General features: G+C 39.2%; 2 protein-coding genes and 1 pseudogene across 7 annotated transcripts; 2 read left to right on the forward strand and 1 right to left on the reverse strand.

Moving 5' to 3' along the window:
- Positions 1-7406: 7406 nt before the first annotated feature.
- LOC101417561 (zinc finger protein 709-like) lies at positions 7407-121244 on the forward strand. Of its 6 annotated transcripts, none has more exons than XR_011648515.1 (10): positions 7407-7655; positions 12075-12247; positions 27749-27834; positions 29226-29400; positions 35969-36054; positions 38449-38575; positions 39332-39424; positions 39947-40038; positions 94127-94219; positions 115927-121244. XR_011648515.1 is itself a non-coding variant. In XM_071214410.1 (9 exons), the coding sequence occupies exons 5-9, from the start codon at positions 36022-36024 to the stop codon at positions 115960-115962; spliced, it is 381 nt and encodes a 126-aa protein (XP_071070511.1). In that variant the 5' UTR covers positions 7407-7655; positions 12075-12247; positions 27749-27834; positions 29226-29400; positions 35969-36021; the 3' UTR covers positions 115963-121244. The 6 variants fall into 6 exon arrangements, 4 of the variants coding, with proteins under 4 accessions (XP_071070511.1, XP_071070512.1, XP_058150840.1 ...); XR_011648516.1 differs by having other exon boundaries at positions 7407-7518; positions 115927-119241; XM_071214410.1 differs by lacking the exon at positions 94127-94219.
- On the forward strand, positions 42448-43578 carry LOC139438308 (zinc finger protein 596-like). Its single transcript, XM_071213415.1, has 2 exons — positions 42448-42538; positions 42713-43578. The coding sequence occupies exons 1-2, from the start codon at positions 42448-42450 to the stop codon at positions 43576-43578; spliced, it is 957 nt and encodes a 318-aa protein (XP_071069516.1).
- LOC101422823 (zinc finger and BTB domain-containing protein 44-like) lies at positions 97874-105041 on the reverse strand (annotated as a pseudogene).
- Positions 121245-144179: the final 22935 nt, after the last annotated feature.

Here is a 144179-nt window from a genome sequence, read left to right on the forward strand (position 1 = left end):
GGCTGTTTTAGGTCATTTACTGGCACTCTCCTTGGAGGCTGTTTTAAGTCATTTATCTATCTGAAGGCATTTGCAATTCCCACCTCCCAATGTAGTTCTATTCTTATTTTCCCAATGTGGCCTTACCCTTACATTTCTCCCTTTCCTTTGTGGTAATTCAAATCTTTGAATTTTTTCATGGGTAGGCACTAACTGGTAGGGGGCATTTAAAATTATAAGTTTAATAGTTTGCAATTTTTTTACTGATTATATATGGGCTACAAGTAAGCAGTACAAGGAGGATAAACAGGGGCTTTTTATATTGGGTGAACTGATTCTGGTACTTTTAACAAGTTGAAGAGCTCCCTGCTCTTAAGTCCTGGATAGTTATAAACTTGGGGGATTATATTCATTAGGACACAGAGATTGTTGGAGTCAGAGAGACTACAAGGGGTTAGACTTGAGACACAGGCAAATCAAGTTCTTGGAGGAGGGGCAACCAATACCCAGGATTCATTTGATTTGTCTGGTTTGTAGTTGCACAGTGTTTACAGGAATCAGCAGAAGTTTAGAAGTTTTTATTCTGGACAGCAGATTTTGGGGCAGGGCCTCTTGAAATTATCTTGGGGCCACTGGTGCTCCCATGGATTTCCAGTCAGGCTCTAGATCCATCCATTAATTTTGATTTACCTTTAAAGAGTTTACACTTTTAATTTTAAAGGGATGCTGAGAGGGTGATGATTTCTTTTCTGTAACTGCATCCTGCTGGCCATGGGCTGTAGTTATTGCTTAACAAGGTGTAAAACTCTTACTTTATTTTAACTGGAGGAAGATGGATCTGGCATTCTGTACGAAGTTGGATGAAGTTTTCATATGGTTAATAAGATGTTTACTCTGAAAGAAACAAACTTAATTAAAAATTTAGAATGCTCATTTTTAAAAGAGGACATTGGATTACAGAGGTAGACAAGGTTAGGTGCTTATAGATGGTGCCTTTTTTTAAGCTGGTGGAAACAGTATATATATATATATATATATATATATAATTATTTATTTTCAGAGAGAAACTCTAATAGATACTTAGCTTTGTTTGAAGACACATTTCAAGCTGTTTAATTATTGGCATTCATGTGCTCTGTCAGATGTCTCTGGTGAACTGGCACCCTTTGGGCAATTGGTTTTATTCAGGATTAGTACATCAAGTTGGAAATTTTCTTAGTTTTTAGCTGTAGGAGTAACTAGAACTACAGAATAAAGGTTTTTACATTTTGGTTTTAATTGTACAATTTCTAGTAATTTTGACTTGTTCAATAGGTGACTTATTATTAGCAAGCACGCTTCATTTTTGCTACACAGTAGAGTACAGTAGAATATAGTAAGTTGACTGAGCCTGGCTGAGACTGCTACTTTATTTTATAGACATGTTTATTAACTGTTTAGAGAATGAGTTTACTAGGAATTTAACATGTCTAATATACCTTTGCACTTGATCCAAAATAGAAAAGATAATGTTATAATTATTAGGCATATATTTAGTACAGGATAAAAGTATAGCACTTTAATATTAATTAATGTATTACTTAATGCAAAGGATTCAGAGTTGCAATTAATAGTTTTAAGTTTCAGGTTTGTAATACTTTACGTGTTATTTCTCCATGGGAGCAGGCCATAATGTCAATTGTGTTTAAGTTTTACTTACAGTTTTCTGGTATTATGGCTCTACTTTGCATGTTTTTCACACAGTGAGCAAGTTGCAGCATCGTTGATCCTAGAGAGAGTTTCCAGTATTTTACTAGCCTGGTGCATAGTGCTCTCTGGCACTATGGAACAGTGCCAGTCTGGAGGCAATATTTATTGTATACTTGGCTGTACTAAGTCATCATTGGCTACTGCAGGAGCTTGAAACTGCAACGTAGTTTTCATCAACTTCAGGAGCAAAACCAGAGGCTGATAAAGTAAATTTTTCTAATTGAGGAGTCAGTGACCAACCTAGACAATAACTCATATGGAGAGACAACTGTAATGTATTCAAGGCCTGCTTTGAGTGCACAAAAGAGTTTGACAATGTTAAAGTTTATTCCTTGTTTTTATATATTTTTAAACACTTTCATGCAACACATTATATATTAAATGACTGTTTAAGTATATAATTTTACTATGAAGGTAATAGTAGGTATTTTACTTTAGTAATAGAGGGAAAACCATTTTTCATTGTTAAAATGAAAACAAGATTCTCAATAGAATCAAGATAATTTTTTATTACTATTTATTTAAATATGCACTTTGCATGGCTTTCAGACGGGTTTTATTATTACAAAGTTATTCTTTGCAACTAATATTAATCCAAGTTTTAGTTAGCAATGACTTTTAGAACTATAATTATTTTAAACATTTTCAGCTTGGAAGATGTTCTACAAACTTTTTATAATTGATTATAACTTACACTGACCAGTTACCTTAAATTTCAATAAACTTATTAAATTATAATTATTAACTAAAGAAATTTATCTTATTTATTTAAGAGAGCACATTTACAGGTTTTTTCTTTAACTTAATTTTATTAACATAAACTTATAATTTTTATTACTCAAGACCCTGTACATACAATGTTAATTTATTTAATGGGCACTTCATAGACCGAGGGAGATTACACTCAAGCTAAACAAAATTGAAACCACTATAGTTTATGCAAGGAATTTTTTTTTTTTTTTAGGAAGCTAAAACTTTTTTAAGCTATGAAAATGAATAATTTTCAAAAGCATACAAATTACCAGGTCTTAAAACACATTATATAATGGCTTAATTTGTTTAATTATAATCTCAGAAAGATTTTTCCATAGTTTTTATGCACTTTTTTACTTGTTGGAAACTGAGGCATGGTGGTTTCACAAAGGGAGGTGTGCTGTTTTTATGGCTACCCTTTTAACATAGGAATGCAGCAATTAAGCTTTTCAAGGCAACAGGATAGAGCTGTCCTGGGCAGGGAGAAATACGAATAAACACACTGTGTAGTTCGAAAGGAATACTGAATGTTTGTACTTTGAGATAAGTTCTTTAATTTACGAGTCTTGTTAATGTGTAGTTACACTGCTTGTTATCTCTATAGTTTGAGTATATATAATGCCACATGTAGAAATAAAGTTGTTTGAGGAGTTATTACTCACAGATTCCTTGATTCCAGCTTGTTAGTTTTTTTGTTTCTTCCCCCCCTTTTTCTTTTTTACATTCCCGATACCCTTCAGGTCCAAATCTCTAACATTTACTTCCTGAAATTTGTTAACAGAACTATTAATTACTTTTATTTTATGGCTGTTAAAAGGTTTAAACTGGGAAATTACAAGGCAAACTGATTTTTAATTTTTTAGTTTAATAGATAGGTTTAATATGCCACACTTAGTCCTGCCCTTAAAACTCTTGAGGAGAGGAGGCTTTTTAAAATAGTTTTTTTATAATTAGATTTTTACAAGACTCTTTTCATCTTGCTCAGTTTAATTTGGGCTCCAAGAATATTTATTTATATATATATAACTGTATATTTAATTATTAATAATTTGAATAGAGCTTTTAAGAATTCTTACTTGTTAATTTGATACTATTAACTTGATGTATGAAGACATACACCAAGCAAGTGGGCAGACACAAATAGAGTTAGATACAGAAACACAATTCATTGATATTACTTACAATTTGCATTATTTTATATACTGTTTAGCTTAATTTGGGTTTTAGAAATATTTATTACTTATATAATTGCCTATTTAACCCCAATAACCTGAGCAGATAGGCAGACATGAATAGTTTGTTACAAAAACATAACTTTAGTTACTTTAAAACTTTCATTTTTTACAAAAAAGTGTGACTGCAAAACATTTAAAGACTCTTGAAACTTTTTCTAATTTGCACTATGACTGTGCAGTCTTACATAAGAATTTTTCTTTTAATTAATGGATTGTAACCAAAATGTTTTCTATGCTTTAGCACCACTTTTTTTTTCAGAACTTTATATTTTACTTTGAACTTAGCAGAATTTAGGGTAAGCAACAAGACTAATTTTATGTGTATTTACCGAGGCTATTTGAATCTTCAGGGAGACAGATTGGTTTTTCTCATGAATTGCCACTCTTAGGAATACTGACAGTTAAAGCAGAAGACTTTTTTATTCCCCCCCTCCCAGTCCTTGGAGATAATAAAATTCTAGTGGTCATTTAACTCTTAGTTATATTTTTATTAATTTTTTAAACCTGTTAATTTCATAACACTTTTCAACACCTTTCATTTAACTTATAATATATTAAATGAACTTAACTATTACTTTAATTTTTCCTTTAGGGTAAAGGAACAAATTTCTTGCAGTTAGTTTGAAATAAAAAGCTACTTTTTAGGATTTGACTTTTAGAACATTATGTTCTTTTAAAAGAGATAAGACTTCTTTAAACACTGAGGAAATGATGAGATTAAAGCACAAGAAACTAATTTGTTAAAACAGACTTTCTTTGTATACTGATTATTCAGGAAATTTTTACCAAAACAAACTAATGACTTGAGAGACCTTGAGAAAGAACAAAATTTTTAACTTTGCATCAGTATACTACTTGATACTAAACCTTTTAAAACTTTATAGACAGACCCATCAAATGTTACTCAATTTTAATCATAAAAATTTCTCTTTCTCAAACCTTCTACACTTTCAGTATTCATTCAGGTTTTGTCCCACACCCTACTCTTTCTTAACAATCAATCATTTTTATCTTAGGACAAAATCATCTCCTGTTTCCTTAACAATAAAAACACATTCCATATATCCCACATACCAAGTTACCAGGCAAACTTCTTACAACATATAATTGACATCAACACTAAACAAGCTTGTTAAAACAATGAACCTTCTTTCACTTTAAATACTTAGTAGCATGCAATACCAGAAACAGTCTTTTAGAAGCAAGTTGGCAGGGGAGGCTGGCCACCAAGTTTTCCTGTTATAAAATTACCTTTTATTCATAGTATTATTAATTCAGGTTTTGTTTAATAAAGACTTTTTGGAATTAGTCATTTAAACACCTTAATTTAAACAATGCTTTATTAAACTTTTTATAATTATTTATAATTTTAAGACAAATTTTATCTTCACAGAACACATTCCCTTAAAGTTACTACAATACCTTTTACAACTTGCCACATGCATCAGAGTTACAAGAGTTCATGAAAATCAGCCATCTTATTTTAGGACAAAACACATCTTTCCAGAAAAAATCATTAAATTTCAGTCAGCATTTCCATAAACTTTTAACTTGTTTAATATTTATTTAAGTTTTACATCCTTCATTTTATCCTGTGAAGAAAAATATTCATTTTGATTTAGACAAGAATTATTTTTTAATGAAAAGACATAGGAATTTTGTTAAGACTTACAATTTTTGTTATTGTAGAAATCCCATTAACATTTAAACTTATGTATTAATATAAGTGCTTATTTTATATTTGGCTATTTGAATAGAGTTCTTTTTTAAAAAATTTTATTCATTAATTTATATCACCATCTGGAGGTATCAAAATATACACTGACATTGAACAGGCAAACACAAAACAATCACAATGTTGTAGAATTTGAGAGAGGTTCAATTATTTGCATATAGAGAGGCCAGGACTCAGGAATGATTTTGAGAAGGAAAAATGGTTTATTGATGGCCGGCTGGACTTGGGAGCTTTCTGTTTCAATCCTGAGCCCTGAAAAAGATTTTCAAATTTCCTTTATACAGAGAGGAAAGGCCAAATGGTCCCTTTGTTTCAGTTCTCAATAGGCTTGAATTAGCATATATATCTTCCACATCTTAGGTAAGCTTTTAGCATGGACTCCAGACATTCTAGATAAGCTTTTAGCATATTTTGTTTGCATTTCCCCTAAATACTTAAAGTTTATAGACCTTGCATTGTTAAACTGTTTCCTGGGACTAGAGTCGTTGCCATTGTCACTAACGGAGGACTGCAGCCTCTTACCATTCCACACCCACAAGTCAAACAGGTTAGGTTATCTCTGAAGAGACAAAGAGCCTCCCACCCATAGCCCACATCAACAACACATTAGCAGAAACATACAGCTTACAATTGGCTCATAATTTTTCACAAATTACAAGAACAGAAATACAAAAAGACAAACAATTAAGACACATGAAAAGACAAACCAGATAATCTGAACTGAAGTCAAGAGCAACATCTCGCTCTGACTGGTGGGTGGGATGTATTTGCTGCGTCCAGCAGATCCACTTACCCACATTCCACAGACTCTGCAGAGGTTTTCCAGAAAACAGACTTGAACTGAAGTCAAGAGCGATGTCTTGCTCTGACTGGTGGGTGGGATCTATTTGCTGTGTCAAGCAGATCCCCTTACCCACATTCCACAGACTCTGCAGAGGTTTTTCAAAAAACAGATTCACTGAGGGATGCCCCATTTGCTGATCCTGGGCCCAGGAACTCCTGACGCTCTCCAGATAGAATTTAGAATTTAGGTGGAGACAAGTTCCAGGGCTCGGCGGCATTAGGGGCAGAGGAACGTCCCTCCGAGGTCTTCCCCTAGACTGCCAGTCCATCCCTGGAATGTACTTGTCTCCCTGAGTCTGAGGAGATCAACCCTGCTGGAGTGGGGAATCTCATTGATCAATCTCGCTGGGGCCTCCAGATGTTATAGACTAGCGATATTGCCCAGACTCAGACTTTGAATATAGTTCCATTTGAGAACTTTATTAGCCACGCAGTGACTGTCCCATCCTACGCAGAGTAGGGAGCAGCCCTGAGTCTCAGGGAAGGGGTGGTTTTATAGCTTTTTAGGAAGGGGGGTGTCTACTAATAAGCGAGAAAGCAAGCCGGCACAGAAGCAGAACACTGCGGTTAGCTGAAGATAGCCTATCTATTTTTTTAAAAGCCCCATGTTATTTATTGGCACTTTTCTTATGAGCAGTTCTGATTCATTGGCACTCTCCTTGGAGGCTGTTTTAAGTCATTTATCTGTCTAAAGGCGTTTGCAATTCCCACCTCCCAATGTAGTTCTAATCTTATTTTTCCCAACGTGGCCTTACCCTTACATAATGAGGGAGTAGATGTAGCTCAAGCGGTTAATTTCCTGCTTCCCATGTATGAGGCCCTGGATTCAATCCCTGGTCCTTCTAAAAACAAAATAAAAAAGTGAAATAAAGCAACTCTCATTGGAGAGTGGAGGTAGCTCAATGGGTGAGGGTTTTTTTAATCTTTTTTTTTTAATGTTACATTAAAAAAATATGAGGTCCCCATATACCCCCACCTCCTCACCCCACTCCGTCCATAACAACCACCTCCTCCATCATCATGGGACATTCTTGCTTCCCATGTAAGAGGTCCTGAGTTCAATCTCTTGTACCTCTTGAAAAAAACAACAGCGGTGGCGGGGTGACGTCATCAATCAGAGCCGGAAGCCCTACCCTGAAAACACCTCCGCAGATACTCCGGAGGATGGTAGAGACTGGAGAGGGGCTCCACAAACGCCTAATTGAAGAAAGAGAAAAGAATCAGGTAGGAAACTTCTACCCGGGACCAACTGGTGCTCTTCGCTTCCCTCTCAGTGGGGACCCTGCAAAGCTTCTGGGCTCAGCAGCAAGCAGCCTGGACCCCTCTCACCCGGGAAAGAGGTTTTCAAGGAACTAATAGAGGTGAGTTGGGACCCCGTGCGTATCCAGGCACAGAGACCCAGTGCTGAAAACCATTTGCTGCGGGGTGCTGGAAGCAAAAGGCCCCCATTCTGGGGGGGTGGATAAGGAATAAAATACCTGCAGACTTGCTGTGGCTGCGCGGTGCACTCATTACATCCAGTTTCTGCCGGTTGAATTCCCTAAATGCAGACTGGACCTTTCCGAGGGTCCCGCCTTTCTGCAATGACTCTCCGAGGCAGGTTACCCTAGCAGGGAAGAAACTTTAGGCAGAAAAGCCTCACAGAGGAAAATGGAGAGGGAGGATTAAACTGAACTCCTGCTGGACTGGAGAGTTCCAGAAATGAAAAGTGTAAGGAAAATGAGGGACTGAGTGAGAAAGATTAAACAAATCTTAGGAGCAGGGGACAAAATTCTATACAGAAACAAAGAAAATAGATCAAGATTCCTGAAGAAGGAAGAGAAGAAAAACCGGCAAATTATGGCAGGCTGTTATGTTTCTTGTACTGGGGAAAGGAGGGCTTGTAAGAGATAGGAATTAAGTTAAGCTTCAGTTTGCTGATGTAGGGCTTAGCTTAAAGGTCTCCATCTAGGGTCTGCTTAATTTATTTAATTTACCTCAGTTCGATCTGGCTGTCAGCCATTGAGAATTGTGATAAAAATTTAATGTGTTGAACCAGTGTTCATTTACTGCCTAAGGCCTGGGGTAATATTTGCTAGTTGTTTTCATGTTGGGCTCATAGATGATCATGATGTCAGTTTTAACATCATAATTTTTAGGTCATCCCAGACATAAAGAAATAATTTGCTGGGTCACAAGTGGTTGGTGACACACATTCAAATCTTTGGGACAGACAGTCCACCAGGGAGATTATAATGAATATTATGAATGATAAAAGGTCCAAATGCCCACCTCATAGTATAAGCCAAAGCCCAGTTCCCATGTTTTGACCCAAATGAAATCAAAGTGATCAAAAGAAAGGCCTTACTTGTTTAAGTCATGTAGTGCATTTAATTATTTCATTTCATTTAACCTTAACTTCCACAGAAGTGTGTACCCAAATACAACAGGTGGTGTTGGCAATGACAAAAATGCCTCCTTGTTCAGCTAATAAGTAACAAGTTAAGCTAATCTAATGAGTTGTTGTGCAGCTATAGTTTTAGCAGTAGATTCAGTAATTTTCCTATTGTGATTCTAATCCTGTTTTCATTTGTGTTAGCCCCAAGCCAAGGTAGCAGCAATCTGCCCAAAGACCCAAACCCAGAATCATTACCTCCTTGGGTGAATTCTCTTTCCCCTGAGACTGTAGCTTGAGAGGAGTAGTCCAGTGAGAAGTTTTAGATTTATTATAAATTCCTAAAGGACTGTGAGGTGACCAAATGCACATTGCCCGGGCATTTTATCAACTGTAAAGGTAATTTACAACCCAGTTAACTATCTGATAACATTTCCAAGACAAAAATATTGCCTGGGGAAATGGATATGGCTCAAGTGATTGTGCTCCCACCTACCATATAGGAGGTCCAGGGTTTGATTCTCAGGGCTGCCTGTTGAATGGCAAGCTGGCCATAGTGGTGAGCTGGCCTGAGTGGATTGCTGAGAACTGGCCCATGCAGAGAGCTGGCCCAGCAAGATGATGCAACAGAAAGAGGCACAGAGGAGAGACAATAAGAGGTGCAGCAGACCAGGGAGCTGAGGTTGCACAAGAGTTTGAGCACATCTCTCCTACTCTGGAAGGTTCCAGGATCAATTCCCAGGGCTGCCTAAAGAGAAGACAAGTAGACATAGAAGAACACACAGAGAGCAGGCAGTAAGTGCAAGGCAATGGGGTGGGGGAGAAATAAATAGATAAAATAAATCTTAGAAAAATTTTAAAAAAATTATTGCCTGGCAGAACAATGTAAATACAGTCAATGTGATGTTGTTTACAGATTTATTAGTAGGAATACTATCATTTGTCCTTAGTATCCAAGGGTCTGTCTTATTGAGACTATAAATGAAAAGCTTTACCAAAAATTATTTGTACTGTGAATATTTTGCAGTTCCAGTAACCTAAACCTGAAAGTAGACTTGCATTGTTAATGTAACTTCTAGTTTGTGGAGGTATGTGGACTATAATGGCAAGCTTTCCAAACTCTTCTGTGATATCTTTATAGTTCCCTCAATCAGTTGTGTCTATTGTGTGGTTTACATACTGAGCAAAAACAGGTACTTTCCTTCCAATGCACTTTAAAGACCAATTCCTGAGACACTGGGTTTCCAAGTGAGAAAGTTTATTTGCTAGGCAAGCAAAGAGATCATTGGTCTAGCAAGGACCCAAAAATCTGCCTCCTTGATTTTGAGGAGGTTGGGGTTTTTATGGTTTCAAACAGGGGAGGGTGGAGTGTTTACAATCACAGTAGTAAATATACACAAGCCTAGTTTTCAAATAACCATAAACGAAAGTAAGATCAGATTGTAATAACCATCACAATAGTATGAGTACACAAGGGTGTGCCTAATTTGAAATAACCATAAAGAAAGGTGAGGTTGACCTAGTAAGTTTTAGTAATTTCAGGTATTAGCTTTGGACTATTATATAATATAGTGAAAAAATAAGGGGAAAAAACCATCTGTATAATAATTCAGTAATCATAAACTTAATTCTTACTTCTTGATTACAAGGTTCCAGGTCCAAGAAATTTTAAAGCAGAATAAAGAAAACTTGGGTCTAGTATTCATATCTGGTATGAAACAAATGGTGCAGTTTGATCTGAAGAGACTGAACCATTTGGGATAAAAAAGAAATTTGTTATGGGTAGAACTAAGGGGTCCCTTGCAATGTGCATATATCAGGGTTGATGGTGACAATTCAGTCTACAAGGTTACATTCTTTTGAAAAGTCCTTGTAGAAACAGACAATGACATTGTCTTTCTAAGCTACTGCAAGGGCAAAGCGTAATAAAATATAAATATTTTATGCATTATGAATATTAGTGAGGTAGCATCTATGCTAGGATTTGATGTGTCACCTTGGGATAGTAGTCTCCTTTGTGACATTGCCTACCTCTCTTCCTGGCTAGTTGGATTTTTAACTCTGCATAAGTAGTCCAGGAGTCTGATAGAACATTTTTTTGTTGAGTAATGTGGACCCATGGCTCAATACCCTGTAGTAAATTTGCATTACCAGAAGTTAGGAATACTTGGCAGGGTTCCTTTTAATCAGGATCTAGGGCTGTATTTGTATGTGTCATTTCCAGTAGATCCATTATCCTGGTGTCAGATTATGATTAATGGAGTATCTGTCATGTGAGACAGGAAAAGTGTCCTTTACTTGTTGAAGGTAATCTTTGGCATAATGCATTAAGGATTTGCAAATTGGGTCATATCATTGTGTGACAATGTTCTCAATTTATTCTCAGAGATAGGTCTGCCAGGAAAAATTTCATATGGGGAGAATTTGAATTACCTAAAATAAATGCTATGAATAAACAGACGGCCTAAGGTAAAATTTGGGGCCTGTAAAGGCGAGGTTCTTCAGCTAATTTAGACAGTATTAATTTAAGTTTATAATTATATCTGTTTTACTAGTGGCTGTTTTTACATGAAAATATGCAAGTGTATTTTTAAAATATTCACGCTCAGTCCTTTTTGTGTAAACCTTTATTTAATAATAGTAATGTATATGGGAATAAAATGGCAGAAAGGAGATAACTTACTTGCCCACAATTTTCAACTGGCATACCAGATGTGAGGAACCCTCTTTGCTTCCAGAGCATGATGAAATCACTGTAGACCAGGGGCTCTAAACCAGGGTCTGTGGAGATTTCAGGGGCAGGTTTTCAGGGGGTCTGTGCATTTGAATTGAAAATTTTAATTTAAAAACATGCTGATGTTGAGTGTCATAAAATTATGTGCTGCTGCATTCTGAGTAGGGGTCCATGGTGTTCACCTGACTGGCAAAGGCGTCCTTGGGAAAAAAAATGGTTAAGAACCCCTGTTATACCTGTTCACTGAATTTCCTTCTGATGGAAAGCAGGGTTGGGTAAGGGTACAGAGTTCATCCTTTTTGGTGGAAGAAAATTGTAGATGGCTGCCTTATGCAATCAGTGTGTGCGTCTTAGTAAAGTATACACACTCTAGAACAATAAAAAATTTTCCTTGTTTCTTCAGCACAAATATGGTCACATGGGTGACTCAGAAAATATTGGTAGATTTCCATTCCTCTTAGATATACAGATTAATAAGAAACTTTTTGCTATAGGTGCTTTAGACTACTTGCCCAGGACCACCGAAATCCATAAAAGTGTGACATATCTTTGAAAAAGTGGAAAGGTTGGTTTTGAGAGTTTTAGAAGGAAGTGAATGACACAAGGTGTGGCTTGAGTAGATTTATCTTAACTAACATCTGTGTTAATCTAATTTTGTCTTTTGAATTATAGGACTGATGCTGTTACAACTACATTAAAAGAGAGTTTGCCATCAAAGTGCTGGCTTCTCTACAGAGAAAGAGGCTCTGAACTACACTTGTGATGAAAATAGCCTCATTAAGACAGGTTCCTTGCATTCTCAGTCCATTTGGATTCTCATGAATAAGGGAGAGAATTTTAACCAGGTGGGAGAGTACTAATTAATTTTGTAAATGATTTACTTTTTAATCAGAACATGTTATTTAATTTGACTACAGGCAGTTGGATAAAGGCAATCTGAGGTCAGGTAAAGTTATTGTGGATATATAATATTTCTGGATTTATAATTATTTGCTCACTTCCAAAGGGAGACTCCTTTAATATATTACCACTCAAGGAAGGATTTTATGCATTTAGACCAGGGGAGAGACCAAAATATGAACAAACAAATACATAATGGTACAATGAAAAATTGTATGACTGATCTGAAGGAATAGGAGAATTTTAATGTAGGCTATAGGAAGGGCAAAGGATACTTTTGGTTGGGATTCAGTGAAGAGATCTCTCAAAAAATGACAAAACAAAGACTAAAAGAGGATGATGTAGGAATTTTTTTTAGGGAATTTCCATGGAAATGAAGGGTTGTTATAGAATTCAGTGCTGAAACAATAGCTAATATGAATGTGTTTGAGTGTTTCTGAGAAATGAGTTCTTATTCAATCCTTGGATGCCTGGAGAAGTCCTAACTTAAAATTACTTAATTTGAAGGAAATATTTTGTTAAAGTGGCATATCTTGATTATATTTATCTTGGGTGACATCAAGGTCAATCAGAGAATTAGCTCTAGAAAAAGAGAATTTATTTTAGATTTGTGGGTTCATGGTGGTGTTATTGTCTTGAGTTACATTGGATTTTTTGCCTTTACCTGTGAAAATAGAGATGTACGCTCAGTTTTGAGCCAACATGGAGTAAACTGAAGCAACTGAATAGATGTGTGATTGTCATGATTGTGTACAGAAGTGGGAGAGAGGGGGCTACGTGCAATTCACCCTCGAGATGGTCTAATAATCCTGTTTGAGCATGGGCATGCAGAACACAAGAAGAAGGAATAAACTCAGGACTGAAATGTCAGAGAAGTCTAGGAAAAAGAAAGTTCCCAAAAAGTCTAATTCTTTACTTCCAAGTTATAGACTAAAGCGCAAACACTGGATTTATTCATGGGGAGCTTATTGGAGATGGTGGCATGATTTACTTAAGAGGATGCCTGTCATGCTACTAACTCATTCTTTAAGGTGTGTGAGTAAAGCATAAAAGTGCTTATGTAGATTGACTATGAAAGAAGGAAAAGGAGATTAGGCACAAGAGATGAAATAGACACAAGGGGCATTTTGGCTCATAAAAGAAGAGAAACAATAAGGTTAAATAATGAGGTGATTGAGTGTGATAAGAGAGCAGTTGCTAGTAATGACTTCAAAAAGAAACAGGGAGGGTTGTAATTCAGTTAGAGATATTCAACTTAAAACAGGTGACATGGCTCTTCAATGAGAGAGCAGGAGTAACTAATGGATATGAATGCAGGAATAACTGTAAACACTGTCGTGCTAAGTTGAGGTGATTTCTTAAAATGACATCATTCACCTAGTTATTATGGGGTTAATCTCCTCTGGTAAAAGTAATATGAAATGTGAGAATATATGGATTCAAGGTATGGGACTTGAAGTGATTATGGGAGATGGAAGAATGACTCACTTATCAAGATATAGTCTTTTTCCCAGATATATTTGAAAGCACTATGTATTAGTCGTAGAGTGAGAGCTTAGTAGTATAATGTGCTATGTCACATGCAGTAATAAACATGCCAGAAAATTAAAGTCACTTCCTATGTGGGCAGATATGGAAAATAGTAAGTTATCTATTGACACACTGCATAAATATAATTATATCAGAAATGCTCTTGGTAAAAGAGCTTAACCAAAGGGAGGAAAATGTAAAAGACAAATGAGTTTATATGGCCAAGAGACTTCAAAGTGGGTTGGGAGGTCATTTCAGAGGTTATAATTATGCATGTCTTAATAGGATCTCATTTACTGCCAAAAAGCAGGGCTCCTGAGGTCTCTGAAGACATCCAGACACTAAAGTCAGGTCAGATAGATCAGGAGTTTGGTGCCTTACCAATGTGCCCTACTTTGGAATTTATGCTCCCCAAGGTGATAGAGTTGGACTCAGTTGTGATTTCCCTACACATGGCTCTTCTGTTCTTGAATTTGAACCTATAATTAGTATTAGTGTTGGTAGGTGTACATCCAAGAGACTTAAATCTTTGGGCTGTCCTTGTGCCAGCTGGGCCCTGAATCTCAATGGAGTTGCAACACTTACTCTCCAGTTCATTGGTCCCACCTAGGACAACTAACAAGAGGTGAGAATGGACAATTTCCATACCAAATAACCAAGAAAGTTTACAGCTGCAAGCAAGAGATTTCCATTCATCAGCCCTAATGAATCACAGCCCTCTCTTAATTTGAAGTGGAATGGACATCACTATCCCAGAATCCTCAGGATTGGGAATGAACTATGGACTAAAGTGGACTTATTGGTTTTCTACTTAGACCTATTGTGATCCTAGCACTGGAAGAAATTATTTCATTGATGTGGAGGCAGTGGAGGTTTTGAGGAATGGGAGAGGGAAAACAGGTGTAATAAAGGGGCATTTTTGGAACTTGGGAATTGTCCTAAATGACATTAGTAGTGACAGAGCAAGCTAGTATATATCTTGCCATAACCTACAGAATTGTGTGGCGGAGAATGTAAATAAACTGGAATGTAAACTTTAATTCTTGCTTATTGGCAGTGCTACAAATTGTGTTCCTCAATTGCGATGGCTTGCTCGGTCGGTAGAGGTGGGGTCTGGCTGCGGACGAGGGGTCGGTCCAGCTCAGGACGAGGGGTCGGTCCAGCTCAGGACGAGGGGTCGGTCCCGCTTGGGATGAGGGGTCGGTCCGGCAGTAGACGAGGGGTCGGTCTCACAGGGGTTGCATGGTTTGGCTGACGGGGTCGCCCGGCGAAGCCGGCGATGAAGGGGTCGCCCGGAGAAGCAGGTGATGAACTGGGGACAAGGGAGGCCAGGCCCTTGTCGGGGGCTCTCAGGACTGGAGGGCGCATGGCAGAAGAACTACCGCAGAGATGAGGTAAACAGGCAGGTCCACTTTATTGAGGGAGAGGCAACAGTTTTATAGGGGCTGGGGAAGGCTGATTGGTCGTAGCCATGCCCTGTTCTGATTGGTTGCCGGCGAAAGGTCAGTGGGTGGTACTGGATGGGGGAGGGGTGGTGGTTAGGGATTGGCTGTCGCTGTTGCTGGGGGAAGTGGCAGGGCTTAGTGATTGGTGGCTGCTGTTGCTGGGGTAGAGGGCAGACTTGAGTTTCCCGCCCACGCCTGGCTGTTGCTGCTGTCGAGGGAGGGGAAAAGGGCAGACTGGATTTTTCTGCCCACGCCTGGCTGTTGCTGCTGTTGGGGGAGGGGAAAAGGGCAGACTGGATTTTTCTGCCCACGCCTGGCTGTTGCTGCTGTCGGGGGAGGGGAAAAGGGCAGACTGGAATTTTCCGCCCTGCTCCTGCACAGGGAGAAAGAAGAAGGGTGCCACCCCACAGGCATCGTGTGGTGCCATCTGGGAGGAGGGGCGGCCGCGGAAACATGGCTGCTGAGAAGGGGAGACCCGAGGGCACTCTGCGCCCATGCCGAGCTCCCTTCAGGGGTGGTGGTGAGTCCGACCAGCCACCCTATTATGGGGGCAGCGGCTTGGCCTGCCGCGGCTGCTCCCCCGCCAGGCCAGCAAACCACACTTCAGCCCGAGGGGTGACCGCACTCAATTGCAATGGATGTACCACATTAATGAAGGACTTGTTAATGTGGGAAGATGTGGTATGTGTGGGGATTAAGGCTTATGGGAATTGCGTATATTTTTTTATGTAATGTTAATGTAATCAAAATATCTTAAAAAAATAAGTGCAATATGGTGGCATTTTGGGGACATTGGAATTGTCCTAAATGATGTTTCAGTGATGGTTACAGGCCATTATATATCTGTGATAACTTAAAAATGCATGGGAAAAAGTTTAAACTATAATGTAAACTATAATCCATGCTTAGTGTCAGTGCTCCAATATGTGTTCATCAATTGCAACAAATGTACCACACTAATGAAGGATGCTGTTAATGTGGGAAATTGTGGGAGGGGAGGGAGTAGAGCATATGGGACTCTCCTACATATTTTTTTAAGATTTATTTTTAATTTTATTACTCTCCCCTTCCCCCACCCCAGTTGTCTGCTCTCTATGTCCATTTGCTGTGTGTTCTTCTGTGTCTGCTTGTATTCTTGTCAGTGGCACCAGGAATCTATGTCTGTTTTTGTTGCATCATCTTGTGTCAGCTCTGTATGTGCCTTGCCATCCTGGGCAGGCTACACTTTTTTTCATGTGGCATGGCTTTCCTTACAGGGTGCACTCCTTGTGCATGGGGCTCCCCTTCACATGGGACACCCCTGCATGGCATGGCACTCCTTGTGCACATCAGCACTGTGTGCGGGCCAGCTCACCACATGGGTCAGGAGGCCCTGGGTTTGAACCCTGAACCTCCCATGTGGTAGGTGGATGTTCTATCAGTTGAGCCAAATATGCTTCCCTCTCTTACATTTTTTATGTAACATTTATATGACCTAAGTATCTTTTAAAAAATTAAAAATTAAAAAATTAAAAAATATTATCATGAAACATATGCTGAAATATGCATGCTTGGAATATGTCTGGCAGTAAATATTACGTAAGTTGAGAGGTAATGTTTGGGAAGTAGGTTTGAAGCAGGCAAGTTAAGGAATCAATAGACAGATCTGGAACCTGGCAGAAAAACCACCACCATTGAACATGTGGAAATTGGTACTACCAAGATGGCTGCTGGAGAAACTTGCAAGAATCTCATTCGGAATGAGATTTCCTCTGAAGTCAGGAGAATCCCTGGATATTCTCCAGGGGCCTTATAATAGGCCCCTCCTGGGGGATTCATGGGGGAGTCAATCAAAAGAGCAAACGGTTGGGACTACCCCCTGTCATTAGCAAAAGGGTGTGATAATGTTTCTAAATGCAAGTGCAAAGGCCAACTGACCCTCTCTTGCCTTTTGACCCCTGTTCCTGACTTCTGCCCACTGTTCTAGCCTTTTTCACCCCTCACCTGGATCAGTATACAAGTAAACCTGGGGATTTATAATCTGTAATTGGGAATTGTAGTCTGTCAACCCTCTTTATCACTCTTGAGCCCCTTGCTCTTTACTTGGGCCCCATGGTCTGTTATTTTCTCCCATTTCTCTTCTGACCATTCTCTAATAAGTTACTGGCCTAACTAACCCAGTTTGCTCTTGAAATTAATTTCTTATTGCTTAGCCAAGAACATAGAGAATATCTGACAACAGGTTCAATGGAAAGGAGATTTCCTTGAACAGGTTTGCTGTTCCTTGGTGTAACTAACAAACTCTATGAAGAGGAAGTTTTGACAACAGTGTGAGGATCTGAATACTGAAATGAGAGGTGACATTCCATGTAGTTCCTAGATTATGTAACCCTTAAGATACTCAAAATTGGGATACAGGAAGAAAAAATTCAAACTCTAGGTGTGTCTTTCAGTGGTCATATAGATTTGTCATTTTACTTCACCTCTCTGAACATTGATGTAGGACATTTGTTAAAGGAGTAAATTAGCCTTTATCAGTTGAGTTACTGAGAAGATTAAATTTTTAATAAAATATGTAATTATCCAAACATGTTGAATACAATAATTTTCTTCCTGGAATTGAGGTATGAATGATTAAGTTAATCTTAGTTCTGATCAACCTCATAATAGGTTATATATATTTTTTTCTTTTTTCTTTTATTTTAATAATATATAGTCTTAATTTTCTTTACTTATTTCCAAGTATATGTGGGTGGGATGTAGAACTCAGTGTTGAGCGGACTGCATTATACATATGGAAGAATAAAGGTGTTTTAGGACAAATGTATCCAGAAGGTTAGGTTCATGGTAGAGCAGGGAGGGAGAATCCAGAAATCAGAAATGCATGTGAGGCGGCGGACTTGGCCCAGTGGTTAGGGCGTCCGTCTACCACATGGGAGGTTTGTGGTTCAAACCCCAGGCCTCCTTAACCCATGTGGAGCTGGCCCATGTGCAGTGCTGGTGTGTGTGAGGAGCACCCTGCCACGCAGGGGTGTCCCCCACATGGGGGAGCCCACGCACAAGGAGTGTGCCCCGTAAGGAGAGCCGCCCAGCATGAAGGAAAGTGCAGCCTGCCCAGGAATGGCGCTGCACACACGGAGAGCTGACACAGTGGGATGACACAACAAAAAGAGAGTCAGATTTCCATGCCTCTGACAATAACAGAAGCAGACAAAGAAGAGGACGCAGCAGATGGACACAGAGAGCAGACAACTGGGGTGGAGGGGGAGGGAAGAAAAATAAATAAATAAATAAAGCTTAAAAAAGAAATGCATGTGAGAGAACCAATGCTATCTCAAAAAAACAGTAATATTTATAATGAGAGATTCCAATCTGCATCCTCTTATGGTGAGGACCCAATTCCAGATATGATTTTGGTAAGGGATACCTATGTTTTGGAATCAGCAATGAATTGAAAGTCTCCAAAGAACCAGAGAGCATGTGTTGTAATTCTCTTGAGGCTCAGGGCCCAGCTGGCACATGTACAGTCCAGAGATTCAAGTCTCCTGAGCATACCCCAGCACCTACCACAGGTTCAGTAAGTGACAGAAGAGGCATGTGTAGAGAGGCCACATCTGAACCCAACTCCATCACATTCAAGAGCACAAGTTCCAAAGTAGGGTCCACTGACAAGGCACTGAACATGATCTGTCATGACTGTAGAACCTGGGTGTCTCTGTGCCTCTCAGGAGCACCACTATTTGGGGTTCTATCTACTTTGGCTTTCTCTGAGATCCTGCTGAGATGTGCATAAGTGTGACCCCTCTGATGACCTTCTGACTCATTTCAAAGTCCCTTAACCATATAAATTCATTTGCCTTCACCATTTCCCTCTTTTATTCAAGTCTTTTTCTAGTTGCATCACCAGCTGGTGTTTGGTAGTAATCACTTGGCATCAGGGAGGCCCATCCCGGGGAGTCATGTCCCATGTGGGGGGAAGGTAATGTTGGCCTCAGCAAAGTTGTAACACCTGCTCTGAGGTTCATTGGACTTACCCAGGTCAGCTAACAGAGAGATGAGAATGGTCAACCAGCACACCAGGCAACTGAGGGTTTCTACAACTACAAGCAGGAGAATCCCTTCCAACAACCATGTGGGATCTAAGCACCCTCTTGATTTAGAGATGGAATGGACATCTCCATCCCAGCCCAGGGTCCTCAGGATGGAGGAATAAAATATGGACTAGAGTGTACTTACTGGTATTCTCCTACAGAATTGTGACTCTAGCAATGAAAGAAACTATCATTGATGTGGTGACAGTGGCTATGGGAGTTGGTTAGGGCAGGGAGAGGGAAGAAGAGGTGTGATAAGGGGGCATTTTCAGAACTTGGAGTTGTCCTGAATGATATTGCAAGGACAGATGCAGAACATTATATATCCTATGATAACCCATTTAATGTACTGTGAAAGAGTGTAAACTACAATTAAACTCTAACCCATGCTGTGTTAGCAGTGTTTGAAAGTATATTCATCAAATGCAATGACTGTATCACACTGATAAAAAAGGTTGTTGATGTTGGTGGAATGGGGGGAGTGAGAGTATTTTGGAACCTCTTCTATTTTTACTGTAACATTTTATGTGATCTAAGTAACTTTTTTTGTCTTTTTTTAAAATATTACATCCAAAAAATATGAGGTCCCCATATACCTCCCACCACCTTCACCTCTTTCCTCCCCCCATAACAATCTCGTCCATCATCATGAGACATTCATTGCATTTGGTGAATACATCTCTGAGCACTGCTGAACCTCAGGGTCAAGGGTCCACATCATAGCCCACACTCTCCCACGTTCCAACCAGTGGGCCATGGGAGGACATACAATGTCTGTAACTGTCCCTGCAGCCTCACCCAGGACAACTCCAAGTCCCAAAAATGCCTCCACATCTCATCTCTTCTTCCCATTCCCTACTCCCAGCAGCCACCATGGTGACTTTCTCCACACCAGTGCCACATTTTCTTTGATTACTAGTCACAATAGTTCATGAATAGATTATCAGTAAGTCCACTCTGATCCATACTCTATTCCTTCATCCTGTGGACCTTGGAATGGTTGTGTCCACTCCACATCTATATCAAGAGGGGGCTTAGATTCCACATGTGTGCTGGATGCAATTCTCCTGCTTTCAGTTGTAGGCACTCTTGGCTTCATGATGTGGTGGTTGACCTTCTTGAACGCCATGTTAGCTGAATGGGGTAAGTCCAATAAACCAGAGTGTATATTAGCTGAAGTCTTTTGAGGTTCAGGGCCTGGCTATCACATGGTCAGTCCAGAGATTCAGGTCCCCTGGGTATATATTAAACCCCAGCACCAACTATAGTTCTGGTAAAAGTAACAGGAGAGGCTTGTGAACAAAGATCACATCTGAGTCCAGCTCCATCACACAGATACAGAAACTCCAAAGTAGGGCCAACTGACATGGCACTGACCTCCATCTTCCAGGACTGTAGATCCTGTGGGTCTCTGTAGCCCTCAGAGGAACCAATACCCAGGGTTGTATCTACTTTATTTGTCTCTGGGACTCTGCTGAGGTGTGCATAAGGGCAACCCCTCTGATAACCTCCTGACTCTTCTTGGAGACTCATAGCCATATGATCTCATTTGTCTTTTCCATTTCCCCCTTGATTCAGGTCAAAAAGCATTTTTAACTCCTGGTATTATATGTAGATTGAGATATACTGCTGGTCTGAGTTGACCCTTTTATTCAAGTTCATTTTCTAGTTACATCATCAGCTGGTAATTGGTAGTAATCCCTCGGCACCAGGGAGGCTCATGCCCGGGAGTCATGTCCCATGCTGGAGGGAAGGCAATGCATTTATATGCTGAGTTTGGCTTTGAGACTGGCATCATTTGAGCAACATGGAGACTCTCAGGAGGTAACTCTTAGGCACCCTGCAGCTCTAGGCTTTGTTCTTATTTTAGGTGTACAGGCTCAGAAGCATAGCCATTACTATCAAGGGCTCATTGTTGGATCTTCATTCTTTGATGGTCTTTGACATTGCACTTTGGGGATTTTTGCTGTTCCTTTAGGGACTGTGATAGAGCTCTCCTGGCTAGGAACACAGCACTCCCTCAGTTGTTATTTTCAATTGTGTCCATTATGAAAATATCCAATCATTTTTACGTACCCTGGATATATGCCCTGTAGAACTCCCTGCCAACCATGTGCCCACACCAGTATTCCTCCACTGCCATTGCTGAACCTCTCTGTGATCCAAAACTTCCTGAAAAGTGAAGCCCAATATATTGCCAGGTTCCATTAATAGTAAAATGGAATATAGCGATTAGTTTAAAGGTTAGATATAGAATACATATTAATTTAGAAAAATTAAGGTGAAAATAAGTTGGGATAGCAACAAATTAAAAACTGCAAAAGCTTTGTTTATGATGTTTTGCCTTCCATCACTGAAATAAGTGTTGCCCTGTATGCAAATTGGCAAGGCAACTACTTCCATCTTTTCCTCAGTGTCTACATCCTATCTTTTTCTTTTCTTTTTTCTAATTATTAAGCTTATCTTCACAAGAGTTTTAAATCACAGTAATTCATATATACAATATATAGTACTCCTACATATCATATAAAACCTTTTCCCTTCCACAGCAATAATCTTTTTACATATTCATACTATATTTACTGAAACTGATGTACAGCTATTGAGACAATAGCTGTAACATTTGTGTTTACATTGTGGTTTATATTTTAGACTAAACAATTTTCTAAAGTTTTAGTTATCTTACATTTTACATTATGATTTACATTTTAGCCTATCAGCCCCTATATATTTTTGGTGTAATTTAATGTCTTATATCAATCCTTGCGTACTCTTGTGGAACACTTCTATTGCCCACACAGTTATATTGGTTCCATTTATTCAATACCTCTTTCCCCCTCCCCTTAGGGCCCACAGTGACAGTCAATCTTCATTGCTTGAAGGACCATGTTCAGAGATACTTGCAGCAGTATTGATGGCTTGACATGCTCAACTGCCCTGTGCCCTGGGAGCTACCATTTCTCTTGAGAGAAAAAATTCCCTCTATTTGAAGGCATCAGTCCTCCCCAGGATGTAGATATACCTTCACTCTCATTATTTGGGTCTCTATCCAATGATATAACCCACTTTAGCAAAATGAGCATCCACATATTCCCTAGGAGCCCGTCCTGTGTCAGATTATCCCCTTTAACCATCTTAAATGGGTAACATGCCTTATTATATTTTTGAAAAAGTTTTCTCAGCATTATACTCTCAACCGATTCCTGACAATCTCCTATGTTCATATGTTGCCCCACCCTCCCCCTAATTTCTTGAGCAGTATTGCCCATCCTCCCATCCCTAGCCCCCCTCAAGCCAACACAAATCCCCACCCATATGCCCCCATTATATCCCTTTCTTGTGCAAATTCTTACCTCCAGCTTATCATAGATATCAGCCATGTAGATGTCAGCTTACATCCTTCCTTTACCCCCCAATTTCTTGTAAGCCTATCATCCAGTCTCTAGCTCTCTGAGGCAGCTTGGTTTACTTATTTCATATCATTGAGGTCATGTAGTATTTGTCCTTCAATTGCTGGGTTGCTTCACTCAACATAAGGTTCTCAAGATTCACCCAAGTTATCACATGTGTTTGTAGTGTATTCATTCTTAACGCTGAGTAGTATTCCATTGTATGTATATATCACATTTTATTTATCCATTCATCTGTTGATGGGCATTTGGGTTGATTCCAAGTTTTGACATAGTGAACAATGCTGCTATGAACATTGGTGTGCATATATCAGTTTGTGTCCTTGTTTTCAGTTCTACTGGGTATATACCCAACAGTGGAATTGCTGGGTCATATGACAAATCAATGGCTAGGTTTTTGAGAAACCACCAAACTGTCCTCCAGAATGGCTGGATCCTTCTGCATTCCCACCAGCAATGGATGAGTGTTCCCCATTACTCCACATCCTCTCCAGCATTTGTTGTCTTTTGTGTTTTTTTTTCCCATAACTGCCAATCTTATAGGAATAAGATGGTATCTCATTGTAGTTTTGATTTGCATTTACCTGATACTAGAGATTTGGAGCATTTTTTCATGTGCTTTTTAGCCATTTGTATTTCTTCTTTCGACTAGTGTCTGTTTATATCATTATCCCATTTTTAAAATTGGTTGCTTATCTTTTTAGTTTCAAGATATAGGAGTTCTTTATATATGCAGGGTATAAGTCTCCTATCCAATATATGGTTTCCAGTTATTTTCTCCCATTATGTAGGCTCTCTTTTCACTTTCTTGACAAACTCCTTTGAGGTTCAGAAGGCTTTAATTTTGAGGAAGTCCCATTTATCTATTTGTTCTTTAGCTGCTCGTGCTTTTGGTGTGAAGTTTATGAAGCCATTTCCTATTACAAGGTCTTGTATATGCTTCCCTACACTGCTTTCCAAAGCCATTATGGTCTTGGCTCTTATATTTAGGTCTTTGTTCCATCTTGAGTTGATTTTTGTATAAGGTGTGAGGTGGTAATCCTCTTCCATTCTTTTACATATGGATATCCAGTTCTCCAGGCACCATTTTTTGAATAGGCCATTCTCTCCCAGTTGAGAGGGCTTGCTGGCTTTATCAAACATTATATGACTATATATATGAGGGTCTATATCAGAATTCTCAATTTGGTTCCTTTGGTCTGTGTGTCTCTCCTTGTGCCAATACCACGCTTTTTTTTCACCACAGTACTTTGTCATATGTTTTGAAGTCAGGTAGTGTGATTCCTCCAGTTTTGTTTTTCTTTTTCAATATGTCTTTGGCTATTCAGCACCTCTTTCCTTTCCAAATAAATTTCACAGCTAGTTTTTCCAGTTCCTTAAAGAATGCTGTGTTGGTTTTTTTTGGGATTGCATTGAATGTATAGATCAATTTTGGTAGGATAAACATCTTAATAATATTTAATCTTCCTTTTCATGAATAGGGAATATTCTTCCATTTATTTAGGTCTTCTTTGATTTCTTTGAACAGTTTTGTATAGTTCTCTGTGTATAAGTTTTTTACATCTTTAGTTAAATTTATTCCTATGTATTTGATTTTTTTATTGACTATTGTAAATGGCATTTGTTTCTTCATTTCCTCCTGAGCTTGCTCATTATGGGTGTACAGAAATGCTAATGATTTTTGTGCATTGATCTTATAACCTGCAATTTTACTAAACTCATTTATGAGTTCTAGAAGCATTGTTGTAGACCTCTCAGGATTTTCTATGTATAGGATCATGTCATTTGCAAACAATGAAATTTTGACTTCTTCCTTTACAATTTGAATGCCTTTTATATCTGGTTCTTGCCTCAGTGCTCAAGCAAGTACTTCTAAGACAATATTAAATAGAAGAGGTGAGAGTGGGCATCCTTGTCTTGTTCCTGATCTTAGAGGGAAGGGTTTTAGGATTTCACCATTGTAAACAATGTTAGAGTGGGTTTTTCATATATACCCTTTATCATGTTTAGAAAACTTCATTGTATTCCGATGTTTTGCAGTGTTTTTATCAAGAAAGGGTGCTGAATTTTGTTAAATGCTTTTTCTGCATCTATAGTTATAATCATGTGATTTTTTTCCTTCAATCTGTTTATATGGTTTATGACATTGATTGATTTTCTTATGTTGAACCATCCTTGCATACCTGAAATGAATCCCACTTGGTCATGATGTATAATTTGTTTAATGTGTTGTTGAATACAGTTAGCAAGTATTTTGTTGAGGATTTTTGCACCTAGGTTCATTAGAGAAATTGGTCTGTTATTTTCCTTTCTTGTGGTGTCTTTGTTTGGCTTTGGTACTAGGGTATTGTTGGCATCATAGAATGAGTTAAGTAATGTTCCTTCTGTTTCCAGTTTTTGGAAGAGTTTCAGCAGGATTGGTGTTAGTTCTTTCTGGAATGTTTTGTAAAATTCACCTGTGAAGCTTTCTGGTGCTGGGCTCTTCTTAGGTGGGAGGTTTTAAATGCCTGACTCCATCTCTTTACTTGTGATTGGTTTGTTGAGATCATCAGTTTCTTCTTTCATCAATATAGACTGCTTATGTGTTTCTAGGAATTCGTCCATTTCCTCCAAATTGTCATTTTTGTTGGAATATAGTTCCTCAGAGTATCCTCTTAAGGTAGTATTTATTTCTGTGGGGTCAGTGGTGATATCTCCTTTCTCATTTATTATTTTCTGTATTTGCTGCCTCTCTTTTTTTCTTTGTTAGTCTAGCTAAGGGTTTGTGAATTTTATTGATCTTCTCAAAGAACCAGCTCTTGGTTTTGTTTATCTTTTCAAGTGCTTTTTTATTTTCTGTTTCATTTACTTCTGTACTTATCTTTGTTCTTTCTTTCTTTTTTCTTCCTGTGGGGTTACTTTGTTGTTTTTTTACTAATTCCTCCAAATATGCAGTTCTTCAATTTTTGCTCTTTCTTCTTTTTTGATGTATGAATTTATGGCTATAAATTTCCCTCTCAGTACTGCTTTGGCTGTATCTCTTAAGTTTTGGTATGTTGTGTTATCATTTTCATTTGTTTCAAGGTAGTTATTAATTTCTTTTGAGATTTCCTCTTTGACCCACTGTTTTTCTAAGAGTGTGCTGTTTAATTTCCATATCTTGGCGTCATGGCAGATGGAGTTCAGTGCTATGTCAATTGGCCCTTTTTGGAGTTTGTGTTTCTGTGTGATGGAGCTGGACTCAGATGAGATCTTTTTTCACAAGCCTCTCCTGTTACTTTTAACAGAAGTGTAGTTGGTGCTGGGGTTTAATATATACCCAGGGGATCTGAATCTGTGGAATGACCATATTATAGCCAGGCACTGAGCCTCAACAGACTTCAGCTCCTACACTCTGATTTATTGGACTTACCCCACTCAGCTAAGATGGCGTTGAAGGTCAACCATCACACCATGGAGCCAAGAGTGCCTACAAGTGAAAGCAGGAGGATTGCATCCAGCATCCATATAGAATCTAAGCCCCCTCTTGATGTAGATGTGGGGTGGACAAAATCATTCCAAGGTCCACAGGATGGAGGAATAGAGTATAGATTAGAGTGGACTTATTGATATTCTATTTATGAACTATTGTGATTAGTAATCGAAGAAAATGTGGCATTGGTGTGGAGAATGTGGCCATGGTGGCTGCTGGAGGTGGGGAATGGGAAGAAGAGATGAGATGTGGAGGCATTTTCAGGACTTGGAGTTGTCCTGGGTGAGGCTGCAGGGACAGTTACTAGAGATTGTATGTCCTCCCATGGCCCACTGGGTGGCATATGGGAGAGTGTGGGCTATGATGTGGACCATTGACCATGATGTGCAGTGGTGCTCAGAGATGTATTCACCAAATACAATGAATGTCTCATGATGATAGAGGAGATTGTTGCTATGGGGGGAGGAGTGGGGTGAGGGTGGTGGGGGGTATATGGCGACCTCATATTTTTTAATGTAATATTAAAAAAAAGACAAAAATAGGACCTTTGCTGAGCCTCAGGGTGTGGTGGATTCAGGGATGGGAAGTCTGTGACACTGTAGACTCAAGGTGTGTGAGTCTCTGGAGCATGGGCCACCAGGGTTTAGGGGACACAGACTTGGGAACCTTGCATCGAGGTAACAGGGGGCCTGGGAGCACCACAGCACAACACAGCCTTCAGGTATTCTCACAGCTGGGCGCCAGCCCTAGGGGGAGTGGTCCCACCTGCAACCTCTGACCTCCATGTCAGAAACCCAAAATTTCACCTCTCACAAGAATCTCTTCTGTCACTGTCTCACCAAATCAACATCCAGACACCTCCCACCCTGCAGGCCCCCGAAACAGCCTGCTCAGGGCTTGGGAACTCCCCAGGACAGCAAAACCTTCAGGAATCACCACCGCTGGGCCACCAGCCCCAGGGGAAAGGGTCCTGCCCATGACCCCAACCTCCATGAAAGAGACCTAAAATTCTACCTCTTGCAAAAATCTCCTCTGTCACCATCCCTCTTAAGTCAACATCCAGACACCTCCTGTCCTACAAGCACCCGAAACAGCCCAGTCCAGCAGGACCCCAACCCTACTCAGCCACTTCTTTGCAGGAGAGATTATGAGATGAACTCACTCAGATGCCATCTTGCCCCCTGATCTAAGTATCTTTATAAAAATCTGTTACAAACAAAAGAGTGAAACTGGCATTATATTTTCAAAAAAAAGTCTCTGACATCATGAGCTAATTAATACATGCAATTCATGAATTTTCATCTTTTTCTCTATAATATGAAGTTATTTATATCTTTATTAGCCAGAGAAAACAAGATCTCCAACATCTTGACTGTGGGAAAGAAGAGTCCTTCCTTATTTCTCTTGAGCATACCTTATGTTGCAATTTGTTTGGGAAGGGGATACTACTCCTAGGTGAAAATTTTGGCATTCATGATGGGGGGGACCTAGAAAATTGTGGTCAAGACTTGAATCTTAAGACTTCTTTCTCCATTCTCAGCTTTGTTTTCCTTCTGCTTATCTGGTTGCGAATGAAAATCCAGGGGAAGATAGATGCCAGCTAAGGTTTCGGCAATGCAATCACATGTGAGTAGGTAATTCTTTTTTGTACCTCTGTTGCCAGCATTTGGGAAGATTTTTCCTATTGGTGTGACTATTCCAAATGTATTCAGGAGTTATTCAAGGATCTTATCTTAAGTTTATATATGACTCTTTATTAATTATGGTAATTATGGTAATTATGGTAATTATGGGTATATATGACTCTATTAATTATGGTAATTAAGTAAGGTATGGCTCTATGAGTAATCTTCCAAGGTAATTACAAGAGTTGGTTAAAGCTACCATTAAGGCTATGTATTCTCTGAGATGATTACAGAAGTTTTCGTTTTCTCACTCATCCATGGCTTCGTTGGATAAATAATGAAGTCCTGTATCATGTTAGTGTTGAGTTTGGCCTGGCCATATGATGAACAGTGGTGACAGAGGTGAGTAAGAAGAGATGCTTACAGTCAGAAGGATGCTGAATTTTCAGCTGTACATTCAGTCAATCCAACATTACAGATACTGGGGTGTAAGGGTAGATATATTTGTCAGAAGCACATGAGAAGTTTTGTAAATTAAATGAAATTAGAAATAATGTATTTGTTTCCTCCAATTTTAATTTTCTTAAAATTTGATGGAATATATTTGTACATTTTGAAATATCTTCAAAAAAGATTTATTGAATCCCCCTCATTGTTTGCACTCACTGTGTGCTCTCTCAGTCTTTTCATTGCATGCTCATCTTCTATTTAAAAGGAACCAGGAACTGAACCTAGGACCTCCCATGTGGGAGGGAGGCAACCAATGAATTGAGCCACCTCTTCTCCTGCTGGTTGTGTCTCTCATTATGTTTCCTATTTGTGGCTCTTAATTTAAAGACATGCTGATGTTGAGTGTCATAAAATTATGTGCTGCTACATTCTGAGTAGGGGTCCATGATATTCACCTCACTGACAAAAGGTCCTTGGAACAAAAATGGTTAAGAACCTCTGTTGTAACTGTTCACTGAATTTCCTTCTGATGGAAAGCAGGGTTGGGTAAGGGTACAGAGTTCATCCTTTTTGGTGGAAGAAAATTGTGGATGGCTGCCTTATGCAATCAGTGTGTGCGTCTTAGTAAAGTATACACACTCTAGAACTATAAAAATTTTCCTTGTTTCTTCAGCACAAATATAGTCACATGGGTGACTCAGAAAATATTGGTAGATTTCCATTCCTCTTAGATATACAGATTAATAAGAAACTTTTTCCTGTGGGTGTTTTAGACTACTTGCCCAGGACCACCAAAATCCATAAAAGTGTGACATATCTTTGAAAAAGCAGAAAGGTTGGTTTTGAGAGTTTTAGAAGGAAGTGAATGACACAAGGTGTGCCTTGAGTAGATTTATCTTAACTAACATCTGTGTTAATCTAATTTTGTCTTTTGAATTATAGGACTGATGCTATTACAACTACATTAAAAGAGAGTTTGCCATCAAAGTGCTGAGTTTTCTACAGAGAAAGAGGCTCTGAACTACACTTGTGATGAAAGCAGCCTCATTAAGACTTGGGCTCCCTGCATTCTCAGTCCATTTGGATTCTCATGAATAAGGGAGAGAATTTTAACCAGGTGGGAGAGCACTCATTAATTTTGTAAATGATTTACTTTTTAATCAGAATGTGTTATTTAATTTGACTACAGGCAGTTGGATAAAAGCAATCTGAGTTCAGGTAAAGTTATTATGGATATATAATATTTCTGGATTTATAATTATTTGCTCATTTCCAAAGGGAGACTCTTCTAATATGTTACCACTGAAGGAAGGATTTTATGCATTGAGACCAGGGGAGAGACCAAAATATGAACAAACAAATAAATAATATTACAATGAAAAATTATATGAGTGATCTGAAGGAATAGTAGAATTTTAATATAGGCTATAGGAAGGGCAAAGGATACTTTTGGTTGGGATTCAGTGAAGAGATCTCTCAGAAAGTGACAAAACAAAGACTAAAAGAGGATGATGTGGGAATTTTTTTGAGGGGATTTCCATGGAAATGAAGGGTGGTTATAGTGTTCAGTGCTGAAACAATAGCTAATATGAATGTGTTTGAGTGTTTCTGAGAAATGAGTTCTTATTCAATCCTTGGATGCCTGGAGAAGTCCTAACTTAAAATTACTTAATTTGAAGGAAATATTTTGTTAAAGTGGCATATTCTTGATTAAATTTATCTTGGGTGACATCAAGGTTAATCACAGAATTAGCTCTAGAAAAAGAGAATTTATTTTAGATTTGTGGTTTCATAGTGGTATTATTGTCGAGTTATGTTGGATTTTTTGCCTTTACCTATGAAAATAGAGATGTACACTCAGCTTTGAGCCAACATGGAGTAAATTGAAGCAATTGAATAGATGTGTGATTGTCATGATTGTGTACAGAAGTGGGAGAGAGAGGGGGCTACATACAATTCAGCCTCAAGATGGTCTAATAATCCCGTTTGAGCATGGCCATGCAGAACACAAGAAGAAGGAATAAATTCTGGACTGAAATGTCAGAGAAGTCTAGGAAAAAGAAAGTTCCCAAAAGGTCCAATGCTTTACTTCCAAGTTATAGACTAAAGCGCACACACTGGATTTATTCATGGGGAGCTTATTGGAGATGGTGACATGATTTACTTAAGAGGATGCCTGTCATGCTACTAACTCATTCTTTAAGGTATGTGAGTAAAGCATAAAAGTGCTTATGTAGATTGACTATGAAAGAAGGAAAAGGAGATTAGGCACAAGAGATGAAATAGACACAAGGGTCATTTTGGTTCATAAAAGAGGAGAAACAATAAGGTTAAATAATGAGGTGATTGAGTGTGATAAGAGAGCAGTTGCTAGTAATGACTTCAAAAAGGAACAGGGAGGGATGTAATTCAATTAGAGATATTCAACTTAAAACAGGTGACACGGCTCTTCAATGAGAGAGGAGTAACTAATGGATATTAATGCAGGAATAACTGTAGACACTGGTGGTAAGTTGAGGTGATTTCTTAAAATGTCATCATTCACCTAGTTATTATGGGGTTAATCTCCTCTGGTAAAAGTAATATGAAATGTGAGAATATATAGATTCAAGGTATGGGACTTGAAGTGATTATGGGAGATGGAAGAATAACTCAATTAATCAAGATGTAGTCTTTTTGCCAGATATATTTGAAAGCACTATGTATTAGTCATGAAGTGAGAGCTTAGTAATGCTGTGTCACATGCAGTAATAAACATGCCAGAAAATTAAAGTCACTTCCTATGTGGGCAGATAATAGAAAATAGTAAGTTATCTATTGACACACTGCATAAATACAATGATATCAGAAATGTTCTTGGAAAAAGACCTTGACCAAAAGGGGGAAAATGTAAAAGACAAATGAGTTTATATGGACAAGAGACTTCAGAGTGGGTTGGGAGGTCATTTCAGAGGTTATAATTATGCATGTCTTAGCAGGATCTCATTTAATGCCAAAGTAGATACTTTCCCAAAAAGCAGGGCTCTTGAGGTTGCTGAAGACATCCAGACACTATAGTCAGATCAGATAGGTCAGGAGTTTGGTACCTTGCCAATGTGCCCTAGTTTGGAATTTATGCTCCCCAAGGTGATAGAGTTGGACTCAGTTGTGATTTCCCTACACATGGCTCTTCTTGAATTTGAACCTATAATTAGTATTAGAGTTGGTAGGTGTACATCCAAGAGACTTAAATCTTTGGGCTGTCCTTGTGCCAGCTGGGCCCTGAATCTCAATGGAGTTGCAACACTTACTCTCCAGTTCATTGGTCCCACCTAGGACAACTAACAAGAGGTGAGAATGGACAATTTCCAAACCAAATAACCAAGAAAGTTTACAGCTGCAAGCAAGAGATTTCCATTCATCAGCCCTAATGGATCACAGCCCTCTCTTAATTTGAAGTGGAATGGACATCAGCATCCCTGAATTCTCAGGATTGGGGAATGAACTATGGACTAAAGTAGACTTATTGGTTTTCTACTTAGACCTATTGTGATCCTAGCAGTGGAAGAAACTATTTCATTGATGTGTAGGCAGTGGCCACTGGAGGTTCTGAGGGATGGGAGAGGGAAAACAGGTGTAATAAAGGGGCATTTTTGGAACTTGGGAATTGTCCTGAATGACATTAGTAGTGACAGAGCATGCTAGTATGTATCTTGCCATAACCTACAGAATTGTGTGGGTAAGAGTGTAAATAAATAGGAATGTAAACTTTAATTCATGCTTATTGGCAGTGCTACAAATTGTGTTCCTCAATTGCAATGGATGTACCACATTAATGAAGGACTTGTTAATGTGGGAAGATGTGGTATGTGTGGGGATTAAGGCTTATGGGAATTGCGTATATTTTTTTATGTAATGTTAATGTAATCAAAATATCTTAAAAAAATAAGTGCAATATGGTTGCATTTTGGGGACATTGGAATTGTCCTAAATGATGTTTCAGTGATGGTTACAGGCCATTATATATCTGTGATAACTTAAAAATGCATGGGAAAAAGTTTAATCTATAATGTAAACTATAATCCATGCTTAGTGTCAATGCTCCAATATGTGTTCATCAATTGCAGCAAATGTACCACACTAATGAAGGATGCTGTTAATGTGGGAAATTGTGGGAGGGGAGGGAGTAGAGCATATGGGAATCTCCTACATTTTTTTTAAGATTCATTTTTAATTTTATTACTCTCCCCTTCCCCCACCCTAGTTGTCTGCTCCTCTGTGTCCATTTGCTGTGTGTTCTTCTGTGTCTGCTTCTATTCTTGTCAGTGGCACCAGGAATCTATGTCTCTTTTTTGTTGCATCATCTTGCTGTGTGCAGTGCCACTCCTGGGCAGACTGCCCTTTTTTTCACATGGCATGGCTTTCCTTACAGGGTGCACTCCTTGTACATGGGGCTCCCCTTCACAGGGGACACCCCTGAATGGCACGGCCCTCATTGTGTACATCAGCACTGTGTGTGGGCCAGCTCACCACATGGATCAGGAAGCTCTGAGTTTGAACCCTGGACATCCCATGTGTTAGGTGGATGCTCTATCAGTTGAGCCAAATATGCTTCCCTCGCTTACATTTTTTATGTAACATTTATATGATCTAAGTATCTTTTAAAAAATTAAAAATTAAAAAATTAAAAATATATTCTCATGAAACATGCTGAAATATGCATGCTTGGAATACATCTGGCAGTAAATATTACATAAGTTGAGAGGTAATGTTTGGGAAGTAGGTTTGAAGCAGGCAAGTTAAGGAATCAATAGACAGATCTGGAACCTGGCAGAAAAACCACCACCATTGAACATGTGGAAATTGGTACTACCAAGATGGCTGCTAGAAAAACTTGCAAGAATCCCATTCTGAATGAGATTTCCTCTGAAGTCAGGAGAATCTCTGGATAGTCTCCAGGGACCTTGTCATTGGTCCCTCCTGGGGGATTGATTGGTGGGGGAGTCAATCAAAACAGCAAACAGCTGGGAGTACCCCCTGTCATTAGCAAAAGGGTGTGATAATGTTTCTAAATGCAAGTGCAAAGGCCAACTGACCCTCTCTTGCCTTTTGACCCCTGTTTCTGACTTCTGCCTACTGTTCTAACCTTCTTCACCCCTCACCTGGATCAATACACAAGTAAACCTGGGAGTTTATAATCTGTAATTGGGAATTGTAGTCTGTCAACCCTCTTTATCACTCTTGAGCCCCTTGCTCTTTACTTGGGCCCCACGATCTGTTATTTTCTCCCATTTCTCTTCTGACCATTCTCTAATAAGTTACTGGCCTAACTAACCCAGTTTGCTCTTGAAATTAATTTCTTATTGCTTAGCCAAGGACAAAGAGAAAATCTGACAACAGGTTCAACGGAAAGGAGATTTCCTTGAACAGGTTTGCTGTTCCTGGGTGTAACTAACAAACTGTATGAAAAGGAAGTTTTGACAACAGTGAGGATGTGAATACTGAAATAAGAGGTGACATTCCATGTAGTACCTAGGTGTGTTATGTAACCCTTAAGATACTCAAAATTGGGATATAGGAAGAAAAAATTCAAACTCTAGCTGTGTCTTTCAGTGGCCATATAAATTTGTCATTTTACTTCACCTCTCTGAACCTTAATGTAGGACATTTGTTAAAGGAGTAAGTTAGCCTTTATCAGTTGGGTTACTGAGAAGATTAAATTTTAAATAAAATATGTAATTATCCAAACATGTTGAATATAATCATTTTCTTCCTGGAATTGAGGTACAAATGATTAAGTTAATCTTGGTTCTGATCAACCTCATAATAATTATATATATATATATATTATTTTTTTCTTTTTTCTTTTATTTTAATAATATATATTCTTAAGTTTCTTAGTTGATTTCCAAATATATTTGTGTGGGATGTAGAACTCAGTGTTGAGTGGGCTGCATTATACATATGGAAGAATAAAGATATTTTAAGAAAAATATATCCAGAAGGTCAGGTTCATGGTAGAGCAGGGAGGGAGAATCCAGAAATCAGAAATGCATGTGAGAGAACCAATGCTATCACAAAAAAACAGTAATATTTATAATGAGAGATTCCAGTCTGCTTCATCTTATGGTGAGGACCCAATTCCAGATAGGATTTTGGTAAGGGATACCTATGTTTTGGAATGAGCAGTGAATTAGAAGTCTCCAATGAACCAGAGGCAAGTGTTGCAATTCTGTTGAGGTTCAGGGCCCAGCTGGCACTTGTACAGTCCAGAGACTCAAGTCTCCTGAGCATACACCAACCCCAGCACCTACCACAGGCTCAGTACGTGACAGAAGAGGCATGTGTAGAGAGGCCACATCTGAGCCCAACTCCATCACATTCAAGAGCACAAGTTCCAAAATAGGGCCCATTGACAAGGCACTGACATGGTCTTTCATGACTAGAACCTGGGTGTCTCTGTGGCTCTCAGGAGCACCACTATTTGGGGTTGTATCTAATTTGGCTTTCTCTTTGATCCTGCTGAGATGTGCATAAGTGTGACCCCTCTGATGATCTTCTGACTCATTTCAAAGTCCCTTAACCATATAAACTCATTTGTCTTCACCATTTCCCTCTTTTAATCAATTCTTTTTCTAGTTGCATCACCAGCTGGTGTTTGGTAGTAATCACTTGGCATCAGGGAGGCCATCCCGGGGAGTCATGTCCCATGCGGGGGGAAGGTAATTCATTTACATGATGAGTTTGGCCTCAGCAAAGTTGTAACTCCTGCACTTTGGTTCATTGGACTTACCCAGGTCAGCTAACAGAGAGATGAGAATGGTCAACCAGCACACCAGGGAAATGAGAGTGTCTACAACTACAAGCAGGAGAATCTCTTCCAACAATCATATGGGATTTAAGCACCCTCTTGATTTAGAAATGGAATAGACATCTCCATCTCAGGGTCCTCAGGATGGAGGAATAAAATACGGATTAGAGTGTACTTACTGGTAATTTACTATAGAATTGTGACTCTAGCAATGAAAGAAACTATCATTGATGTGGTGACAGTAGCTATGGGAGTTGGTAAGGGCATGGAGAGGGAAGAAGAGGTGTGATAAGGGGGCATTTTCAGGACTTGGAGTTGTCCTGAATGATATTGCAAGGACAGGTGCAGGATGTTGTATATCCTACCATACCCACTGAATGGACTGGGAGAGAGTGTAAACTACAATTAAACTCTAACCCATGCTGTGTAGCAGTGTTCCAACGTATATTCATCAAATGCAATGAATGTGTCACACTGATGAAAAAGGTTGTTGATGTTGGTGGAATGGGGGTAATGGGGATATTTTTACTGTAATATTTTATGTGATTTAAGTATCTTTATATAAAGCTGTTACAAACGAAAAGAGTAAAACTGGCATATTTTCAAAAAAAAGTCTCTGAACATCATGGGATAATTAATACATGCAATTCATGGATTTTCATCTTTTTGTCTATAATATGAAGATAATCATATCTTTATTAGCCAGAGAAGACAAGATCTCCAACATCTTGACTGTGGGAAAGGAGAGTCCTTCCTTATTTCTCTTGAGCATACCTTATGTTACATTTTGTTTGGGCAGGGGATACTCCTAGGTGAAAGTTTTGGCATTCATGATGGGGGGCCTAGAAAATTGTGATCAATACTTGAATCTTAAGACTTCTTTCTCCATTCTCAGCTTTGTTTTCCTTCTGCTTTTCTGCTTGAGAGTGAAAATCCAGAGGAAGAAAGATGCCAGCTAAGGTTTTGGCAATGCAGTCACATGTGAGTAGGTCATTCTTTGTGCACCTCTGTTGCCAGCATATGAGAAGATTTCTCCTATTGGTGTGCATAAAGCAAATGTATTCAGGAGTTATTCAAGGATCTTATCTTAAGTTTATATATGACTCTTTATTAATTATGGTAAGTAATGTATGGATCTATGAGTAATCTTCCAAGGTAATTACAAGAGTTGGTTAAAGCTACCATTAAGGCTATGTATTCTCTGAGATGATTACAGAAGTTTTCGTTTTCTCAATCATCCATGGCTTCATTGGATAAATAATGAAGTCATGGATCATGTTAGTGCTTGAGATTGGCCTAGCCATATGATGAATAGTGGTGACAGAAGTGAGTAAGAAGAGATGTTTACAGTCAGAAGGGATGCTGAATTTTCAGCTGTGCATTCAGTCAGTCCAACATTACAGATACTGGGGTGTAAGGGTAGATATATTTGTCAGAAGCACATGAGAAGTTTTGTAAATTAAATGAAATTAGAAATAATGTATTTGTTTCCTCCAATTTTAATTTTCTTAAACTTTTGATGGAATATATTTGTACATTTTGAAATATCTTCAAAAAAGATTTATTGAATCCCCCTCATTGTTTGCACTCATTGTCTGCTCTCTGTGTCTTTTCACTGCATGCTCATCTTGTATTTAAAAGGAACCAGGATCTGAACCTAGGACCTCCCATGTGGGAGGGGGGCAACCAGTGAATTGAGCCATCTCTTCTCCTGCTAGTTGTGTCTCTCACTGTATTTCCTATTTGTGTCTCTTCATTGCAATATCTTGTTTCATCAGATTGCCATGCCAGGCCATCATATCATTGTCTCTTCATTGCATCATCTTGTGTCAGCAAACTCTGCCAGCCCATAATGACAGCTTGCTGTCATGCTCATCTTCTTTAGGGGGACACCAGGACCAAACACAGGGCCTCCCATGTTGTAGGTAGGAACCCAACTATTTGAGACACATACACTTTCCTTGAAATAATTTTTTAAAAACTACAATTCTCCTTACCACTCTTGCTCAAATGTCCCAACTTCAATTTTGTAAATTAAATTTATTCAAATTTTATAAATGGCTGCCATGTATAGAATTATTTTTTCCTTCATTGTGGCTGTGGTTTCAGAAGCTGTATAATAGAATACAATTTATGTCTCAGTGAAAATTTTTAAAGATTAGTAAAGGCCAGAGGCAATGAGCAGGATTGTTTTAATCTTAGGTGACATGAAGATAAAAGTGAGACAATGAAACTGGTCTTTGTAGACCCCAGAAAAAGTTGAGATTGGGAGGTCTTCTACCACAGGAATGGTCAGTCTAAGGCCATGTATCAGTACAACTCTCTCAGGAGTCCCTGGCTTGTGACACTGAACCATCTGTATTTCTACATTACAATGAATACCTGAGCTATGTAGCACTGCAAATCAGGACTTACTGATTTGAAGCCTATTTCATTTTGCAGAATTCTGGTTATGTTTTCAAGTGTCCCTGCCATTTTAATGAATAATAGCCCTGTGAATTGAATTTAGATAGAAATCAGTTGATACATTAACTTGCATTTGCCAAAATGCATAACATATTCTTAAATGATTTTATAAATGAGAGGAAAGTGAGCTCATCTATATAGGGGAGTAACCTAACCATATTCATTTTTATTTTATTTTATTTTATTTCCCCCCCTCCCCTGGTTGTCTGTTCTTGGTGTCTGTTTTGCTGCGTCTTGTTTCTTTGTCCGCTTCTGTTGTCAGCGGCTTTGTCCGCTTCTGTTGTCATCAGCAGCACGGGAACTGTGGGCAGCGCCATTCCTGGGCAGGCTGCACTTTCTTTTCACGCTGGGCGGCTCTCCTCACGGGCGCACTCCTTGCGCGCATCAGCACTGCGCATGACCAGCTCCACACAGGTCAAGGAGGCCTGGGGTTTGAACCGTGGACCTCCCATGTGGTAGACGGACGCCCTAACCACTGGGCCAAAGTCCGTTTCCCCATTTTTTAAAATAATACATATAATCCATATTGCTTGCCTTATATCTATAAATTTACTTAAAATTGTTGACAAATATTGATTTAGTTAATAATGTTCAAAGGAAAGCTGAATAATTAGCAGAAAGAGGCAAAATTACAAATTTAGTGGGATATTTCCTGGTGTATATCACACCTATGTCCTGTGATTTTCCTTTGCAATGGGATATTGTGGGTTCAGAGTGTGTCTGTGCCTGTGAGAACATCTGAAAGGCAAATGGAAGTTTACCATTGATAATGACGTTTCTGGAACCCCAACACCTTTTGAATTTTATATATATAGTTTCTGCTGCTTTAGTGCTGTTATTTTGTACATCTTACTCAAGACATTGGTAAGGATAGCCCTGTGTGGACACAAATTTCCGTTATTTTTTTAGGATTTAGTGACCTTTAAGGATGTGGCTGTAGATTTCACTAAGGAAGAGTGGGACCTGTTAGACACAACCCAAAGAAAGCTGTTCAGAGAAGTGATGCTGGAGAATATCAGTAACCTGGTCTCAGTAGGTGAGACTCTCAAAATTTATCTACCACCTATATCTGTATTTTTTTATCTAACATCTATTTAATCTACCTATATATTCATCATAAATCATTTTTCATTTTTTAATTCAGGTATCTACATCAGCTTCTCCAAATTGTATAATCTTTCTTACATTAAATTTTTATATTTTATAATTTTAATACATTTATTTTGTGCTAACAATCCCTAAATGAATTTGTTTCTTCATTTTTTATTATATCTAGTTCACCCCCATAGAATTTAATCTTCTTGATAACAATTTAATGTCTTTCTTGAATTTCAGTTTCCAGCAATCATGGCTGTATTGATATAAATATTCTCCTCTAAGTGCTATGCTGAGGTTTCAGAACACAGTAGTAGCAACATTGCATATATCCTTTTCCATATAGAATTTAGATCATTTTTGGAGAATTTATGTTAATTAGATTATTTTTGAAAATAATATTCCATCACTTTGAAAACATAGACTTCTCACCATTTAGAATATAGACAATTCTGCAGTCTAGTCTCTCTTTTTACTAGTACATGGGTAACTACAAACAGTGGTCCTCATTGAAATGGGCAAAAGGTCAAGAGTTACAATTTCTGTTGAATTATTGTCAGTGATCTAAGTTCAAGTTATTGTTGCATTGCTGACCTTCAGTGCTTACCCTATTCTTTGGTAACTTGTGATGTACATCATGATCATGCCCTGTTACTGTCAAACTCAAAATCCAGTTAACTTTTTTCCATGCAAACAGGATATCAAGTCTGCAAAAGGGATGTGCTTTCCCAGTTGGAACAGGAAGAAGTGTCAAGAAAAGGAGTAGTTTTTCCTCAATACCAGAATCCAGGTGAGCTGTAAAGACCTCCACATTAGAAGAGGGGCCTCATGATAAAGTATGTGCTTTCATATTTTAACTTCAGGATTCCTTAAATGTGTAATGATTTCTTCAGTTTTCTTTGTATGAGTTATGATTTCTAAAATGTACCTCAAGATAGGGGGAAATTTTAGTGACATGTATTTGTTCCATACATTTCTCAAGCTTTATTGAGTGTCACTGGCATTGGGAAAGGGATATTCATTTGTTATTGTGATTAAACAGTCACAAAATAATCCTTTTCCTCTTCCCATTCTTGGAAGAGTTTTTCCTCTTTTTTACATCACTGACATCCCAGCTTTTTTCTCACATTCCATTTCTCAAAATTGTTTCTGTCTGTGATGTCCTAGAATTATGTTATTTATGACTTTGATATTCTTTCCCAGTTAATTGTGAATGTGGGAAACATACTGAAAGGGATATTTGGAACTTTTAAAATTTTTCTTCCCCTGATACTATTCTAACAGTTTATTCTGCTTTTTGCAATCACTACAGGGAGGAAATGTGCCTTTAAAACATGGGAAATGATAGAAATGATATTCAGTAAACCTACCTGTAGGAAAGACACTTCTAAAGTCATGTCATTGGTAAGTTCAATTTTGTAAACCCTAGTGTTCTAAATAGATACCAAAGGATGGAATAAATTAGGAATTCAGTAAATCATGAAATTATAATTAGTGTTAGAATTAAGTGCTAGTCCAGCAAAAATTTGTGATAGTTTGAATTTTCGGTAAAAACCTAAACACAAACTCTAACTTGAGTTCACATAAAAATCAAATTGCATAAGCAGGTTTCATGAATGTAATCTTTGAAACATCATGAAGCTCAAAATTGATCAGATAGCTCTGCAGTTAGATTTTTATAATAGAGAAAATCTATGTGTATGGATTAGAATACTTTTTATATGAAACCAGCATGGCAGATATTTTGATTGTAGACTACCACTAGTGGATTAGCCTAGGTTTCATATATAGGGAAATGCAGGAATTCATTTAAATGGACAAAAGTTTTACAGTCTCTCATCTAATTCACCACAGCACAGATCTCACACCCAGAAGAATTCCTTTAAATATATTTCTTTGCAAGAAGATTCCTCTCTCAGATCCATAGTGAACCAATATGCATTGATTCACTTAACAAAGAAAGCCTATTTCAGGAAACCACCTCCAGCAGTCCTCAGTGACTATTCATATTTTAAACGACATAAACATCTTCACCATACAAGTAAATCATATGAATGCTTTCAAAATGATAAAAATTGTATCCAATGCTCTGAACTCATGCAATACAATGTAACTCCCATTGGAGAGAAAACCCATGAATGTGACCTAGGTGGGAAAGCCTTCACTACATCCTCTTCCCTTAAACAGCATGAAAGATGTCACACTGGAGAAAAACTGAAAGAATGTCATCTTTGTGGGAAAACCTTCATTCAATCATCTTCCCTCAAAAAACATGAAAGAACTCACACTGGAGAGAAACTCCATGAATGTCATCTTTGTGGGAAAGCCTTCATTCATGTATCTGACCTAAAACGACATGAAAGAACTCATACTGGAGAGAAACCCTATGAATGTCTTCTCTGTGGGAAAGCTTTCAGTCGACATTCTCATCTTCAACGTCATGAGAGAACTCACACTGGAGAGAAACCGCATGAATGTCATCTTTGTGGGAAAGCCTTCTTTCACCTATATGCCCTAAAACGACATGAAAGAACTCACACTGGAGAGAAACCCCATGAATGTCATCTTTGTGGGAAAGCCTTCTTTCACCTATCTGCCCTAAAACAACATGAAAGAACTCATACTGGAGAGAAACCCCATGAATGTCATCTTTGTGGGAAAGCCTTCTTTCACCTATATGCCCTAAAACAACATGAAAGAACTCACACTGGAGAGAAACCCCATGAATGTCATCTTTGTGGGAAAGCCTTCTTTTACCTATATGCCCTAAAACGACATGAAAGAATTCACACTGGAGAGAAACCCCATAAATGTCTTCTATGTGGCAAAGCTTTCAGTCACCGTTGTTCTCTTCGACGACATGAGAGCACTCACACTGGGGGAAAACCATATGAATGTCATCTGTGTAGGAAAACCTATAGTCATTATAATTCCTTTAAATGTCATGAGAGAACTCACACTGGAGAGAAACCGCATAAATGTCATCTTTGTGGGAAAGCCTTCTTTCACCTATCTGCCCTAAAACGACATGAAAGAACTCACACTGGAGAGAAACCCCATGAATGTCATCTTTGTGGGAAAGCCTTTTTTCACCTATCTGCCCTAAAACGACATGAAAGAACTCACACTGGGGGAAAACCATATGATTGTCATCTGTGTAGGAAAACCTATAGGCATTATAATTCTTTTAAATGCCATGAGAGAACTCACACTGGAGAGAAACCGCATAAATGTCATCTTTGTGGGAAAGCCTTCTTTCACCTGTCTGCCCTAAAACGACATGAAAGAACTCACACTGGAGAAAAACCCCATGAATGTCATCTTTGTGGGAAAGCCTTCCTTCATGTATCTGCCCTAAAACGACATGAAAGAACTCACACTGGAGAGAAACCCCATGAATGTCTTCTATGTGGTAAAGGTTTCAGTCGACATTCTCATCTTCAACGTCATGAGAGAACTCACACTGGAGAGAAACCCCATGAATGTCATCTTTGTGGGAAAGCGTTCTTTCACCTATCTGCCCTAAAACGACATGAAAGAACTCACACTGGAGAGAAACCCCATAAATGTCTTCTAAGTGGCTGCTTTCAGTCAACATAGCTCTCTTCAACTACATGAGAGAACTCACACTGGGGGAAAACCATATGAATGTCATCTGTGTAGGAAAACCTATAGTCATAATTCCTTTAAATGTCATGAGAGATCTCATACTGGAGAGAAACCCCATGAATGTCATCTTTGTGGGAAAGCCTTCTTTCACCTATCTGTCCTAAAACAACATGAAAGAACTCACACTGGAGAGAAACCCCATGAATGTCTTCTAAGTGGCAGCTTTCAGTCAACATAGCTCTCTTCAACTACATGAGAGAACTCACACTGGGGGAAAACCATATGAATGTCATCTGTGTAGGAAAACCTATAGTCATAATTCCTTTAAATGTCATGAGAGATCTCATACTGGAGAGAAACCCCATGAATGTCATCTTTGTGGGAAAGCCTTCTTTCACCTATCTGTCCTAAAACAACATGAAAGAACTCACACTGGAGAGAAACCCCATGAATGTCTTCTAAGTGGCAGCTTTCAGTCAACATAGCTCTCTTCAACTACATGAGAGAACTCACACTGGGGGAAAACCATATGAATGTCATCTGTGTAGGAAAACCTATAGTCATAATTCCTTTAAATGTCATGAGAGATCTCATACTGGAGAGAAACCCCATGAATGTCTTCTATGTGGCAAAGCTTTCAGTCACCGTTGTTCTCTTCGACGACATGAGAGCACTCACACTGGGGGAAAACGATATGAATGTCATCTGTGTAGGAAAACCTATAGTCATTATAATTCCTTTAAATGTCATGAGAGAACTCACACTGGAGAGAAACCGCATAAATGTCATCTTTGTGGGAAAGCCTTCTTTCACCTATCTGCCCTAAAACGACATGAAAGAACTCACACTGGAGAGAAACCCCATGAATGTCATCTTTGTGGGAAAGCCTTCTTTCACCTATCTGCCCTAAAACGACATGAAAGAACTCACACTGGGGGAAAACCATATGATTGTCATCTGTGTAGGAAAACCTATAGGCATTATAATTCCTTTAAATGCCATGAGAGAACTCACACTGGAGAGAAACCGCATAAATGTCATCTTTGTGGGAAAGCCTTCTTTCACCTATCTGCCCTAAAACGACATGAAAGAACTCACACTGGAGAGAAACCCCATGAATGTCATCTTTGTGGGAAAGCCTTCCTTCATGTATCTGCCCTAAAACGACATGAAAGAACTCACACTGGAGAGAAACCCCATGAATGTCTTCTATGTGGTAAAGCTTTCAGTCGACATTCTCATCTTCAACGTCATGAGAGAACTCACACTGGAGAGAAACCCCATGAATGTCATCTTTGTGGGAAAGCGTTCTTTCACCTATCTGCCCTAAAATGACATGAAAGAACTCACACTGGAGAGAAACCCCATAAATGTCTTCTAAGTGGCTGCTTTCAGTCAACATAGCTCTCTTCAACTACATGAGAGAACTCACACTGGGGGAAAACCATATGAATGTCATCTGTGTAGGAAAACCTATAGTCATAATTCCTTTAAATGTCATGAGAGATCTCATACTGGAGAGAAACCCCATGAATGTCATCTTTGTGGGAAAGCCTTCTTTCACCTATCTGTCCTAAAACAACATGAAAGAGCTCACACTGGAGAGAAACCCCATGAATGTCATCTATGTGGGAAAACCTTCAAATATCTAACTAAAAATGACATGGAAGAACTTACACTGGAGGGAAACCCCATGAATTTCGTCTATGTGGGAAAGCTTTCAGTCAACATAGTTCTCTTCAACAGCATGAGAGAACTCACATTGGAGAGAAACCCCATGAATGTCATCTATGTGGGAAAGCTTTCAGTCAACATTACTCTCTTCAACAACATGAGAGAAATCACACTGCAGAGAAACCTCATGATGTTATCTTTTTGGGAAAACCTTTGATCAATATGCTAGTCTTCAAAACATTTGAGAATTCACACTGGAGAGAAATCCTATGAATGTTGTCTATGTGGGAAAATTTTCACTTTTAGTTCTGCCCTCAGGAAGCATTAGAGAATTCATGCTGCACAGAAATCATAATATATGTTTGAGGAAACATTAAGTATTCTAACCTTAGACAACAGGAGATTACTTAAACTGGAGAGAATCCCTATGAATGCCAAAAATTTGAGAAAGCCAGCAGTCAATATTCTTTAAGTGTAAAAACTCACAGTATAATAGTTTTGGGTATGAATGAGACTTCAGCCACAGATTTAACCTTTAAACATACCAAAGAACTCACATAGTGAAAACAATGTTTTTAATCTGTTCAGTAGTTCCTGTAGTCATCCATACAACTTCAGTAGCTTGTATGTAAACTTTAAGCCCCCGAACCCCAACCATTTTTTACTTATCATTTATATATTTGTGTATTGAGTGTAATAAAGGCTTTATTTATCACTACCTTTTATACATTTGTATTTATGCACTTGTAGGAAGCAAGATATGGAGTTACACACCAAACAACACAATACAATAATACTGGCACTTACAGTTACCCAAATGGTTACCTGTACTGCAGATCGTTGTTTCTTTAGGCTGTTTTGAAGTACCATCTAGTGTATTTTCATTTCAGCCTGAAAGACTCCCATTAGCATTGCTTGTGAGGCAGGTCTAATAATGATGAATTCCCTCAGCTTTTGTTTTACAGAGAATGTCTTAATTTCTCCCTCATATTTTTCCCTCCCTTCTCCCCTCCACCCTGCTCTTTTTCCTGTCTGTGTCCATTTGTTGTGTGATCTTCTCTATTTCTCTTTTTTGGTTTTTGGCTTCTCAATTTTTCCTCTAGGATGCACTGGGATTTGATCCTGGTGACCTCTGATGTGGAGAGAGGTTCCCTGTCACTTGTGCCACCTCAGTTCCTGGTTTCTGTTGTCTCACCTTGACTCTCCCCTTCATATCTCTTTTTTGTTGCATCATTATCTTGCTGCATGGCTCACTGTGTGGGCACTTGCTCACCACATGGGCACTGGCTTACCACATGGGTTGCCACATAGGCACCACTTACTATGCAGGCACTGGCTTACTGTGCAGGAACTGGCTCAATGTATTGGTTGCCACACAGGCACTGACCCATCATGTGGGTCACTGCAGTCACTGCCTTGCTACATGGGCCTGGCTCACCACATGGGCATGCCTTTATCAGGAGGCCCCAAGGATCAAACCTGGGTCCTCCCGTTTCGTAGATGGAAGCCCCATCACTTGAGCCACATCTGCTTCCCTCTCCCTCATTTTTGAAAGAGCAAATCACCGTATAAATTTTTGTCAGGCATTTGTTTTCCTTCACAACTTTTAGTATTTCAGCCCTCTGCCCTCTTGCCTCCACTGAGTTCTGGTGAGAAATCAGTCACTTCTCAATCTAATTGGGACTCCTTGTATGTAAAAATGTTGCTTTTCTCTTGCAGCTTTCAAAACTCTCATTGTCCTTTGTGCTTGGTAGTGTAATCAATATATGATGGAGTATATTTTTTCATGGTTATCCCTTTGGTGATCACCAAGCTTCTTGGATTTTCATATTCACACCTTCTTAAAAGTTTATAAATGTTTCTGTTATTTTTTTAATATCCTTCTGGCCCTTTTTATCTTTCTTCTGTATTTGGCTAAGCCAAATATATTGTCATGCAATAGGCGTTTTAGGCTATTTTCACTTTCAATATTTCTTTTCTCTTTGTCCTTCTCAGCCTAACCCACATCAAATGTTTTTATTCAAGATCACTTCCAACTCCAATCTACTCTTGAAATCCTCCTGAAAATTTCTCATTACCATTTATTGTGGTATTCAACTCTGGTACTATTGTTTCGTTGCTTTTATTTAAATTGTTTACATTTTTCTCTTTACTTAAACTTTTATATTGCTCATTTATTGTTTTTCTGATATACTTTACTTCTTTACCTGGACTTTGATTCACTCTCTTTAGAGTTTTTAAGATCTCTCTTTAAAATACTTTGTTCATTATGTCCACATTCTCATCCTCTTCATTAGAATTTTCTGTATTTTTATCTGCTTCCTTTGGATGGACCATCATTTCATATTTCTCCATTTGTATTTTGTTTTTTTCTTGCACATTCTATGTGTTAATATTTTAAATGGCAATTCTTGTATTTATGCCTGGGGTGGATTTTTTTCATTTTCTAAACAGCTGGTGAGAAGACAAACATTTCCTTGGAATTCAGCCCTCTTATCAGGAAGGTTTGTCGAGGCAAATGTACTGTGCAGGGTTTTCCTTGTCTTTCTGGGCCCCCGTCTTGTCCTGTGGCTTTGTTTGTTAGTTGTTTTGGAGTTTCACTGTTTACAGGAGTATGGTTTTCTGCTCTTTTCCTAGTATATAGACTGCCCTTTCCTGAGTATTTGAAGCTGTAGGCCTTTGTCTCAGACTGTCTGCTTCTATAGTTTTTTACACTCATTTCATTGTCTCATGCTGCTTTTGTGCAGAGTGTAAATTCTGGTAGAAAGATCACCTCAGGGATGAATTTCCCAAGTTGTTTCCTAGCCATAACAGAGCCAAGGAGTAAAGAAGGGTTGCAGACTTGCTCCAATGTGTCCTGTGAAGGAGGACAGTAAGGACCGCAAAACTTGAATGCCTTCCTAAAGCTGAGCTTTTCTAGCCTTGAAAGCAAATGCAGCACTTCAACTTGCTCTCCCCCACAACCGTGGGGAACTATTGCTTCTTTAAATCACCACTGCCTCTGCCTCTGTCCAGGAAAGTTTGGTAGATGCCACCACCTTTGTGCAGAGCAGGTTGAAACAATAACTTCCTCCAGAGTCATTACGCAGTGATCTGAACTCAATAATGAAAAGCTGTGATCAGTAATCAGCTGTTACTCTCCTGTTCTTGGGGGATAGGAATTTTAAATACCTTTCTGTCAGTGATAGCTAGCCAGGGTCTGTACCCACGGGGATGGCCTTTTATAAGAGTGTGTGATGGGCACCAGTAGCTGCCACTCAGAGACTATAATTACAGTTTTTTATGATGGCTTATTGGCCTCTTCCTCCTGCTCCTCCATGGATGTTGTACAGTGTTATCCTGGACCTGGACATTTGAAATAGGTGTTTCAGATGTTTCCTCCCTATTTTATAGTTGTGGAAGGATTGAGTACTGGAACTCCCTACTCTTGTTATCTTCCTTTTGTCTCAATTTTTATTTCACCTGCAGGTCTCCATCTTCAATTCTGATAATCTCCTGAACAATAAATGGCCTCACACTCACCACAATATTATTCTTGGAAGCCTGATTGTAATCTTGGTTCCAGAATGAAAAGAGATATGAGAAACCATGAGCCAGGCACTGGTAGCCCCAACCTCATTGATCTCAGATTAAACCATTTTGACAGCTCCCTGGTATTCATGGGGGATTCTTATAGTTCCATTTATTCATACCGTTGTTCAAGAGGATGTAGGCATCATGCCATACATACCTGAAATGTGGGGCTTTACCTCTACCTAGGATTGTAGACAAGGTTGAAACATTGGTTGCCACCATCTTTGTGCAGAGCAGGTTGAAATAATAACTTCCCCCAGAGCCATTACTCAGTGATCTGAATTCAGTAGTCAAAAACTGTGATCATTGATCAGCTGTAGACAGTTTACTATGCAAATGCTTTGGTCCTGTATTGCTCAAGACACCACCACACAAAAGATATGAAAGAAAGTTTAAAATAATGGCCAAAACGTCAACCAATTCCATTCCATAATTCACAAGGCACTCTGCTTGCAGCCCCCAAAATCAGTGGAACAAATTGCTTTGTAGTGCATCTTGGGAACATAGGCTCAGGCACAAAAAATTTTGTAGTAAATGAACATTTTATTAGTTAGCACAAATGTCCAAAACAGGAGGCAAAAAGATACAATCATGGCCAGTCTCCCAGGCAGGCCTGCTACTCAGGCCAGAGTTGGTAGATGCCTGCTCTACATGCTCCACTAGAAGAGAGTGACTTGTAATGTTTCAGTGTTGAGTATTTATACACTCAGAGGGAAGATGACAATAAATCTTAACATATTTGATCTTATTTCACAATTTGGAATGTTGTGCACTTATATACACTGAAAAACTGGCATTATGGTAAATTACTCTCACCTTGATGGTGCTTTATTCATAGCAGGCCTAATTAAATGCCAGAAAAGATAGCCATTGTTTCATGCAATGATTTGAAGGAATTAAAAAGAATTATCATGTATAGACTTTCATTAATAGCAATGCTTCAGTATTGGTTGATCAGTTTTAACAAATGGGCCACACTAATCTGCAATGTCAGTCGTGGTAACCATGTGTGGGTGCCAGGATGTTGTATTGGAATTCCCTAAATTGTTATTGTAATTTTTCTGTAAATATGAATCTAAACATCTCTAAATATAAAGTTAAAACATAATCACACTAAAGAAAAAAAGAAAGACTACTATGGTCACTAATAAAGTATAGGTGGTTACAGAGATATCCTTTCATGTGAGGAGATGAAGTGAGCTTCAGGCTTAGTTATGAATTTGAAGGAGGCAGCCATTCAAAGTGCAAGAGTTTCATGGCAGCAATCACAGGAAGGGCAAATGCTTTAAATGGGGAAAGAATTTCCCCAGTTCAAGGAACAGAAGAGAGAGTGGGGAAAATTGGTTGGGAATGCAATTGGAGAGCTGAGAAGAAAGCAGATCACATGGGACTTTGGAATCTGTATGTAGAGTGGTGGGAGCAGAGTAGAAGCAACAGGAGGAACATGGCATGTTTCTGGTCAAGTTAACCCTTTTTTTTTAGGATTTTACTTATTTATTTATTTCTCTCCCCTCCCCCCCCACCTTGGTTGTCTGTTCTCTGTGTCTATTTGCTGTGTCTTCTTTGTCCACTTCTGTGGTTGTCAGCGGCATGGGAATCTGTGTTTCTTTTTGTTGCATCATCTTGTTGTGTCAGCTCTCCGTGTGTGTGGCGCCATTCCTGGGCAGGCTGAACTTTTCTTTCACTCTGGGTGGCTCTCCTTACAGGGTGCACTCCTTGTGTATGGGGCTCCTCTACTCAGGGGACACCCCTGTGTGGCAGGGCACTCCTTGTGTGCATCAGCACTGCACATGGGCCAGCTCCACATGGGTCAAGGAGGCCCAGGGTTTGAACTTCATACCTCCCATATGGTAGACAGATGCCCTAACCACTGGGCCAAGTCCACATCCCAAGTTAACCCTTATTTGTTCTAACCTACTAAGGTAAGGAATAGTCAAATGGGTAAGAAGATGTTTCTGCCTAACTTAGTGAATCTATCCAAAATATGCAAATAGATGAACAATATACTTGAATATGCAAATTTTAATAGGCCTATTTCAGTTGGCCTTGACTATGTTGCTTGTCATCTTCCCCCAACAACCTTGCTCAATCACTTCAGATGTCTTCCCTCCCTCTCTCTGGCTTTCCCTTGGCACATAAGCATGCTCTTCCCTCTCTTTATGTCTCATCCAAAACTGAAATATCTGCTTTGCTGAAGGCCGTCACCACTGTAAGTACTGCTTTTTTCAATCTCTCAGCGCTAGGGTTCTTAGATGAGTCTGTCATTACTTGACACTACTTACTCATTTCCAATTCAACTAGCTGTGATCTTGTCACACTTCAGCAAACTACTCCACTGAAACTGCTCTTCTAAGGATAATTTACATTCTAGTCCGCAATTGTAATGGACACATTCCTCTTTATCTTCTTGATCATTTCTTCCTGATTTCTCTCATCATTATTTATAGGTTTGATTATATTTTTCCCTACTCCCACCTTGGCCTACCCATGTCATCCTTTTCAACTTCCTTCCTACCCTTTGGTTTCTTCCTTCTCAGTATAGTCTTTCACCATTTATCCCTTTCCTGTTGATGCCCAAAGTTTCAAACTCCTGCCATATACCCCTTATTCTAATACAATTTGGAGTGACCACTTCCAAATTATGGATTCAACTGAATCAAAATACAAGTGAACCTAACTCTTCACATCTAGTGAGAACTGTCTCCTCAGCCCCACATCTGAATTTCCAGTTGAATTCTCATAGACACCTCAAACTAAAGCTCTTCATACAATGTTCTTCCCCCTCTTCCCTGTCAGGGTGCAGTCACCATCAATGCTCTAAGCCAGAAGATAGAAGATTTCCTTGGCATGTCCTGCTCTCTCATTCATTAATGCACTTAGTGATGATGTGTCAACCCTACTCCCTAAATACATTTTCTTAAGTTCCGTCCTCTTCCCTGTTTTTCCTGCTATAGACTATCCCAAGTGTTCATTACTTGTATCCTGGCTCTCTATCACAAGATTTCTGCTAGTTCCTCTGCCTCTTGATGGAACATTCCCCAGTTCATCCTCTATATTGATGCTATTAAAAATATAACAACCCTATTAAAAATCTTTCACTGGTTTATGTAGTCTCCACAGTAAAGTCCAAATTCCTCAACATTTCATACCAAAAATCTCATAGTCTGGTCACAGTTCATCTCTCCAGGCTCACCCCTACCATCTCATCAGAGTTATGCTACACTAGAGGTCAGAATATTCTAAAAAGATTCTGAGTAGAAATTCACAAGTTATTAATAAAATTCTGAACAAATAATTTTAATTTGTGAAAGTGGGGAAATTGGTTTAAACACAGTAATGGGCATTAAGAATAGCCAGAAAAAGAACAGAATGTAAGTTTTGAGTACTGAACTCCTGTTTTTGATTGAAAATCCATTAACATCCTTAGGAGTTCAGTTTAGAAAATGCTACTGACAGCATTTGGAACAACTTATAACAGGTCCTAGAATATGCTGTGCTCCCTTGCTTCTCCATCTCTGTGTGAGATACCATCCATTCATTCATTTACTTTTTTAGTACAAAAACATTCATTGTACATCAACTCTATATACTAAAACTAGTATAGGTTGGATATTCAGAGGGAGAAAATGGTCTACATAAGCCAAATTAGAAAACGTGCTTTAAAAAATCAAGCTGAATGTTATGAACTTGGCAGTATAAAGTATGAGGAACTGAATTGGGGAAGATCATGAGACAGTAATCTTGCCCCATGCTTCTTCTACTATCTCTGAGGTAGGTGTCAGGGTTTTATTTTAGGTATTTTGAGACATAGATATTAAGATTGCATATATTTAAAGTTATATTTTCTTCATGTATTCATTCTTTTGTTATGAAATATCCATCATTGTCTCTAGTAATGTTTCTTGTAGTCTATTTTGTCTGATACTAATATAATTACTCCAGTTCTCAATTGGTTTCTGCTTGAATGATATGTCTTTTCCCATCATTTTATTTTCACTCTATTTGTGTTTTTAATCTAAGATGGGTCTCTTGTAGACAGTATATAGTTAGATCTTGTAAATTCATCCAGTTTGATGATCTCTAACATTGGGCTGTTTAGGCAATTCACATTCAATGGGTTGTTGGCATTTCTGGAATTATAAATCTATATTAGTAGTTATTTCTTTTCTGTGTCTTCTTTCTTGTTTTTCTGTTTTGTATAAGTTATTATTTAGTGTGCCCTTTAAATTGATTTGTTTACTTTTAACATTTCCTTTAGTTATTCCTTTCATATTCTTATTGAAAGATTGCAATACAGCTTATTTTATACATTCTACTTCAGATTAATCCAGAAATACAGACACTTTTCTCCAATGTAACTCTATTTCTTTTCCCTTTCCTTTAGGTTGTTATGAAATATATTTTTTATGTTACAAATGCTCCATGTAATAATTATTGATTTATACAATTTTCCTTCTCATAAATTAAATCAAAAAATAAGAAAATGTATACCTATAGAAGCTTTTATATTAACCCACATATTTATCATTTCTTGTGCTCTTCATTGCTTCCCAATGGAGTAAGTTCTTTTCAGTCTGCAGTACTTCCTTTCAGTTTTCTTGAAAAGCATGTACAGTAGTTAAAATGATTTGTCAGATGCGGGACAAGATGGTGTCTGAATGAGTGCACCTGATAATCTCTCCTGCAAAGAAGTGGCTGAGTAAGGTTGGAGTCCTGCTGGACCAGGCTGTTTTGGGTGCTTGCAGGGCAGGAGGTGTCTGGACATCAATTTAGCAGGACAATGACAGAGGAGATTCTAGCAAGAAGTAGAATTTTGGGTCTCTTTCACAGAGGTTGAGGTTGTGGGCGGGACCCTTCCCCCTGGGGCTGGTGGCCTGGCAGTGGCAATTCCTGGAGGTTTTGCTGTGATGGGGAGTTCCCAAGCCCTGAGTGGGCTGTTTTGGGGGCTTGCAGGGTGGGAGGTCTCTGAAAGTTAATTTGGTGAGACAGTGGTGGAGGAGATTCTTGCGAGAGGTGGAATTTTGGGTTTCTGACATGGAGGTCAGAGGTTCTGGGTGGAGCCCCTCCCCCTAGGGCTGGCAGCCAGTCTGAAGTGGTCCCTGAAATCTTTGTTGCATGGGGTGTTCCCAAAACCTGAGAGGGCTGTTTCAGGGGCTTGCCGGGCAGGAAGGGTCTGGATGTTGCTTTGGTGAGACAGTGACAGAAGAGATTCTTGCAAGAGGTGGAACTTTCAGTTTCTGACACAGAGGTCAGAAGTTGTAGGTGCAACCCCTCCCCCTAGGGTTGGCAGCCAGTCCACAGTGGTCCCTGAAATCTAAGTTGTGCTGCAGCACTCCCAAAAACTGAGCAGGCTCTTTTGGTGGCTTGCAGGGCAGGAGGTGTCTGGATGTTGATTTGGTGAGACAGTGACAGAATAGATTCTTTTGAGAGGTGGAATTTTGGGTTTCTGACACAGAGGTCAGAGTTATTGGGTGGGACACCTCCCCCGAGGGCTGGTGCCCAGCTGTGGGGATCCCTGAAGGCTGTGTTGTGCTGTGGTGCTCCCAGGCCCCCTGTTAACCAGATGGTTCCCAGGTCTGTGTCCCCTAAACCCTGGTGGCCCATGCTCCAGAGACTCACACACCTTGAGTCTGCAATATCAGACTCCCCATCCCTGAATCCACTGTGTCCTGAAATCCATCTGAGGTCCTTGATTACCCTAGCCCTGGGCATTTGTGGGTTTTATTTTTTCTCTCTCTCTCTCTCCTTGAACTTAGAGTAGTGTACCAGCTGTCCTGGGGAGAGTCTAGGAAGAAAGGAGAGGTAAACCTGCTGAGAAAGCCCAATTTACCTAAAGGTCCAGGGATAGGAAACTTGGTCTGGGAGAAAGTGGAGTCAGAAAATCAATTAGACCTCTCCTAGCACACCTAAGGGGAAGGACTATAGGAGGTGCTATCCAAGCTTCCAATAACAAATTTGGGGTTTCTGGTGAGGGGTAGGTGCTCTCACACTGGAAATAAAGAGTCATAGTTTTCTATGTTGAGTTGGATCAACAAGGACCTACTTGAATCTCCTACAGCTTTCCTGCTGCCCTGGGAGAGAGAGAAGTGAGGAAAGGAGAAAGGGGGAAGGTCATATCCCTAAGTATATTATTTAAGTGCAAAGAGGATTCCTAGCTTGAAATGTTGGTTTTGTTTTTGGGGTTTTTTTGTTGTGTGGTTTTTTTTTTCTTTGTTCTTTTTGGCATGGTTGCTAATATTGCATTGTCTCCTGGTGCTGTCTCCCATTGTATCCTCCAAGGTCCTTTTTCATTTATTTAGTTTTTTTTCTCTTTTTCTTTTTCTTGCTTTTTTCTCATACTTTTTCTATGCCCCCTTTCTCTTCTCTATTTTTAATTTTCTCTCTTTTACTTCTTTTTTATTTTATGTTCTTTGTATAATAGGTGCTGCAGGGAGCACGTCACACTTGCTGTGTTTCCTCATCCTTCATTTCCTCTTTTCTGTGTTTATTGATTTTGGCCACCTACTCTACCCCTTTCCCCTACATCTTTCTATCCTCCATCATCTGCTGTTTCTCTTACATTCTACCTCCCTTTCTTTGGCCCCTGTCTTTTTAATTCTAATACCTTTGTTCTGTTTTATGTCTCTTATCCACTATTGATATTATTGTCTTTCTTTTCTCTTTCTCTCTCTCATGAAAACACTGGCCTTTTAATTCATACTGTATTCCTCCCCATATTCAGTTGACTATCTCATTATCAGTACTCTACTTACTGTAATAACCCTACACAACTTACATGAGTCAAATATCCATTTTCCTAGATCTCACATTGGTGCTGTGTTAACATTTATTACCAATACTACTTTATACAATTTCTTTACTTTCTCATTTTGCTTTCCCTGGCCCTAATATTTTCTGTCAAAGTGAACTTAGCAAGCAACAAGAAAATAAAGAAGAACAAATTGACAAAGAGAAGACATAACACTTACACACAAACAACAGCTAATTAATCCCCAAGACTAGACAAAGAAGCTAAGTAACTGATTAAACCTGTCAAGATAAAATGATGACCAGACAGCAAGAAAAAACTACAAACCAAACCAATAATCAGGAAAACATGGCTGAATCCAATGAACAAAGTAAAAACCAGAAAGAGGAGCAGAACATTGGACAAGTAATTAAAGATCTCAAAACATATTAGAGACCAACTTAATGAAGTAAAGGAGTAGATTAACTGTATGAAGAAAACACTTGGAGAGGAAATTGCAGACATATGAAAAAAGATAACAGATATGATGGTGATGAACAACAGTTTAAGAAATAAAAAATAAACTCTCAGCAAATAGAAGCAGATTAGAAGAAGCAGAGGAGAAAATGAGTGATGTGGAAGACAGTACCTATGAAATCAGATAGTAGAACTGATCGATAAAAAGAAACAATCCAGCTGGGACTTAGGGGCCTGAATGACAATGCAAAATTCACAAACATATGTATTTAGGCATCCAAGAAGGAGAAGAGAAGGGAAAGGGGACAGAAGGAAATGATGGCTAAAAACTTCCCAAACGTACTGAGAGAGATGGATGTACTTGTCCAAGAAGCACAACATACCCCAAACACCATAAATCCCAATAGGTCCACCCCAAGACATGTACTTGTCAAATTATCCAATGCTCAAGACAAAGAGAAAATTCTAAAAGCAGCAAAAGAATGGAGAACCATCTAATACAAGGGAAGCTGCATAAGATTAAGTGCTGATTTCTTATCTGAAACCATGGTTGTAAGAAGGCAGTGGTATGATATAGTCAAGGTTCTAAAAGAAAAAAATTGCCAGCCAAGAATACTCTATCCAGCTAAGCTAGCATTCAGAAATGATGGAGATTTCAAAATATTCACAGATAAACAGAAATTAAAGAGTATGCCAACAAGAACCCTTCCCTCCAAGGAACAATAAAGGGAGTTCTGCATGAAGAAAGAAAAAAACAGGAGAGGCAGAGATGGAGGAGAGTGTAAGAGCAACAAAAAAGACAAAAAGAGAAGGAAAAAACAAGCAAAATATGACAAACAAAAGTCTGAGCAAAATATGGCTAACATAAATAATTCCTTGAAAGTAATAACACTGAATGTCAATGGATTAAACTCATCTGTCAAAAGATTCAGAGTGGAAGATTGGATAAGGTAATATGACCAATTTATAGACTGTCTACAAGAAACACATCTTAGACCCAGGGATTCATGGAAGTTGAAAGGGAATGGCTGGAAAACAATCTTACAAGCAAACAATAACCAAAAAAAGGCAGCAGTAGCTGTGTTAATATCAGACAAAGTAGACATTAAATGCAAAACAATTGTGAGAGACAAAGAAGGATACTACACAGTAGTGAAAGGGATAATCTTTCAAGAAGAACCAACAATCATAAATATTTATGCTCCTAACAAGGGCACCTCCAAATATGTGAGGCAAACACTGGAAAAACTAAGTGAAAGAATAGATTTCTCTACAATTATAGTGGGAGACTTTAATACACCACTATCACCTTTGGACAGAACATCTCAAAAGAAAATCAATAAAGAAAAAGTTTGAACAGTATATTAGAGGAGTTGGATCTAATAGACATACAGATCATTACACCTGAATACAGCAGGATATACATTTTTTTCAAGTGCACATGGATCATTCTCCTGATAGACCATATGCTAGGCCACAAAGAAAGGCTCAATGAATTCAGAAAGATTGAAATTATACAAAAGAATATGTCTGATCACAGTGGAGTGAAACTGGAAATCTGCAAGGGCCAGAGGCCCAAATTTCACACCAAGATATGGAAATTAAACAGCAAACTCTTAGAAAACCAGTGGGTCAAAGAGGAAATCTCAAAAGAAATTAATATCTACCTTGAAATGAATGAAAATGATAACACAACATACCAAAACTCATGAGATGCAGCAAAAGCAGTACTGAGAGGGAAATTTATAGCCATAAATTCATACATCAAAAAAGAAGAAAGCAAAAATTGAAGAACTAACTGCACGTTGGAGGAATTAGCAAAAAACAACAACAACAACAACAACAAAGTAACACCACAGGAAGAAGAAAGAAAGAAATAACAAAGATAAGTGCAGAACTAAATGAAATAGAAAATAAGAAATCACTTGAAAAGATAAATCCAAGAGCTGGTTCTTTGAGAAGATCAATAAAATTGACAAACCCTTAGCTAGACTAACAAAGAAAAAAAGAGAGAAGATGCAAATACACAAAATAAGAAATGAGAAAGGAGATATTACCACTGACCCCACAGAATAAAGACTATCATAAGAGAATACCTTGAAAAACTATATTCCAACAAAAATGACAATTCAGAAGAAATTGACAAATTCCTAGAAACACATAATCAGGCTATATTGATGAAAGAAGAAATTGATGATCTCAACAAAAATAAACTCAAGATGGATCAAAGACCTAAGACAAGACCATTAAGACTTTGGAAAGCAGTGTAGGGAAGCATCTACAGGACCTTGTAATAGTAAATGTCTTCATGAACTTCACACCAAAAGCATGAGAAGCAAAAGAACATATAGATAAAGGTTTCTGCACCTCAAAGGAGTTTGCCAAGAAAGTGAAAAGAGAGCCTACACAATGGGAGAAAATATTTGGTAACCATATATCTGATAGGAGACTTACAACCTGCATATATAAAGAACTCCTATATCTTGAAAATAAAAAGACAAATGATCCTTTAAAAAAAATGGGAAAAAGATTTAAACAGACACTTCTCCAAAGAAGAAATACAAATACCTAAAAAGCACATGAAAAAATGCTCCCAATTTCTAGCTATCAAGGAAATGCAAATCAAAAGTACAATCAGATACCATCTTACTTCCATAAGATTGGCATCTCTGAAAAAAACAGAAAACTACAATGTTGTTGAGGATGTGGAGGAATGGGAACACTCATCCACTGCTAGTGGGAATGCAGAAGGATCCAACCATTCTGGAGGACAGTTTGGCGGTTTCTCAAAAAACTAGCCATAGATTTGCCATATGCCCTAGCAATTCCACTGCTGGTTATGTACCCAGTAGAACTGAAAACAAGGACACAAACTGATATATGCACACCACTGTTGATAGCAGCATTGTTCACTTGCCAAAAGTTGGAATCAACCCAAATGCCCATCAACAGATGAATGGATAAATAAAATGTGGTATATACATACAGTGGAATACTACTCAGCTTTAAGAATGAATACATTACAAAAACACATGATAACATGGATTAATCTTGAGAACCTTATGTTGAGTGAAGCAATCCTGGCATTGAAGGACAAATACTACATGACCTTGATGATGTCAAATAAGTAACCCAAGCTGCCTCAGAGAGGTAGAGACTGGATGATAGGCTTAAAGGAAATTGGGGGGTAGAAGTAGGATGTAAGCTGACACCTACATGAGTGAAATCTATGATAAGCAGGAGGTAAGTATTTGTACAAGGGAGTGATAAAATGGGGGCATAGGGTTACCTTTGGGTTGGGCTTTGTGGGCTTGAGGGGGGCTAGGGATGGGGGGATGGGTAATATTGCCCAAGAAATTTGGGGCAGGGTGGGGCAACATATGAACATAGGAGATTGTCAGGTATTTGGTTGAGAGTATAATGCTGAGAAAACCTTTTCAAAAATATAATAAGGAAGGTTACCTGTTTAAGATGCTTAAAGGGATAATCCAATGCAGGACAGGCGACTAGGGAGTGTGTGAGTGTTCATTTTGCCATAGTGGGTTATATCATTGAATAGAGACCCATATAATGAGAGTGAAGGTATACCCACGTCCTGGGGAGGACTGATGTTTTCAAATAGAGGGAATTGTATCTCTCGAGAGAAATGGTGGCTCCCAGGACATTAGGGCAGTTGAGTATGTCAAGCCCTCAACACTTTTGCAAGTATCTCTGAACATGGCTCTTACAAGCAATGAAGATTGACTGTCACTGTGGGCTCTAATGGGAGGGGGAAATAGTTATTGAGTAGATGGAACCAATGTAACTGTGTGGGCAATAGAAGTGTTCTGCAAGAGTACACAAGGATGGATATAAGTCATGTAAAATTACACCAAAAATATATAGGGGCTGATAGGCTAATATTAAATCATAATGTAAAACATAAGATAACTAAAAATTTAGAAAACTGTATAGTCTAAAATATAAAACACAATGTAAACACAAATGTTACCCTGTTCGAAAGCTATTGTCTCAATATCTATACATCACTTTCAGTAAATACAGTATGAATATGTAAAAAGATTATTGCTATGGAAGGGAAAAGGGTTTTATATTGGATATGTGAGTACTGTATATTGTATATATGAATTACTGTGATCTAAAACTTTTGTGTAGATAAGCTTAATAATTAGAAAAGAAAAAGAAAAAGGATGTAGACACTGAGGAAAATATGGAAGTAGTTGCCTTGCGAATTTGCATACAGGGCAACACTTTTTGCAGTGATGGAAGGCAAAATATCAAAAACAAAGCTTTTGTATTTTTTAATTTTTTGATACCCCAATTAATTTTTACCTTAATTTTTCTAAATTAATGTGTATTCTCTATCTAACCTTTAAACTCATCACTATATTCCATTTTACTATTAATGGAACCTGGCAATATATTGGGCTTCACTTTTGAAGAAGTTTTGGATCACAGAGAGGTTCAACAATGGCAGTGTAGGGATACTGGTGTGGGATGTTATTGACAGGGGACACATGGTTGGCAGAGAGTTCTACAGGACATATATCCAGGGTTCATAAAAATGGTTGGATATTTTAATAATGGATACAATTAAAAACAACACTGAGGGAGTGCTGAGTTCCTAGCAAGGGGAGCTCTATCACAGTCCCTAAAGAAACAGCAACAATCCCCCAAGTGCAACGGCAAAGACCAAAGAAGAAGGAAGGTCCAACAATGAGCCCTTGATAATAATGACTATGCTTGTGAGTCTGTGCACCTGAAATAAGAACAAGGCCTAGAGCTGCAGGTTGCCTAAGTTTTACCTTCTGAGAGCCTCTGTGTTGCTTATATGTGGCCAGACTTGAAACCAAACTCAGCATGTAAGTGTGTTGCCTTCCCCCCAGCATGGGACATGACTCCTGGGTATGAGCCTCCCTGGCACCGAGGGATTACTACCAAGTACCAGCTGATGATGTAACTAGAAAATGACCTTGAATTAAAGGGTCAACTCAGACCAGCAAAATATCTCAATCTACGTATAATACCAGGATTTAAAAATGCTTTTTGACCTAAAGAAAAGGGGGAAATGGAAAGGACAAATGAGTTTATATGGCTATGAGTCTCCAAGAAGAGCTGGGAGGTTATCAGAGGGGTTGCCCTTATGCACAACTGAGCAGAGTCCCAGAGACAGATAAGGTAGATACAACCACAGGTATTGGTTTTTCTGAGGGCTACAGAGGCCCACAGGTTCTATGGTCATGGCAGATGGAGTTCAGTGCCATGTCAGTTGGCCCTACTTTGGAGTTGGTGTTTCTGTGTGATGGAGTTGGACTCAGATGTGATCTTTGTCCACAAGTCTCTCCTGTTACTTTTACCAGTACTGTAGTTGGTGGTGGGGTTTAATACCTAGGGGACCTGAATCTCTGGACTGACCATGTGATAGCCAGGCCCTGACCCTTAACAGCTACTACACTCTGGTTTATTGGACTTACCCCACTCAGCTAACATGGAGGTGAAGAATGTCAACCACCACACCAGGGAGCCAAGAGCACCTACAAGTGAAAGCAGGAGAATTGCATCCAGCATCCATGTGGAATCTTGATATAGATGTGGAGTGGACACAAGCATTCCAAGGTTCACTGGATGGAGGAATAGAGTATGGATTAGAATGGACTTACTGATATTCTATCATGAACTATTGTGATTAACATTCAAAAAATAATGTGGAATTGGTGTGGTGAAAGTGGCCACTGTGGCTCTTGGGGGTAGGGAGTGGAAGAGATGAGATGTGGCAGTGTTCTTGGGACTTGAGTTTTCCTGGTGGTGCCGCAGGGACAGTTACCAGACATTCAATGTCCTCCCGTGGTCCACTGGGTGGATTGTGAGAGAGTGTGGGCTATGATGTGGACCATTGACCATGAGGTGCAGCGGTGCTCAGTGATGTATTCACCAAATGCAATGAATGTCTCTTGATGATGGAGGAGATTGTTGTTATTGGGGGAGGAGTGTGCATAGTGGGGTGGAGGGTATATAGGGACCTCATATATTTTTAATGTAATATTAAAAAAATAAAGACAAAAAAATAAAAATAAATAAAATAAATAAAGCTATGGGAGACTTAAAAAAAATACATGGCTTTCCAAAAAAAAACCCAAACCTATTATAAAGCTATTGTGATTAAAACTGTGTGGTAATGGTGAAACAATGGAGAAGAAATTAATTGGAAAGAATAAAAAGAAAAGAAGTATACCCACATGTATATAGTTAAGAGTCAACTAATCTATGATAAAGGAGCAAAGGCAATACCAAGATATAAGGATAGTCTTTGCAACATATTTTGCTAGAAAAATTAGAAAACCAAATGCAGAAAGAATGTACATAAAAACTATATATATTTCTTTAAATCGAACTTAAAATGCAGGTTACATCTAAAATAAAATGCTAAAATATACAATATTATAATATTAAATATTGGTGAAAACCTAGGTGGCATTGGGCTAAGCAATGACTTTTTATGCACAATATCAAAAGCATTATATATTGAAAAAAAATATATATTGGATTTCATTAAAATTTTTAAAAACTATCTGCAAAAGTCACTATTAAGAAAATGAAATATAAACTAAAGACTGGGAGAAAGTATAAGCAAACCACATATCTGATAAAAAAACATTCAAAATATACAAGGAATATTTAAAAGTCAAAAATAATAAACCAATAAAAAATGGAGAAAAAATCTGCACAGACACCTCACCAAAAAAGATATACAGGGCAGTGTACTTTGCCCAGTGGTTAGGGCATCCATCTACCACATGGGAGGTCCACGGTTCAAACCCCAGGCCTCTTTGACCTGTGTGGAGCTGACCCATGCACAGTGTTGATGCGCGCAAGGAGTGCCCTGCCACACACAGGGGTGTCCCCATGTAGGGGAGCCACATGTGCAAGGAGTGCACCCTGTAAGGAGAGCCACCCAGTGCAAAAGAAAGTGCAGCCTGCCCAAGAATGGTGCGACACACAGGGAGAGCTCACAGAATAAGATGATGCAACAAAAAGAAACACAGATTCCCATGCCGCTGACAACAATAGCAGTGGACAAAGAAGAACATGCAGCAAATAGACACAGAGAACAGACAACTAGGGTGGGGTGAGACATACATACATAAATAAAATAAATCTTAAAAAAAAGATATACAGAATACATAGAAGCATATGAAAGGATTTGCAACACCGTGTCATTAGGAAAATACAAAATTTTAAAACTGAGATAACACTACACAACTATTTGAAGGATTGGAACCCTGAAAGCTGACAACTTCAATTGCTGGTGAAGTCGCTGAGAACAAAATCATTCACTGCTTGTGGAAAAGCAAAATAGTACAATAATTTTGAAAGATAGATTGCCAGTTTTTTAAAAAGCTAAATACAGGCTTGTCACAAAATCCAGCATGAATATGGCTTATTTACACAAATTAGTTGAAAATGTATATCCACACAAAAACCTGCACAAATTGTTTATAACAACATATTCAAAATTGCCAAAAATTGGAAGTAATCAATACACCCTTCAAAAGATGCATGGAGAAACAGTGTGTGATACATCCATAGAATGGAGTGTTTTGCATTGACCAAAAAATATTAGCTATGAAGTCATGAAAAAGCATAGAGAAATCTTAAATTCATATGAATATGTGAAAAAAGTTAGAAAAGCCTACATATCATCTATGATATTCTGGAAAAGACAATACTACAGCATCAATAAATAATTCAAGGTTGCCAGGGTTTCACAGGGAGGGAGGAAAGGGTGAATTGGTGGAGCACTGGCACTTTTAAGTGAGTGAAACTATTCTGTAAGGTACTGTAATAGACCCGAAACCTTAAAATTTGTCAAAACCCATAGAACAATACAACACAAAGAGTAATTGCTAGTATAACCTATGGACTTTCACTGATAAAAATGCATCAATATTAATTCATCAAAGGTAAAAATCTATCACATTAATGCAAGATGTTGATAAAAAGACAACTGTGGGCAGAGGGTGTAGAGGGAGGATATCAGAGTAATTATACTTTCTAAATGCTTTTTCCATAGAAGTAAAATTGCTCTGAAAAATAAATTCTATTGTGGGAAACTAGAATCTAGGTTACCTGGGTCAGGGTGATTGTAGGGAATAGGGCTCATTTTAATTTGGTATACAGTTTCTATTTGGGGTGCTGGAAAAATTTGGGTGGTTGATGGTAGTGACAATATTGTGAATGTTGAATTTATATTGGAAAGTCTTAAAATTAACATTTTAGGTTGTACATATGTTACTAGAAGAATCATAGAATTATACAATAGAAACAGTGAATCCTAACAAACTATAGACTACAGTTAACCATATAATTCTCATAACAGGATTTCATCAAATTAAATGAAATTGCCACATTAATGCAAAGTGTTAATAGGAAAATCTGTTAATGAGAATTCTGTAATTTATGTGTGATTTGTCTGTAAGTTAAAACTTCTCTAATAAATAATTGTTAAAGTTTTATTAAAAATACAAAATAACACACCGTTAATTCAATAAAGAAAAAAACTGGCTCACATTGCCACAGAAAACTTTTTGACAAAGTAAATAACCATTGATTAAAAACAAACAAAAAGCAAACCAAAGTAGGAATACATATTTAGCATCTTAGTTGGGAAAGACTGAAAGCTTTCCTAATACGATTAGAAACAAACCAAAGATGACACATTTCATCACTGCTTTACATCATTGTCCTGGATAAACCAGACAGAGGAATTAATCTAGGAAAATAGAATAGACATCCAAATGAGGAAGGGAGAAACAAAAGTACTGCTACTTAAAGACGACATGATTTATATATAAAAAATCCTGTAGCATTCACAAAAATACTTTTAGAGCTAATAAACATTATCAGTAAAGTTGCACAAAAATCCACTGTATTTCTGTACAATAGCAACAAATAATATAAAAAGGAAATTTGAAAAGCTATTTATTTTACAACAGCATCAAAAAGAAAAAAAAATACTTAGGAAGAAATTCAACCAAAGAGGTGGAAGATTTTTAACTTGAAAACTACAAACTCTTTATGAGATATGTTAAAGAAGGGGAGCCTGGGAAACACATTTTGGGAAGGTAACACAAAACCTTATTAACACATATGTGTTAGAAGTAAAAAGATAAACTTATTTAACACCACTATTGGTTCATGAGAAATTGTTATACATTGGAATCATGCCAATTGAAAATGAAATGAGCCTCATAGTAAATATGAAAATACTTTTGAAAGATTCATTTTTACTAAATTCAAGAAATATTAAAATATTATATAAAATTTTACACTTAAAATATTTTTTTAAAATTCCATGTACTTCTCAATTTTAAATAGTTTTCACTACATTAATGTTCCAGGAATTATTGCACATTAAAACTTAATAAAGCCATCTAGGGAACCAGATGTGGCTCAAGCCCTTGGGTGCCCACCTACCACATGGGAGGTCCTGGGTTTGATTCCCAGTGCTTCCTAAAGAAGACAAGCAAGACAGCAAACTGAAGTGGTGGGCTGGCATGGTGAGGTGACAGTGCAACAAGATGACAATCAAGATGTCAACAGAACAAGATGATGTTGCAAAAAGATAATGCAAAAAGGAAGCACAATGAAAGATACAAATAGGGAACAGAAGTGGTTCAAGCAATTGGGTACCTCATTCCCACATGAGAGGTCCCTGATTCAGCTCCTGGTGCCTCCTTTAAAAAATGAACGCAAGCAGACAATGAGTGGAAAACTGCGGGGGTGGCGGGGGGGAGAGAAATAAAACCTATCTTTTTATTTTTATTTTATTTTTTAAAATTAATTATTTATTTAATTCTCCCCCTCTCCTGGTTGTCTGTTCTCTGTGTCTATTTGCTGGTCTTGTTTCTTTGTCTGCTTCTGTTGTTGTCAGCAGCACGGGAAGTGTGGGCGGCACCATTCCTGGGCAGGCTGCACTTTCTTTCACGCTGGGCAGCTCTCCTTATGGGCGCACTCCTTTCGTGTGGGGCTCCCCTATGCGGGGGACACCCCTGCATGGCACCACACTCCTTATGCACATCAGCACTGCACATGGGCCAGCTCCACATGGGTCAAGGAGGCCCGGGGTTTGAACCTCAGACCTCCCATGTGGCCCCAACCACTGGGCCAAGCCCAGTTCCCAAAACCTATCTTTTTAAAAAAACATGTAATCAGGGGCACCCATGTGCCCTTTCTCCTTGGGCTCCAATGTGGCTCACCTGGCCCCAGTATGTCCCCAACATATCTTACTGAAAGATCCCAATGATTTGTATATTTTAGTCACAATTGTATATGTTTTCCAAATCTCTTTGAATCTATAAGAATTTTACATAAAAACAACCCTGAATCAGTAAAAGATACTGCAGAATGCTTTGATTGGAAACTTGCATAAGTCTTGCTAAAGTATTCAATGAGAAAGTAAAGAATTAATCCCATAGGAATAGTCCAGAAAATGAAATGTTATGTGCTCCCTGTCTAAGAACAATCTTCTCAGAAAACACATGAAAAATCCCCCTCATCATGAACAGACTGGCTTTTACTCACTGAGGAAATACCTAGGAATAAATCTAACCAAAGTTTAAAGGATTTGTATACAGAAAAATGTAAAACATCACCAAAAGAAATCAAAGAATACCTAAATAAATGGAAGGAATTTTTGTGTTCATGTATTGGAAGACAAAATATTGTTGTTAATGCTGCCCAGAGCAGTTTATAGAATAACATATTCCCAATCAACTCCAACAACCTTCTTTTCTAAAATGGAAGAGCCAATCAAAATTTATATGGAAGGATAAGGGTTTCCAAGTAGGCAAGACCATCTTGAAATAGATCAATGCAGTTGGAGGAATCACATTTTCCAATTTTAAAACTTATTAGGGGGAAGCAGATGTAGTTCAAGCAATTGGGCTCCTGTCTACCATATGGGAGGTACAGGGTTTGATTCCTGGTGCCTCCTTGTGAAGGCAAGTTAGCTCACATGGAGAGGTGGGCCATGTGGAGCGTTGGCCCATGCAGAGAGCTGGCCCATGCACCAAGTTGCCAGAGTGGAGAGCTGGCAAGTAAGATGATGCAATAAAAAGAGACACAGAGGAGAGACAATAAGAGAAGCAGCAGACCAGGAAGCTGAGGTGGCACAAGACCTTCTCCAGAAGGTCCCAGGATCCTTGGCACTACTTAAAGTGAAGGCGAGCAGACACACTAGAACACAGAGTGAATGGACACAGAAAGCTGACACAAAGGGGGATAAATAAATAAATCTTTTAAAAACTTATTAGAAAATCACTGTAATTAAAGCAGCATAAGTATCTTTGCTAGATAAGCCTGAACCAAATCTTGGTTTGTATTTCCATCTTTCTCCCCCATTTATTAGCATGCTCTGTTCTTTTCCCCATTTCCCAATAAATTCTTTTTACTGGCCTGCGGCGGCTTGCTCGGTCGGTAGAGGTGGGGTCTGGCTGCGGACGAGGGGTCTGTCCAGCTCTGGACGAGGGGTCGGTCCTGCTTGGGACGAGGGGTCGGTCTCACTTGGGACGAGGGGTCGGTCCGGCAGCAGACGAGGGATCGGTCTCACGGGGTTGCGCGGTTCGGCTGACGGGGTCGACCGGCGAAGCCGGTGACAAAGGGGTCGCCCGGAGAAGCCGGCGACGAAGGGGTCGCCCGGAGAAGCAGGCGATGAAGGGGTCGCCCGGAGAAGCAGGCGACGAACTGGGGACAAGGGAGGCCAGGCCCTTGTCGGGGGCTCTCAGGACTGGAGGGCGCACGGCAGAAGAACTACCGCGGAGACAAGGTAAACACACAAGTCCAACTTTATTGAGGGAGAGGCAACAGTTTTATAGGGGCTGGGGAAGGCTGATTGGTCGAAGCCACGCCCTGTTCTGATTGGTTGCCGGCGAAAGGTCAGTGGGCGGTACCGGACGGGGAGGGGTGGTGGTTAGGGATTGGCTGTCGCTGTTGCTGGGGGAAGGGGCAGGGTTTAGGGATTGGTGGCTGCTGTTGCTGGGGTGGAGGGCAGACTTGAGCTTCCCGCCCACGCCTGGCTGTTGCTGCTGTCGGGGGGAGGGAAAAGGGCAGACTGGATTTTTCCACCCACGCCTGGCTGTTGCTGCTGTCGGGGGAGGGGAAAAGGGCAGACTGGATTTCTCCACCCACGCCTGGCTGTTGCTGCTGTCGGGGGAGGGGAAAAGGGCAGACTGGAATTTTCCGCCCTGCGCCTGCGCAGGGAGAAGGAAGAAGAAGGGTGCCGCCCCACAGGCATCGTGTGGCGCCATCCGGGAGGAGGGGCGGCCGCGGAAGCATGGCTGCCGAGAAGGGGAGACCCGAGGGCACTCTGCGCCCATGCCGAGCTCCCTTCAGGGGTGGCGGTGAGTCCGACCAGCCACCCTATTATGGGGGCAGCGGCTTGGCCTGCCGCGGCTGCTCCCCTGCCAGGCCAGCAAACCACACTTCAGCCCGAGGGGTGACTGCACTGGCCTAACTAAACTGGTGTGTTCCTAAATTCATTTATGCAAAATAGCCAAGAACCTAGAGGAATCCAACGTTCTCCATCTTCATTTTGTTAACCATTGCCTAGAGAAAATAAATGAGTGGTGCTCCCTGACCCCCACCAGAGAATGCTGTTAAAGGTAAAGGAATTGCCCAGCAGGGGGCACTTAACCTGAGTGAAGCCAGTTTGTCAGGAAAGTGCCAACTCACCAGAGGAACCTGATGGGACATACAAGGATCAGTCACGGGATGGCCTGAAATACATCTTCAAGGACTGTGTCAAAGTCTGTGTCAAAGCCAGCTCTTTCCTGTAACTCAAGCCCCAACACCTATTACTAGGGGGAAGGAAAGCCAGACACCCCTTAAGAAATCTTATTTGTTTTCATTTCCTCTAATTTCTCCTTATACAATTACTAAAGGGGAAATGTCTCTTCTTTTCCCCCTCCTAACTGTCTTAAACATAACCACCACCATGGAAAACTGGGACTGACAATTTAAACCAAACCATTTATCTATTACAATCTCTTTGTAGAGCTAATTAACAGGATAGCAGAAATTGGCACCCCTCTGGCACACTATTACAACTCCCAAAACAAAAGATGTAGAATGACAGAATGGATAAATATGAGTCATCTGTTTGTTGTCTACAAGAGACTCAACTTAGACACAAGGACACAAGCAGACTGAAAGTAAAAGTATGGAAAGAAATATTCTGTGCAAATAGTAATGAAAAAAGATCTGGAGTAGCATTGCTAATATCAGAAAATAGATTTTAAAAGAAAACTGTTAAAAGAGATGAAGAAGTCACTATATATAATAAAAGGGGCAATTACCAAGAAGAAATAACAATAATAAATATTATTCATCTAACTTATGTGCCCACAAATGAGGCACATGCTGGCAAAACTGAAGGAAGGGATATATGTCTCTACAATAATGGTTGGAGAGGTCACACTACTATCAGCAATGGGTAGAACATCTGGCCAGAGGGAAAGTAAGGAAACAGAGAGCTTGACAAATATGATAAATGAACTAGACCTAACAGACATTTGTATTACATTACACCCCCAAATATTTGTGAATACACACACACACACACACACACACACATATATATTCCTTTCAAGTGCTCATGTATTTTTCTTCCTAATAGGCCTTATGTTGGGACTTAAGTGAGATCTCCATAAATTTGGAAAGATTGACATTATAGAAAGCACTCTCTGATCACAATAGAATAAAGTTGGAAATTAATAATGGGAGGAAAAAGTAGAAATTCACAAATATATGGTGATTCAACCATACATTTAAATACTTAATGTTTCAAAGGAGAAATTGCAAGATATAGCTCAGCAGTGCTGTGAGGGAAATTGATAGCTCTAAATGCTTATATTAAAAGTGAGAAAGAGTTACAATCAAAGACCTAACTGGACACCTGGAGGAACTAGGAAAAGAACAGCAAACTAATCCAAAAGCAAGCAGAAGGAAAGAAACAATAAGGATTAAAGCAGAAATAAAATATAGAATTAAAATCAATACAGTAAATCAATAGAACCAAAAGCACATTCTTTGAGAAGATCAAAAAAATTGATAAATTCTCAGCTAGACTAAAAATAAAAGAAAGAAGATGCAAATAAATAAAATCAGAAATGAGAAAGGGGACATGATTACTGACAACAAAAATAAACAAGATGATAAAAGGATACTGTTAACAGTTGTACATGAAAAAAGTTGACAATATTGATGAAATGGACAAATTCCTAGAAACACATAAGCAACCCACACTGACCCCAGAAAAAAATTGAAGACCTCAACAAACCAACCAAAAGTAAAGAAATTCATAGAGTCATCAACAACCTCCCCCGAATGAAAGCCCTTTACCAGATGTCTCCTCAAGAGATTTCTACAAATTATTTAAAGAAGCTTTAATAACAATCTTCCTCAAACTCTTCCTAAAATTTGAACAAAATGAAATGGTAACAAACTCATTCAATGAAGCCAACATCACTTTAATACCAAAGTCACACAGAGATATTATGAAAAAGAAAAATTATAGACCAGTTTCTCTAATAAACGAAGATGAAAAATCCTCAACAAAAATATTTTGTAACTGAATTCCAAAGCACATTAGAAAATTATTCATCATGATGAAATGGGTTTTATACCTGGAATGAAAGAGTGGTTCTATATAAGATAGTCTATATAAGATAGTCAACACCAATTTGGTGTAATATACCAAAATAATAAAATGAAGATGAAAAAATCACAAGATCATCTCATTTGATGCAGAAAAGGTGTAGACAAAATTCCACATCCCTTCTTTATGAAAACACTCTGAAAGAAAGGAATAGCAGGAAAATTTCTCCATATGATAAAGTGCGTATTGGAAAATCCCATGAAAAATATTGCAATTGGTGGTGGATGACTGAAAGCTTTCCCACTGAGATTGGGAAAAAGAAGACAAGGATACCCCTTGTCTCCACTGTTATTCAATATTGTGGTAGAAGTTCTAGCTAGAGTAATTAGGCAAGAAAAACAAATACTAAAGGAAGAAGTAAAACTTTTGCTTTTCATGGATGATATCTTATATATAGAAAATCCATTAAAATCTACAACAAAACAACAGAAATAATAGGCTATTTCAGCAAAGTGACTTGATGCTTAATATGCAAAGAACCAATAGATTTAATATACACTACTAATGAGCAAAACTGAGGAAAAAGAACAAAATTCCTTTTAAAATAGCAACTGAAAGAATCAAATATTTAGGAACAAACTTAAACAAGGACATAAAGGGCCTGTATTCAGTGACTTAAAGAATATTGGTAAAAGAAACTAAAGGAGATGTACATAAATGGAAGGACATTTTCTATTAATGGGTTGGGAGACTGAATATCATTAAGATATCAATTGTACTCATACTGATCTATAGATTTAATGCAATCCAATAAAATTTCCAAAACTTTCTTTGTAGAATTGGAAATGCCAATTATCAAATTTATCCAGGAAGGAAAAGAGCCCTGAATAGCCAAAAATATCTATAAAAAGAAGAATGAATTTGGAAGACACACACTCCAAGTCTTGAAAGTATATTATTTAGGTATATTATTTAGAGTATATACTTGAATAATGATTGCTGGAATCATAACAAAAGTTCAAAAATAGACCCTCATATCTCTGACCAAGTGTTTTTTAACAAGACTATCAAACCAACCCAACTGTGTCAGAACAGTCTATTCAACACATTGTGTTGGGAAAAGTGGATATCCAATATCCATATCTCAAAGAAAGAAAGAGGACCCTTATCTTAAACCTTATACAAAAATAACCTCAAAAATAGGTCAAGAAGCTAATTCTAAAATCTCTAACCATAAAACTCCTAGAAGAAAACATAGTGAAACATTTTCAAGTTCTTGTGGTAGGTGGTGGTTTTTTGTACTCCACCCAAAGCATAATCAATGAAAGAAAAATAGTTATATTGGACTTCCTCAAAATTAAACTGCGGTCACCCCTCAGGCTGAAGTGTGGTTTGCTGGCCTGGCGAGGGGAGCGGCCACGGTAGGCCTAATTCCGCTGCCCCCATAAAAGGGTGGTTGGTCAGGCCCACCGCCACCCCTGAAGGAAGCTCGGCATGGGTGCAGAGTGCCCTCGGGTCTCCCCTTCTTGGCAGCCATGCTTCCGTGGCCGCCCCTCCTCCCAGATGGCGCCACCCGATGCCTTGTGGGGCGGCACCCTTCTTCTTCTTTCTCCCTGCGCAGGCGCAGGGCAGAAAATTCCAGTCTGTCCTTTTCCCCTCCCCCGACAGCAGCAACAGCCAGGTGTGGGCGGAAAAATCCAGTCTGCCCTTTTCCCTTCCCCCGACAGCAGCAACAGCCAGGCGTGGGCGGGAAACTCAAGTCTGCCCTCCACCCCAGCAACAGCAGCCACCAATCCCTAAACCCTGCCCCTTCCCCCAGCAACAGCGACAGCCAATCCCTAATCACCACCCCTCCCCCGTCCAGCACCGCCCACTGACCTTTCGCCGGCAACCAATCAGAACAGGGCGTGGCTTCGACCAATCAGCCTTCCCCAGCCTCTATAAAACTGTTGCCTCTCCCTCAATAAAGTGGACCTGCGTGTTTACCTTGTCTCTGCGGTAGTTCTTCTGCCATGCGCCCTCCAGTCCTGAGAGCCCCCGACAAGGGCCTGGCCTCCCTTGTCCCCAGTTCGTCGCCTACTTCTCCAGGCGACCCCTTTGTTGCCGGCTTTGCCGGGCGACCCCGTCAGCCGAACCGTGCAACCCCTTGTGAGACCGATCCCTCATCTGCTGCCGGACCGACCCCTCGTCCCAAGCGGGACCGACCCCTCGTCCAGAGCTGGACCGACCCCTCGTCCGCAGCCAGACCCCACCTCTACCGACCGAGCAAGCCGCCGCATTAAACACTTTTGCTTTTCAGGAGATTTTGTTAAGGGGGAAAGGCAGCCTACATCACAGAAGAAAATCTTTAGAAACCACATATCCAACAAAGATTTTATATGCTTGTTATATAAAGAGGTTATAAAAGGGCAGAAAGACAAGCAACCTAATTAAAATATGGGCAAAAGACTTGAATAGACATTTTGGCAGTGAGGAAATATGAATGATCTAAAAGCATATGATAAGATGCTCAACATCACTAGCTATTAGGGCAATACAGATCAAAACTAAAGTAAGATACCATTTCATGACTTACACAATGGCAGCCTGAAGGAAACAGAGCTATGGGTGTTGTAGAGTTGTGGAGAAATAGTAACACTCCTTTACTGTTTATGGGATTATAAAACTGTATCTTCTGTGGAGGACAGTTTAGTGGATCCTCAGGAAGCTAAATTTAGAACTGCCTTATCACTTAGCAATCCTGCTAGTAGCTATATATCTGGAAGGACTAAAAGCATGAATGCTAATAGTTATTTCCACACCAATTTCCATAACCATATTACTCACATTTGCTAAAAGACAGAAATAACCTAAGTGATCATCATCTTACCATGTATAAAGGAAATGTGAAATATACCTATGATGTTACACATTCAACTGTAAGTAGAAAGAACTGGGAAATATATGACAACATGGATGAACCCTGAGGATATTATGTTGAGTGAAATAAAACAAACAAAAAGATGAATATTGTATGTTCTCATTGACAGGATCTAAATATCATTAGTAAGCTTAAGGAATTAAATTATAGAGTATAGGTTGCCAGGAGGCAGAATGTTGGTTATTAAGGGTGAGATGATACTAAATGAATGTAGAATGCACATAAGGTTGATTGTAAATTATGTTGTAATGAGTAGAATTGATAGTGACCCATTATAATGAGTATAACAAACATTCCTGATTTATAAATGGGATTGTCATTGAAAGGAGTAGTCTAGGGAGGTTAATGTTGATTGAAAGACACCTAGAAGATAATCCAGGGGATGTATAACAGTGATTTTGTTGGTAAATGAGGATGGTGGTTAGTAATATAAATACAAGAATGTTTTTCTACTATATGGTGCTAAGGTCATGGTGACACATGGGGAATACCACTAATATCACTTAGAGATTATAGTTACCAATAATATTTTAGCAACAGCAAAGAAGGTACTAGATCAATGCTAAAGGTGAAAAATATTATATAGGGTTTAAAAATCAAAACAGGAATTCAGAAACAGACCCCCATATTTATAAGTAGAAGTGTTTTTTACAAGACTGTCAAACCAACCCAGCTGTGTCAGAATAGTCTATTCAACAAATGGTGCTGGGAAAAATGGATATCCATATGTAAAAGAAAGAAAGAGGACCATTATATCACAACTTATATAAAAAGTACCTCAAAAATATGTCAGGGAACTAATTCTAAAATCTATAACCATGAAACTTCTAGAAGAAAATAGATTTTAGAATATGAGATATGAATATGATTAAACACTTTTTTCTTCATTTTCTTCATTAACAAGGGGACTTTGGTCTTGCCAACCAGTCTATTTATTTATCTTTTGGAACCCTGGAGAAACAATTGTTTGCTCTTAGAATTAAATATGATAAGTAAGCCTGGATAGAATTTTTTTAGAGTAGTGCTTCCATAATTTATTGACCTGCTTTTTGTCTCTTTTATTTTTTGAAGTTGAAATGAAGTTTAAAAAATCAGGGTGTTAGGCCCAGGGCACCCATCCTGTACCTTCTCTTCATCCTGCTTCTCAGCTTCTCCCCCTCTCCCTGTAGCTGTGTATTCCTAAATGATATGAAACCAAAGCTCCTCTCCCTCTTTCCTCCCAGGTTCCTCCCTAAACATTCAGGTCTGATAGTAGCAACCCTTGTCTGAGGGACACAGATGGTACTACAAAGCCTATATTATAGTAGAAGAGAAGCCGGGTGTATGTGGTATCAAAGGCCAGGACACGAGACCTCTGAGAAGGAAGATGATTTATTTCAACCCACCAGACTCCACGGACTCCTGTCCTAAAAAAACCTGAACCCCAAATAGAATTTTTGGGTCCCTTTTATACAGAGGAAATGAGTGGAGAGTCAAAAGGTGCTTGTATGCAAAAGGACTTTTTGTTAGTTTCTTCAAGTGTTTTATCTGATTATTAGATAAGCTATTTCCTCCAGGTAAGGCTGACTTAACACATATCCCCCACATTCCAGGTAGGCTTTTAGCATGAGCCCCCCACATTCCAGATGGACTTGAAACATTTGGCTTGCATCCTCCCTGAATATCCAAAGCCTATAGAGTTTATACTTCTCAATTGGCTTTCTAGGCATTTTGGATATAAAATAAGTTTGAATTTATACAAAGGTTATATTAATATGAGTTATCTTGCCCTTACCTTAAAACTGCAAAGCTACCATAAACCATCACAAACTAGCCTCTTTGTAGTATAGCCCCCAAAAGAGTTATAAATACAACCCCCGTCCCCTTCCTTGGCTCCTGCAGTCTGTTCTGACTCAGCCCTACTGCTGAGCACTCTCTCCCTCTCATTAAAAGCTCTGCTTAAACTGATTTCAACTCCTGGTCTGATTTCTAAGACAACTCCCTCCCTCAGCTTCCCCCCGAACCTAACAGAGGGTGACGTCATCAACACCGCGACGGAAGTATCCCCTGAAAAAAACTTCAGAGATGCCATTCCATGACTAAAAGGGCAGATTCTGGAGCTCTGCAGGATGGCAGAAGCTAGAGAAGGACTCCACAAACACTGAATTGAAGAAAGGTAAAATGTCAGGTGGGAAAATTCTATCCAGGACCTGCCGGTCTTCTTCCCTTCCCTCTCAGTGGGTCGCTTGTAATGCCTGGGAGTTCTCCAGAGCGGCCAGCAGCATGAGTCCCTCTCACTGAAGAAAATGATTTTAGAAGAACTCACAGCAGTGAGTTAGAACCCCATGCATATCCAGGCACATAGACCCAAGTCAATCCACAGAGACCCAGGGTGGAAAACAAGCCTCTAAGGACTTTTGAAAACGAAGGGCCTCTGGGTGGAGGGCGGGGAGTGAAAACACGGCAGAATGGCCGTGGTTAAGTGGTGCACTCTTGCGATCTAATTAGTGTTACTGGGATGCTAAATGCAGAATTGACTTTTCTGGAGGGACCCACCTTACTGAAGTAACGCCATCTGACTCCCAGAGGCAGGATAACCTAGTAAGGAAGAAACCTGAGACAGAAACGCCTGATGGAGAAAATAGTGGGGAGGGTTAAACTGAATTGCTGTGTGATGGGAGGGTCGCAGAAATAAAATGTGCAAGGAAAATGGGGGTACTGACTGAGGAAGAGAATTTAAACAAATCACAGGAACTGGGGACAGAATTCTGCTCAAAAATAAACAGAACTGAGTCAAGTTTCCTGCTGAAGGCAGAAGATGAAAGAAGCTGGCAAGTTAAGGCAGGTTGTGCTCATGTTTCAGATTCTGGGAAAATGAAAACTTACAGGAGATAGGACTTTAGTTAAGCTTCAGTTTGCTGGTAGAGGGCTTAGTATGAGGGAAACCAGCCTGGGTATAAATTAATTTCTTTAACAGTTTCCCCCAGTTTGATCTGATTCTCAACTATTGATCAAAATTTAAGGTGTTGAACCCATTTTCAGTTACTAAGGTCTTAGAGTAGTACTTACAGGTTATTTTCATGTTAGGCACATAGTCATGATGATGTCAATTTTCCCTTGTTTATCATTTTTATGTGACTCCAGACATAAAGAAATCATTTGCTGCTTCACAAGTGGCTGGTGATATGCATTCAAAACTTTTGAAGGCAAACAGTGCACCAGGGAGAATAAAATGAGTGCTATGATTGAAAAAATGCCCAAATGCCCACCTCATAGTATGCTCCTAAGCCCAGGGCCCATGATTTGAACCAACTGAAAGCAAAAACAAATCAGGGCCCTGAGGAAGGCCTTACCTGTTTAAACCATGTGGCATGTTTTAATTTTTTTATTCTATTGAGTTATCTGTGGAACAGCTTCCATAGAAGTGTTTACTCAAGTAGAGCAGGTGGTGTTGGCAATGGTGAAAATGCTTCCTCGTTCTTCTAAGTAATCACATTTGGCAGTGTTATTGCCTAAAACAAGTTAAGCAAGTAAATCTAATGACTTGTTTTGCTGCAATAGCTCTAGTAGTAGATTTAGTAATTTCTCCTATTGTAACTGATAAATATCCAATCCTGTTTTCAGCTGGGTTAACCATAAGGCAAGGTAGCAACAATCTGCCAAAAGAGGCAAAACCAGAATCATTAACTCCCTGGGTTTATCCTGTTTTGCTTGAGAATGTAGATTGAGGGCAGTAGTCCAGTGAGAAGTTTTAGATTTATTATAAACTTTTAAGGGGCTGTGAGGAGACCAAGTGCACATTGCCCAGGTATTTACCAGCTATTAAGGCAATTTACTGCCCAGGCAAACAGCCTATAAAATTTCCACAATAAAAATGTTGCCTGGCAGAACAATATCAGTACAGCCAAAATGATCTTTTTTATAGACCCATTACTAGGAATGCTGTCACTTGTCCTTTGCATCCAAGGTTCTGTGGTACTCAGAGTATAAATGAGTAGCTGACCAAAATTTACTTGAGTTGTGAATGTTTTGTAGATCCAGTAACTTAAACATGAAGGTGGACATGCATTGTTACAGTAACTTGTAGTTCATGGAAGCATATGGACTATTTTAGTACAGTTTTCATGCTCTTCTATGAAGTGTTTAATATCTAGACCAGTTGTATCTATAGTGTGATTGATACTGTGCAAAAGCAGGCTCTTTCTTCCCAATTCACTTTATTATTTTTTTAACCAAAGAGTGATATTTATTTCTTTTTAAAAATTATTATTTGTTGTTTTCTTTTTATTTTAAAGATACATAAATCACACAAAATGTTACAATAAAAAATATGAGGTTCCCGTATTTCCCACTCACCACAACCCCCACTCCTCCCACATTGACAACTTCTTTCATTAGTGTGGTATATTCATCACATTTGATGAGTACATTTTGGAGCATTGCTACACAGCATGGATTATAGTCTATGTTGTAGTTTATACTCTCTCCAAGTCCATTCAGTGGGTTATGGCAGGATATATAATGTACTATCCCTGCAGTACAATCCAAGACAATGCCAAGTCCTGAAAATGTCCCAATAGCACACCACTTTTTTCCTCTTCCTGTCTTCAGCAACTCCCTTGGCCACCATCTCCACATCAATGATATAATGGCTTCCATTGCTAGAGTCACAATAATTCTATAGTAGAATACCAGTAAGTCCACTCTAATCCATATTTTATTCCTCCATCCTGAGGACACTGAATGGTGATGTCCATTCCACCTCTAAATTGAGAGGGGGCTTAGATTCTACATGACTGATGGATGGATTCTGCTTGCAGCTGTAGACTATCTTGGTTCCCTGGTGTGGTGGTTGGCCATCCTCACCACCCTATCAGCAACCTGGGTAAGCCAATTGAACAAGAGAGTCGGTGTTGCAACTCTGCTGCAGCTCAGGGCCTAGCTGACACATGGGCAGTCCAGAGATTCAAGCCTCCTGAGCATATACTATTCCCAGCACCAACCACAGGTTCAGTAAGAGTGACAGAATAGGCATGCATAGAAAGATCACATCTGAGTCCAACTCTATTACACACAAGAGCACAAATTCCAAAGTAGGGCCCACTGGCAAGGCACCGAACTCCAGAGCCATCTGTTATGACTGTAGGGCCTATGTGTCTTCATAGTTCTCAGGAGAACCAGGATTGTGTCTACTTTGGCTGTCTCTGAGATTCTACTGAGCTGTGCATAAGTGACCTCCCAACTCATTTTGAAGTCTCTTAGTCATATAAACTCATTTGTTTTTACTGTTTCTTCCTTTTATTCAAGGACTTTTTCTAGTTGCATCACCATCTGGTACTTAGTAATAATCGCTTGGCAAGAGGGAGGCTCACCCCCAGGAGTTATGACCCATGCTGTGGGGAAAGTAATGCAATTGCATGCTGAGTTTGACTTGGAGAGTGGCCACATTTGAGCAACATGGAGGTTCTCTGGAAGTAACTCTTATGCACCCTGCAACTCTAGGCCAAGTTGAAAACTCAAGCACATAGGTTCATAAGCATAGTCATCAGTATCAAGGGCCCATCATTGGACCATCTTCTTCTCTGGTCTTTGCCCTTGTACTTGGGAGACTGTTGCTACTCCATTGGGGAGTGCAATGGAGTTTCCCAGAATGGGAACTCAGCACTCCCTCGGTTGTCATGTGATACTCTACCATGTATGTCAATACCCAATAAACATCTGAACATATCTATGTAATCTATATTCATGCCCTGGAGAACTCTCTCCCACCCATGCCTACCCCATCAATGACACCCCACATCAGTGCTCCTCCCCTGCCATAGTTGAACCCTTCTGTTCCAAAACTTCTTCAAAGATGAAGTCTAGTATATTGCCAAATTAAATTAATAAGAAAATGCAATAGTAATGATATGTTTAAAGATTAGAAATAGAATACATAATAATTTAGAAAAACTAAAATAAGGTAGAAAATAAATTGGGGTATTAAAAATGAAAAATATAAAAAAAATTTTGGAGTTTTGCATTTCATCACTATAATTTGTGTTGCCTTATATGTGCAGTGGCAAGGCAGTCTTCCATTACTTCCTCAGTGTCTACATCCTCTTTTTTTTATGTCTTCAAAAAAGTTTTAGGACACAGTAAAGTCACATAGAAAATATAGGGAACTCCCATATACCCAACATCAAACCCTTTTCCCCCTTCTCCATACAATATTAACATACGGGATAACATGGATATTTATTTTTTAATACTTTTTGGGCAGTTCTCACATAAAATGTCCTAATATAAAAATTCATTAAAAAAGCAAATAAAATCAAGGAAAAGACCCAAAATGTTAAGGGTTTATTTAAAAAGATTTTTTTTTGTCATAAAAATGCTATTACAACCTTAGTGTAGCTGGTAGCCATGGGTAGTTAGCACTCACCTGTCAGTTAGCCATGCTACAGCAATTCTTGGATGAAAATCTAACAATGCTTACAATTTTGTTGGTGTGAGGCCCTCATGCTTGGTGGTAGATTTCTCCGAGGGACTAAATGGAAGATGGTGGAATGCCACAGAAATTATTCTTTGGCTCTTTAAAGACCAATTCCTGAGACACTGGTTTTCTAAGAGAGAAGAATTTCTTTGCTAGTCTAACAAAGAGGTCATTTGTGCAAGGGCCCAAAAATCTGCCTTCCAGATTTTGAGGAGTTTAGAGTTGTTATGGGTTCCAACAGGGGTGGGTAGAGTGGTTACCATCACCATATAAAGGTGCACAAGGGTGAGGGTAATTTTCAAATAACCATAAACAAACCAAAGATCAGACTATAATAACCATCCAAATAGTAAGCTTACACAAGGGTGAGCCTAGCTTTGAAATAACTAAACAAATGTAAGGTCAGACTATAATAACCATCACAACAGTAAGTATACACAAAGAAAAGCCAGGTTTCAAATAACCATAAATAAGGGTGAGGCTGAGCTAGCCAAATTCATTAATTTCACGTATTATTTTTTTGGTTATTCTATATTATACTAAAAAAAAGGAAAAATGCATTTATATAACAATTCAGTAACCATAAACTTTTTTTATAATTCTTAATTCTTAGCTATAAGTTTATAGGTCTAAGAAAGCTTAAAGCAGAGTAAAGAGGACCTTGGGTCTAGTATTCATATTTAATATAAAACAAATATGCAGTTTGATCCAAAGAGACGTGATGGTTAGGCTAATGCCCTAATAGTTTATTTTGGACAAGAAAGAAATTTGGTATGGGTAGGACAATGAGAACCCCTGAGATGTGCATCAATCAGGGTTTGTGGTGACAAATCCAACAGCCTGTGATGTTACTTCCCTTTGAAATGTCCTTGGAGAAGCATAAAATGGTATTGTCTTTCCAGGCCAGTGCAAGGATAAAGCATAGAAAAACATAAGCATTATAAGTGTTATTTAAAGTCTTTTTGAGATCTCATTTATGTGAGCACTTAGGAATAAGTAGTCTACCACATTACATTGTCTGCTTCACTTCCAGGCTAGTTTATTTTAAAGTTTCCAGACTTAGAACAAGTCCAGGAGTCTGATGGAACCTTTTTTAGTTGAGTGATGTGGACCTATGGCTCAATACCCTGTCATTAAGATGCATTGTCGGAAATTAGTAGTAATTAGCAGGGTTCATTTTAATGAAGATCTGGGCTGCCTTTTGTCTATGTCATTTCCAGTAGACCCATTATCCTGGTGTCAGATTATGATTAATGGGGTGTCTGTCATGTGGGACAGGAAAGGTGTCCTTTACCCATTGAAGATAATCTTTGACATAAGGTCTTTACGATTTACAAAGTGTGTTATATCACAATGTGACAACAAGTTATCAGTCCTCAATTTTATTCACAAGGACAGGTCTGCTATGAACTATCTCATATGGGAAGAGTTTGTATTCACCAAAGGGAATGGTATGATTACACATGAGGGCAAAAAGTAAAATTTTGGTTCAATTAATTCACAAACAGCTTTAACTTAAGTTTATACTAACAGATCTTTTAGTAGTGGCTGTTTTCACATGAAAGTGTGTAAGAACATTTTAAGAAATATTCAGGCTCAGTTCTTTTTATACATGTAGCTATCTTAATGATGGCAACCATAGTTGGGAATAAAATGGCAGAAAGGAGATAATTGTCCACAATTTTCAACTGGAGTTCCAGAAAAGTTAGGAACAGTCTTTGTTTCCATTGCATGCTGAAGTCATGAATTGAAGCAAAAGCATATCTGTTATCACTACAGATGTTAGAATTTCCTTCACATGAAAGGAAGGTTTGGATAAGATCATAGGCCTCCTCCTCTATGGCAGAAAAAAATTATGGAAGTCTACATTATTTAGTCAGTAAGTGGTAACCACATAGCCAGCTTGGAATGTATCATGAAAATTTCTAGCGTAAGAAGCATTAACAACAAAATGACATCTGGATTGATCATAAGAGCATTAATGGAGTTGTTAATTTTGAAGTTAACAGTTTACAGTCAAGGGAACACCATCAGATAAAAGTAGTGGAGTAGCAGGGTTAAGAGCATTGCAGCATTTTAGATGAAGGTCAAGAGGTAAAGTAAAAGGAACTCATAAGACAGTTTTATGAAGGAAAAATATTAGTTAAACTCAGTTTAGTTTGCTGAGGCTTTAACTAATTCAGCAGCTTCTGCTATAGCTTTAACACAATTTGGATTAGCACAGGCAACTACATCAAGGTGCAGACTCTAAAAAGCGATAGATTTGCAATTTCCTCTGTGTCCTTGAGTTAACATTCCTAAGACTTGGTTATATAACCATTAACTCCAATTATTTCCTGTTAACAAGGAGGACAGACCCTGATATAATGATGCAAATATTTGTATTACCATAATACAATTATTATTAGGTATTACATAAGGCCATAAATAGAATATTCCATAAGAGTTTTCAAAATCTGGTGGGGTCAGCATAAAGAATAAAATATGCATGTTTCATGAATTATTTTTAGCTTAATCCCTTGTATCTAGAAAATAGAACATAAAATATTAGCAATAATCCAAACAAAACTGTCATCATTCTTTATCAGTTCATTTAGCCTTAGGCAATTAATCCTTCTTTCATGTGATCTGTTATCAATCTCATGAATTTATCAACTTCTTCACTAAAATTCTGGATATCTTGACTCAGTACAGTGGTATGCTCTCATAGTTATTTTAAATATGTCATTAGAATTTTGTGCCTCAGAGAGGTTGACATAGCCCTTTCTGTAGGTCTCTGAGACAATCTTTTTTGTTCGTAACACACTGGCCTGTAGTTGATTGTGTTTTCATGGATGCACCTGAGCAAAAATTATTTGTAGATGATGAAAAGTCCTAAAATGTCCATAGTTAATTTATTGCTGTTGTGCAAAAGTGAATTATCAGATGAGAGTTCAAGAAATATTATTTTAAGAACAACTGAACTTATGACTAGTAATACTGTTGTCCAATATCAGGTATATCAGTACTTGGGCAGCTCCTGGACATCAAGGTTATTGACAAGACTTGAAGAACTTCATATAATTTCTGAAATGTTTATATTAACAATTTATCTTATACATTTAACCAACAGAAAATTACAAAATCCTTTTTAATTTGATAACACTTCCTTTGCAACTAGCATATCAAATAAAACTAGTTTTAACACTTCTCTTTTTACAATGTAAAAGAAAAAATCCTTTTGTCATTTTCCATTTGGTCTCTGGAAAATCCCAAGAGACACAACCAATCCAATGTCCACAGAGAAAATGTGGCATTGGTGTGGGAAGGGTGGCCATGGTGGCTGCTGGGTGCGGGGAATGGGAGGAAGAGATGAGATGGGGAGGCATTTTCGGGACTTGAAGTTGTCCTGGGTGGTGCTTCACGGACAACTACGGACATTGTAGATTCCCCCAGGGCCCACTGGGTGGAACGTGGGAGAGTGTGGGCTATGATGTGGACCATTGACTATGGGGTGCAGCGATGCCCAGAGATGTACTTACCAGGTGCAATGGATGTGTCATGATGAAGGAAGAGAGTGATGCTGTAGGGGGGTGGGGGCTGTGGGGTTGAATGGGACTTCATATTTTTTTTAAAAATGAATAAAAAAAAAAGAGAGAGAGAGAAAAAAAGAAAATTCCAAGAGTTTGAGTTCAAGAAAGTATCACTTATGGTTCAATTTTTGTAAGAAATATGTCAAAAGTTGTCACATTTTAACATTTTATTAAACAGGATCATGTGAAATATTTAGTTCCCTACTTAAAGTGACAACAAAAGATTTTAAAAATGAGGAGAAGATATAGCATGATGGTAAAAAAAAAATTATTTCAAAAGTAAAAAGACTTGTTCTCTTAAACAATAAAGGAAAAGATCAATATAAAGCACAGGATTTTTTTGGATAAAATACAAAATCTTTGCTTTCTAAGCAAGTTGCTCAGATATTTTAGAACAGCCTTTTTAAAATTCTTATTAAGAGCAGATGAATTATCCAAGAATACTTTGTCATTTTAACAGAAAGAAAACTGAATACTTTTGCGTGGGGACACTGTCTGATAAGAAAACTCTTAAAAATCTTATAAACCTATCAATTCTTTTTTGTTTGATTTTTGTTTTTTGTTTGTTTTTCTTTTTATTTTCTTTTAAATTTTACATTAAAAAATATGAGGTCCCCACTTGACCATGATAAATAAAATCTCTTTTCTGTAAACTTTCTACAACTTTCTGTATTCAGGATTGTCCTACATATTATTGTTTCTCATTTTGTAACAACATGTCATTTTACCTTAAGGCACAACTCTTCTCCTTTCTTTTAACAAAATACATCCTGCATACTTTACATATTTAAGTTATAAAAAGCTCTTGCAGACTGTCTTTAACACAACATCCTTCTGAACACAGTTTACACTTTTGATCATCTTAAGGATCTAGTAGATATAATGCTTGATTATTTGATTAGAAAACTATAAATTTAGGAAGAACAAACCCAAATAGAATAAAATTATCCCTAAGTATACTTGTATTGATAATTCCAAAGATATAGTTATTTTTATTTAACTAATGATATTAAATCAGTCTCCTTTGCCTTGTTTTTACCTGAATTGTGAAAACTTTGATTTTCTTGAAATATTTGGATTCATTTCTATGAATACTCTGTTTTCACTGAAAATACTGTTAGTTTATTTTCCTTAATTTCTGGAACAATTGGAGAATTAATTTATATTTTTAAGTGCTTATTTTATATATCTGCCAACTTGAACAGAGATCCTTTGAAGGAATTTCAGAAGTTAATTTGGTAATACTATTTAGAGGTAGGAAAGTATCATACATCAAACATACAGATGGACATAAATAGAGAGCTTATAACTTCAATTAAAAATAAATTATCCATTTGTCAAATGCAAAATCATAGAAATAAATATAGAAATCCCATGAGCTTACACTTTCTCATTTGCCTTTTGCAAAGCATCCTTTTATGAAACTATTGCCAAGTCTTGTAATATCTAAGTAAATTGTGAGTACTAATTAAAGTGGACATTCCATTCAGCTGTTTAATTTTAGAGCTCTTCTTCTGAAGTGATGAGTAATTTTGTCTAATTGGGTGACCCCTAGAACAGGCCCTGAAATTCCAGGTTGTCTTTCATGAGATTTTGCTATTTGTTAGATTGGCACAGCTTCCAGTCCCATAAACTTTGAATATGTAATATGCCAGAGTGTAGGGAATCAAAGTTTTCAGATAAATATGAGGATCCCCCTTTATTATTTTACTTCTTGTGTACAGAACAAAGAAACCAATTGTTGCACATATGAAACTGGTATACCAAAAAGCTAGGAACTCAGTCCAAGCTCAAAATTTGGACACTGATCATTAAGATTGACCCACTAACCTTTGGATTGAGAGCTAGCAAATCAGAGAGCTCAAATGCAAAAATAGTGGAGCTCAGATCTGAAAGGAACTCATCATTGAACCTTGGAAATGGTGGAGAGTAAAGAAAACACAAAGGATTTAACAGCCCATTTTGCCTGTCTTCTTGCCTCCAGTGTTATTAGTAATCACCATTGGTTCCTGTCCTCATGTCCAAAATTGCCAAAAGTAAAACCACCAAAAATCCAAAGGAAATGAACTTTTTGTCTCTCACAGCTTTTAAAGCTCTTCATGAATCTGATAATACACAAGCCATACAATGGAAAGTGTTCTGAAGAGTGAGAGCAATAAGCATTCTATAGGCAGAATAAGATAGTCTTAAAGAAAATAATCTTATTGATTGGCACAGGATAGTTTTCCTACCTTGGCTTAACCTTGACTATGAGGAACTAAACTACAGAAGAAGGGAGCTATTGCTTTATGATTGGTTGTTCCCAAGATTCAGTATCGGGGACAGAAGAACTTACAGAGATAGGAACTTAGGTAAGCTTAGGTTTCCTGACATAGGGCTTAGCATGGGAGGCTACATCTCAGTCCAATGTACTCTATTTAACATCATTTAGGCCTGTATCTCTTTTTGTTTTAACAATAAAAGTCCTTCCTACTTTCTCAGAAGTAGAATAATTTCCACAATTATTCAACAAAGTATACATTAAGGAAGTACACACCAAAAGAAAAAAAAAAAACTACCTTTAAAGAACTCATGGACCCATGCTATAAATGTTTCATGTAATAGGATGGTTGCAAACATCAGAACTTTGAAAGGGATGAACAATATTCCCTATTCAAAAGAAAATAAATCCAGAAAATAATGGAAAATAAAAACATGAAAAATATAATCTATGAACTGAAAATAAGGGTGAAAATTCTTCTAAATAACCTTGGCACACATAATAAACATACATTAGGAAAACCAATACTAATTGTTGAATATTTTACATATTACCAGAGTCACAAACCTAGACCAATATTCCTGAGATAATTATTGGTCTTGTATTAGGTCAAATACTTATATAAATTAAAATACCTAAATTATATAAATACCTACCATAACAAGTTAAAAGAAATAAAAGTAACCATTACTGGTATACATATGGAAGAGAATTAATAGAGAAGAAAAAAATAAATCATTTATAACTGGAAAAAATAGAAGAAATATCTGTGCCTATTGTTATTTCTGCAATGAAGATAGTGTTCTATATCTGCACACTCCATTACAGCAGCTGATAGCCACATACAGTTATTGGGCATGACATTTGGCTAGTGCTGAATTTTAGCACTAGCTCTGAATTTCTAGTGGTATTTAATTAAATTTAATAGTCATATATGGTTATTGCTTACAGTAATGAAAAGTAAAGACCTAGAACCTTGAACAATGTAATTAAAAGTAATGAAATAGATTTGAAAGAAAAATGAATACGAAAGTAGTCAAAAATTGGCAATGAGAATGGTGAGGCAAAAGTTGATACAATAAAATGGAAGAGAGTTTTTTGGTTTAAAAATTTCTGAATATAGTCAGGACTTATAAAATATAAGTAAATGAGGCCTGCTCACATTTACTATTTGGAGACTTCACCAGAGCCCCAAAATTGGAAGATGTGATTTAGTCAGCTAGGTTCTGAATCAGGTTCAAAAATAAAGCATGACTTTTATAATTTTTTTTGGTGTTCTGTTGTTCATAGTATCATCTTATAATTTTTTAATTTCTATAGTCAGTAGTTATATACAATTTCATTTCTAACTTTAGTTATTCATGGTTTTCTTTTCATTGTCACTGTAGCTAAAGTTTTGGCAATTTTATTGTCAGAGAACCAACTTTTGGTTTTGTTTTTTCTGTATTATTTCCTCTCTTCTCTATTTTATGCATGTTCATTTTAATCCTTATTATTTCCTTCCTTCTCATAACATTGGGCTTAGTTTTCTTTTCTTTCCATAGTTCTTCAAGATATAAGGTTAAGTTTTTGGTTACTGAATTAAAGTTTTTCTTATTAAAAGTAACTGTTTATATATATATAAATTATCTTCTGAACATGCCTTTAATTTATCCCATAAGTTTTAGTATATTGTCATGGTTTTAGTTTATCTCAAAGTATTTTTTAATTTCCTCATGATTTTTTTGAATCATTGGTTGCTCAAAAATGTTGATTTTTGTGTATTTGTGAGTTTTCCAGGTTTCTTTCTGGAATTGAATTTTATTTTTATTCCATTATTGTTCAAGAATATATTTAATTTTTAAAAATTTTTAGACATTTTTATGCCCAGATATATGGTCTACCCTGTAGAATATCCCAGGTACACTTGAAAAGAATGTACATTCTGCTACTGTTGTTTGACATGACTTGTATATATCTTACAGGGTCAAAGTGGTTATTAGTGTTCATTTCCATTGCTTTAGGATTTGTGAGGTAACATAGGAGTTTCTTCCCTCTAAAAGTTCATTAATGACTTATCTATGAAGTCCTTTATTGCTGGTAGACTTTACACCAACATCCAAGATGGCTTTCTTTCCAATTCTGACCTAAATATAACAATTTTTAAAACCTTCTTGAATATTCAAGTCCAATACTAGTGCCTATCTAAAGCTAAACAGAACCTCTGTGTTCTACCAAAGTCTGTCCCACTGTAAAATACACTTCTTGACTACATCCTCCATTACACAATGAAGTCCAAGTGGTCAGGAGTCTAGCTTGTCTGTTTTATCTTTCATCTTCAAAGTTTAGTGTATGAAGAGGCTCAGAAATGATGACAGAATGATAGACACTGATTTGGGCATTTGTTATTATTAAAGCCCAAGTATTGGGATTAATATTGATGGAAACCACTTGTGAGGGAAGTAATTTAAGAGTTATGAAGAAGTAACGAACCAAGGAATGTTGGGCATTAACGTGGATGTACTGGGGGCTACCCATATACTTAAATTGAGTCAGTTTCAAGGATGATTGAATAGAAACTATCTGTTCATTGACCCAAACCCTTTCACAGAAACCCAAACTGAGATTGGTAATGGTGGGGTAAAAGAGAATATGTACTCCTAACTGTATAAATTTATAAATACTTACATTCCTTGTTTTCCATATAAAAATAATTTAATATAGAATTTTATTAATAGCACTGATAATAAATTTTCATCAGGAAGTCATTTATTTGTATACAAGTTTAAAAAGTATATTTTTGTCCTAAGCCCTTTAGGGGTCTATTAGATTATTTCAAAGGATTCCCTTTTCCATTTTGCCAAAATAATTTTTGTGTTTCCTATCAAATTTATGATGAATATTTGCTGGATTACTTAGTTTAAATTATGGCATCTATTTTTAGTTATCTTAATAATATCATATTTTCTGATATCAAAGATGGAAATATAGCCATAAAATCTGTCATTTTCTCAATTCATCCTGTGAGATTTTGATGTTGGTAGAATTATTCCTTCCAAGAATCAATGACATGGAGATGTATGATACTATTTAGAGACCTTGGAAGATTTTGAACAGTGCCCATTCCCTTTCTAAGAATGGGACTATTGTCTATGATTGGTATATTATAATCAATATTCAATTCTTTCTATACAATTCTGTTAAACTTGCATGCACAATTTTCTAAATTGATAAAATATCTTAGGACTCAAACTACACAGTTCTCATAGAGAAGACATGAGTGGGGCAGCAAATAGACACAGAGAACAGACAACCAGGGTGGTGGGGAAGAGGAGAGAAATAAATAAATAAATTTTTTTTAAAAAGACATGAGTGGGAAGACCCTGGGCACATAAAGAGCTTCAGAGCATGAAAAATAATTATAAACAGTAATAGTTATAAAATATCAAAAGAAATATGATCATTATAAATAACCACAAGGAAAATATATGAAAAATATATCTAGATAGAGATGACCAAAATGTACAATAAAGAAAATCAAATAAATATGGAAGTTGGCATTAATAGAAGAATCAAGGGTCACAAAAATATATAACACTCACAAAGGCCAAATAACAAAATGGCAGAAGATAGTCCAACATTACCAGTAGTGCCTTTTTTAAAAAGATTTATTTATTTCTCTCCCCTCCTCACTCATTGTCTGCTCTGTGTCCATTTGCTGTGTGTTCTTCTGTGTCCACTTGTATTTTCAGGTGGCACTGGGAAACTGTGTCTCTTTTTTGTTGTGTCATCTTGCTGTGTCAGCAATCCTTGTGTGTGGTGCCACTCTTGGGTGGGCTGTGCTTTTTTCAAGCAGGGTGGCTGTCCTTGTGGGGCACACTCCTTGCATGTGGGCTCCCCTGCATGGGGATGCCCCTGTGTGGCTTGGCACTCTTTGCATACAGCAGCACTGTGCATGGGCCAGCTCACCACATGGGTCAGGAGGCCCTGGGTACCAAGCCCTGGACCCTCCATATGGTAGACAGATGCTCTGTCAGTTGTGCCACATCTACTTCCCATTAGTAGTGTCTTTTAATTCCATTGGTCTTGGATAGGGTTTTTCATTTTGCTTTTCTACTATCCTCCCAGACATGCTAATACTGCAGATCCACCTACTACTCACTATAAGTACCAAGGTCTTGTTTGGGGTCAGAGAGTTTATTCTTTAGAGAATACATTCTCAACTTTGATATTAATAAGAATCATACCTGGAGTTTTCAAACTCTCAACACCCAAGTCACACATGGGAACAATTAAATCATGATCTCTAATGCTAGAAACCCAGCATTAGAATTTGTTAAAGTTTCCAAGAGATTTCAATATGCTGATGCTTTTGAGATCTATGCCCTTAGAGTGCATGGTGCAATATAGGAAATGTCTACATTAAATGTGCAAATAATCATAAGCACAGTTGCATATTTTTAATAAAAGGAAAATTATTTTCATATGCATATCAGTATAGGTTTGTATATACTAGAGTGTTTTTCTAGTGATATTTGTAACCATATTCAGATTTTAAAATCCACCAAATTTGGATATTTTTTTGAAATCTTAACTGCTTTATTTATATATAATTAGCATGTCCAAAAATTAAAAATTTAAGTGTACAATGGTTTTTGTATATTTACAGAATTTTGCACTTAGCACCATAATCTTTTTTAGAACATTTTAATTGTCCCCAAAAGAAAATATACCAAACAGCAGTCACTCTTGTACTTTGCCAAATCCATTCAATAAGAAAATAAAATAATCACAATATGATAATATATATAAAATAATAATATAATAAAATAAAATTCTTCAATTCCATTCAAATATAAATTCTAATTCTTAGTAAGAAAATCACAAAATTGCATAGTAGTCTGTGGTAGATACTTAAATTTTAACTTTTGACCTACAAAAATGAAATTATACAGCAGGCTTCCCCTTTTATCTTAGCTTTAGTAAGAATAAAATGTTCTAGAGACTACTATGTGGTCTCTGCCCTAACATTCCCCTACTCCATGCTCCATAACACTAGCCAGTTTCATTTTTATCACAAAAGCAATGTCAATCACAAGTATTAATATTTCTTCATCTTCACTTTGTTTGCTTATTTATTTATTTTAGGAGATACTGAGTATTGAACTCAGGACCTGATACATGGGAAGCAAATGTACAATTATTGAGCTACATTTGCTACCCTTCATTTTATTTTTTTCATGGTAGGTACAGGATTATTTTTATTTCTTCTTGTTTAATGCTTCTGGGTAAAACTTTCAGTATAATATTGAATAGCAATGATTAAAACAAGTATCCTTGTATCATTACTTGTCTTAGGGGAAATGCTTTAAGGCTGTCCCCATTGGTATGTGTTTTTCATAAATGTCCATTATGTTGAGGAAATTTCCTTCTATACCAATTTTTCTGAGTGTTTTTTAAAATATATTTTTTTATGTTTTTAAAAGTTACTTAAATTACATAAATATTACATAAAAAATATAAGGGAGTCCCATATGCCCCATTACCTATCCCTTCCACATTTTTCCACATTAACAACATCCTTCATTAGTATCCTCTTGACACTTGGAAATTCTTAGCCATATAAACTCCTTTGTTTACACATTTTATCCCTTTTGGTCAAGGTCTTTTTCCAGTTGCATTGCTTATTGGTGCTTGGTAGTAATCCCTAGGTGCCAGGAAGGCTCATCCTTGAAGTAGTGTCCCAATCTGAGGAAGGTAATGCATTTATATGTTAAGCTCAGCTTAGAAAGAGGCCACATTTGAGCAACAAGGGGGCTTTCGGGAGGTAATTCTTAGGCACCCTATAATACTAAGCTAAGTTACAATTTCAAAATTAAAAGTTCCTAAGTACAGTCATCAATATCATGGGCCCATAAATGAACCATTCTCCTTCACTTGTCACTGCCCCCAGCCATACTCCGGGGATTCTTGCTGTTCCTTTAGAGAATGTGGCAGAACTCCCCAGGATGGGAATTCAATATTTTTTCATTTATTGTGTAAATCTCCACCCACTATGGCCATGCCCCATGAAAATTTGAACACATTTATATGCTTTATAGGTGAACCCCTCCCTTATATCTCCCATCAATGACACCTCACACCAATGATCCTCCCCACCATAGTTGTAATCCTTCTATGATCCAAAACTTCTTAAAAAATAAAGCCAACAAATAATCAAATACAATTAATAAGAAAAGTAATTGTAGCAGTTTGATATAGTTATGGGTTCCAAAAATAGGTATTGGATTATGTTTGTAAATGACCTGTACCTGGGCATGATTAAATTATGATTAGGACTTTGAGCCCTGTCAGTAGGGTGTTGGGTCCCCACCAGTTGGTGGGTGGGGACTCACTGGTAAAAGACATGGCAAAGGACAGAGTTGGAGTGTGTTTAACGTTGGAGTTTTGATGTTGGAGTTTGATGCTGAAGTCTTAAGCTGGTACCCCAGGAAGTTAAGCACACAGAGGAAAGAGAAGCAAGCCCCAGGAACAGAGGAACACTGAGCCAAGAAAGAAGCAAGTCCTGGGAAGGGAGGAACCCTGAGCCCAGAGAAAAACAAGACCTGGGAAGACAGGAACTCAGGAAGCCTGAACTCTGGCAGATGTTAGCAACTATCTTGCTCCAATAGGTGGAAGTAGACTTTGGTGAGGGCAGTAACCTATGCTGCCTGGTATCTTTGAGCTCCTACCCCAAATAAATACCCTTTATAATAGCCAACAGGCTTCTGGTATTTCACATCAGCACCTTTCTGCTGACTATTACAGAATTTGGTACCAATGAGTAGGGAAGTACTTTTGCAATTACCAAAATGCTGGAACGGTTTTATAAATGGATAAGGGGTATTTTTTGGAGGAATTATGAGATGTTTGGAAGAAAAGACCTACAGTGCTTTGAAGAGACTGTTAATAGCAATATGGATGCTAAAGAGACTTTCAATGATGCCTTAGAAGTAAATGATGAAACTATTATTGGAAACTGGAGGAAAGGCAATACATGTTTTAAAGTTGCAGAGAACTTAGCAAGATTAACTCCTGGTGTTTTATGGAAGGCAGGATTTGAAAATGGTGAGCTTGGGTATTTAGCTGAAGAAATTTCCAAGTGAACTTGCAGAATGCAGCTTGGCTTCTGCTTGCAGCTTATACTCAAATGTTAGATGTGGGAGATATGCTGAGGACTGATTTGTTGGGTACAAAGGAAACAGAAACTGATTCTGGAAATTCCAAGCCTCTGGAAATCAAGATCTCAGGTGAAAGTGCCCCATTGGAGGGCTTAACTAAACTTGGAACTTGTAAATCAGGATTGAAGATGCAGTTATGTCAGAAAGACTTGTGGAAAGTTTTACTGTCTGATGGCTTAGATCCATGCTTCCTGCATGCTAAACCAACAGAATTTTGAGAGAGCTGTATGAACAAAACCACTGTCAGCCTGGAATAAAAAGGACATGAAAAGAAGAGATTGATGGGGAAACAACTTCAAGAAGAAAACCATGGAAGCTGAGATCTGGAATTAAGATATCACCTTGGACCAATAGAGAAACCCCACCCATGTGTACAGAGAGGATAAGTTTGCCCCACTAGATGAAGAAGGTGGATGTTCCTGCCCAATGTTCTGATAGACTTTTGCCACCCCAAGGTACAGAGAGGGTGGAAAACATTCCTCGAGGATTTGGACAGTTAAGATCAGCACCCCATAGGACTGAGAGGTGTGCACCTGTCCCCCATGGATCAAGGAAGCCCAGGTGGTCAACTCATAACTCTGAGAGTGTTGAACCTGCATGCTGAAGGTTAGGGAAGGCCAGGTGGTCAACTCATTGCTCTGAGAGGGTTGAACCTGTATGCTAAAAGTTAGGGGGAATGTTGTCCTCATGTCACTGTGCTAGGAGGGTTAAGACACTAACCCAGGGATTGGATAAAGTGTGGCAAGTCACCCCAGTGCTCTCACAGGGTGAGTTCTGGAGGTAGGGCAACACCCAGATGCTTGATGAGGATGGAACCAAGAAAATGGCCATTGGCAAGCCTGTGGAAGGGGTGGGTTCCTATAACACCCCAAGGAGAAAAGACCATCTTTTTAGGAATGACTTTCAGACTTTGAAATTGTTCAGAGGATGCCCTGCAGGATTTCTAAAATATAGAGGACCCATGACTCATGTTTCCCTCCCAATTTCTCCATATTGTAATGAAAAGGTTTATCCTTTGTCCATTTGCATATTGGAAGCAGATAAATTGTTTTTGTAAGTTTCAGACATCTACATCCAGATGGGGTCTTTGCCCAAAGACAAAGTGTATTTCTTTAAATTGACTGTGATGTGATTTAATGCTTGCATATTTTACTGATTTAAGGTTTGTTCTAATATTGCAATGTCTTTTTAGAATTCAGTGAGTGGAGTGTAGCCGTTTGATATAGTTATGAATTCCAAAAATAGATATTGGATTATGTTTGTAAACTGGCCTATACCCAGGCATGATTAAATTATGATTAGGGCTTTGATTAGGTATGTCAGTAGGGTATTGAGTCCCTACCACTTGGTGGGTGGGGCACTGATAAAAGGCATGACAAAGGACAGAGTTGGAGGGTATTTAATGTTAGAGTTTTGAGGTTGCAGTTTGATGCTGAAGTCTTAAGCTGAACCCTCAGAAAGTAAGCACACAGAGGAAAGAGAAGCAAGCCACAGGGAGAGAGGAACTCTGAACCAAGGAAGAAGGAAGTCCTTGGAAGAGAGGAACCTGAGCCCAGAGAAAAGCAAGACCTGGGAAGACAGGAATCTAGGAAGCCTGAACCTTGGCAGATGTTGGCAGCTGTCTTGCTCCAACATGTGGAAGTAGACTTTGGTGAGCAAAGTAACCTATGCTACCTGGTATCTGTAAGCTCCTACCCCAAATATATACCCTTTATAATAGCCAACATGCTTCTGGTATTTTGCATCAGCACACTTTTGGCTGACTAATACAGAATTAATGATAATTTTTTAAGTAAATTAAATATAAGTAATAAAACATATGGAATAATAAAAAAAAGAAACAATATTTAAAAATTTTTGACATTGTCTTTCATCACTGTAAGGTCTGTTGTCTTGTATGTACAGTGACGTTTTCCACCATTTGTACTCCCAGTGTTATTTTTTCCACATCGTCATCAAAGAAGTTTTATGTTACAGAAAAGTCATGTACATATTTAGGGGTTTCCCATAAACATATCTTCATTCCTTTCCCCTATTAATAATATTTTTCCTGTGGATCATACATTTGTTACAATTGATGTACAAATATTAAAATATTGTTACTAACCATGGTCAATGATTTACATTATGGTTTAATTTTGGACCATGCCCTTTTTATAAATTTTGATGAAATTTAATGTGACCTGTATCCATCACTGCAAGATCATGGAGTACAATTCCATCACCCCCAAATGTCCCATATTCATCTCTTCTATTACTCCCTCTTCCTCCCCTCAGGACCCATGGTACAATCAAACTTCTCTTGAGGAACAAGATTCATAGTTATTCGTAACAATATTTAGTGTTTGACATGCTGGTCTGTCTTCCCCTCTAGGCATTGCCTATGCTCTCCAGAGACTCCTGTCCCTCTATTTGAGATCATAGCATGACTTCCCAGGATGGCAGTCCAACACTTCCCTCTCATTATGTGAGTCTTCACCTACTGATATTGATGTGGGCTATGGGTGGGAGGCTCTTCATCTCTTTGTAGATAACCTAAGCTGTCTGTGACTTTTGGGTGTGGGACGGTCAGAGGCTGCAGTCTTGCTCTTGGTGACCATAGCAATGACTCCAGTCCCAGGAAACAGCAATGCAAACTCTATAAACTTTAAATATTCAGGGAAAAATGCAAACCAAATGTGCTAAAAGCTTATCTAGAATGTATAAGGTCTATGCTAAAAGCTTACCTAGGATGTGGACGATATATGCTAATTCAAGCCTATTGAATTTGGACAATTTGACCCTTCCTCTCTGTATAAAAGGAACTCAAAATTCTTGTTCAGGGCTTGGGTTTGAAACAGAAAGCTCCTGAGTCCGGCTGGCCATCAATAAACCATTTTTCCTTCTCAAAATCATTCCTGAGTCCTGGCCTTTCTATATGCAAATAATTGAACCTCTCTCAACTTCTACAACACTATAGAAGTTGGGTGTATGTGGTATTGAAGGCCAGGACATGAGAACTCTGAAAAGGAAGTTGATTTATTTTGACTGGCCAGACTCGCTGGACTCCTGTCCTAATAAAAACTAAGCCCCAAATAGAATTTTGGGTTCCCTTTTATACAGAAAAGATATAAGGGTAGGGAGTTAAATGGTGCTTTTATGAAAGAAAATTACTTTCCTTGTTAGTTAAGTGTTTGTCTGAGTAACAGATAGGTTTTGAATTAAAGTACCCTGCCACATTTCAGGTGAGCTTGAATTGGCATACCCCCCACATTTCAGGTGAGCTTGAATTAAAATCTCCCCCACGTTCTGTCTGGATGCAACATTGAATACACATTCAGTCTTACATCCTTCCTGAACATTCAAAGCTTGCAGGCCCTATATTACTTATTTAGATTTCTAGAGATGAGGCACACTTAAGTACAGAATAAGACAATTTTGAATTTATGCATGGGCTATATTAAAACCACTCACCTAATTACTAATCACCCAATGTTATGCCTCCCAGCTAACATACCCTCTTAACATAAAATGCTAATCTAGCTTCCAAACCCCAGCCAGTGCTCCCATGCAGAACTCAATGACTAACCAGAGTATTGAAACTTAAGGCTCCATGCCCAGGGTGGCTGCACAGTGAACCTGTATCTAACACAGCCCCAAAGCCCTGGGCATACTTCCATCTTTGCCCTGGGTGCATTTCCATCATCACTTTGCCAGGCTTGAGCTGTAACACTGAGAGCACTTCCACATGCACCCCAACCAGGCTAACACTCAAGCTGCAACACTGTGAACTCAAGCCGTAACACTGAGCTGTAACCAAAGAAACATCTGATCACTGCATTTAGGCCACATTTCTTCATTCTGAAGTTTATTTGGTCCAATGATCAAAAGTGGCAAAATATTTGAGCTTTCTTTTCAAGTACTTTATATTCTTTCTCTGCTAGCCTTTTTTTTTTTTAAAGATTTATTTATTTATTTAATTCCCCCCCCCCTCCCCTGGTTGTCTGTTCTTGGTGTCTATTTGCTGCGTCTTGTTTCTTTGTCCGCTTCTGTTGTCGTCAGCGGCACGGGAAGTGTGGGCTGTGCCATTCCTGGGCAGGCTGCACTTTCTTTTCACACTGGGCAGCTTTCCTCATGGGCGCACTCCTTGCGCGTGGGGCTCCCCCACGCGGGGGACACCCTTGCGTGGCACGGCACTCCTTGCGCGTATCAGCACTGCGCATGGCCAGCTCCACACGGGTCAAGGAGGCCCGGGGTTTGAACCGCGGACCTCCCATATGGTAGACGGACGCCCTAACCACTGGGCCAAAGTCTGTTTCCCTCTGCTAGCCTTTTTAGCATTATTATTGTGTTTTGATATGGGGCTTCATGGGATTTGCTATCAGCACTCTGAAGGAAATGTTTTTCTTGGAGGCATATTCTTTGTAGGTTCTTAAACAGCGTCTGCCCAAAAAGAGTTGGGGCATTTTTTAATACCTGTGACAATACAGTTCAACAATATTGTTTTAGTCCAGTATTGGGATCCTCCCATTCAAAAACAAAAAGCATTTGTGATTCTTTCTGTAAAGGTATTCAGCAAAAAGCATCTTTCAATTGTAAAATAGTGAACCAAGCTTAAGGATCTAAGGTGCTGACAAGGAGTATATATGGATTAGGCACTATTGGGTGGATGTCTTCTACCACTGGATTAACAGCTCTTAAGTCTTACACAAATATCTACTCTTGTGTGCCAGGTTTCAGGACTGGAAAGATGGACATATTAAAATCTGACAAGCAAGGTCTGATTAGGTCCCAAATGAGGAACTTTTTTTTTCTTTCTCAAGCACATATAGCTCCTCAGTTACAACTACTAACTCAGTTGTTCCTCTAGAGTTCAGAAAAATACAAAGGTGGACACAGATTCATTAAATGACATAGAACAGGTCTCCTTATTAATAAAAAAAGAAGAGAAAAAAGGCTTAGTAATATACATATCTCACAAAACCTAGCCCCATATTCTTTTTTACCTTTAGTATTAATATAGTGCCAACTTTGCTTTTGCTACAAAAACATTAAAATATTAACAAGAGTCCATAAAATAGTTATATTTTCCCCATGTACCACCATATTCTTAACACCTTGAAGTAGAACATTCCCGTATTTATATTATTAAGTACAATCCTCATCTACTTCCAAAATCATTGCTATACATTCCCAACATTTTCCTCCATCTATTCTCCAGCTAACATTAATTTTCTTAGACTACTCATTTCAGCCACAATCACATCCATAAGCCAAAAGTGTTTGTCACATTCATTATAATGTGTTACTATCATTTCCAACCAATTGAAAAACATATTTACATTGACCTTATTAAACATACTACATACATCCAGTATCTTCTCTCTCTTCTTATCCCATTCCATCTCTGACCAACCTTCACTTCATTGTCCAACTCCATAAGTCTATACATTGTATTTAGTTATATCAGTGAGACCATGCAATATTCCTCCCTTTGAATCTGCCCTGTTCCTTTCAATATAATATCTTCAAGGTTACTCCATGTTTTCATGTGCTTTCCCAGTTGATTTTTTTCTTAGAGCTGAATGATATTCCATCTTATGAATACACCACATCTTGTTTATCCATTCATCATTTGGAGGACACTTAGGTTGTTTCCCTCTTTTAGCAGTTGTGAATAATGCCATATGAATATCAGTGTGCAAATATCTGTTCAAGTCATTGCTTTCAGTTCTTCTGAATATATTCCTAGTAGTGGGATTGCTGGGTCATATGACATTTCTATATTTTGTTTCCTGATGAACTACCAGATCATCTTCCACATAGATTGAACCATTTTGTAATCCCATCAACAGTAAAGGAATGTTCCTATCTCTCCACATCCTCTGTGGCATTTGTAGTTTTCTGATTTTTTTTTTTAACTGGTGTTCTTTGTTCTTTTGCATTGAAAATAATTCACAATTCATACCTTATGCTTTTGGCCCATCAGCTGCTGTTCAACTGTATTTTCTTTCCCACTGTGGAAATGGGAAAAAAATTATAATGCTATTAGCATTTTTTTAAAAATCCAGTTATCATATTTAACCCTTCTTTACATTTCATAGTATCTAATAGACACTTAAAAACATTTGCTGAATTGGTTTTATTGTATCATGAAAAACACAGAAAACATTACATCTATAGAGGAAGACTGTGGACTAATGAGAAGGTCCTCTTGACCTTGCTCACTTCCTAATATTGTCTGCTGATCTCTCAGTAAAAAATGAGATGCATCGACAGGCTGGGGCACTTCCTCATGAACCTCCTCATCACTTAACCTTCTGACTTTGACACAGACATCTTCTTCAGTACCCAGAGGCAAACTAGTTATTGTGCTCTTATAAGTCACATAATCAGCTGATCTTCTGCATGGTTCAGATGGGTGAGGAAATTATAAAGTTTGGGTATTTTCTGCATCTTAACCTTTTCAGACTGCATCATTTGATCAATTCCGAAAGGAAAAGTCCAGGGAAAAGCTAAAGAAGAATAAGCTAGTTGATTTATACCTTCTGAGTAGGAAGCTAAGGAATTCAGTACCTGGGGAGAACTTGTTTGCTATACTTTCCAGGACTTTAAGGAGACATAACTATGTAGCTTTTACACTTTCTCTGGGACTCTTGGCAAACAGGAATGTTTCTTTCTACCACACTGCACTCTGAATCAAAGGAAAAATGCTTCCATCTCAAGAAGTAGAATTGCCATTGGAATTTTTTCTTGTCCAGCATCTAGACCCTTTTCTGGTTGGCTATTGGGTGTATTCCATAAAATACTTGATTTCATGAATTCTGAGCAGGGGTTGGCAATTTTAAATATTTGCATGTACCTGGCAACAGCTAGAACACCAATAATATTTTCTCTGTTAATTGACAGAGTGTCTGTGTAAGCATATTCTAAAAGGGGTAGAAAGCCAGTCACTGTAACATGATGGAAATCCAACACATTCTTGTTCTCACCCACAGCTAGCCCCACAAACTTGGTGCAAAAGAAATCACTGCAAGCCACTAGAAGCACCTTATGTGCCCAAAAGATTTTGTCCAGAACACATATAGTGATATTACTAAAATGTCCATCATTTTGCAGCATATTTAGCTTTCCAAGCATTTCCTGGCTGTGGGAAGAGGAGCTATGAATAAATGTTTTCAAACCCGTCGTCTTCCTCTTCTACAGATGCTCCTCAAGATGCAATGAGTCAGAATTGTCCTGTGGCAATGGTTCAGGGTCCTTAGCCCTACTGCTGTTGCTCCTTCTGCTGGGTTGGGCAGTGACCCAAGGGAGGGCAGGGAATGTGGCTCCCTTCTGGTCCCCCAGGGTCAGAGGCCTATCTCATGACATTGCACAGAGTGTTGTGCAGGGCCTTGGGCTGGGGCATGGTGGCACATCCATGTGGGGCTTGTGCACAATGGGTGGTTGTGGTGTAGTCCAGCTGGCCATTGGGCTTGAGGGGGAGGAGTGAGTTACCAGCCCAAGCTGAAGGTGGATTTGCTCAGTCACAGGCAGCTCGCATTTAGAGTAGCACGTGGTCCAGGCAGAGCCCAGTGGCAAAGGGGAGGGGGAAAAAGGGGAAGGTAGGGAAGGTTGGTGAAGGGGAGTCGCTGCTGCAAGTTTGGGCCCCACCCCACCACTCTTCTGTTATTTAAATTATAACCATACTAAACATTGGGAGATGAGTTTTATGTGCATTCCCCTAGTAGCTAGTGATGTTGAACATCATTTCATGTATTTTTGGCAATTTGTATTTCCACTTTGGAGAAATTTTTGTTCAATTATTTTGCCCATTTTTAAAATGGGTTTCCTTGTCAATTTGTTGATAAATTGTGTGATCTCTTTATTTAGCATGGAGATAAATCCCTTATCAGGAAAGCATTTCACAAGATTTTTTATCATTGAGTAGGCTGCCTTTGTACTTTCTTGACAAAGTCTTTTGAAGAAAAGAAGTATTTAATTTTGAGGCAGTCCCATTTGTCTAGTTTTTCCTTTGTTGCTTGTGCTCTTGGTGTAATTCCAAGAAACCATCATTAGTAACAAAACTTAAACGTGTTTCCCTAAATTTTCTTCTAGGAGGTTTATAGTTCTTTTTTTAATATAATTAGGTCCTTGATCCATTTTGTATTAATGTTTGTATAAGGTGTGATATAAGGGTTCTCTTTTTTTAGATATGGATATTCAGTTTCCCAGTACCATTTAATGAATAGGCAAATATGACCTATTTGAGTATGTTCAACATTCTTGTCAAAAAATCACTTGACTATAGATTTGTGGATCTATTTATGTACTTTTGATTTGATTCCATTTTCAGTCTGTCTTTCTGCAAGTACCATGGCATTTCTACCACTGAAAATTAGATAATATGCTTTAAAGTTTGGAGGTGGGAGTCCCTAACTTCATTCTTTTTTAATTTTTAAGATATTTTTGACTATTTGGGGGTTTTACATTTGTACCTAAATTTGATAATTGGCTTCTCCAATTCTACAAAGAAGGATATTGGAAAATTCATTAGGATTGCATTGAATCTGTATATCAGTTCAGATCAAATTGACATTTTAATGATATTTACTCTTTCAAACCATGAGCACAGAATATCCCTTTAGTTAGAGCATCCATGGTTTCTCTTAGCAATGTTTTATAGTTTTCTAAATACAGGTCCTTTATGTCCTTGGTTAAATTTATTCCTAAATATTTGATTCTTTAATCAATATTGTAAATCAAATTTTTTTCTGGCTTCCTCCTCAGGTTACTCATTAATAGTACATAGAAAGCTATAAATTTTTGCATATAGATCTTGTATCCTGCCCCTTTGCTGAAATTGTCTATAAGTTCTAATAGTTTTGATGTGGATTTTTTTGGATTTTCTCATGATAGGATCATACCAACTGCAAATAAATTTTACTTCTTGTTTCATATTTGGATTCTGTTTACTTCTTTTTCTTGCCTGATTGCTCTAGCAAGGACTTCTAGCACCATATTGAACAACGGTGGGGAGAATGGGCATTCTTGTTGAAAAGCTTTCAGTCTTTCATCAATGAGTACCATGTTACCCATGGGTTTTTCATATATGCACTTTATCATGTTGAAAAATTTCCTATTTCTAACTTTTGAAGTTTTTTACCAAGGAAAGGTGCTGTATTTTGTCAAATGCCTTTTCTGCAACAAATAAGAAGATAATGCATTAATTCTTTTTAAATTTATTTTTTTAATATTACATTTAAAAAAATGAGGTCCCCATATACCTCCCACCCCCTTGCCCCACTCCTCCCCCCATAACAACAATCTCCTCCATCATCATGAGACATTCATTGCCTATCTCATCCATCATCATGAGACATTCATTGCATTTGGTGAATACATCTCTGAGCACCACTGCACCTCATGGTCAATGGTCCTCATCATAGCCCACACTCTCCCACAGTCCACTCAGTGGGCCATGGGAGGACATACAGTATCAAGTAACTGTCCCTGTAGCACCACCCAGGACAACTCTAAGTCCCAAAAATGCCCCCACATCTCATCTCTTCCTCCCACTCCTTACCCCCAGCAGCTACCATGGCCACTTTCTCCACACCAATGCCACAATTGTAGTGTATTACACTGATTGATTTTCTTATGTTGAACCACCTCACATACCTGGTATAAAGCCCTCTTGATCATGATATATTGTATTTTACAGGTGTTTTTGGATTTTGTGAGCAAATTTTTTTTAGGATTTTTGCATCTATTTTCATTAAAGAACATGGGCTGTAATTTTCTTTTTTCATAATATCTTTACCTAGCCTTGGTATTAGGGCCATGTTAACTTCATAGAGTGATTTGGGGAGCATTACTTCCTACTTAATATTTTGGAAGCATTTGAGCAATATTTGTATCTTTACATGATTGGTAGAATTCACCTGTGAAGCCATCTTTTCTTGGACTTTTCATTTTGGGGATTTTTTTTTTTAACAAATCAACTTTATTGATTCATATTTATAAAATATCAGTCTATCCAAAATGTACAATTAATGGAATTCTGTTGTGCATTCATCACGCCAATCACTTCCAGAACATTTTCATTATTTTGATGATAATAATACAAATAACAAAAAACAACCAAGTCAACAAAACTCATCACCTCTCAATCTATCTGTGCTTCCCCCAACATACATAGCTGCAATTGTTTCCTTCTCTCCAGTTAATTTATATTTATATTTTATAAAAACAGTCTTACATATGCAATGTCACTTATATTCATATTTTACATGAGGTTTCACAATGTTATACAGCCTCATGTTACATTTTTTAGCTTTCCTTCTAGTAATATAAATGTCCTTAGACCTTCCCTTTCAACCACTGTCATTTTGGGAATAATTTTGAAGACTTTCAATTTCTTTTTTTGTTTGTTTGTTTGGTTTGTTGAGGTCTTCTATTTCTTTTATTTATTTTCATCATCATCAAGGCACATTCATTGCCTTTGGTGAATACATTTTGGAGCACTGCTGCACCACATGGTATTGCTGCACTGCGGCACCACATGTAAATTGTTGTTTATACTCTCCCCCAGTCCACCCATTGGGCATAGTAGGACATACAGTGGCCAACATTTGTCCCTGCAGTACCACCCAGGACAACTCCAAGTCCTGAAAATGCCCCCATGTCACATCTCTTCTTCCCTCTCCCTCCCCTCAGCAGCTACTGTGGCCACTTTCTATTTCTTTTAGATTCATTGTGCCTTGTTCATGCTTTTTAGAAATTTGTCCATTTCTTCAATGTTGTTTGGTTGGTTGGCATACAGTTTTTGATATTTATAGTATCCTCTTATAATCTCTTTTATTTCTACTGTGTTAAGTATAATGTCACCCTTCTCATTTCTGATTTTATTTATTTTTTATTTGTTAATCTAGCTAAGAGCTTATTGCTTTTGTTGGTCTTTTCCAAGAAACAACTTGTGGTTCTGTTGATTTTCTCTATTGTTTTTAATTCTCCATTTCATTTATTTCTGCTTGATTTTGTTATTTCTTTCCTTGTTTTGGGGTTGATTTCCTATTCTTTTTCTCATTCATCCAGGTGTACAGTTAGTTCTTTTATTTTAGCTCTTTCTTCTTTTTTTTAAGTGAGCATTGAAACCTATATATTTCTCTCCTACCATTCCCTTTTCAAGAACCAAGTTTTGATATGTTGTGCTCTCATTTTCATTTGTCAAAGTATTTACTGATTTCTTTTTCAATTTCTTCTCTAAACTATTATTTAAGAGTATATTGTTTACTGTGCATATATCTGTGAATTTTCCTTTTTAATACCTCATTCATTTCCAACATTTTCCACTATGATCAGAGAAAGTGCTTTGTATAACTTCAATGTTTTGAAATTTATGGAGATATGACTTATGACCCAATATATCATCTATTTTGGAGAAAGATCCATGAGTGCTTAAGTAGAGTATATATCCTGTTTTGCAGTGTAATGTTTTATAAATATCTGTTAGACCTAGTTCATTTATCATATAAGGCAAGCTTTTAGTTTCCTTATTATCCCCTTTTCAGATGTTCCATCTAACACTGACTGCCAGTGTTGAAGTCTAAGAATTATTATAAAGACATTTATTTCCCCCTTCAGTTTTGCTAGTGTATGTCTCATGTATTTTGGGCATTTACGGTAGGTGGATAAATATTTAGTATTGCTATTTTTCTTGGTGAATTGTTCCTTTTATTAATATATTGTACCATATTACATCTCTTATAAAAGTTTTCAAATTAAAATCTATTTTGTCTGACATTAGTATCACTACACCTTCTCTTTTTTATTGATATTAGCATGAAATATCTTATTCCAACCTTTCACATTCAGCCTGATTGTGTCCTGGTATCTAAGATGAGTCTTCTGTAGAAAGCAAAAATGGCTTATTTTAAAAATCAATTCTATCACTCTGTTTTTTTTGCCAGGTTATAGAATATGCACAACTTTAATTACATGTTAATGCCAAATCATTACAAAATGGATGCAGCAGTATACAATCTCAGAGAGTTTCATGTGTTCCATATTCCCACAAACATTTGTTTTTGAAAAACTTATATTTGCAAATTTGTCAGATATGAGATAATCATACTGTTTTGCATTTTATATTACTGAAATGAAACATTAAGAACACTTTCATGTGATTGTGTTTATTTTCATTTCATTTTGTTTTGAGGATGATAAAATGTTTATTCAGATCTTTCCCATTTTTATTCTGGGTTTTTTATTTTTTCCTTAATAATTGTATTAGTTCTTTGTATCTTATATTTTTAAAATGGGAAGTTCCATGTGCTGTAAATTCAAGCATATTATATGAATGGAATCTTACAGTATGTGATATTTTGGAATAGCATTTTTTGTTTCAGCATAATTCCATGGAGATTCTTCCAAGTTACTGCATGTATCAATAGTTTGTTCTAGTTTATTATTGAGTTGTATTCTATAGAATGGAAGTATATAACACAAGTATACTTTGTTTAACCATTACACTTTTAAAGGACATCTAGGTTGTTTACAGTTTTTGGTTAATACAAATAAGGCTGCAATCAACACGTTTACAGGTTTTTATGTGAACATATGTTTTAGCTTTTCTGGGATAAATTCCCCAAGAGTGTGATTGCTGGGATGTATGATAGCTGCAAATTTAGGTGTTTTAAAAAGAACTTGCCAAACTATTTTCCAGAGCAGCCATCCTATTTGACATTCCCACCACCAATGTATGAGTGATCTTATGGGGATGTTTCTTTCTTTTTTTTACAGTTTTTAAAAAAGTTTATTAAAGTATATCACTCATACATAAACATAAATAAACAATAAGTATATAGTAATAGCTGTGAACTTAGAAAACAAACATATATAACATTATCCAAGACTACCATACCTCATCCTACCAGTCTTTCTCTTTTAATTGGGGAGTTCAATCCATTAAAATTCAATCTTACTACTATAAAAGCATTATTTATTTTGTACATTTTATCCTTTTGCTTTCTGTTGTAATATCTTATTATTGTCTGTCTTTTAATCTTTTTGGTTTCTCTTACTTATGTTCTTCATTTCTACATTCTTGTCCAAGGCTCTCTTCCTTGTCTTTTCCTTTCAGGTTGTAATGCATTCTTTGATATCTCTTATAGATTTGGTCCTTGGTAACATACTCTCTTAAGTTTTTGATGGTAAAAACTTTAAACTCACCTTCATTTCTGAAGGATAGTTTTCCACATAATGAATTCTTGGCTGGCAGCTTTTTTTTCTTTTTGTACTTTAAACATTTTGTACCTTCTTACCTCCATAGTTTCTGAAGACAGAAAAGCACTTAGCTTTATTAGACTCCTTCATAAGTAATACATTTCTTTTCTCTGCTGCTCTCAAAATCCTCTCTTTATGTTTGGCCTTTGACAATCTGAATAGTAGGTGTATCACAGTAGTTTTGTTAGGATTTATGCACTTTGTGGTTCATTGTCCTTCCTGAATATTGATATTATTCCTTCAGTTTCTGATTGGGGGCTGTATTCCTGAGCCCAACATTACACAAGATGTGTAATTATCCAGTTTATTTCAGCCTCCTTGTTCGTTCAGATTCCATTTTGGGTCAGTTATTTGAACTGTCTGACTCCCCAGGACATGAGCAGCATTGTGAGTGTTACTACTGCCTAAAATTCAGCATGATCTTCATCCTTTTCTAGTAAAATTTACTTTCATCTGAGGTTACAATTACATTTGGTAATGATTGTATATCTGCCCAATTTGTTGCAATGGTTCCAAATATAGATTTAAAAAGATTTTCTACCTTTCTGGTGTCCTCTCTGTAGGTAGGCCTCAATCTTTCCAATTATATAGGTCAGTTATTGAAAATTGAATATGGGTATATAGATAGCAGCTTGATTGTCCTTATTCATCCGATCCTGCAGGTAATTGTCAAGGAGGGAATTGGCCCTGACTTTGCTCTTTCAAGGTAGAGGCACCTTGACAAAAAGTCTCATTCCTCTGGATGTAAGGTAGGGAGGTAATTTCTGGGGAATCTAATGGTAATTCAGTTTCATTTCTATCCCTCTTATATGGCAGTATAGATGATATTGGAGTTGTGACAATCTCAAGTATCAATGTATTAGAAACAATGGTATCTAAAACATCATCAGAAATAAAACCTCATCAGTACAGATAGAATCAGAGAGGGTTTTTCTAACTTTTATTCAGTCATCCTTACAGCTATTTAATTCCTGCTTTGGTTTAGAGGTAATTAACTAATTCCTTTCCTGGTTGGTGTGGTGAACCCTTTCCATTTTTTACTATCAAGTGTTGGGGATACAGGTCCTGACTAACTTGGCAATGTACCATGTCTGAAACAAACTATCTCAAGATTTTTATTTTGGACTAACTCCATAAAATATTGACTATAAGGAATCTCATCACATTTACTTAACCTTCTTCAGAATAGATCCAATTGCGGAACAGTATTTTGCTCTAAGGACCCTTGGCCTGGTCATTTCTCTTCATCTTCTAATACACATTGATGCCAGATTTACTTACAAAGACAGATCATTCTCCTTTTTGTCATTAGTTCATACACAAATTGTTCTTAATGTTTAATAATGCAGCCTACTAGGTTGTTCTATTTTTCCCTCAGAATTCTGGTTATTTCTCCTTTCCATAGTTTGGCTAAACAAGTTCCAAGAAACCTAGGCAATCAATGTTAGTAACACCTCCTGTATAAGTAACATCTCCACAAAACCAGGCATGACAAATTTCCATTTACAGCTTCAGCCAGAGCTATTGTGCTGCTGAAAAGGACAGTACAACCTCACACACAATACACAGAGAAAAGAACATGTTTCCCTTCATGCCCTGCCTCCTTTAGAGATCCTAGATACCCAGGGCAAGAAACTCATTTCCCAAGTCTCAGAATAAAATACTCTGGTAGCTACAGAGTGAGAGTCCATGAAAATATAATCCTTGGGGATAATCAAGCAGTGTGCTTATCATGAGGACACTAGTCCATCTCGGTTGTCAATTGAAGGTGACCAGAATGGTCCACAGATCAACACATGGCACAGCAGAATATGAAGACACAGTAGGCTAGAAAGGAAAAGTGGTTTTATCAGAAGGTGGATTACAGATCTAATCAATCTCAAATATTTCTCCCTAGTGAGGAAATTTCATACAACTTTTATATAGATTTTGAACAAAGAAATTTAATTATTGAGTTGAGATCTCTGGGAAGAGACTCAGGAGTTTCTCTATTCTGCTCTCATTAACACCAAGATAAATATGCCTGGTGACTCTAAGACTCATGGTGATAAGGATAAAAGTATGATTGAAGCATTCCATGCTTACATCATGTATTTTTATTTTCAAAGAAGAAATAAAAGGTCTGCTTAATTTCAAATAAAGCACATAAGCAGGACTATTTGCTTTTCTACAGAAGCTTTATTTCTATACTAAGGTTCATGGTAGGCTACACATAGATTTTATTTTACTAATGCTACAGAAATTAGGCTGAAAACACATAGGACTACAGTAGAAAATTAATGAAAAGGGAGAAATTGATTACCTAAAATATATGTAACCAAAAAACTAAAGTGTAATTTTTTAATTTCAGAGGAGTGAATTATAAAAGAAAATGACAAAATATTTATTTGCATGTAAATACCAAACATAAAATGGAAATACATTGTTTGATTTCCCTACAGAAATAATTTATTCTTCTATATGTCATTATGTGTCTGAATAATTTTGTAGTTATAAATATAAAAATTCTTTGAAGTCCGTCTTATTCATAGGAAAATCAGCAGTGAAATTTAATCACTTATTTTGGGAACACCAAATATTTTGAAGTTTGAAGCAATATTGGATATAACAAGACCTGTACTGGATGGTCTCTCCTTTTCTTGGTAGTAAAATATATACACTCAAGAAATATTAAAATATTTTTCCTTGAATATATTTTTTAACATGAATTTTTCTATTTTTATAGTCACATGAATGAGAAAATGTTGGTAGATTGCAAGTCCTTTTTAGACCTACAAATTAGTAGGAATCTTCTTGCTATTGATGCTCTACTGTACTTATTTTGGACAAACAAAGTACATAAAATTGTGAAGCCTCATTGATGTAGGCTACAGGTGGGAGGCTCTTTGTCTCTTCAGAGATAACCTTAACCTAAGCTGTCTGTCCTGATTGTGGTTGTGGGATGGTAAGAGGCTGCAGCCTGCCCTTGGTAACCATGACAATGACTCCAGTCCCAGGAAATAGTTTATCAATGCAAGCCAAATGTGCTAAAAGCTTATCTAGAATCTCTGAAGTCCATGCTAAAAGCTTACCTAGGATGTGGAAGATATATATGCTAATTCAAACCTATTGAGCACTGAGACAAAGAATGATTTAGCCCTTCCTCTGTATAAAAGGAACTCAAAATTCTTGTTTGGGGCTCGGGTTTGAAACAAAAAGCTCCCTGAGTCTGGCCGGCCATCAATAAACCATCTTTCCTTCTCAAAATCATTCCTGAGTCCAGGCCTTTCTATATGCAAATAATTGAACCTCTCTCAAATTCTACAACATTTTTGGGGGCTCATCTGGGATTGCAAACAAAGGCCAGAGATGGTAGCATTTTGCTGCCCCTTCCAAATCCATGAGGAAGCTGGGAGGACTTGGGTGAACCCCAAATCTGGTCACCCTTGAATTAAATTTAATCCAGAAAAGATGTGGTCTCCACCCGAATCTTCCCAGCAAAAATCGAGGGCAATGAAAGGTCTGAAAAGAGATTCTGGAATGAAAAAGAACTCTGAACATGGAAGAAGGTAAGATTCCCTGGGACAGCACAGTCTGGAGAACCATAGCTTTAATTGCTAGGGAGGGAGGCTGTTCACCTCCCAAGAAAACCCTAGTAGCCCCAGAAAATTGGGGGGAAGCCATTCTAAGTCTGGAAAAAGGAGAAAAACTGGGGAAAAGCCTGGTATTTTGGATTTGTCTAACTACATGTTAGAATCTGGTACTGGCCTTATATCCACTGAAGGAGTGGAGGCTTGATTTTAATAGGAAGGGCTGTTTATAGGTTCAAGACCTAACATCCTCAAAATTAATCTGGATTTTAAAAAAACTTGGTTACAGGAAAATGAATCAGCTTTTCTAGTGAAGCTTGATCTGGGTGTAAACTTAAACAGTGAAAAAGGTCTAGCTGGAATCTTTTGTTATGGTGCTGAATTGTGAATGAATTCGCTTTATACTAGATGCTAATGTTAAGTGTTCTCTTTAAGGTTTGTGATGGTGATGTGGGCTATGGGTGGAAGGCTCTGTGTCTCTTCAGAGATAACTAAGTTGTTTGACTTGTGGGTGTAGAATGGTAAGAGGCTGCAGTCCCAGGAAATGTTTAACAATGCAAGGGCTATAAACTTTAAGTATTTAGGGGAAATGCAAAAACCAAGGCTTATCTAGAATGTCTGGAGTCCATGCTAAAAGCTTACCTAAGATGTGGAAGAGATATATGCTAATTGAAGCCTATTGAGAACTGAAACAAAGGGACCATTTGGCCTTTCCTCTCTGTATAAAAGACGTTTGAAAATCTTGTTCGGGGCTCGGGATTCCAACTGAAAGCTCCCGAGTCTGGCCGGCCATCAATAAACCATTTTTCCTTCTCAAAATCATTCCTGAGTCCTGGCCTCTCTATACTCAAATAATTGAACTTCTCTTAAATTCCACAACAATGGCTGTGGGGGCAGCCATGCTGAAAAAAACATATATAGAACTTGTGGGTCAGATTAGTGACCTGTGTGCTTCTGTTTGTGTCAGCTCAATGCTGGTATTGGAGTTGTGTGGTTATGTAAAGTGGTGGAATTTGAGTTGGAACCCTCCCTTGCCATTGGCAAGGGGGTGAGTTGATTATGGGGCAAAACTGAGGAGTCTGGATGTTTGTGCATGCTCTGCTGCCTCGTCTCTGGTCTACACCTTTGCCAGGGCTTGAAGGTTGTCTGTGTCCATGCCATGCACCCGAGTTTGTTAGGGCTGCCCCAGTCAGGGTGGCTGGGTGCCCGGAAAGGGTGCTGAATTTGGGTAGGTTCTGTCTGCCCATTTTGGCAGAAAGCTGGAAAGGGGGAGCGGCTTGCCCCTTTCCTGTGAGTTCACACCTTCTATTCATAACCACATTCCTATTTAATCACTGTGCACCCTACTGCCTGGAAGGGGGTGAGGTGAAGATAATGAAAAGCAGGATCAAAATAAATGCAGTAAAGTTCCCTCCCTAGTGTGTCAAAGCCAAAATACATTTGCATTCTCCCCAGGTTCTTTACTTTTCCAAATCTCTCTCTCTGTAAGATTGTAGAAATACTTTGAAATGTTTTAAAACTATAAACTTATCTAAAGAAAGGAGGCTATTGCTTGAAACAATAGACCTCTAATCACTTGATAGCCTTTTCAATGGTCTGGCTGGGAACTTCAAGGTTGTAAGACTACAGAGGGAAAAAAAAAAAAGGAATGAAAGGCCACTTTAAAATCTATGTTTGGCTTTTGTCAGTTGCTGGTGCCTAAGAATTCATAGTAAAAAGGTAAAAAAGTAGTTTAAAATGAATCTTTAAATGCCAGTACTCTCTTTGCTGATAAATTAAATGCATAATTTGCAGATGAGAATTTGTTCCATTACTAGGAAAATGCAGAACTTCACATAATTGTTACTAATAAAATTCTTATAGCTTAATTAATAAAAGTATCCAATTCACCTTAAGGTGAAAACTTAATGAAAACTGTAACTAAGAGTTAAGATCATTTGTAGATGCATTTATGTTATAAAACAGTGGAAAATTTTATAACTGAGTCAATTTAGCCTGTAACTATTCTAAACTAACCTTTCCTTCATTTATGGTTACTTCAAGCCTTACTGATGTGGGATATGGGTGGAAGGCTCTTTGTCTCTTCAGAGATAACTTAAGCTGAAGACTGTGGGTGTGGAATGGTAAGAGGCTGCAGTCCTGCCCTTAGGGACAATGACTGCAGGCTCCAGTCCCAGGAAACAGTTTAACAATGCAAGGGCTATAAACTTTAAGTATTTAGGGGAAATGCAAAAAGTAAATATGCTAAAAGCTTATCTAGAATGTCTGGAGTCCATGCTAAAAGCTTACCTAAGATGTGGAAAATAGACATGCTAATTGAAGCCTATTGAGAACTGAAACAAAGCGACCATTTGGCCTTTCCTCCTGGTATAAAAGACATTTGAAAATCTTGTTCAGGGCTCGGGATTCAAACAGAAAGCTCCCGAGTCCAGCTGGCCGTCAAATAAACCATTTTTCCTTCTCAAAATCATTCCTGAGTCCTGGCCTCTCTATACTCAAATAATTGAACTTCTCTCTAATTCCACAACATTTTTGGTGACTCTGGTGGGATAACAAATGAAGGCCAGAGACGGTAGCATTTTGCTGCCCCTTCCAAATCCCCAAAGAAGCCAGGAGGACTCAGGTGAACCCCAAATCTGGGCACCCCTGGATTAAATTTAATCCAGAAAAGATGTGGGCTCCACCAGAATCTTCCCGACAAAAATCGAGGGCAATGGAAGGTCTGAAGAGAAAAATTCTGGGAACGAAAAAGAACTCCGAACATGGAAGAAGGTAAGACTCCCCGGGTGAGCACAGTCTGGAAGGCCCTAGCTTTAATTGCTAGGAAGGGGAGGCTGATCACCTCCCAAGAGAACCCTAGTAGCCCCAGAAGGCTGGGGGGAAGCCGTTCTCTCTAGGCTTGGGAAAAGGAGAAAAACCGGGGAAAAGCCCTGGTGTTTTGGGTTTGTCTAACTGCATGTTAGAATCTGGTACTAGTCTTATATCCACTAAAGGAGTGGAGTCTCGATTTTAATAGGAAAGGCTAGTTATAGGTTCAAGTCCTAATGTCCTGGAAATTGGTCTAGATTAAGGAAAACAAAACTTGGTTACAGGAAAATGGATCGGCTTTTCTGGTGGAGCTTGGTCTGGCTGTAAAGTTTAAACAGTGGAAAAGTCTAGCTGAAATCTTTTGTTATGGTGCTAATTTGTGAATAAATTCGCTTTATACCAAATGTTAAGTGTTCTGAGGTTTGTGATGGCTGTGGGGGCAGCCATGGTGAAAATAAATATATAAACTTGTGAGTCAGATTAGTGACCTTTGTGCTTCTGTCTGTGTCAGCTCAATGCTAGTGTTGGAGTTGTGTCCTTATGTAAAGTAGAATTACAGCTGAGCTGGAGCCCTCCCTTGCCATTGGCAAGGGGGTGAAATGATTCTGGGGCAAAAGCTGAGGAGTCTGGATGTTTGCGGAGTCTAGATGTTTGTGCATGCTCTGCTGTCTTGTCTCTGGTCTGGCCCTTTGCCGGGGCTTGGAGGCCATCTGTGTCCACGCCATGCACCCAAGTTTGTTGGGGATGTCCCAGTCAGGGTGGCTGGGTCCCTGGGAGAGTTGCCAAATTTGAGTAGGTTCTGTCTGCCCATTTTGGCTGAAAGCTGGAAAGGGGGGAGCGGCTTGCCCCTTTCCAGTGAGTCCACCCTTCTATTCATAAGCTGCATTCCTGTTTGTTGTGCGCCTGACTGCCTGGAAGGGGGGGGGGAAGTGAAGGGGTGAAAAGCAGAGTCAGAATAAATGCAGTAAAGTTCCCTCCTTAGGGTGTCAAAGCCAAAATACCTTTGCATTCTGCCCAGGTTCTTAGAAGGTATTGTAGTAACTTTAAGTAAGAGAATGTGTTCTGTGAAGGTAAAATTTGTCTTAAGGGTATAAATAATTATAAAAGTTTTACAAAGCATTGTTTAAATTAAGGTATTTAAATGGCTAATTGCAGAAGGTCATTATTTAACAAAAACTGAATTAATAATAATAATAATAAAAGGCAATTTTTTAACAAACTTATTCGGCAGCCAGTCTCCCCTGCCAACTTGCTTCCAAAAATCTGTTTCTGGTATTACATGCTACTAAGTATTTAAAGTGAAAAAAAGTTCATTATTTTAACAAACTTGTTTAGTATTAATGGCAATTATATGTTGTAAGAAGTTTGCCTGGTTACTTAGTATGTGGGATATATGGAGTGTGTTTTTATTGTTAAGGAAACAGAAGATGATTTTGTCCTAAGATAAAATGATTGATTATTGGAAAGAGTAGAGTGTGGGACAGAACCTGAATGAATACTGAAAGTGTAGAAGGTTTGTGGAAGGAAAATTTTTATGATTAAAATTGAGTAAGACCAATATACAAAGAAAATCTTTTATCAATAGCTTCTTGTGCTTTAACCTCATCATTTCCTTAGTGTTTGAAGAAGAGTCTTACCTCTTTTAAAAGAACATTTTATGTTCTAGAAATCAAATCCTGAAAAGTAGGCTTTTATTTCAAACTAACTGCAAGAGATTTATTCTTTTACTTTAAAGGAAAAATTAAAGTAATGGTTAAGTTCATTTAATATGTTATAAGTCGAATGAAAGGTAAAGGTGTTATAAAATTAATAAGTTTTTTTAAAAATTAATAAAAACTGTAACTAAGAGTTAAAATCATTTATAAATGCATTTATATTATAAAACAGTGGAAAGACAATAACTGAAATTATAGCTGGGTGAATTTAGCCTGAAACTTTTAAGTGTAAATTCTAAACTAACCTTTCCTTTGTTTATGGTTACTTCAAGCCTAACCTTACCCTTTGCCTTTGCCTATGGTTATTTCATAATTGAGAAGAGCTGGGACATCACTGTCTCCTCTCCTGATATTAGTAACCCTTTCTCTCATGTATTCAAGCATAAACTAAATAAATGGCTGCCTGATGGAATAAGGTTAAATGACCACTGGAGTTTTTTTTTTTTTTTTTAAGATTTATTTTATTTAATTCCCCCCCCCCCCGGTTGTCTGTTCTTGGTGTCGATTTGCTGCGTCTTGTTTCCTTGTCGGCTTCTGTTGTCGGCTTCTGTTGTCGTCAGCGGCACGGGAAGTGTGGGTGGCGCCATTCCTGGGCAGGCTGCTCTTTCTTTTCACGCTGGGCGGCTTTCCTCACAGGCGCACTCCTTGCGCGTGGGGCTCCCCCATGCGGGGGACACCCTTGCGTGGCACGGCACTCCTTGCGTGCATCAGCACTGCGCATGGCCAGCTCCACACGGGTCAAGGAGGCCCGGGGTTTGAACCGCGGACCTCCCATATGGTAGACGGATGCCCTAACCACTGGGCCAAAGTCCGTTTCCCAACTGGAGTTTTATTATCACCAAAATCAAAAGGGGGGAGCAGGTAAAAACTAAAATGGTTGGAATGTGATAGAGGAAGCAGTTAAATCAAACTTTTGCATGGGAAAGTTAACTCTCAGATAAGCTGTAACTTCTGAAGTATCCAATCTATGGAAAAACAGAGGAAGAGCTTGCATGCTAGGCTTAGGGGTATAAATTGTGTCATTTTCCTTTGTTCGTGGCACCAGCCATATCTGGCTCTGTACCCCTTCTTGCAAGATTGAGAATAAATTATTTTCTTCTCCACAATCTGGTGAGCCTTATTTTCTTCCAGAAGATTTCTTTCCAACAAAATAAAGGTAATTAGTGGCTCTATTAACAAATTTCAGTAAGTAAAGGAAAGTCCATAAAAACTATGGAGAGATCTTTCCTGGGTTATGATTTAAAAAAAAAAAGTAATTGTGTAATGTGTTTTAAAACCTGGTAGTCAGTATGCATGTGTTTTAAAACCTAGTAGTCAGTATGCTTTTAAATTAATAATTTTCATAACTTAAAGAAAAGAAGTCTTTAGCTTCCTGTAAGGGAAAAAGAGAACATTCCTTGCATAAACTATTATGGTTTCAATTTTATTTAACTTGAGTGCAATCTCCCATAGTTAATTTATAAACTAAATTAACATTATGTACGAAATCTTTAGAGTAATGAAAATTTTAAGTTCACATTGGTGAAATTAGGCTAAAAAAAAAAAAAGAGATTGTAGATATGCTGTCTTAAATAAAGAGTAAATTTCTTTGGTAATTGTAATTTAATAAGTTTATTTAAACATGAGGTGTCTAGTCAACGTGGTTATAGTCAATTATAAGGAGTTTGTAAAACATCTGCCAAACTGAAAATGTTTAAATAGTTCTAGTTCTAGAGAAGTCATTGTTAACTAAAACTTAGATTGGTATTGGTAGCAGAAATAACTTAATGATAATAAAACCTGTCTGAAGGCCACCGCAAAGTACATATTTAAGTAAATGGTAATAAAAAGTTATCTTGATTATATTGGAAGTCTTCTGTTTTCATTTTAACAATGAAAAATATTTTTTCCTTTATTACTAAAGTAAAGTACCTACTGTTATCTTCAGAGTAAAATTGTGTAAGTAAACAGTCATTTGATATATGTGTTGCATTAAGTTTTTAAAAATATATATAAAAACAATGAATAAACTTTAACATTGTCAAACTCTTGTGCATTCAAACCAGGCCTTGAATACATTACAAGTGGCCTCTCCATGTGAGTTATTGGCTAGGCTGGTCACTGGACCCCTCAATTAAAATATGTGCTATATCAGTCTCTGGTTCTGCTCCTGAAGTTGATGGAAACTATATTGCAGTTTCAAGCTCCTGCAGCAGCCAATAATGACTCGGTACAGCCAAGTGTACAATGGATATCGCCTCCAGACTGGCACTGTTCCATAGTGCCAGAGAGCACTATGCACCAGGCTAGTGGAATACTGGAAAATCTCTCTAAGATGAAGGATGCTGCAACTTGCTCACTGCGTTGAAGAACATGCTAAGTGGAGCCATGATACCAGGATACTGTAAGTGAACTTAAATACAATTGGCATTATGGGCTGCTCTCATGGAGAGATAACATGTAAGGTATTACAAACCTGAAACTCAAAACTAATAATTGCAACTTTGAATCCTTATGCATTAAGTAATACATTAGTACTTTTATCCTGTACTAAATATATGCCTAATAATTGTAATGTTATCTTTTCTATTCTGGATCAAGTGCAGAAGTATATTAGACATGTTAAATTACTGGTAAAATCATTTTCTAAACAATTAATAACATGTCTATAAAATAAGGTGGCAGTCTCAGCCAGTCTCAGTCAACTTCTATATTCTGCTGTACTCTGCTGTGTAGCAAAAGTGAGGCTTGCTTGCTGATGGTGAGTCACCTATTGAACAAGTCAAAATTGCTAGAAATTGTACAATGAAAACCAAGGTGTAAAAATCTTTATTCTGTAGTTCTGATCACTCCCACAGGTGAAAACTAAGAGTATTTCCAAATTAGTGTTCTAATCCTGAGTGAAGCCAGTTGCCCAAGGAGTGCCAGTTCACCAGGAGCATCTGACAGAGCGAATGAGTGTCAATCATTGAACAGCTTGGAATGTGTCTTCAGACAAAGCTAAGTGTCTTTTGCAATTTCTCTCTAAAGATGGATAACTTAAAAAAGAATATATATGCTGTTCCCACCAGCTTTTAAGAAGGAGTGCCATCTTTATAGGCACCTAACCTTGTCTACCTCTGTAATCCAATGTGTCCTCTTTTAAAAACGGGTATTCCAAATTTTTAATTAAGTTTGTTTCTTTCAGAGTGAACATATTATTAACCATATGAAAACTTCATCCAACTTCGTACAAAATGCCAGATCCATCTTCCTCCAGTTAAAATAAATTAATAAGAGTTTTACACCTTATTAGACAATGACTGCAGCCCATGGCCAGCAGGAAGCAGTTACAGAAAAGAGATCGTCTCCCTTCAGCACCCCTTTTAAATTAAAGGTGTAAACTCTTTAAGAGTAAAATAAAAGTAATAGATGGATCTGGAACCTGACTGGAAATCCACGTGAGTGCCAGTGGCAGCAGAATAACTGCAGGAGGCCCCTGCCCAAGAATCTGCTGCCCAGAATGAAAAGTTCTAAACTTCTAAAAACAGCCCTGGATGCTGTACTAAAGACTGATAAATAATCAGTCAAAACAAACAGCCATCCACCTCATAGCTCCAACAATAATTATGCCAAAGCTTAACAAGTTAAACTTTGGCAAAAAGGGGGGAATGATGTGGGCTATGGGTGGAAGGCTTCTTGTCTCTTTAGAGATAACCTAAGCTGAAGGCTGTGGGTGTGGAACGGTAAGAGGCTGCAGTCCTGCCCTTAGGGACAATGACTACAGGCTCCAGTCCCAGGAAACAGTTTGACAATGCAAGGGCTATAAACTTTAAGTATTTAGGGGAAATGCAAAAAGTAAATATGCTAAAAGCTTATCTAGAATGTCTGGAGTCCATGCTAAAAGCTTACCTAAGATGTAGAAAATAGACATGCTAATTGAAGCCTATTGAGAACTGAAACAAAGCGACCATTTGGCCTTTCCTCGTGGTATAAAAGACATTTGAAAATCTTGTTCAGGGCTCGGGATTCAAACAGAAAGCTCCCGAGTCCGGCCGTCCATCAAATAAACCATTTTTCCTTCTCAAAATCATTCCTGAGTCCTGGCCTCTCTATACTCAAATAATTGAACTTCTCTCTAATTCCACATTACCTCACCCCTTGCCTTTGCCTATGGTCATTTCATAATAGCTTCTGCCCCTACAGTCCAGAGAAGAACTGGGGCATCCCTGTTTTCTGTCCTGGTATTAGTAACCCTGCTTTCTCTCATGAATCCAAGTGTAAACTAAATTGCTACCTGGTGGAATTCTAGCCCTTAGCGTTAAATGAGCCCTGTAGTTTTATTATCTCCAAGGACTGGGGGTGGGAATAAAGGAAGTCTCCTCCCTTAACTGTCAGTGTTCCTAAGAGTGGCAATTCATGAGAGAAACCAGTCTGTCTCCCTGAGGCTTCAAATAACCTCAGTAAATATACATAGAATTAATCTTGTTTCTTATCAAAATTCTGCTAAATTCAAGGTAAAATATAAAGTTCTGAAACAAAAGAAAATGGTTGCTAAAGCATTGAGAACATTTTGGTTACAAGCCATTAGTAAAGAAACAAAATTCTTGTGCAAAACTGCACAGTCATAATGCATTAAGAAAAAGTTTCAGGAGTCTTTGAAATGTTTTGCAGTCACACTTATTTTGTTAAAATATAGAAGTTTTAAGTAACTAAAGTTATGCTTTTTGACAAACTATTCATGTCTGCCTATTTGCTCAAATTGTTAGGTTAAATATGCAGTTATCAGGTAATATATATTTCTAGAGCCCAAATTAAGCTAAACAGTATATAAAATAATGCAAATTATCAGTAACATCAATGAGTTGTGTTTCTGTGTCTAACTCTATTTGTGTCTGCCCATTTGCTCAATGTATGTCTTCATACATCAGAATGATAATATCAAATTAACAAGTGAAAATTCCTAAAAGAGCTCTATTCAAATTGTTAAAAATTAAATATGCAGTTATATTTGAATAAATATTCTTGGAGCCCTATTTTAGACTAAGCAGGATGAAAAAGTCTTATAGAAATCTAATTACAGGAACTATTGGGAAAGGACATCATCTTTGCAAGAGCTTTGAGGGCAGGACTAGGTGTGGCAGATTATACCTATCTACTAGTTTGGGAAATTAAAAATCAGTTTTTCCTGTAATTTCCCAGTTTAAACCTTTTGTCAGCCATAAAATAAAGGTAAGTAGTGGCTCTGTTGACAAATTTCAGTAAATAAAGAAAAGTCCATAAAAACTATGGAGAGATTATTCCTGGATTATGATTAACAAATTAAGTAATTGTGCAATGTATTTTATTTTATTTTTTTCCCAAGTTACTCCAAGAGTTTTATTCAGACTATTATTTTTGTTTTTTTATTTTTATTTTTATTTTTTTGTCTTTATTTTTTAATATTACATTAAAAAAATGAGGTTCCCATATACCTCCCACCCCCTCTCCCATGCCTATCCCCATGCTTTTAAAAATTATTCATTTTCATAACTTAAAGAAAAGATGTTTTCAGCTTCCTTAAAAAAAAAAAAGAACATTCTTGCATAAAGTATAATGGTTTCAATTTTATTTAGCTTGGATGTAATCTCCCTTAGTTTATAAAATACCCATTAAGTAAACTAACATTTTATGTATAAAATCTTTAGAGTAATAAAAATTGTAAGTTCACAGTAATGAAATCGCGCTAAAGAAGAAAGATTGTAGATATGCTCTCTTAAATAAAGTAAATTTCTTTAGTGAGTAATTGTAATTTAATAAGTTTATTTAAACATAAGGTAACTAGTCAATGTGGTTGTAGTCAATTATAAAGAGTTTGTAAAACATCTTCCAAACTGAAAATGTTTAAGTAGTTCTAGTTCTAGAAGTCATTGTTAACTAAAAACTTGGATTGGCATTGGTGGCAAAGAATAAGTTCATGATAATAAAACCTGTCTGAAGGTCACCACAAGGTGCATATTTAAACAAATAATAATAAAAAACTTATCTTGATTCTATTGGAAATCTTCTGTTTTCATTTTCACAATGAAAAATAGTTTTTCCCCTCTATTACTAAAGTAAAATGCCTACTATTATCTTAATGGTAAAATTGTATAAGTGAACAATCATTTGATATATGATGTGTTGCATTAAATTATTTAAAATATATATAAAAACAAGGAATAAACTTTAACATTGTCAAATTCTTTTGTGCATTTAAACCAGGCCTTCAATACATTACAAGTTGCCTTTCCATGTGTGCTATTGGCTAAGCTGGTCACTGACCCCTCAATTAGAAATATTTGCTATATAAGCCTCTGGTTCTGCTCCTGAAGTTGATGGAAACTACCTTGCAGTTTCAAGCTCCTGCAGCAGCCAGTGATGACTCAGTACAGCCAAGTGTACGTGGATATCACCTCCAAACTGTCACTGTTCCAGAGTGCCAGAGAGCATTATGTACCAGGCTGGTAGAATACTAGAAACTCTCTAGAATCAATGATGCTGTGACTGGCTCACTGTGTGAAGAACATGCTAAGTGAAGCCATGATACCAGGATACTGGAAGTAAAACTTAAACACAATTGGCATTATGGCCTGCTCCCATGGAGAGATAACATGTAAAGTATTATAAAATAATTAATATTAAAGTGCTGTACTTTTATCCTGTACTAAAATATGCCTAATAATTATGTTATCTTTTCTATTCTGGATCAGGTACAAAAGTATATTAGACATGTTAAATTCCTGGTAACTTTATTTTCTAAATAATTAATAAACATGTCTATAAAATAAGGCAACGGTCTTAGCCAGGCTCAGCCAACTTACTATTCTAGTGTACTCTTGTGTAGCAAAAATGAGGCTTGCTTGCTAATAATGGGTCACCTATTAAACAGTCAAAATTATCAGAAATTGAACAATTAAAACTGAAATTTAAAAAAAAAACCTTTATTCTGTAATTTTGATCCCCTCCCACAGTTAAAAACTAAGAATATTTCCATCTTAGTGCACTAATCCTGAATGAAACCAACTGTCCAAAAGGTGCCAGTTCACCAGGAGCATCTAACAGAACATGAGTTCTGATTATTAAACAGCCTGAAATGCATCTTCAAAAGAAAGCCAAGTATCTATTGCAATTTCTCTCTAAAAATACCTTAGAGAAAAAAATATATATATATATATATATGTATATATACTGTTCCCACCAGCTTTTAAAAAGGAGTGCCATCCATCTTTATAAGCACCTAACCTTGTCTACCTCTGTAATCCAATGTCCTCTTTTAAAATGAGGTATTCCAAAATTTTAATTAATTTTGTTTCTTTCAGAATGAACATCTTATTAACCATATGAAAACTTCATCCAGCTTCATACAGAATGCCAGATCCAACTTCCTCCAGTTAAAATAAGAGTTTTACACCTTGTTAGGCAATGACTACAGCCCATGGCCAGCAGGAAGCGGTTACAGAAAAGAAATCATCTCCCTTCAGCACCCCTTTAAGATTAAAGGTGCAAACTCTTTAAGGGTAAAACAAAATTTATAGATGGATCTGGAACCTAACTTGAAATCCACGTGAGCACCAGTGGCCCCAGGATGACTGCAGGGGGGCCCCTGCCCCAGGATTCTGCTGTCCAGAATGAAAACTTCTAAACTTCTAAAAATAAGGTCCTGGATGCTACACTAAAAATTGATAAGTAAAGTAATCAATCAAAACAACAAACAGCCATCCACCTCATAGCTCCAACAATAATTGTGCCAAAGCTTTGCAAGTTAAGCTTTGGCATAAGGGGGGAAAATGGGGTGAGCTATGGGTGGGAGGCTCTTTGTCTCTTCAGAGATAATCTTAACCTAAGCTGTCTGTCCTGACTTGTGGGTGTGGGATGGTAAGAGGCTGTAGCCTGCCCTTGGTAATCATGACAATGACTCCAGTCCTAGGGAACAGTTTATCAATGCAAGCCAAATGTGCTAAAAGCTTATCTAGAATCTCTGAAGTCCATGCTAAAAGCTTACCTAGGATGTGGAAGATATATATGCTAATTCAATCCTATTGAGCACTGAGACAAAGAACGATTTAGCCCTTCCTCTGTATAAAAAGAACTCAAAATTCTTGTTCAGGGCTCGGGTTTGAAACAAGAAGCTCCCGAGTCTGGCTGGCAATCAATAAACCATTTTTCCTTCTCAAAATCATTAGTCCAGGCCTTTCTGTATGCAAATAATTGAACCTTTCTCAAATTCTACAACATCATGAACCAGGCAGGAAGATGGATTTTGAGACTATTGATAGTGAATGACACAAGGCATGACTTTATTAGACTTATCTTGAGTAACATCTGAGTTAATTGAGGTATGCCTTTTGAATTATAGGACTGATGCAGTTATCAACTGCATAAAAAGAGGATTCATCATCAAAATGGTGTTTTTCCTAGAGAGAAAGAAGCTCTGAACTACAGAATTTGGTGAAAGCAGCCTCATTAAAACTTAGATTCCTTACCTTCTTAGTTCTTTTTTGTTCTGATAAGGTAAGGAGAGAACTTTCACCAAATATGAGAATTCTAATTTATTTTAGAAAGAATTTTCTTTTTATTCAGAAGATATTATTTAATTTGACTGCAGACAGTTGGGCAAAGACCATCTGAGGTTAGGTGAAGTTATTGTGGAGATAACAGTTGTCTCTGGACCTATTTATTAGTTTTCAAAGGGAAATTCACCTAAAATTAATATTCAGAGAAGAATTTTATGCAGTTAGACCAGTAGGAGAGACAAGTGAACAAACAAATAAATGTATAATGAGAAATTATATGAGTAACCTGACAGAATAGTAGATTTTTAATAGAGGCTATAGGAAAGGAAGTCTATCTTAGGCTGGAGTTCAGTGAAAAGATCTCTGAAGATATGACAAAATAGAGACCAAAGGAACATATTCTTATATGGGGCAATGTTTGACGGGGTTGCCCTGGAAATGAAGAATGATTATGGTGGTCAGTGCTGAAATAATAGCTTTCCTTAAATGTATTTGTACATTTCTGAGCAGTGATTTCTATTTTAATCCTTGGATACCTGGAGAAACTCTAAATGAAATGTATCCAATTTGAAGGGAAAAAATTTGTTAAAGTAACATACCTTGATTATATTTATCTTGATTGACATCTAAGTTAATCAGAGAGTAACCTCTATAGGAGGATAATGTTTTTTTTAGATTTCTGGGTTCTGTGGGTAATGTCTTGAGTTATATTTGATTTTCTCTGCCTCTGCCTTTGAAAATAGAGATCTTCATTGTTATATTAGGGCTGAGAGTGCAATAAATTGAAGCAATTTAATAAATGTGGGAGAATGTCATGACAGTTACAGAAATGGGAGAGAAAGGGGTGGGGTATATGGGAACCTCTAATATTTTCTAATGTAACATTTTTTGTGATCTACATATTTTCAAAAACTACAATTAAAATTAATTTAAAAAGATGTTCTAATAATATGGATTGAGGAGTACAATGCAGAACACAAAAGGAAGAAATAACTAGAATAGCTTGAATACATTCAGGGGACTGAGAGGTCAAAGAAGTCTAGGGAAAAGAAAGTTCTAAAAAGGTTTAATTCCCTTTTTCCAAATCAATACGTATTCTAGATCTAACCTTTAAACTCATCGCTATATTCCATTTTACTAGTAAGGGAACCTGACATTATATTGGGCTTCACTTTTCAGGAAGTTTTGGATCACACAATGGTTCAACAATGGTGGTGGAGGAATATTGGTATGGGATGTTATTGACAGGCGATATATGGTTGACAGGGAGTTATACAAGGCATATGTCCAGGGTGCATGGTAATGTTTGGATATACTCATAGTGGAAACAATTAAAAACAACAGCTGGGGGAGTACTGGGTTCTTGGCTGGGGGAGCTCTGTCGTAGTCCCTAGGGGAGCAGCAGCAGTCCCCCAGGTGCAATGGTAAGAACCAGGAAGTGCGGTTACCTCTCGGGCTGAAGTGTGGTTTGCTGGCCTGGCGGGGGAGCAGCCGCGGCAGGCCAAGCCACTGCCCCCATAATAGGGTGGCTGGTCGGACTCAACGCCACCTCTGAAGGGAGCTGGCATGGGCACAGAGTGCCCTCGGGTCTCCCCTTCTCGGCAGCCATGCTTCCGCGGCCACCCCTCCTCCCGGATGGCGCCACACGATGCAGGTGCAGGGCGGAAAATTCCAATCTGCCCTTTTCCCTCCCCCCGACAGCAGCAACAGCCAGACGTGGGCGGGAAAATCAAGTCTGCCCTCTACCCCAGCAACAGCAGCCACCAATCCCTAAACCCTGCCACTTCCCACAGCAACAGCAGCCACCAATCCCTAAACCCTGCCACTTCCCCCAGCAACAGCAACAGCCAATCCCTAACCACCACCCCTCCCCCTTCCAGTACCTCCCACTGACCTTTCTCCGGCAACCAATCAGAACAGGGCATGGCTTCGACCAATCAGCCTTCCCCAGCCCCTATAAAACTGTTGCCTCTCCCTCAATAAAGTTGGACTTGCGTGTTTACCTTGTCTCCGTGGTAGTTCTTCTGCCGTGCGCCCTCCAGTCCTGAGAGCCCCCGACAAGGGCCTGGCCTCCCTTGTCCCCAGTTTGTCGCCTGCTTCTCTGGGCGACCCCTTCGTCACCGGCTTTGCCGGGCAACCCCGTCAGCAGAACCGCGCAACCCCTGTGAGACTGACCCCTCATCTGCTGCCGGACCGACCCCTTGTCCTAAGCTGGACCGACCCCTCGTCCGCAGTCAGACCCCACCTCTACCGACCGAGCAAGCCACCGCAAGGAAGGAATGAGGGTCCAACAATGAGCCCCTGAAATAATATGCTTGTGAGCCTATACACCTGAAATAAGAACAAGGCATAGAGCAGCACTGTGCCTGGGAGTTTCCTCCTGACCGCCTTCATGTTACTTGAATGTGGCCAGTCTCAAAGCCAAACTCAGCATGTAGATGCAGTGCATTCCCCCCACGGTGGGACATGACACCTGGGGATGAGCCTCCCTGGCACCGAGGGATCACTACCAAATACCAGCTGATGATACAACTAGAAAATGACCTTGAATTAAAGTTTCAATGTGGACCAGCAGAATATCCCTGTCTACATATAATAACAGGACTTTAAAATGCTGTTTGACCTAATGTAAGGGGGAAGTGGAAAGGAGAAATGAGTTTATATGGCTATGAGTCTCTGAAAAAGAGGCTGGAGGCTGTCAGAAGGATTGCCCTTATGCACAACTGAGCAGAGTCTCAGAGACAGATAAAGTAGATACAACCCCAGGTATTGGTTCTTTTGAGGGATAAAGAGACCCATGGGTTCTATGGTCATGGCAGATGGGGTTCACTGCCATGTCAGTTGGCCCTTCTTTGGAGCTGGTGTTTCTGCGTGATGGAACTGGACTCAGATGGGATCTCTTTTCACAAGACTTTCATGCTACTTTACTGGAATTGTAGTTGGTGCTGGAGTTTAAGATGTATATAGGGGATTTGAATCTCTGGACTGACAATATGATAGCCACGCCCTGAACCTCAACAGACTTCAACTCCTACACTCTGATTTATTGGACTTACCCCACTCAGCTAACATGGAGTTGAAAAATGTCAACCACCACACCATGGAGCCTAAAGTGCTTACAACTGAAAGCAGGAGGATTGCATCCAGTATCCATGTGGAATCTAAGCCCCCTCTTGACATAGAAGTGCAATGGACACAACCAATCCATGTCCACAGAGAAAATGTGGCATTGGTGTGGGAAAAGTGGCCATGGTGGCTGCTGGGTGCGAGGAAAGGGAAGAAGAGATGAGATTTGGAGGTGTTTTTGGGACTTGGAGTTGTCCTGGGTGGTGCTTCATGGACAATTGTGGGATGTTGTAGATCCCCCCAGGGCCCACTGGATGGAACATGGGAGAGTATGGGCTATGATGTGGACCATTGACCATGAGGTGCAGCGATGCCCAGAGATGTACTTACCAAATGCAATGGATGTGTCATGATGATGGGACGAGAGTGTTGCTGTGGGAGGAGTGGGGGTGGGGGCAGTGGGGTTGAATGGGACTTCATATTTTTTTGAATGTACTATTTTTAAAAAAATAAAAAAGGTTTAATTCTAAATTACAGAATGAGGCACACAAACTGGATTTATACATAAGGAGTTCATTGGAGATGATAGCATATTTTTAAAGAGGAAGACAGTGATGTCATTAAGTCCATCATTTTAGGCTGTGTGATGACTTGATAAAATGCTCATGCAGATTGATTGTGAGAGGAGTAAGATATCAGGCATGAGAGGAAATAGGCACAGTTTACATTTTCATTCTAATAGAAGAGAAATGATGTAAAATGATGAGATGATTATGATAAGAGACATGTTGCTGGTAAAAATTTCAAAGAAACAGGAAAGGTAGCAATTCAGTTGGAGATATTCGATCAGGTGATATGGCACTTCATGAAAGAGAAGGATTAACTAATGGATATGAATGCAGAAATAATGAATGCAGGAATATTATGGTGTTAAATTGAGGTGATTTCTCAAATTACATCATTCAACTGGTTATTAGGAAGGTAATGTGAAATGTGAGTGTGATGTTCAAAACTATAGGATGTGAAGTGATTATGGCATGTGGAAAATTGACTCAATTTTCAAGCTGTAGTGTGTTTCCCTGGTATATTTGAAAGCACTAGGAGTTCTGATTCTTCATTGAGACCTAAAGCAAGAGCTTAGAAATGTACTGTGTCAGATGAGTAAAAAGACAGAAAATTAAAGTCACCTCCTATGAGGGTAGGAGTGGTAAATAATAAGGTATTTACTGACACATGGTAAACAAAGAAACATCAGGAATGTCATTCTCAGGAAGAATATGCTGAATAAGTATGCTTGGATTGATTGGTAATAAACATTAAGTGAGTTAGAATCTGACGTTTTGGAAGTGGGTCCAGTGCAATGGAGTTGTTCCTTGTGACAGGAAAATCTGGGCATGGGGCATAAATATGGTAACAGACTATATAAAGAGAATACTTTGAAAACGTGGTGAGGATCTGGTTATTGATATGAGTTGTAACATTCCAGGTAATACCTAAGAGTAGCAAGTAACCTTCATTTTATTTGAGATTGGGATACAGGAAGAAAAATTTCAAACTTTACCTACCTTTTTCTGGCCATGTGAGTTTGTCATATTTTTCTTTCTGAACCTCTCTTTAGGAAATCAGTTAAATTGGTAAATTAACATTTATCTGCAGGGTTAGTTGTGAGGACTTAATTAAAAATACATGTCATTCTCCTAATATAGCCTGTGCATAAATTCAAAATTGTTTCCAATTGTACCTAGTCTCTAGAAATCCATATAAGTAATATAGGCCCTAAAGTCTTTGAATGTTCAGAAAGGATGTAAGACTGAATGTGTATTCAAAGTTGCATCTAGACGAAATGTGGAGGATACGCTAAATTCAAGTTGGCTTGGAATATGGGGAATATGTGTTAAATCAAACTTACCTGGAGGAAATAACCTATCTAATACTCAGATAAAACACTTGAAGAAATTAACAAAAATTCTTTTTGCATACAAACACCATTTGTCTCTCTACTCTTATTTCCTCTGTATAAAAGGGACCGAAAAAATTCTATTTGGAGCTTGGTTTTTATTAGAACAAGAATCCACCAATCTGGCTGGTCAAAAAAATCAACTTCCTTCTCAGAGTTCTCATGTCCTGGCCTTCGATACCGTGTACACTCGACTTCTCTACAACATTTCTGGGGGCTCATCCTGGATTGTGCTAAGAAGTTCAGAGGTGGCAACAGTTGTTTGCCCCTCCTGGAGGTCTTCGGGGAGGAAAGGAGGGCCCGGGCAAAACCCAGCCCTGGGCACCCCTGGACACCCCATTTGAGTCCAGAAAGAGGTTGTGGTCTTCGCTGAAGCCCTCCCAGAGGAGCCGGGGATACCAGAAGGTTTGAGAGACCCTGAGAACGAAGCAAGGAGCTCCGCACGTTGGATTGGTAAGACCCCCGGGGGCATAGTGCAGGGAAGGCCTAATTCTAAAATTAGGAGGGAGTCTGATCAACTCTCAAAGAGGAGGCCCTAGTACTCCTGAGAATACAGGAGGAAACCATCTCCTCTCCAGGTCTGAGGAAAGGAAAGGGGGGTGGTTGTGTGTGTGTGCTTGTGGCGACTAAGTGAGACACAGAAAATCACTTCTGCAGCGCGAGTGCGGAGTCCCGATCCACAGTTACGTGGCGACCTCATACGATCAAGGGCGTCTGGGGGGTCCCTGCAAAGGGACCCTCTTCCATATCGGGGGCTTATACCAATCCGGTAAGGTTAAGAGGTGCCAAAAGCTCCTGTGAGGGATGCAGCCGGAGATGGACGAAGCGTAAGGCTTGAGTGACTGTTGTACACCGTTGGGCACAGGGTGGAAATGGGAAACACACACAGTAAAACCCCGTTAGGTTGTATGCTGGAAAACTTCCCCCGTGCATTCCAGGGAGAGATGTATGGCATAAAGTTTCATCCAGGAAAGCTTAGGATGCTTTGTGAGTTAGAATGGCCAACTTTCAGCCTGGGCTGGCCCCAGGAGGGCACTTTGGATCCCCGGATCATCCGTAAAGTCCACAATGCAGTGACTGGAAATCCAGGGCATCCAGACCAATTCCCCTACATTGATGCTTGGGAAAACACTGTGAGCCAAAACCCACCTTGGTTAAGGAAGTGCGTGACTAAGGAAGCTAGAATTTGCTTAATACAGAAACGGAGGAGTGCCGTCCCAGGGACCAGACCAAACAATCACTGTGCAAAGGGCACAGAGGAAGTGCGTCCCAAGTCCAGTGCTAATCTGCCCATTTTGGAAGGGCCAGATGAATTTGAATTTCCTCCACCTTATGCGATGACTCCTGCCCCGGTGATAGGAAGGAATGAAAATGAGCTAGTCTCCCTAAGCAGTGCCCCATTGTCGTCATCCGCGTGGGGAAGTGCAATACCCACACTGCAACAGTTTGCTCGGTCGGTAGAAGTGGGGTCTGGCTGTGGACGAGGGGTTGGTCCCCCTCAGGATGAGGGGTTGGTCCCGCTTGGGATGAGGGATTGGTCCCGCTTGGGACGAGGGGTCGGTCCGGCAGCAGATGAGGGGTCGGTCTCACAGGGGTTGCGCGGTTCGGCTGACGGGGTCGCCTGGCGAAGCCAGTGACGAAGGGGTAGCCCAGAGAAGCAGGCAATGAACTGGGGACAAGGGAGGCCAGGCCCTTGTCAGGGGCTCTCAGGACTGGAGGGCGCACAGCAGAAGAACTACCGCGGAGACAAGGTAAACACGCAAGTCCACTTTATTGAGGGAGAGGCTATATTAGGAGAATGACATGTATTTTTAATTAAGTCCTCACAACTAACCCTGCAGATAAATGTTAATTTACCAATTTAACTGATTTCCTAAAGAGAGGTTCAGAAAGAAAAATATGACAAACTCACATGGCCAGAAAAAGATAGGTAAAGTTTTATAGGGGCTGGGGAAGGCTGATTGGTCAAAGCCATGCCCTGTTCTGATTGGTTGCTGGAGAAAGGTCAGTGGGTGGTACTGGATGGGGGAGGGGTGGTGATTAGGGATTGGCTGTCGCTGTTGCTGGGGGAAGGGGCAGGGTTTAGTGATTGGTGGCTGCTGTTGCTGGGGTAGAGGGCAGACTGGAGTTTCCCACCCACGCCTGGCTGTTGCTGCTGTCGGGGGGAGGGAAAAGGGCAGACTGAATTTTTCCGCCCACGCCTGGCTGTTGCTGCTGTCAGGGGGAGGGAAAAGGGCAGACTGGATTTTTCCGCCCTGCGCCTGCGCAGGGAGACAGAATGCATCGTGTGGCACTATCTGGGAGGAGGGGCGGCACGGAAGCATGGCTGCCGAGAAGGGGAGACCCGAGGGCACTCTGCGCCCATGCCGAGCTCCCTTCAGGGGTGGCGGTGAGTCTGACCAGCCACCCTATTATGGGGGCAGCGGAATTAGGCCTACCGCGGCTGCTCCCCTGCCAGGCCAGCAAACCACACTTCAGCCCGAGGGGTGACCGCACCACACCATCCCTGCCGCTTCTTTTATCACCACCCCCACCTCTGCTTTTGTCACCATCAGAGAGGGCACCTATACTATCCCCGCAGTTGTCTTTATTGCCACCTGCACCTGAGAGCCCTACGCCTCCCCCACAGCAGCTTTTACCGTCTTTGCGGTCTTTGGCACCTTCTGCAAGGAAAATGCAGACCAGCTGCTTTTACAGCTGGTTGCCCCTGGCAACACCGCTGCAACACTGCTGGTCAGTCAGGGAAGAGACACTAAGAGATTGCAGCTCAAACCACAGGGAGCCCCGGGGGCAGAGGGAGCAATGGAAAAGGCTGCTTTCCAGTTACCGCTCCGTGAAACCCGGGCCCCAATCTTTTACAATGCAGATGGCCAGGTTCAGGGGGGAAGCTGGACATTCGTCTATCTGCCTTTACGACAAGGGCTCTCTTTAACTGGAAAAGCCAGACCCCACCATTCTCAGAGAAGCCTCAGGCCATGACAGACCTTTTCCAGTCCATCATACAGACCCACAGACCCACCTGGGCTGACTGTAAACAACTTATAATGACTTTATTGAACTTTGAGGAGAGAATGCGGGTCATGCAGGGAGGCTAACCTGGCTTAGAGAGCACCCACCTGAGGGAACTTTGGACAGTGATCAATACCGCCGCTTGCAGTTTCCAGAGGAGGACCCCCTGTGGGATCCGAATAGTGCTGTCGGGCTCAACCCACTAGAGACATTCCATAGGGCATTAGTTGAAGGATTCAAGGCGGGGAGCCGCAAGTGAATATGGCAAAGACCAGTCAAATTCTACAGGCTCTGAATGAGAGTCCTGCTCAATTCTATGAGAGACTGTGTGAGGCACTCCGCGTATACACGCCCTTTAACCCAGATGCTCCTGAGAGCCAAACAATGGTAAATGCAGCATTTGTTGCCCAGTCACAGGCTGACATCCGGAGAAAGCTGCAGAAATTAAATGGGTTTGCTGGAATGAATATCTCTCAGCTCATGGAAGTAGCTACTAAGGTCTATGTCAACTGTGATGAAGAAACACAAAGGGAAGAAATTAGGAAGATGAGGAAAAAGGCAGATTTTCTGGTGGCAGCCATAGTGGAAAAGTCCATTCCTGTACCAAGGAAGGTAACTTGGCAAGCACCAGCCCCAAGGAGAGGGAAAGGCCCACATCTAGGGTGAAATGAGTGTGCATACAGCAAAGAGGATGGGCATTGGAAGCAAGAGTGTCCTAGCTGGCCACTTGACCCGGCCTCTGCAGCCAAAGCATTAGCCAGAAAGGCCAGTGGGGCATCCCAAACCAAACGCTGGGTCCGTGAAGGTTCAGGAAAGAAACCTGCAGATCAGATCATTGGGCTGGAAGGAATGGAGGACTCTGATAGAGATTATTAGGATAGACCGGGCTCCTATTCCCTTGGCCCCGAGGAGCCTATGGTCAGAGTTCCAATTGGAGGCCACACCATACATATGATGGTTGACACTGGGGCTCAACATTCTGTAATGACCAAGCCAGCTGGGCCTCTGTCAAAAAGACAAGCCACTATCGTAGGGGCAACTGGCAAAAGTGCCCAGTGGCCTTTCCTTCAAGCAACATTGGGGGAAAGGAGGTCACTCACGAATTCCTCTATCTTCTGGAGTGCCCAGTCCCCCTCCTGGGTCGAGACCTGCTGTCTAAACTACAGGCTCAAATTACCTTTAATGCCACAGGGCAATCCACACTGACCCTGGGGCCACAAGACCCACCGAAGTTAGCGGTAACCCTTCCTCTGCAGGAGAAATGAAGACTGTTTTGCCTCAGTGAGACTGGTCAATCCATGGCCATGAAGCTCCCCTTTGAAGATGTGCCTGAAGTATGGGCAGAGGGTAACCCAATTGGGATGGCACATGACATTCCTCCAATAATAAAGCCTACAGCCAGTCCAGTAAGCATAAGGCAGTATCCAGTTACACGCGAAGCACAAGAAAGGGTCCAGCTACATATTCAGAGATTGCTGAGTGAGGGCATATTGAAGCCGTGCCAGTCTCTGTGGAACACCCCTCTCTTCCCAGTTAAAAAGCCTGATGAAGATTACCACCCAGTCGAGGACTTACGAGCAGTTAATTCGGCAGTAGTAGCCCTTAATTCTGCAGTTTCTAATCCTTATACTCTTCTCAGCTTAATACCCACATCGGCAATCTACTTTTCATGCCTAGATCTTAAGGATGCCTTCTTCTGCATTAGGGTAGCACCCAGGAGTCAGCCAATTTTTGCCTTTACATGGGAAAATCCAAACTCAGGTGAAAAGCAGCAGCTGACATGGATGTGATTGCCTCAGGGATTTAAAAATGCACCCACTATTTTTGGACAAGCCCTGGCCAGTGATCTCAAATCCTTTAAGGCAGAAAGCCATAACTGTTTTCTTCTCCAGTATGTAGATGACCTCATTCTCAGAAGTTCCACCTATCAGGACTGTGCTGGCGGAACCCATGCTCTTTTAATACATCTACAGCAAAAGGGCTATCGGCTGTCTAAGAGAAAGGCCCAAATCTGCCTACCTCAGGTCAGATATCTAGGTTACAAAATAACACAGGGGCGCTGTGAATTGGGACTTGAAAGAAAGAAAGCGATCTGTAGTCTGCCTGAGCCCAATTCTTGCCGGAAGCTGCCAGAGTTCCTTGGGGCAGCTGGATTCTGCCACAATTGGATCCCCAATTTTGGGGTCCTCACGCGCCCTTTATATGAAGCCACAAAGGGGGGAGATAGGGATCCCCTGCTCTGGGAAAGCCCACAGAAAAATGCTTTCACTGCTCTCAAACAAGCTCTAATGGAAGCACCGAGTCTCATACTTCCAGACCTCAGTAAGCCGTTCTACCTCTATGTTCACAACCGCCAAAGCATAGCAGTAGGAGTACTCACTCAATACCTCGGTTCCTGGTAAAAACCTGTAGCATATTTATCTAAACAACTGGACACTGTATCCCAGGGATGGCCCTCATGTTTGCAAGCTGTAGCGGCTGCAGCCATGCTTACAGTAGAAGCTATAAAATTAACTCTTGGGCAGCCTATTATTGTCCGGGTTCCACATGCAGTAGTCACAATCTTAGAAGCCAAAGGAACACATTGGCTTACTAAAAGCCGCCTGGTTAAATATCAGACCCTATTATGTGAAAATCCATCCGTCCAGCTGGAACTTGTAAAAACCCTAAATCCAGCCACCCTGCTACCCATAGAGCCAGGGATTCCAGCCCATAACTGCCTGGAAACATTGCAAGAAGTATAGTCCAGCCAGCCAGACCTTCAAGACCAGCCATTGGCAAATCCTGACATGGAGTTCTTTACAGATGGGAGTAGCTTTATGCAGGGCAGAAATCAGCGAGCAGGATATGCTGTAGTAACATCTGAGACCACAGTAGAAGCGCAGCGCCTCCCAAATAACACATCAGCACAGAAAGCTGAACTCATTGCCCTCACCCAAGCCTTGCAACTCGCAGCTGGAGCCAAAGTTAACATCTACACAGACTCCAAATATGCCTTTCTTACCCTGCATGCGCATGGAGCCTTATATAAACAAAAGGAACTCATTAACTCGGGAGGGAAGAGCATTAAATATGACACACAGATTCTGGAGCTACTAGATGCAGTTTGGGAGCCTGCCAAGGTAGCTGTAATGTACTGTAAGGGACACCAGACAAGCCACAGCCCCATTGCACAGGGAAATCAGAGGGCAGACGCTGAAGCAAAAAGAGGGGTGCAGGAGGGATCCCTATTTGAAAACCTGGCCACTGCTCTCATTCCTCAACCCCTTAATTATCAGAACATCCAGTATACACTGCCTGCTCTCACCCCGCAGCCTTTGAGTCACCAAGAGCCACAATATACTCAAGCTGAGAGAGAGTGGATACTCTCTGAGGGCGGGACACAAGGGGAAAATGGATGGTGGACATTGCCTGATCACAGAATAGTTGTGCCACAAATATTAGCAGCAACTGTAGTTCAAGACTACCATGAGAGGGGGAGGGGGCAAGATGGCGGCTGAGTGAACATCCCTGTTAGAGTCTTCTGCAGGGAATCGGCTGGGCGGCGTTGGAGACTCTTTGGGACCGGATTGTTTCGGGATTTTTGCTGGTCCGGAGGTGTCTGGACATCGATTTGGAGGGAAGGTAACAGAGAGGATTCGTCTGTGAAATATACACGGAGATCCCAGCTACCTGTAGAGGATTCCCTTCTTGGGTAGGCGGAGACGAGGCATCTAGCCCCGCTCGGTGGGGCTGAGCCAGGCCGGGCCGGGCCGCGGTAGCGTTTGGAGCCGGGCGGGGCCGGTGCAGGCCCCGGCGGCGGGCCGCGGCAGCGCTTGGAGCCGGGCGGGGCCGGTGCAGGCCCCGGCGGCGGGCCGCGGCAGCGCTTGGAGCCGGGCGGGGCCGGTGCAGGCCCCGGCGGCGGGCCGCGGCAGCGCTTGGAGCCGGGCGGGGCCGGTGCAGGCCCCGGCGGCGGGCCGCGGCAGCGCTTGGAGCCGGGCGGGGCCGGTGCAGGCCCCGGCGGCGGGCCGCGGCAGCGCTTGGAGCCGGGCGGGGCCGGTGCAGGCCCCGGCTGCGGGCCGCGGCAGCGCTTGGAGCCGGGCGGGGCCGGTGCAGGCCCCGGCTGCGGGCCGCGGTAGCGTTTGGAGCCGGGCGGGGCCGGTGCAGGCCCCGGCTGCGGGCCGCGGCAGCGCTTGGAGCCGGGCGGGGCCGGTGCAGGCCCCGGCTGCGGGCCGCGGTAGCGTTTGGAGCCGGGCAGGCCCGGGTCAGGCCGCGGCGGGTACGGAGCCGGGCAGGGCCGGTCCAGGCCGCGGTGGCGGGAGGTGGACGCCGGAGCCGGCTGGGCCGCTGTAGCGAGCGGAGCTGAGCGGAGCCAGGCCAGGCCAAGGCGGCGTGAGGAGCCGGGCAGAGCCGGTCCAAGCCTCCGCGGCGGGCGGAGCCGGGCCTGCGGAGGGGTTTCTGTTTTTTTTGTTGTTGTTGTTTGTTTGTTTCTTTGTTTTTTGTTTTGTTTTTTTTCTTAATTTTACTTAATTTTTTTTTTTTTTTTTTTTTTGAGCATCTGCAGTACTGGGGAGTTCGTGGGCCCTGGGCAGCCTATTGGGGGTTTGTGGGAAGGGAGGTGCTTGCAGACCCATTTGGGCAGACAGACGGGGGGGTTTTAGGGCAAAGCGGGGGGAAGTTGTTGTTTTAGATAGTGTTGCAATTGTGACACGTGTGTACCTGTATCTCTCTTCTCCCTATCCGTTCCCCACCGTTTGCCCATCCTCTTTTTCTTTCTTCCTTTCTTCTTGCCTTTCTTTTTTCTTTATTATAATTAGTTTTTTTTTTTTTTTTCTTTTTCGGTTTTCTCTTTCCCTCTTGTCCCTCATCTTCCACTTATTTTTACTTTAATTCAAGTATACAATAGGTGCTACAGGGAACACCTCACATTTGCTGGGTTTTCCCATCCTCCACTGCCTCATTTCTGTGTGAACTGATTTAGGCTACCTACACTATCCCCCTTCCCCTGCATCTTGATATCCACTATCATCTACTGTCTCTCCTATATTCCACCCCCCACCTCCCGTTCTTTGATCCACAAAGTGTCTAACTCTTAATTTCTAATACCTTTGTTCTGTTTTCTGTCTATTATCCACTCTTGAAACTATTACCTTTCTTTTCTTTTTCCCTCTCTCAAGAAAACAATAGCTGTGTAGTTCATACCATATTCCTCCCAAATTCAGTCATCAACTTCATAAAAGGTACTCTACCTACAGCTATAACTCTATACAATCTACATGAATCTAACCTCCATCCTTCCAGATCTCATATTCCTGCTTTATTAACATACATCACCAATACAACTTTACACTTTTCCCTTGCTTACACAATTGCCTTTCCCCAACACTAATACTTTCCTCTAAAGTGAACTTAACCAACAACAAGTAACTAGAATAAGAAGAAAAAAGTGACAAAGAGAAGATATAACACCTGTGCAAAAATAACAACTAATTAACCTCCAAGAGCAGACAAAGAAGCTAAGGAACTGATTAAATTCGTCAAAATAAAGAGATGACCAGAAAGCAACAAAAATCTACGAACCAAACCAATAATCAGGAAAACATGGCTGAATCCAATCAACAAACCAATAATCACAAAGGGGAGCAAAACTTGGCACAAGCAATGAAAGATCTCAGAACATTTATCACCGACAAATTTGATGCAGTAATGAAAGAGGTTAACAACATGAAGACATCACTTGGAGGGGAAATTGCAGACATACGCAAAAACATAACAGATATGATGGGAATGAACACCACAGTTCAAGAAATCAAAAATACACTTGCAGCAAATATCAGCAGACTAGAAGAGACAGAGCAGAGAATTAGTGATGTGGAAGACAGTACATCAGAAATCAAACAGATAGTAGAAGGGGTCAATAAGAAGATAGAAAAAATCCAATTAGGATTTAGAGACCTGAATGACAATGCAAAACGCTCAAACATACGTATTATAGGCATTCCAGAAGGTGAAGAGAAGGGAAAGGGGTCAGAAAGAGTGTTGCAGGAAATAATGCCTGAAAACTTCCCAAATCTACTGAAAGAGACAGATGTACATATCCAAGAAGCACAGCGCACTCCACAAGTCATAAACCCCAACAGGCCCACCCCAAGACATATACTTGTCAAATTATCCAATGCTCAAGACAAAGAGAAAATCCTAAAAGCAGCAAGAGAAAAGAAAACCATCACTTACAAGGGAAGCTCAATTAGATTAAGTGCTGATTTCTCTTCTGAAACCATGGAGGCAAGAAGACAGTGGTATGATATAGTCAAGGTACTAAAGGAAAAAAATTTCCAACCAAGAATACTCTATCCAGCTAAACTAGCATTCAAACATGATGGAGAGTTCAAAATATTCGCAGACAAACAGAAACTGAAAGAGTATACCAACAAGAAACCTCCCCTTCAAGAAATTCTAAAGGGAGTGCTGCAGGAAGAAAGGAAAAAACAGGAAAGGCAAAGTTGGAGGAGAGTATAAGACCAACAACAACAACAAAAAAGACAAAAAAAAATATACAAACGAAATATGACAAACACAAATCCAATCAAAGTATGGCTAACACAAATAATTCCTTGATAGTAATAACACTGAATGTCAACGGATTAAACTCACCTATCAAAAGATTCAGACTGGGACATTGGATAAGGAAATATGACCCATCCATATGCTGTCTACAAGAGACACATCTTAGACCCAGAGACGCATGGAGATTGAAAGTGAAAGGCTGGAAAACAATCATACAAGCTAACAATAACCAAAAAAAGGCAGGAGTAGCTATATTAATATCAGACAAAATAGACTTTAAATGTGAAACAATTGTGAGAGACAAAGAAGGATACTACATTTTAGTCAAAGGGAAAATCTGTCAAGAAGATCGAACAATCATAAATATCTATGCCCCTAACAAGGGTGCCTCTAAATACGTCAGGCAAATGCTGGAAAAACTAAGTGAAAGAATAGATACATCTACAATTATAGTGGGGGATTTTAATACACCACTATCAACTCTGGACAGAACATCTCAAAAGAGAATCACCAAAGAAACAAAACATCTGAATAGTATATTAGAGGAGCTTGATCTAATAGACATATATAGATCGCTACACCCAAACACAGCAGGATATACATTTTTCTCAAGCGCACATGGATCATTCTCCAAGATAGATCATATGCTAGGCCACAAAGAAAGGCTGAACGAATTCAGAAAGATTGAAATCATACAAAACATTATCTCTGACCACAGTGGAGTCAAGCTGGAGATTTGCAAGGGAAAGAAGCCCAGATTTCACACCACGATTTGGAAATTAAACAACACACTCTTAGAAAAACAGTGGGTCAAAGAGGAAATCTCAAAAGAAATCAATGACTACCTTGAAACAAATGATAATGATAACACAACATACCAAAATTTATGGGATGCAGCAAAAGCAGTACTGAGAGGGAAGTTTATAGCCATAAATTCATATATCAAAAAAGAAGAAAGAGCAAAAATTGAAGAACTAACTGCACATTTGAAGGAATTAGAAAAACAACAACAAAGTAACCCAACAGGAAGAAGAAGGAAGGAAATAACAAAGATAAGAGCAGAACTAAATGAAATAGAAAATAAGAAAGCACTTGAACAGATAAACAAGACCAAGAGCTGGTTTTTTGAGAAGATTAACAAAATTGACAAACCTTTAGCAACACTAACAAAGAAAAAAAGAGAGAAGATGCAAATACACAAAATAAGAAATGAGAAAGGCGACATCACCACTGACCCCACAGAAATAAAGACTATCATAAGAGGATATTTTGAAAAACTATATTCCAACAAAAATGACAATCTAGAGGAAATGGACAAATTCCTAGAAACACATAAACAGCCCATATTGACAAAAGAAGAAATTGATGATCTTAACAAACCAATCACAAGCAGAGAGATAGAATCAGTTATTAAAAATCTCCCAACTAAGAAGAGCCCAGGGCCAGATGGCTTCACAGGTGAATTCTATAAAACATTCCGGAAAGAACTGACACCAATCCTGCTGAAACTATTCCAAACCATCGAAACAGAAAGAACATTACCCAACTCCTTCTATGATGCCAACATTACCCTAGTACCAAAGCCAAACAAAGACATCACAAGAAAGGAAAATTACAGACCAATTTCTCTAATGAACCTAGACGCAAAAATACTTAACAAAATACTTGCTAATCGTATTCAACAACACATTAAACGAATTATACACCACGACCAAGTGGGATTCATCCCAGGTATGCAAGGATGGTTCAACATAAGAAAATCAATCAACGTAATACACCATATAAACAGATTGAAGGAAAAAAATCACATGATTATATCTATTGATGCAGAAAAAGCATTTGACAAAATACAGCACCCTTTCTTGATAAAAACACTCCAAATGATTGGAATACAAGGAAATTTTTTGAATATGATAAAGAGTATATATGAAAAACCTAAAGCCAATATTGTTTACAATGGAGAAATCCTAGACTCCTTCCCTCTAAACTCAGGAACAAGACAAGGATGCCCACTGTCGCCGCTCCTATTTAACATTGTCTTAGAAGTACTTGCTCAAGCACTGAGGCAAGAACCAGAAATAAAAGGCATTCAAATTGGAAAGGAAGAAGTCAAAATTTCATTATTTGCAGATGACATGATCCTATACATAGAAAACCCTGAGAGATCTACAACGAAGATTCTAGAACTCATAAATGAGTTTAGTAAAGTCGCAGGTTATAAGATCAATGCGCAAAAATCAGTAGCATTTCTGTACACCAATAATGAGCAAGATCAGGAGGAAATCAAGAAACAAATACCATTCACAATAGTAAATAAAAAAATCAAATACTTAGGAATAAATTTAACTAAAGAGGTAAAGAACTTATACACTGAGAACTATACAAGATTGTTCAAGGAAATCAAAGAAGACCTAAATAAATGGAAGACTATTCCTTGTTCATGGATAGGAAGACTGAACATTATTAAGATGTCTATCCTACCAAAATTGATCTACACATTCAATGCAATCCCAATAAAAATCAATGCAGCCTTCTTTAAGGAACTAGAAAAACTAACTATGAAATTTATTTGGAAAGGAAAGAGACCCCGAATAGCCAAAGACATACTGAAAAAGAAAAACGAAATTGGAGGAATCACACTACCTGACTTCAAAACATACTATAAAGCTACGGTGGTGAAAACAGCATGGTATTGGCATAAGGAGAGACATATAGACCAATGGAATCGAATTGAAAGCTCTGATATAGAACCTCACATATACAACCACATAATATTCGATAAAGCCACCAAACCCTCTCAACTGGGAGAGAGTGGCCTATTCAACAAATGGTGTCTGGAGAACTGGATAGCCATATGTAGAAGAATGAAAGAGGATTACCATCTCACACCTTATACAAAGATCAACTCAAGATGGATCAAAGACCTAAATATAAGAGCCAAGACCATAAAAACCTTAGAAAGCAGTGTAGGGAAACATCTACAGGACCTTGTAATAGGTAATGGATTTATGAATATCTCACCAAAAGCACGAGCAGCAAAAGAACTAATAGATAAATGGGACTTCCTCAAAATTAAAGCCTTCTGCACCTCAAAGGAGTTTGTCAAGAAAGTAAAAAGGGAGCCCACACAGTGGGAGAAAATATTTGGCAATCATATATCTGATAAGAAACTTATAACTTGCATATATAAAGAACTCCTACATCTTGAAAATAAAAAGATAAACAATCCATTTAAAAAATGGGAAAAAGACTTAAACAGACACTTCTCCGAAGAAGAAATACAAATGGCAAGAAAGCACATGAAAAAATGTTCCAAATCTCTAGCTATCAGGGAAATGCAAATCAAAACCACAATGAGATACCATCTTACACCCATAAGATTGGCAGCTATGAAAAAAACAGAAGAATACAAGTGCTGGAGAGGATGTGAAGGAAGGGGAACACTCATCCACTGCTGGTGGGAATGCAGAAGGATCCAACCATTCTGGAGAACAGTATGGCGGTTTCTCAAAAAACTAGCCATAGATTTGCCATATGACCCAGCAATACCACTGCTGGGAATATACCCAGCAGAACTGAAAACAAGAACACAAACCAATATATGTACACCAATGTTCATAGCAGCATTGTTCACTATTGCCAAAAGTTGGAATCAACCCAAATGCCCATCAACAGACGAGTGGATCAATAAAATGTGGTATATACACACAATGGAATACTACTCGGCTGTAAGAACAAACACACTACAAACACATGTGATAACATGGATGAATCTTGAGAACCTTATGTTGAGTGAAGCAACCCAGACATTGAAGGACAAATACTACATGACCTCAATGATATGAAATAAACAAGCTGCCCTAGATAGCAAGAGACTGAACGATAGGCTTGCAGGAAATCGGAGGGTGGAGGAAGGATATGAGCCGATGTCTGCAGGGGTGGAATTTAAGACGAGATGGTGGTAAGTATGAACACAAAGAAGAGATAAAAGGGGGGCAAGGGGTTGCCTTTGCTTGGGGCTTTGCGGGTTTGAGGGTGGCTGGGGAGGGACGGGTGGGTAACGTTGCCCAAAAGTGGGGGGAGGGAGGGGTAGTATACGAACCAGGAGAGGGTCAGGTGTTGGTGGAGAGTAAAATGCCGAGAAAATCATATCAAAATATAATAAAGAGGGTTACCTGTTTAGAATGCTCGGAGGGGAGGGTCTGAAGCAGGACGGGCTCCTGGGGAATGTCTAAATGCTCATTCTGCCAGAGTGGGTGACACCATGGGGTAGAAACCCAAGTAGTGAGAGTGGGGGTGGACCCACATCCTGGGGAGGACTAATGCCATCCAATAGAGGGAACTGTATCCCTCGAGAGAAAGGGTGGCTCCCAGGGCATTGGGGCAGTTGAGCAAGTTAGGCCCTGAACACTATTCCATCTATCTCTGGAAGTGGCTCCTCAGGAAACGGAGGTTGGCTATCACTGAGGGCACCAAGGTGGAAGGGAAAATGGACGTTAAATGTGTGGAACCAAAGTAAATGGGGGGTAAGAGAGGAGTTTCTTGAGAGTACACAAGGATGGATATAAAACATGTAATATTACACCATAACATATAGGAGATGACAGACTGATAATGTAAACCATAATGTAAAACATAGGATAACTAAAAATGTAAAGAACTGTGTATCCTAAAGTATGCACCATAATGTAAACACAGATGTCACCTTGTTAGAAAGCTAATGTCTCAGACTCTGTACATCACTTTAAGTAAATATGATATGAATAGGGCGTAAGAGTATCACTGTGGAAGGGAAAAGGTTTTCTGGTGGATGTGTGGGAGTGCTGTATATTATATATATACATTGCTGTGGTCTAGGACTCCTGTGAAGAAAAGCTGAATAATTAGGGGGGGGGGGGGAATAAAGAAAAAAATAGGATGTGGAATTTTTTCAAGTCAACATTCTTTATCTAAGTTCTTTATCTAACTTTATCCAAGTTCTTTATCTATCCTTTAAACTCATCGCTATATGCCATTCCCTAGTAAGGGACCATGACATTATATTGGGCTTCAAATTTCGGGGAGTTCTGGATCACAGAGTGTTTCAACAATGGCAATGGAGGGATACTGGTATGGGATACCAATGACAGGTGATATATGACTGACAGGGAGCTGTACAGAACACATGTCCAGGGTGCATGGTAATGTTTGGATATACTCATAGTGGCAACAATTAAAAACCACAGTAGGGGGGGGTACTGGGTTCCTGGCCAGTGGTGCTCTGTCGTGGTCCCTAGGGGAGCAGCGACAGTCTCCCAGGTACAGTGGTGGGGACCGGGAGGGAGTGAGGGTTCAACAGTGAGCCCCTGATACTAATGACTATGCTTGTGAGCTGATAAACCCAAAATAATAACAAGGCCTAGAGCAACTTTGTGCCTGGGAATTTCCTTCTGTCAGCCTTCATGTTACTCAAATGTGGCCAGTCTCGAAGCCAAACTCAGCATGTAAATGCAATGCCTTCCCCCCAGCGTGGGACATGACACCCGGGGATGAGCCTCCCTGGCAACGAGGGACCACTATCAACTACCAACTGATGATGCAACTGGAAAATGGCCTTATACGGAAGGTTCAATGCGGATCAGCAGAATATCCATGTCTACATAAAATACCATGACTTTAAAATGCTGTTTGACCTAAAGTAAGGGGGAAATGGAAAGGAGAAATGAGTTTATATGGCTACGAGTTTCTAAAAAAGAGTCTGGAGGCTGGCAGAAGGTTTGCCCTCATGCACAACTGAGCAGAGTCAGAGAGACAGATAAAGCAGATACAACCCCCAGATATTGGTTCCTTTGAGGGCTAAAGAGACCCATGGGAGTTATGGTCATGGCTGATGGGGTTAACTACCAGGGCAGATGGCCCCTCTTTGGAAATGGTGTTTATGTGTGATGAATCTGGACTCAGATGGGATCTCCCTTCATAAGACTTTCATGCTAATGTGCTGGAGGTGCAGTTAATGTTGGGGTTTAAGATATATTTAGGGGATTTGAATCTCTGGACTGACAATGTGATAGCCAGATCCTGAGCCTCAACAGACTCCAGCACCTACAATCTGATTTATTGGACTTACCACACTCAGCTAAGATGGAGGTGAAGAAGGACAACCACCACACCATGGAGCCTAGAGTGATTACAACTGAAAATGGGAGGATTGCATCCAGCATCCAGGTGGAATCTGAGCCTCCTCTTGACATAAAGGTGCAATGGACACAACCAAACCAGTGTCCACATAGAAGAGGTGGCATTGGATTGGGAAAAGTGGACATAATGGACAAAGGGTATGGGGAAAGGCAGGAAGAGATGAGAGGTGGAGGCGTCTTCGGGACATGGAGCTGCCCTGGATGGTGCTTCAGAGGTAATCACCGGACATTGTAAATCCTCACAGGGCCTACATGATGGAATAGAGGAGAGTATGGGCCATGATGTGAACCAATGTATATGAGGTGCAGAGGTGCCCAAAGATGTACTTACCAAATCCAATGGATGTGTCAGGATGATGGGAACGAGTGTTGTTGGGGGGGGGGAGAGGGGGGGTGGGGGGGTGGGGTTGAATGGGACCTCACATATATATTTTTAATGTAATATTATTACAAAGTCAATAAAAAAAAATTTAAAAAAAAAAAAAAAAGACTACCATGAGAACACACACTTGGGAAAAACCCATCTTAAGGAAGTGTTAGAAAGATTCTTCTACATCCCAAGACTAGTCACTATCACCCATGCTGTATGCCAATGGTGTGTGACATGTGCAAAGAATAACCCTCACCAGGGTCCCACAACAGCCCCAGGAGACCAGAGAATTGGTAGTATGCCCCTCAAAGATCTAGTAGTTGATTTCACTGAAATGCCACGATCCGGAGGCTATAAATATCTCCTAGTCCTTGTTTGCACGTTTTCTGGCTGGGTGGAAGCCTTTCCCACTTGAACAGAAAATGCTGAAGAAGTAGCCAAGGTTCTCCTCAGGGAAATCATCCCTCGCTATGGGCTACCGCTCTCAATTGGCTCTGACAACGGACCTGCCTTCGTCTCTGAAATCACTCAAAAGATTGCAAAGGCACTGCGCATCCAATGGAAACTGCACACTGCTTACCATCCTCAGAGCTCAGGAAAGGTAGAGGGAATGAACTGTACAATAAAGACTTATATTGCCAAGATTTGCCAAGAAACTGGACTAACATGGGTGCAGGTACTTCCAAGTGCTCTCCTACAAATTCGAGCCAGCCCAAGCCGAAAACTAAGCCTAACTCCTTTGAAATCCTCTTTGGGAGGCCTCCTCCCTTTATCAGAAATATAGAGGGGGATCTCAGAGAAAGAGGGAACTTATCAATAGCTCAGCAGATGATAAACTTAGGAAAAACCCTACATAACCTGCATCACTGGGTCCAAGAAAGGGCCCCCATTAGCTTAAGCAGCCTTGTACACCCGTACAAGCCAGGAGATGCAGTTTGGGTCAAGGACTGGAAGTCAGCTCCACTAACCCCTCGATGGCGAGGGCCCTATCTTGTAATTTTATCCACTCCCACTGCAGTTAAAGTAGCTGAAATCATCCCGTGGATACACCATAGCCGAGTCAAGCGAGCTGCCCCAGAGTCCTGGACCTGTATTCCAGATACCCACAGCCCAACCAAACTCATCTTGCAAAAAAGGGGAACACCGAGCCCTGCTCCAGTCACACCCTGGAAGCTGACTGGTCTACGCACGGCTGAAGATTGAGAACGGAACACCGAGCTCTGCTCCAATCACACCCTGGAAGCTGATTGGTCTACACACAGCCAAAAATTAGGAATCTGGATTAGTCTGCTGCAATGCCCCTTCAGCTGCTTTTCCTACTTCTAGCCCTAACCCTCCCCTGGTCCCAGGTCGACACCACAGAATGTGAGCCATGTATACAAAAGGTGCGTACAGGGGCCCATGTCAACACCACATTAATATATCATAGTCATTACACCTGCAAGGGCCAGGTAACCACCTGTCAGTTTCAGGG

This window comes from Dasypus novemcinctus, chromosome 3, assembly GCF_030445035.2.
Source record: "Dasypus novemcinctus isolate mDasNov1 chromosome 3, mDasNov1.1.hap2, whole genome shotgun sequence".
Classification (NCBI taxonomy): Eukaryota; Metazoa; Chordata; class Mammalia; order Cingulata; family Dasypodidae; genus Dasypus; species Dasypus novemcinctus.

Coding starts and splice junctions, on each gene's coding strand:
- LOC101417561 (XM_058294857.1), top strand. CDS start 36,022: ATGCCAGCTAAGGTTTTGGCAATGCAGTCACAT. Junction 38,576..39,331: donor CAGTAACCTGGTCTCAGTAG/GTGAGACTCTCA, acceptor CCATGCAAACAG/GATATCAAGTCTGCAAAAGG. Junction 40,039..40,488: donor CTTCTAAAGTCATGTCATTG/GTAAGTTCAATT, acceptor AATTCACCACAG/CACAGATCTCACACCCAGAA.
- LOC139438308 (XM_071213415.1), top strand. CDS start 42,448: ATGTCTTCTAAGTGGCAGCTTTCAGTCAACATAGCTCTCTTCAACTAC. Junction 42,539..42,712: donor AAACCATATGAATGTCATCT/GTGTAGGAAAAC, acceptor TCTAAGTGGCAG/CTTTCAGTCAACATAGCTCT.